Source organism: Mustela nivalis (assembly GCF_964662115.1).
Source record: "Mustela nivalis genome assembly, chromosome: 1".
Taxonomy (NCBI): domain Eukaryota; kingdom Metazoa; phylum Chordata; class Mammalia; order Carnivora; family Mustelidae; genus Mustela; species Mustela nivalis.
The window spans coordinates 66,791,529-66,934,587 of NC_139020.1; the positions used below are offsets into that span (position 1 = coordinate 66,791,529).

Genomic DNA, 143,059 nt, shown 5'->3' on the forward strand with positions numbered 1-143,059 from the left:
AAAAATAAAATGTAGACACGTGTCTAAGGGAGAGAATATTAAACCATCCTCTTTCCCTGGCTGCTATTTCCCACGTGCGTTGGGAAGAAACACCAAAGCTGCCGAGTGACCGTGGGTGTCTCCTCCCTCTCAGGGGCACCCACCCCGGAGCTCCCCGCGCGCTTGAATGAATGGGGGAAGACCCGTGCACATGAATGAGTGCGGGAGTGAGGGAGTGCGCGGGGAAGAGGGCGGGTGAATGGCGACCGCGCCGACTCGGCACAGGGGCGCGGGCTCCACTTCCCTCTCCCGCCAGCTGGTGGCCTAGGGAAGGTGGCGGCGCCGGCAGCGGCCCGAGCTGGGACGGGCCGGGGCGCGGGATGGTGGGGGAAGGGGCGTTCCCGGCGGCCGCGCCTTCCGCGGCTATTGGATTAGTGGCCTTCAGGGATGAGCTCAGCCGGATCGGCTTTCAGCTGCAGCCTCCGGGCCGGCCGGGAAGGCGGGGAGCGGGCGGCGGAGGAGGAGGAGGGGGAGGCGGCGGCGGCTGCAGCATCCAGAGCTGGCCGCGGCGGCCGGCGCGCCCCGCGCACAAAGGCGCCTAGCCCCTGGGGAGGGCGATGAGCGCACCGCAGCCCGAGCCCGGACAGCAGCTCCAGCTACCACTGCGTGCGCCCAGGGCGCGGGGGAAGACGCGGGGCGCGCCGGGGGCCAGCGGCCGAGGCGCGGCCCGTCAGCCCTGAGCTCGGGACTCGCCGCCCTCTCGGTCCCGCGCAGATCTTCGGCACGGCTAGATCGCGGGCCTTGGCGCGCCCCCGGGATCCGTGCAGGAAGGCGCTGCCCTACTCCCACCCGACCTCTCGCGCTCTCCCGCCGTGCCCGAGCGCCAACTTCCCCAAGAACGCTCCAACTCCAGGCCACCCTGCCGGGCAGAGGGGGCGCTGCTGTTGGACACCAGAGGTGAGGACGCGCCCCTGGCCCTGGGGAGCCAGCCGGCATCTTCGGGGTCGCTCGGGCGCCCCTGAGTGGGCGGCGGCGGCGGCGGCAACCGACAGCTCTTGGCTGAGTGCAGGACCTGCCAGCCCGGCGATTCCTCCCCGCAGGCGCTCGCCCTCTCTTTTATGGTGAGTATCGTCTGGCTTCTAGTGAGGGGCGTCCTTGGGCGCCCGGGAGCCGGGCGCGGAGATCTGGCAGCGCGGACCTCGTGCGGGCCGGCACTCACCACAACGGGAGCCCCAGGCATGGGTCCTGTCGGAGTTCCCGGGAATTCCTCTCTGGAAGCTGTGGCAGTCCCAACTGGCTGGTCTGTGTGCAGGCTTGGGGCATTTAGGGCTGGCCCCTGGTGCCAAAGGTTCGAAGCCTACTGCTTCTCTGTGTAATGGAGACAGCATGAAAGACTGCCACCCGAGCCGCCCTGCTTGGGTTTGGGTGCGAGATCCGTCATTCACTCGCGGAGTGACCTTGGGCAAGGCGCCAAACCTCAGTTTCCTCATCCGTAGGATGGGGATGATCATGGTACCCGTTTTATAAGTGTATTGGCAGGATCTATGAGGCGATGCTTGTAACGTATGCAGACCTGTGCCTGGCACATAGGAAGTACTCTGTCCAACGCTAGCTAGCATTATTATTAGGTGTGTGAGCCCAAGCGTTTCACAACTTTCCGGAGCTGTAGCAGCTCCCTCGTCTATACAATGGGAACTGAATAAATTCTGGGGGTGTGCTCGTCCGGGTGGGGTGGGGGAGGGGATTCGGAGCGGTGGAAATCAAGGGCCTGGCACGAAGCAGGCAGTGATGAAGTGGTGGCTGGTGTTACCGCTTTCTCTAGACGCTGGGGCAGTGAGGCTGGTCTCCCGGCCCGAGCGCTGCTCGGGGCAGTTTGTGGCCTTGCTTGGAGACAAACTTAGTGATGCTCAGGAAGCGAGGGCGTCGCACCCTCCGCGAGTCACAGGCAGGGATAGGAGGTCGGGCCTGGGAAGGAGGGAGAAGGGCAGAGCCTAGAGAGAGGCAAATGTGTCCGCCCCGGTAGCGCCGCAGGACGCGCCACGGGCTCCGAGCCAGGAGGGGACTCTGAGCCCAGGACCTCTCCCTGGCGGGATAAACTGAGAAGTGGCCGCTCCATCCTCTCTAAGGGCCGAGCGTGGACGATTGAGGACTAGAACGGAGAGGAGGGCGTTTCTGTACCGCTGCCGCGAAGAGGTGGGGAACTCTGGGCTCTGGAGTGAGGCTAGAGTTCGAATTCTGCCTCCACCATCAGCCCTCGGTGTGACCTTGGGCCAGTACTCCGATCTCTCCCAGCTCCGTCTCCTCGTCGGCCACATCCTCTGCTGGGGGCGGTTGCGGGGGTAAAGATAGGACTTCTCTCCTCCCTAGGAATCTGAGCCCCCATCTTCCACCCACCTTCTGCCCCTCCCCACAATCCAATGAGCCTAAATCCGGAAGACGTGAAATGTTATGCCTGAGCCTCAGGGAAACGCTATTAAAAGGAGAATCCAGGATTTGCCCACCCTCTTCCCCACCGGTCACAGCACCATGGGAAGAGATCAGTGCACTAAATCTCTCTCAGTCTCTCCCTGCTTCCCCACCTTCTCACCTCTATCCTCCAACCAAATCCTGCAGCTTCTGTCATGCAGTCTAATGGGGACGCCTCCTCATCCCCCCAAACCTTCATTTGTTTCTAAAGCTCTGCAGATTAATGGAGTTTGTGGAAAGACAGAGTGTCAACAGGATGATCTAAGCTTGCTTTACACAAGGGCATATTCCTCTGAAACACATACCCTCTGATTGATACAATTTTTAAAACTTATTTAAATAGTAGTAATAAAAGGAATTTAAGCGACCTTTGGCAAACAACAGAATTCAACTGGCTGGCCACCTCACTCAAATATCTCTCCAGTTTGTATTTCTGTTTTCTTTCAAAGATTGATAAATTCAATTATATAAAAAGAAACTGCAGGGGAAAGAAATCACCTTAAATAGTCAAGAGACACAGGACAAACTGGGAGGAGAATTATCACTCCTATCACAAAGGGCTCATCTCTTTAATATATAAAAGGTTTCTCTAGTCAATAAACAAAACACCAAAACTGGACAAAAACCATTAACAGTCCACATACACAAAATGAAATCGAAATGATACTTAAACATATGACAAGATGCCCTACCTCCCTCAGTAAGGAGAATGCAAGATAAAACTACAATAAGATACATTTTTTTCTTCCACCTATCAGATTAGCAGATAAGAGCAATAAGCATTTATCAGAAACATCTTTAAAAAATATAAGTGAGGGACGCCGTGATGGCTCAGTCATTAAGTGTCTGCCTTCAGCTCAGGTCATGATACTGGGGTCCTGGGATGGAGACCAGCATTGGGCTCCTTGCTCAGCAGGAGGCCTGCTTCTCCCTCTCCCATTCCCCCTGCTTGTGTTCTCTCTCACTGTGTCTCTCTCTGTCAAATATGTAAATAAAAATTTAAAAAATAAAAATATAAGTGAATTGGGACACCTAAGTGGCTTAGTTGGTTAAGCATTGAGTCTTGTTATTTTTTTTTTATAAAGATTTTGTTTATTTATTTGACAGACAGAGATCACGAGTAGGCAGAGAGGCAGGCAGAGAGAGAGGTGGAAGCAGGCTCTCTGCAGAGCAGAGAGCCCGATGCAGGGCTCAATCCCAAGACCCTGGGATCATGACCTGAGCCAAAGGCAGAGGCTTTAACTCACTGAGCCACCCAGGCGCCCTTCTGAGTCTTGTTATTAGGTCAGGTCTTGATTTCAGGATTGTGAGGTCAAGCCCCATGCTGGGCTCCAACACCAGCCTACATGAAAAAAATTAATCAATCAAACAATCAAAGCCCTCTCTATCTTAGAACCCCCACAAGGCTGTCCTTCAGTAAACTCTAGACACCCCAGGGTCTTCCAGGTCTGGTTACTGCTCCCTTCTCCTTTTGTCATTGTTTTCTTATCTCATTGCCTTCCATTCCTGGCCTTTCTGGTTTTGCTGCAACACTCGAAGGAATTTATTTGCTGTTCCCCTGCTTTTAGTCTTCTCTTTTCTTTCTTTCTATCTTTTTAAAGAGAAAGAGTGTGAGTGTGTGTGTTGCAGGGCAGGGATAGAAGAGAGAGAGAGAGACTCTCAAGCAGACTAAGTGCTGAGGGGGACTTGATCTCACAACCCAGAGTTCGCGACCTGAGCAGAAATCAAGAGTTAGTTTCTTAGCCGACTGAGCCACCCAGGTGCCCTCTTCCCTTTTCTTAAGACTGACTCCTTCATTCGTCTTCCCAGGAAATGGGCAAGACGTGCACCAGTACGGAGTTTCTCATCCCTCTGTGAAGACATCCAGTTAACTTAATATATGGGGACTCCTTAATTCTCCCTGAGTTGCCTGGCCTGTTGTCACATAGCCAAGCTCATGAAAGGTCTCTTCTCTGTAGGTATAAGAATGAAGGGTCTCAAACAATTCTCTGGCTGGAACAGGCCATTCAATGTGGAAAATCTGGGGGGTGGTGGGACCTGGAGTAAAATGATCAGAAGCTTCTGCTTCACAGTCATTTAAAAAAATAAGTACATAGGGGCACCTCGGTGGCTTAGTCGATTGGGCCCCTGACTCTTGGTTTTAGCTCGAGTCATGATCTCCTGGGTTGTAGGATCAAGCCCCACATTTGGCTCTGAGCTCAGCATGGAGTCTGCTTGAGATTCTCTCTCTGCCCCTCCCCCTGCTCACTATCTAAATCTCTCTCTCAAATAAGTAGAATCTTAAAAAAAAAAAGTACATAAATATCTGCACTTAACTTATATGACCATAACCATAGATATTTGGTAAAGAAGATCCACAGCAAAAAATACATAAAATATCAACACATTTTTAAATAAAATATGGTACTTAAATAAGTCAGCTATTTTATCTGCTGCTACTCAGCTCAAGAAATCCGGAGGCTGGACGCCTGGGTGGCTCAGTGGGTTGAGTCTCTGCCTTCGGCTCAGGTCATGATCTCAGGGTCCTGGGATCAAGTCCCGCATTGGGCTCTCTGCTCAGGGGGGAGCCTGCTTCCCCCCGCCCCCTGTCTGCCTCTCTGCCTACTTGTGATCTCTCTCTGTGTGTCAAATAAATAAATAAAATCTTTAAAAATAAATAAATAAAAGAAAGAAATCTGGAGGCTGTGGGAAAAACGCTTGTCTGTACTGAACCCGTTGGGGAAGAAGATGGCGAACCCAAATCAGATGTCCTGGGCCTTGTGGACCTTTCTGGGCAGTGTTGACTGCATGTGGTTTTTGTTTCACATATTGAGTTTAGAACTCAATTCCCATTTCACATGTGTACTTTTATTATGAGGGGAAAAAATGCTCATTGTTAAAAATGCAAGCTGTACAGGAGATGTGGAGTAGATATCCCTTCTTCAACCCAAAGGGTGGTTTCTCACCTAGCCAGAGGTAGCGGGTGCTGGCTGGATGCCGGCAGAAGGTAGGGGAGAGTTTGGTGCGGGTGCTGGCTGGATGCCGGCAGAAGGTAGGGGAGAGTTTGGTGCTGGCTCTGCCAACAAGCAATGCAGCATGCCGTGCAGAAGACAAGGACGGAGATGCAGAGAGATGGAGGGCTGGCACAGAGGCTGCCCAGCCTGCTTGCAGGGAGAAATCAGCCAGGCAAGGGAAAGTGGGAAGGCTTCCAGGACAGCAAGGTATGGACGAGATGTAGTGCTTGGGGAAGTCCGGCCTGGCCACTCTGAGCTGGGCAGTGCTGGGAGGCAGTGTGGGAGAACTAAACAGGAGCAGGTCTCGGGTACTGTTTGCCAAGCTATGGGGTGCAGCTTCCCCCTGAGAAGCCACCTGGATTGGTGACTGGGAAGACGGGTGGTTGCTTGGTCAGATTCACCCCTTGGCACCTTGGAAGGGTTGTTAGAGGACACAGACTGAGTCAAGGAGCCCTGTTAGGAGACCATTGCAGTAATCCAGGCGACAGCTGAGCTAAGAGAGAGCTGAAGGCACTCAGTGAGAGAGACAGAGGAATGGGGGGATCCACGGCAGAACTGGGGGCGCGGAGAGGAACTTGGTATACTGGAGAGGGATGAAGCGGAGGTTCAGCTCTGGACATGTAGATTCTGAGGCACCAGTGGGCCCCCAGATTTCTGACATCTGGGGTGAGCACACCCCTCCCCAACTCCCTGGGGGGAGGCTTGTGGTAGAAAGAGGCCAGCTGGCTTTACAAGATTATTTGAAAAAGCACCCAATCCGATGGTGGTTAGAGGTTTCCAGAAAGAGGGTTCTGGTGTGGTGGAGAGAAGGCAGGGCTAGAGATCCAGTTTGGAAGAATCTGTAGAGGCCAGAAATGAGAGGAGTGACCTAGGGGTGGCCCCATTTATGGGGCAGTAAAGGTATGTCCTGGAGCCAGGAGGTGACAGGAAGCTGCCACGAGCTCTGGACCTCCATGCATGCACAGAGGGAGAGGCTCAGAGCAATTCCCAAGTCACCTATCTGGCTTAGTGCTGGAAAATGCCATTGATGGTGAACCCGGAGGCCTGCCTTCTCCAGGAGGGAGGCGAGGTTGTTCTAGTTAGCCAGGCCACAGAGATGGCTTCCTCCCAGCCACAGACCAGGAGCTAGGTTAATAACATACACTCCTGGGGCCAGGGACCCCCTCCCACCTGGCCCTCCTTCTCCTCTCTCTCTCTCTCTCAGGTCTCCCTGTTTCTCCCGCTTCCTCACCAGCCCCTTCTCCTCTCTTGTCCACTCCCTGGTCTCTCAAAAATGTTCCCAGAGATACCTCAGGTTTCATAGAGGGACCCTCAGAAATCCCAGCAGGTGCCTATCATGATCTCCTGGATCAAGCCCGAGGCATGAATAAATCTGCTTTTCTTTCGTGCATCCTGAATTTTCCCACAACCAGTTATATTGAATAAATGGGAGATAAGTGAGGGACTGGGACATGAAGATTATTGTGTTTCTCTCATAGAATGTTCCTCAGGAGGGTCCCAGTGTGTAGCGCCCTCCCCCACCCGTGCTCCAGCTCTGCTCTAGCCTGAGCCATGCTGGGCCTCACAGAGGCCACCTGCCCCCTAGAACAAGCCACATGTGCCTGGGAACCTCCTCTGGGCACAGGGGCAGCTGCAGCGTGACCAGGCCTCTGGCCTTGCTGCCTTGGAGGTGTGTCTCTTTCAAATGACCTTGTAGATAGAGCACGCTGGCCTGGTCTCCGCCCAGCAAACTTCTTCATCCCATCCTTGGCTCTCCTTGCTGGCTGACAGCCTGAGCTTCTGCCTTGGGGGCTCCTGGCTCAGTCACGCGTGGGAGGATTCCCATGGAAACCCCACAAGAAGGAGAGGCTCGGGGAAGCCTCATTGATTTGCACTCTAGGAAGGCAGGCGTGAGACGTTTCCACCTGGAACTGGACAGATGGCTCTCTTTGTGAGCTCTGGGGAAGAAAGGACTTGCCCAGCCCATTGTAGTATGAGCTCCATGCATGCATGGAGAGGGAAAAAGATAATGGGCATTTGGGGCAACACCTTGAAGGCTCTTCAGTTCATTCGTCGTTGGTAGTTTCATGCTGAATGAGCTTCTTTTAATAAAACAGCCTCCCACTTAATATTTGTGCTAAGAAAATCTTTTTATTTATTTATTTTTTTTAGATTTTATTTGACATACAGAGATCACAAGTAGGCAGAGAGAGAGGGGGAAGCAGGCTCCCCACTGAGCAGAGAGCCCGATGCGGGGCTCAATCCCAGGACCCTGGGATCATGACCTGAGCCAAAGGCAGAGGCTTTAACTCACTGAGCCACCCAGGCGCCCCGGAGCTAAGAAAATCTTAAAAACATCCCAGTCGAACCAGGGTCCAGTAGGTATCATTGGCGTCATTGTCTGGAGGCAAAAAACGAAGGAATGATGATGGTAAATGGATTGCCTGGGCTCATGGCTCTCCGTACCTTCAGCTCATGCTTCCGTGGAGGCTTCTTTGGCTCATTTGCTCAGGCTTGGGTGTTGTGGAGATGTTGGCCTAGCACTTGCTCTGCTCCGGCACCGTTTGGGAGTCCTGGGGCTACAGTGAGGAGACCCAGCCCCACTCTCAAGTTGTCTCCCAGTGGGCAGGAGGGATGCAGCTAAGGAGATGCACAGCCTCCTGGAATAAGGCTGGTGGAGACAAGTCCAGCAGCCTTATCACAAGAGACAAGTCCTCTGAGAGCTAGGGAGGGGGCTCCCCAGAGGTGTTGATCCCCAAGCTGAATTACCCAGATGTGTGCACTCGGGGGTGTGCAGGGAGAGAGGAGGGACGAAGGCAGCAGCGTGGTAGGACAGGGATGTGTGGGCTTATGTGTGCCTGTTGGAAAGTTCTGGCAGGTTGGTGGGAATGCAGTGAAGGGGTTTGTGGAGGAGGGTGGGTCAAGGGAGCATTTGGGGAGGTTAGGGTTAGGGGTCTGCCCTTTATCCTGCTGTGAAGGATTGTAAGCTGGGGTCTGATTCAATTAACTATGCATTTTACAACTGCTATAGTGTGTATTTGAAAGCAATAGGAGTCTATTAAAGGAATTCAAATGGTATCAGACTGTGCTGGTTTTTTTTACGGCCCTTGCCATTATTCAGACCTGTCACTGGATATGACCTCTTTGGTGTGAGCTCTCCCTAGAGGGAAGCGATCTGGTTTTAGACCTTCCTGTAGCCTCAGATCCCCAGAGAGGCAGCATTACTGTTGGCTAAAAGAAGAAACGAAATCCATACCCACCCCTGAGTCTGAAGCCAGAGGCCACCCTGAGGGGAAGGCAGCTCACCCAGTCATTACCAATTCCTGCAGCGTCCATCCCACGGCCAACCCCATGCCTGGGTTTGCCCAGCCAGCTGGGCCTCTGAGAATGGGGTTTCTGGTACCACTCCCCTGAAGCTTGAGCATCACGTATTGCAGACCGCTGAGGCTTCTTCCCGGGCCAGCCTCAACATTTCACGTTTCCTCATTTCTCTGTTGTGTTGCAACACCCCTCCAGGGTCCCCAGAAGGGCAATTGGCAATTTGGATTTTTGTTTTCTTGCTCAGCTGTCAGTGAAGCCCTGCGGCAGAACCTGCCAGATAATGTCATTAAGCATCCCATCCAAGCAAAGACTAAGAGACGAAGTGTGGTTTGGGGGGAATGGGACAACAGAGGCCCCTTTAAACAGTGTGCAGTGTGCCCTCTTCTTAGGGGGTTGAGAGATGGTGTGATTCCTAGCAGGGATTTGGACTTTGCTGTAGATCCCCTGTGCCTGGCCCAGTGCCAGGGTCTGTGGTGGAGACAAGAAGAGAAATGCAACAGGGACCCATTCCTTCTGGCTGAAGGCTGAAGAGAAAAGGCAGGGACTGAGGGCACTGAGTCTGATGGCGCTCCTGCTGTCTCCCCGACTCCCAGCAGCCCAGGGCCCAGCACGTGGCAGCTACCCTCTGTTTGTTGAGTGCGTAAATAAGGACTGAGGCAGCGTGCTCACCAGTATCTAGCAAAGGGGCAGACTGGAGATTGACAAGAGACAGCTGCTCAGAGGAAAGGACAGTGTTAGTGACAGAACTAGGCCCCGTGTCCCCATCTCCTGACTACATCCTCTAAAAAGAACAGAAGGTGAGACCTCTGTAGCTCAGTGCTACCTCCCCACACTCCTATACATACTCTACCCTGTCTTTAAAGCCTGGTGGCTGTCTGTGCTGGGGGGAGCAGGGAAGCCTCAGGTGAAAGATTCTGTGCTCAGAGGAACACCCCTCAAGGCAGAAAGAAATGCAGATCAGCCAGACCAGATTGCCCAGGCCAGCAGGTTCCTTGAGGCCTGTAGATCAGGGCAGGCTTCCTGGAAAAGGTGGAGCTGTCTTACCGGATTAGGGACTTGAAGGAAAGGCTAAGGACTCTACCCACCTGGACAAAGACTTGCAAATGGGCCTGGAGGCCAGGTTTAGGATCTGGGGTTCTATTACTAATTTTCTTCCTCCCAGCTCTGCCCTGGAGTCAGCTAGCCATTCTGTGACTTGATTCTAATCCTGACCATGCCCTTTGACAGTTTCATTGGGACTAAATCCAAATTATTTAGGCCTTCTTTGACTCATTTGCTATTCAGTGACCAGTTAAAGGGGACTGTAGGAGCTGGGACTTCCCTAGGGTGAGGCCTGGAGGGGCCGGGAGTCCCACTTGGGTACAGGGAAGGTAAGGGCAGAAGAGAGCCCACACTGCAGACCAGGTGCGAGGCTAGAAGCTAAGACCTAGTCCCCTGTTGTTGAGGATGTGCACTGACCTCCATTCTTTGCTCCACTGAACCACTTTACCCTTTGCTCTGTAGCAGAATCCTAGTGTACACCCAGGATCTTTTCTTTAGGATGCATTCAGGAAATGGCCATGTCAGAGAACGTATACAGTTTAAAGGATCACTTCACATTTTCTGGGTAGCTTCTGAACCAGGGAGCTGAATGGGCCCTGCACTATTCCAGACTTTACAAACATCCTTGCAAAGGCAGGCAAGGTTAGCACGGAGTTAGCAGCACTTTTTAGGTGAGTCTCAGAGAGGTCACATTCTGGCCCAGGGCCCAGTGGGCAGCTGGGCATTCAAATCCTGCCCTTTGTTCCATTGCATGGTCACAAGTTTTCCACTAGTGGACGTGAGCACTCCGGGCGGACCCTTCCATGGGGCAAGAACTGTTAGAGGCCTGTTAGAGGTCTGCCTCGCTTCACCCCCAATGTGGCCAGCCTTTGGGATCTGCACCTGCTACTGATGGGGCAGAGGCCCTGAGGTCCCCAGTGACTCAATTGGGTCTCCTCTGGGGATGTGGCTTGGCTGTTGCTTTCAAACACATTAAAGGTGTTTTCAATAGCAACAACTCCAAAGCTGGCCTGGTTGTGTACAAAGGTAAAGCAGTTGCCCTTAGACACGTCCCGTGCAGGCCACATAGCACTGATCACTCCTGCCTTCGTGCACAGGCCTCATCCTTAGCAGTGAAGAGAAGGTGGGAGAGCATGGGCTTGGCCTACCATGGCCCTGGGGTCTGTCTCAGTCCTGCCACTTGCTAGAAACCTCTCTGCATCTGTTTCTTCTTTTGGATAGAGAGCACATGCCTTCCAGTTCCTGTGAAGCAGCTGTCATGCCACCTGGCAGAGTGAGTGCAGATACCTACCGTTAGTGATGGAGAAAGACAGAGGAGCAAATGTCGTGTGGACTTGGGGTTCAGGACGGGAACAGATCCGCTTTTAGTCAGGTCACTTTGCTCAGGCTGCTGCCTCTTGCCGCCTCAGTTTCCCAATCTATTAGAATGAGACTACAAGGTGCCTTTAACTGAATTATAAAAGCAGCAGATTCCAACCCCCTCGCAGTCAGATGCACTAGGGCAGACTGTACAGACTTAACGAGATGACCCTGGATGAGTGTTGGCTCTGTTACTTGAATCCCCATACATACCCCGCACCTCTCACAGATTGTCTCGCTTTTCTCTCATAATTGGTTGAGGCTCAAGGGCTAGGTGAAGGTTGCTATGAAGCTCCAAAGTGAACAGAGGAAAAAGCAAGTTGTCTTGTTAACTGAACGGCAGTGTCCAGCTTTCTTGTAGACACAGCTGGTTCTCTTTTCCATCTGGGCCCTTTGGGTTAAATACCCCACCCACACCTCATTCCCCCACCTCTGCCCTCTTGCTCCTCCCTCCTCCCCCACTCCCCACATTAATGGCAGCACATCACACAGAATGTTTTGGACCTTGTTTGTTCGCTTTCATCTCTCTATTGACTCCTCATGTCAACACATTTTTTTCTCCAGCTGCATAGTATTCCATCATATGATTTACTGAAATCTATTTAGCCTTTTTTCCAATATTTTGCTATTACAAACAATGCTGCCTATGTATATGTGTTATATATATAATATTTGATACACACATGTATTGTTTTATATATAATACATAATATATGTGTGTGATGTATTATACGTATGTATTTAGCTCTGAACATTTAATACTGAATAAATACTGGAAGTGGAACTGCTCGGTCAAAGGGAATGTGCATTTGCAATTCTGAGAAATGGTGTTAATTCATCCTCCACTGAGGTTATGCCATTTTACCTTCAGGTTAGCAATATATGTGCCTGTCTGCTTCTTCAGAAAGGTGTTATCTAATTTTTTGAGCTTTTCTAATCTGATAGACAAAACCAGCATTTCATTGTAGTTCTAACTTGTTTCTCTTTGAGTATGCATTTGGTAGAACATCTCAAAAGAACCATTTGTTTTTCTTTTTGTGTGAACTATTTGTAGTATCTTTCACTTTCTGTATGTGGATTGGTCTTCTCTTACCAATTTGTAGTAGTTTGTCATATATTTGTAATTTGTGTCTTAAGTATTTCTCCATATTAGAACAACAAGCTAGTCTAATCTCTTTCATGAGTGCTTTTTACTATGCCATTTGATTACTTCCCATTTTCATTTCTTATTTCTTATGTTTGGGTCTTCTCTCTCCCTTATAAATGATCAGATTAAGTGGTTCATATGTTTTATGGTTTCTTTATTTTAGTCATTGAAGTCCTACATTTAAAATTTATTTAGTAACATCTGAAAATGTTAATTACTTAATTTTAGGTGAAATAACCTGAATAAAGAAAGGCTCATGATGCCATTTTTAAATTTTTTTAAATTTAAATTCAATTAGCCAACATATAAATAAAAAGAAAATTTTGTAGAAAAATTTTTTTGTAGATTAAAAAAAAAGATAAAATGAAAGAATTCAAATGCTAATAGTGTTTAACATCTGGTTAATGAGACAGGCAGTGATTTTTAAGTTTTGTACATTTTTGAATTTTCTAGAACTTAAAAATTATTTTAGTGTTTTCTAATTAATAGACTTTAATTTTAAAAGATTTTTATTTATTTATTTGACAGAAAGAGATCACAAGTAGATAGAGAGGAAGGCAATGGGAAGGAAGAAGCAGGCTCTCTGCCGAGCAGAAAGCCTGATACGGGGCTCGATCCCAAGACCCTGAGATCATGACCTGAGTTGACAGCAGAAGCTTAACCCACTGAGCCACCCAGGCACCCCTAGACTTTAATTTTTAGAGTAGTTTTAGATTTATAGAAAAGCTACATAAAAAGGAGGTAGAGTTCCCATATACTCACACCTAGTTTTCCCTATTATTAACATCTTCCATTAGTATGGTACATTTATCTTAGCTAATGAACCAGTATTGATACCCCGTTATCCGAAGGCTAGGCTTTATTCAGATTTCTTTAGTTTTCACTTAGCATTGTTTCTCTCTTCCAGGACACCATATTAAATTTAGTTGTTGGTAGGCTTCTCTTGGCTGTGACACTTTCTCAGATGTTCCTTGTCTTCAATGGCCTTAACAGTGTTGAGGTGTATTGGTCAGGCCTTTTGCTGGATGCCCCCCATTGGAATCTGTCTTATGTTTTCGTTATTAGATTGGGGGTTATGGGCTTTGGGGTAGAAGACCATAGAGATAAAGTACTATTTCATTACATCATATTATGTCATTTCATAACATACTAAAATGATAATGATCTAATAATTAATAACATAATAATAGATAATATGGTAGATTAAATGATTGCATTGGAGAGTTTTTATGTTTTATTGGTTTGGTTTGGTTTTGTGGTATTATTTTCCCCAAAGAACTAGTTCTCAGACTTTTTTATTCTATTATTTTTCTATTTTATTATGCTTAATTCATGTATTTTCATGTTTTAATATTTATTAGTATAAGTACACCAGCCATGATCTACTTTAGTAGGCTCCCACAGACTCTAAGATATGGAATATGTTTTGTTATTCTCACTCTTTCTATTTTCTGCAAATTCTATATACTTTTTTGTTTTGTTGGGGTTTTTTTAAGTTGTTTAGAAGAGAGTTTTAAAAAATATTGAAGGGATGCCTGGGTGGCTCAGTCAGTAAGCATCTCTCTTTGGCTCAGGTCATGATCTGTCTTATTGGTTATGGAATTTTGATTTTTGTATGTCTTTACTTAATTTGGTTCATTGGCCTGTCATAAGCCAGAAAAAATTATCTTCCTTTACTGTGTATCTCCCCTTGTATTTGCTGTAGCTTTTGCAGTAAATTTTGATGCTGTTACTTGGTGTGTTAGATCTTTAATACTGTTGAGTCTCTCTGCTTTGGATATCCCTCTTATATGTAGCATACAGTTGGAGTTTTGTCTTGATTTCCAATCTTAGATTTATTTTATTATTATTATTATTATTTTAGTTTACCATGGCCATTCATTGACATAGCTAGTCTTTCTGGCTTAGTTTTCTGTCTTTGTGTTATTGTTTCTCATGTTCTTCACACCAAAGTCTTTCACTGTGTGGTCTGTTTTATTTTGTGTTGTGTTCTTTCTGACAATCTGGGAGGTTTGTGTTTTTGCAGTTCTTCTGGAGGTTTATAACTATGTAAGATGCATTTTAGAATTTTTTTTTTAGACTGTTCTAGTTGTCTCCCTTCTGAAATAAGTGATCACAAAATTAGTTTACAAATTTCATCACAATTTTTATGTTTTGTGACAGCTTTTATTCTGGTGAATTTTCTTGGTTGCCTTGTTTTTTGTTTTTTTGTTTTTCTCTTTTCCTCCTTTATTTCTCCTGTTAGATCTTTGACTCTACCCTATGCTTGTTCCTTTTTGGAAGAGGAGAATCTTCTCTAGATGGACATTTTGCAGTGAATTGATGTAGAGGAAAGGCCAGGAAGTATTTTAGGAGAACAGGATTGCTCCCTGGTTCATGATAATTTCATTCCCAGGACTGGGGCCATGATTTCTTTTGGCCTTGCTTCTACCCAGGTGACCGAGATCTGTAGCCCTGGGCTTCTCCCAGTGCAGGCCCCACCTCCTGTTCTGCCTCATGGGCACACTGCTTCCTGCGATGATGGCTGATGGCTGATGGCAGCTGGTGGTTTCCTTTGCTAGTCCTGTCATCCTTTCTCCTCAGGGTGCCCGAGGCAGCTCCCGGGCTTCTGTTTGGGAACCGTTGTTTTTTTCCATCAGGCAGTGCCAGCTCCTGGTCAGCTCTGCCAGCTTTATCCCAGATCTGTGGCCACAGGTGCTCTCTCGCCCCCCATCGGATCTTCTCTGTTTTTGGCAGCCCTTTACTGTTCTTGGCAGTCTTTCCCTAGAAGTTGTGCTTTGGGTTACAAATGTGTTCTAGTTTCACTGAAGATAACATTTACATTTCTCTTGCTCTTTCTCTTTTATTTTAGGTGATTTGGGATATGAAAAGGAGTAACTGTATTCTGCTATCTTAGAACTGTCTAGTGTTGCACATTTTTATGTGCTCAGGTTTCCACCAGATTAAACATTAGCCAGAGCTCTGGGGATAGGGTTGGCATGCACTGGAGCTGGGGTCTGCAAATAGAAAGGAAATGGGAGTGGAGAATAAACTAAGAGAGTTAACAAGGAATCCGTGGTATCCCTGGTGTGCTGGGCGGCAGCAGTATCCTTTCCTTCTCCACTTGAACTGTGGCTGGGAGTGTGCCACTGTTTAGATGGGAGGAGGTGGCCAGACGGGCCAGGGCATGGAACAGGCCCTCCTCTTGGTTTGCCTCGGGGAATGTTGTTCAGAGCCCAGCAGCTCTTCCACCAGAGGGAAAAGCACATGCCTCTGCTCTGGACTGGCTGTGGGGCTCACCTCTCCATCCTTCCCCACATCCAGGGCTTTCCAAGCAGCATGGGCACCCTGGGTTCTGGCTGGCCTCCTAGAGATGGTGGCCAAGTCCTCCTCCCTGAAAACCAGTATCCTGACCCAGAGGAGGTTGTCCGGGGTCAGTGCTGTTAACCAGTGTTTGTGTCCCCAAATAAAGAGCATACCCATCCGAAGGGAAGGGGTACCTGTGGGATGTCCGGGGACAGAGCCAGAGAGGAAAACCTTGCCCACAGAGTCTCAGGCATGGCCCTTTATATTACTGTCTTACAGATTACCACACTACCCGAGGGCACTACTTTTCCCCATTTTACAGGTGAGGAAACTAGAGTCTAAGAGAGGCTAAAAGACCTTTCTTTGGATGAACAGTTTAGTGATGGAGACAGGGATTTGGATACAGGTCTATCTGGCTCCAGAGCCTGGACACTAGCCTCCTTATTTCCCTGCCTCCCACTCATCTTGCCATGGAGACTCCACCCAATCCTCAGATTGTGGTCTTGTGTCTGTGCTCATGCTCCTGGGTGAATTTGCTGGATCCTCACTGTGCATCCTCCTTCTTGAGACTGGCTACACTTTAGATACTATTTAAGCTCCCCAGGGAAGTCCAGGTGGGAACCAAAGGGCCACACCTTAAATATCTACATCCCTGTGTCCTGGGCCCTGTTTCTCCTTGGCCTTGGCACAGATCTTGTCCTCTGGGACCAAATACACCTGGGTTCTTCTCCAGGCTCTGTGGTCTTGGGTAAATCACTGTACTTCTCTAGGCTCAGTCCTTATTTCTAAAATAAAATTGTCTGTGATTGCTGGAAGAGTAGAACATATAGACTCTGAAGCCAGATGATCTCAGTGTGAATCTGAGCTCAGCCCATTATTAGCTGTGGGACTTCAGCTAATTCCTTATCCTTTCTCCTCTCTAGTTTTCACAGCTACAAAATGGGAGTAATAATGTACATGTCTCAGAGGGAGGACTTAAGGATTAAATGATAATGTAGACTGTTTGAAACAGTGTCTGGCATATGGAAAGTACTAGATTAATGCCAGATATTGTTATAGTACTTAATTGGTATTATTAATGCATGCAAAGAACCCAGCCTCTGGGCATAAATAGCTGTTTATGCTGTTGTCATAGCTGGTGCCCTTTGCTTTCTTCCAGGAGCTTGGGCCTCTGCCCCAGCCCGGTAGAGGCTGTGGAGGTAGACGGTGCAGAAATCTGGTACCCAGCCCGGCAGCCCATCCCTGGTTGTGGGGAGCGGAAGCTCCCACAAGGTAGCGGTGGCCCGCAGCGGCCCCCTTCCGGCAGTGAACCATGGGCCAGAAGCTCTCGGGGAGCCTCAAGTCGGTGGAGGTGCGGGAGCCGGCACTGCGGCCGGCCAAGCGGGAGCTGCAGGGGGCTGAGCCGGGGCGGCCCGCACGGCTAGACCAGCTGTTGGACATGCCCGCCGCAGGGCCTGCAGTGCAGCTGCGGCACGCGTGGAACCCCGAGGACCGCTCGCTCAATGTCTTCGTCAAGGATGACGACCGGCTCACCTTCCACCGGCACCCGGTGGCCCAGAGTACGGACGGCATCCGCGGCAAGGTGGGCCACGCCCGCGGCCTGCATGCCTGGCAGATCCACTGGCCGGCGCGGCAGCGGGGCACCCATGCCGTAGTTGGCGTGGCCACTGCTCGGGCTCCCCTGCACTCGGTGGGCTACACGGCGCTGGTGGGCAGCGACGCCGAGTCATGGGGCTGGGACCTGGGCCGCAGCCGCCTCTACCATGATGGGAAGAACAGGCCTGGAGTGGCCTACCCTGCCTTCCTGGGGCCCGAGGAGGCCTTCGCGCTGCCAGACTCGCTGCTCGTGGTGCTGGACATGGATGAGGGCACCCTCAGCTTCGTCGTGGATGGCCAGTATCTGGGCGTGGCTTTCCGCGGCCTCAAGGGCAAGAAGCTGTACCCGGTGGTGAGTGCCGTGTGGGGCCACTGCGAAGTTACCATGCGCTACATAAATGGCCTGGACCGTAAGTGCTGAGTTGGGCTGGGGACACTGGGGGTTCCAGAGGCTGCCTGTCACTGGAGGCCTTGGGGAGGGCGACAGTGAGCAAGGGAGGCCCCGCCCTCCATTGTCACTTGGGATGACCCTGCCGCCTAGAGGACCTGGATACTGGGACTCTCTCATTTACTGGTTTGGTGGTCTTGTGCTGTGCCTCAGTTTTCCCATCTGCAAAAGAGGCACAAGGATGGTAATCTTGGTCAGGGTTGTTGTGAGGATCAACTAAGATCATAATGTAGGTGACGTGTGTAGGCTAATGACTGGCACCTAATAAGGGCTTCCTGCCTTGATGCTAATGGTGAAGTTGCTGTCTGCATAAGGGTCATGGAAAATGATGTCTCTGTGTGCGGGGCCTTAAGCTCACAGCAGGAGGGGAGTGGCAGTAGGAGGCATAGTGTCCGCACTTGAATGCCTTGTACTCTGAGCTACTGATAAATAGTAAGTGCTGGTAATAACAACTATCATTTACTGACCGCCTACTGAAGGCAGGGACTGAACACACAATTCCCAGCTCTCCCAGGTGAACTGTCTGCTAAAAGGGGTCACCTGCCCCTCATCTCTGATTATTGCCTCTTGGGAATGAGAGCCGGAAGTCGTAGAATCTTTTGATTTTTTTGAAGAGGACCTACAAATCTAGATTTGTGTGAAAGAGCCCCATTTTTGAAGCTGGCCACTGCTGAGAACACCACGTGGGCAAATGAAACCCCCTTGCAGGCTATAGACAAGCCCCCAGACTCCTGGAGGTGTCCCTGGCAGCTCTGAGGCCTCTTCTCATTTAACATGCACATGATGCTGTGAGGCAGCCTCAAAATCATGGCAACAACATTGGTTATGGTTTCAGGAGGGAGTCGCTCAGGAAGGCAGGGAGGCGTCCATGGCCACCTGCTCTGTGGAGCCTTGCGAGCTCATCCTCTCCTTGTCCACACTCTTCGTCCACACAGGACACTTCTTGCCACACCCCCGATGAAGCTCACAGAGGCAGGGGCTTACAGCCAACATTCCCGTTTATTCGCGTCAGATGGGAGCTATAATTGCTCCCTTTTCAGAGAGGAGAGAATGGAAGAGCAGAATTACAGAGAACCAGCCCCCTAGGTCTGCCTCCGAGGCCTATTCTTTCCCCAAGCTCCCTCCCTTCAGTTGAGGGACTGAGAATAACATCCGGGAAAAGAAGTCAAGAGTGACATTTTACTCAAAGTTTATGTTTACCTCAAGTGTAGGGTAGGCTGGCTGTTTTCAAGGGTGGCAGGCCGGCAGAAAGTGGCTGGTGTGCTCGGCTCTCCGGTGTAACAGGGGACATTCTTGCTCAGACTTCATCTTCATGCTTGTTAGATGAAGACTGCCATTAATGGTGAAGTGTTGTTCTGTTTTCTCTGATTAACCAGTTGGATCTAGGAGCAAATGAGTGTGTCCTGAGAAGGGCTAGTTTAATCATCCCAGTGCCTTGTGGAGAATGTCTGGAACCCTCATAGACATGGGGACCAGGCAAACCCCTGTACTAAGAAAACCAACAGCAACAACAAACACTCCTTTCAAGCAGAACTGGAAAATTTACTTGCCAGAATTTATCTTGGGAGCAGAAGAGTGGACTTGGCATACAAGGCTTTGGAGGCTTATGTGCCTTAGGGCCGACTGCCTCCCCAGTGCTCAATGGTTTTGTGTCTCTGGTGAGCCATTCTAATGCTTTACAACTCATTTTGTTTATAAGTAAAATGGGGCAGTATCAGGTCCCTTTCATAGCTGCCGTGAGATTGGTATGGTAGTACCAATTATATGGTGGCTGGGATTACAGGCTGACACTGATAGCCAGCAGGAGTTCCTTGAGCCAACAGTTGGGCCTCCAAGGTGGGCTTTCCCTTGGGTATTGGGTATTGGTTCACACTCAGCTATTACCTGTTGCTCAGTTTTTGGGTACAAAGCTAAGGTTCTAACAAGGCTGTAGCCGGTGGCTCCCCCATGCGTGTTAGGATCGGGAGCAGTCAAGCCCTGGTACCCTCGGTGCAATGTTGGTGGGGAGCTGGTGGGAAAGGACAGCTGTTCCCGGGGCATTCTGAGCTCTTGGATCCTTCAGGTGGCTGGAAAAGCTTGGTGCAGATGAAACTTGGCCTGTTCCATTCTCCTCCCCACTGGCAGTGATTTTTGAGGTTGGCTGAAGCTGGAATGCTCATCGGGAGGCAAGAGAAGGCCAAGATGTCATGTGATGCAAGCCTGTAGCATCTGTCATTCCGTGTCAGTATTGGCTTATCTGCTGTCTCACTGGTCTGTTCTCCAGACGGGGGTAAATGTTCTCTATTATGGGCAGGATATGATGGCAGAGAGGGGGACCTCAGCTTTTCTGGGCTTTGAAAGGTCATCGTCAGCCTAGGACAAGCCCTGACTACAGAGTGACCCACAGGACGTGCTGCCATAGAGTCTGATGGAGCTGGTTGGGAGGGGACTATGTGATGCCTGTAGCCAGTGACCTGGGCTGATGTTTCCCAGGGGTATCCCCTGGGACCAGGAAGGGTTTGGCCTTAAGGAGTCCCTGGGCAGAGAATGACCAGTGGGTTCTGTACGTGAGAATTCTGAGCCAGTGTTGATTATGCACACGATGTCAGGCCTCCACACTCAGACCCAACAGGGACATGGGGAAGCAGAATCAGAGACGGACTCTGGAACAGAAAGGCAGGGTTGCTCTCTGGGATTGCTTCCCCAGAAGATCACTGGGGAGAGAAGGGTGCCCAAGGCCTCACACAAACTGTTCGACTCTGGCCCCTGTGCTCACTAGAAGGCTGGGCATAAAGATGACCTCATCTCTCTGAACCTCGGTGTTGTTCTCTGTAAAATGAGCATGATAGAGCTCACGGGCACAGAACAGACACACAGCAATGGGTGTTTATGGCTTCCATTAACTAGGCGAGCCAAGCCAGGTCCTGGGTTCACCTATGGATTACAACAAAAGTGGCCTGAATAGAGAAGCTTCTTCTCTAGTGTGACAGAAGTAAGTTGATGGATATCCTTCTCTCGGTGTTTGAGTTTTTATGATTATGAAAGCAAGACTCAAAAAGGACTAACCACATTTAATGATGAAGCATGTGTTTTTTAGGGGTAGAGCTTCTAGAAGCATATGTTCATTAGGGGCAGATCTTCTATTAGCTTGTGTTCATTGGGGGTAGAGCTTCTAGAAGTTTGTGTTCATTGGGGTAGAACTTCTAGAAGTGTGTTTTCCGGTTGCAAATACATTCTTCAGCTACAGCATGGAGTGAGGCAGCTTCACCTCTCAGGGTTTACTGAGAAGAACTGTAGGATGCCCAGGGGCTCTGCCATCTGAAAGCCTGGGACTGAGACCAGGCAAGCAAGCAAGCTGTCTTCAGATGACTGGGCCCACAGCCCAAGTGATAACAGTGGTAATAACACACCACCCATAACTACCTCTCACCGAGATGCTTTGTCTGTGCTGGCCTCTATTCTAGGCACTTCACACACTGTCACTCATTTAATCCTTGCAACTACTCTTTCAACGAATGCCTGTATTATCTCCTTTTACAATGAAGACATTGCAGCCCAGACAACTTGAGTCAGTTGCTCGAGGTCACACAGTAAGCAGGGGAACCAGGAGACTCAAACTGAGGCACACTGGCCCAACGGGCCCCTTGTGGAGATGTTTGCAGAGGGGGCAGGAAGGGAAGGAACAGGAAAGTCGGCTCCACTAGGCTGGGTGGCCACACAGCCAGAGGACCTTTCCTTCAGTGGCAGATCAGGGGAAGACCCGGAGATGCTGTCCCAACCGTTCCCTTTCCTCCCGCCTTCATTTCCAGCCCTCAAAGCTCTTGGCTCAGCACAGAGCGCCACAGGGTATTCTGAAAAGCTAGCTGCATCAAGACAGCCCCAGCAGTGTCCCTGAATCAGGCGTGCTTTGGTCGCTAACGGGAAAATGTCACTGAAAATGTCCCAACTGCTGTGAGGTTTGGCCCCACTGTGAGGTGGGCTGGGCCTTTGGAATCAGCTCCAGGCTGGCTCCCGGAATCACTCCTCTGCTCCCCAGCCCCGCCTGCCCCGTAGTGGAGGCCAGGAGGGTTGACAGAACAGCTTTGTCTCCTGTCTTGGAGATCTTGGGTGGTGAGCAGTGCCTGAGCGGCACAGCAAGTGGAGAGGAGCCCCAGACAGAGACAGGCGGGTTGGGAGCCCTCGTGGCTGTGATTTCAGGGTCATTACAATTATACTTCATTTTATGCCACCCATGTTTTGTACTCTGGTCCAAGTGTTCTTTTCTTTCTCTCTCTCTCTCTCTCTTTTCTTAACCCATACAATAAGCTTTAAGGCAATGTTGCTGTTATTTCCATTTTGTAGACGGGAAAATGGAGTCTTGGAGAGGTAAAGAATTCATGAACTTGTTCAAGGCCAAGCAGGTAGCGATTACGAAGGCTGTACTTCACCCCAGTCCATCATCAGCACCCCGTGCCAGGCCTCCTGCCGCCTAGACCAGCTCTGACTCCATTTTGCCCACCACATCAGACCTGATTCCACAGGGCAGGTGTCGGCAAAGGGGCTCCTTCTCTGGGGGGCGCGGAGAGTGGGAAACCTGGGACCTCAGGACTAACTGGCAGGGAGGGCTTGTCAACCTGCATCGAGCCGGGGAAGCTGTATTTCCAGACGTTCCTAGATGGTTTAATTGACCTGCCAACAGTATTTATTGGCGCAGCAGCTCAGCGGAAGAGGCCGGCAGCCAGCCAAGGCTTCTGGTATTGATGAAGGCCAGAGAGAATCTTCAACCAGGCTGAGTACAAGGACACCATCCCCTTGCCAGAGCCATCCTCCAGTCAGCACTGAACTCACCAGCTTTGCTCAACTCCCCTGTGTCTCCCAGGTGCCATGGTCCTCCCGACCTCCCTGATGTCTAGAAGCAGCTCCTTGGCCCTCCGGCCCCAGGCCTGGTCTCCCCTTCACCCCTCATGCCCTGCCATGCTGCCCTGAGCCCCCTCCCCCCATGCCCCCCTGCTCATGCTCTCTCTTGCAATCTCTCTCTCTCTCAAATGGATAAAATCTTTTAAAAAAAAATTTTTTTTTTTAAATTTTATTTATTTATTTGAAAGACGGAGATCACAAGTAGGGAGAGGGGCAGGCAGAGAGAGAGAGAGAGGGAAGCAGGCTTCCCGCGGAGCAGGGAGCCCGATGCGGGGCTCGATCCCAGGACCCTGAGATCATGACCCGAGCCAAAGGCAGCAGCCCAAACCACTGAGCCACCCAGGCGCCCCTAAAAAAAAAAATTTTTTTAAAGATGTTATGCATTTATTTGACAGAGAGAGAACACAAGCAGGGGGAGAGGCAGAGGGAGAAGCAGGCTTCCCACCAAACAGGGAGCTTGGTGGGATCATGACCCGAGCCAAAGTCAGACGCTTAACGACTGAGCCACCCAGGTGCCCCTCAAATAGATAAAATCTTTTTTAAAAATGTGCACATTTACTTTTGAAAGGCAAACTGTGCACATAGCAACAAATTTAAATGTTACAATGAAATACCCTCCCACCCATTAGCTCCCTAACTCTTCTCCCTGCTGGCAGCCACCTTAATAGTTTCTCGTGTGTCCTTACAGAAATTTATGACAGAGAAATTTTGCATGAATGTGATCATGCTGTAAACGTTGCTCTGCATCTCACTTCCCCCCTCATAGATTTTGGCAATTATTTAATATGATTACTGGAGAGTTGTCTCATTCTTTATTAATAGCTGCGTGGGTTTTCTTGGTATGGTTGTATCACAATTTATTTTATTCAGACCTCCATTTTTTTGACATAATCTTTGAAAATAAACAATTTACATTTCATTTCTGCCCCCTTCTGGCTAATTAACATCCCCGAGCCTTTGTTTTCCTCTCTGTGCAGTGGGAATAATTATGTGTGCCTTGCGTAGTTGCAGTGAGGATTGGAAATGAAGCAGAAATGAAGTGCAGTCCAGCATGCGGCTCAGATTAGGGGTGTGTGCCAGAGGGTGTTCTGGGTCTGACCGTGTTTTCTCAGCATCACCTGTGCCATGTCCCATGCTGAGCGCATCTGGGTCCCTTGATGAATCTTGTGAGTGGTTTGGTTTCTAGTTTAAAGTACAGTAGAACCACATTAATTTGCCATGATGGAGGCTTCAAGCATAGCACTGGACTAGGAGCATTTGAATTGTAGAATCTGGTGAGTCCTTACGTGGGGCTTGTGTCAGCACACAGAGTCCCCTTACTGCTTACCTGCCCGGGGCACCTCTATAATGGGGGTGGGCTGCTATTGCTGCTCTTGCCAGGGCCAAGGCTGATAGCTCTTTGAGTCAGGGACTCCCTCCGTGGTGCCCCTTGAAACTGAGCACATAGTAGGCACTCAGAAAGTGCCTACGAATCTGCTGGCCTCCTGCGACCTGCTGAGCTTTTCTGTTCCCTTCCTCAGGGGGACCGAGTCACAGTTGGCTGGAACAGAGGGAGGCTGGCTAGGAGAGGCCACCCCCTTGAAGCCTGACCCTAGGGTGACCCAGTCCCACCTCTCATTGTGCGTCGAGCACAGCACATCTGTCCTCACACTCGAGCAGGGGCCAGGCTGTGTGACGGGCTGGGCCATTCAATTCAGAATCTTGACATTCAGAAAGTGGCCCCTACCCTTTGTTTGCCACAAAAAGGAACAGACTTTCAGCTGAAAGCAGTTTTTGTGGCCTTGCTCTGAGTTGGGGGGGGCCCGGGGAGGAGCAGTTCACATTTGAACAGTCAGGAGGTTGACTCTTGGAAGTCCTGCCTACAGGAAGGGTTCTTTGAAACTCGGGCTCAGTCTGGAGAGTGTCTGCAGTGGGCCACAGCGGAGTCACACACAGGGGCACTGGAAACAATTTGCACCTGCCCTCTTCCTCTCAGAGGGCCTCCATGGGGCCTCATGGGAAGAGCTGGGGCTCCCTCCTCACTGGGCTGCTCATGAGCTGTGACCCTGAGCAAGTCGGCTCACGCCGGAGCCTCAGTTTCTTTATCTGTAATAGTAATAGAAACATACTATGCCACAGGCGTCAGGATTGTGGGTGTGCCTGGCCCATAGAAGATACTGGAAAAAGTAGGTTTAAAAAATCGCCAATCATGACTGTCACAACTCCCGTAGATTGGTAAAATTACTGCTAGTGTTATTAAAGGTGGAAATAATTATTGTTATTAATTTTGGTCTGAGGGATCTCACCTAAGGGAGTATGTTGGTTTGGGGGAGGTTTTGTTTCCCTTCTCCTTCAGATACTTGATGGAAATGCCGCCTGAGGTTCAGAGACCGCTGTGAGCTTGTTATAAATGAGCTGGGAATGTTGAGCCTTCCCCACGAGCAGTTTCAAAGGTTTCCAGCTAAGCGTCTGGTTTAAGTATTTTGTAGTTTCTGGTGGTGACTTGCTTGGTGAGCATGTGCTCAGCAAGGATGTCCAAATAAACGGGCTCCTCCCCAGCTGTGGCCCACGTGTGTTGTCGGTGGGGACGAGCTGCTGAGAGGCTGGGCCTGAGGGGCACCATCTGGCTCTGAACAGATGGCCACTAGGCCCGGCTGTGGCTAGCCCCTGCTGGACCCTTGGAGGAAAGGGAAGGGGCAAGAGGTGGCCAGGAGGAGCTGGCAGGCGGGTGAGGGCAGGCCCCAGGCAATGGAGCGGGAACAGATGCTGTCTGGTGGCTGGGGCCAGACCCTCATTTTACAGGTGGGAGCTGAATGGACCAGAGAGCTGGGAGGACTTGCCCAAGGTCACCGGCTAATTAGCAGCAGAACCAGACCTAACCTTGCCTCCAATCCTCCTTGAAATGCACCTCACCAGAAACAAGACAGTGAGAATTCAATGCAGTCTGTAAGTTTGTGCTGAAAATCCCTGACATAGATGGCAGAGGACATGGGAGTTTAGGAGGAGAATGATGATTTTCTAAGAAGTGGCCTTGGCAGCTTGGGCAGTTGTTGCAACCCTCCCTGGCTTCCCTGGGCCTCCCGCATGTTGGAGGCCCTGTCTCCACCCTGCTCAGACCACAAAGCAGGGAGTCCCCTGCTCCCACCTTCCACCTCTCTAACCCCCACTCTGATCCTGCAGCCAAGCCAGTCTGCTTACTCCTCCATGCCTTGCTCTGTGCTAACGTCTTTGTTGGAAACGGCCTGTTTCCACTCAACAAAGCCTGCTGTGACCAAGCCTGGCTCTGCCCACCAGCCGACCTGCCTGGCTGACCTGAGGGCTGTTCCTGCACCTTCACGCCTAGCTCCCCACCCTCCCACTGTCCAGCTGTGCCTTCCTCCCCAGCCACTACGTGATTCAGTTTCCCTGTCCTGCAGCCCAAATTCACCCAGTTGCCAGCAAGGTACACACAAGAAAATCCATGACTTTTCCTTGCGGCCAACTTTGTTTGGGAAAGGATTACTGCAAATAGAAACAGCTCTTTGTTTAACAGTCATCGATTGAGCACCTACAAAAGGCCAAACACCGCTTGGAGCTGCTCGTGCGTCTTATTGTCTCATTTAAACTCCCACAGTCCCATACAGATGCTCATAAGGTGCCCCAGGCGCAGCAGCTCATTTAATCCCAACAGATGAGGACAAGGTACTGTCCCCCACTCCCTGCACCAGGAGCCTGAGGCCAAGGAGGGCAGAGAGCTGGCTCCTGGCACAAACTTGGAGGCAGCCATCCACACAGGGATCCAGGTGGCCAGCGATTCAGGTGGCCAGCAGCATCCCCACCTCTAACCTCCGGGCCCATCAGGTCACGGCGAGTCTTCCGCCAGCTTTTCCTTCAGCTTTGCCGGTGGTCTCGGGCCCTAGCAGGAGGGTTTACTGAAGCCGGCATCAGCAGTCTGGCTGCCACAGCATTTCCATACCCCAGATGCAGGACAGCCAGGCTGAGCTCCTTCTCACCGGTGCCCCTGAGAATGGCACAGCCATGGCGTGGGGGCTGCAGGGCTGGCAAGAAACTGGGTCAGCAGACTTGCAGGATGGGGTTTAAACAACTGGGGAAAGCGAACAGCCTCGCCAGCTGGCAGCACCATGTTTGCCGCACCTCCCCGTCGTGTCCCCTGGTTAAGGCAAGGGGGCAGTTAGCATGACTTACAGCCCAGCCAGACACTAATAAGGCTGCTTGTCTGAAGCCTTCCATAATTCAAGTTAAGGCTGTGCCGTTTAATGGCCTTTCTTCATCAGATCCTCCAAGACTCGGTGCCTCCTTAATGATTTATTTGCTTGGGATGAAATTAAGCCGAGACAGCGTGAGCTTGGAAAATACTGCCGTGCTGGTTCTCCCCAGTTCTTCCTCCTCAGTGGCGGCCGCTTCTATAAATAGAGCTGTGAGCCCCGCCTCGTGACCCTTCTGCCGGGGGCCCCCAGTGGGCACTGGCTGCCCTGTCATGATCCTCTGGGACCTCAGCCGGTGAGACACCTGATACCCCAAGGTGGGGGGGACCCCACTGGGGAGCCGCAAGGGGCCAGAGCTGCCACCAAAGACATTGTCGCCTTGGCTTTGGAAACATTTAAGTAGAAGTGTCTGAGTTGATCCGTTTGGAGCTCCAGCCTTGTTCTGGATCTCGCTTCACCCTGCTGATGTTTCTCCCTCAGAATGCATTTCACGAAGTGTCCCAGTGAGGGCAGGTTTGCTTCTGGTGTTTAGTAAGGTGGAGGATAGCTCTCTGCCCAGTATTGGGGCCTGGCTCAGAGGGGCATGGGGAATCTGGTTCACCTCCCTAAGCATGGCCACCTCTGGGTGAGGGACCTGCGTCACAGCGGACGGCCGCTCACAGGGCTCACCTGGAGGCTGGGTGCCGGGTGGGGGTGGGACGTTTAGTCCAGCTCCTCTGGAGTTCAGAAGACCCAGGTTGTCTGGGGAACGGGCTGAGTGTGGTGCTGTGTGAGGACTGAGAGGGTCAGAAACCCTGCTGCTGTCTCAACTGCACGTCTGCCCTAGGCTCCCTGCCACCCATCTGTTCCCAACCTCTGCAGCATCTTTTCTGTTTCCCTCATAACTCAGGCAGCTCTTGGTGTAGGCTGACTCAGACCCTGACCCGACTCCTGTGCCTCACCCTAGCTGGCACCATGTTTTCCCAGGTCTTCTTTTAAAATCCTGAGGGGGTCTGATTGGTCCGGTGCTTCTCTTCAGGTATAGGGAGAGGGTGCCCCCCGGCCCCCTGATTGGCTGTTGCTGGGTGGGGTCCTACCTGCTGGTTCCCTTAGCTGCAGAGAGTCCTGGAGCTGGTCACTAGCACACTTGCCTGGACATCAGCATCCCTCAGGGGTCATGTAAAAACACAGAATTCCACTGTCTCTCCTCTGTAACATCAGTGGATCCAGGAGTGTGTGTGTGTGTGTGTGTGTGTGTGTGTGTGTGTGTGCATGACACCAACCTCCCACTTGATTATGCCACCAGTCTAGCACTAGTTAGAAGTCAGCTGCTTGGGAAGCCTGGCTGGCAGGAGACTACTGGGGTGCAGTGGTGGGAGGGTGTCAGGTCACTTAGAGAGTGTGCTACATTAGCCAAGCAGTGATGCCCCAGACTTATAGGAACTGGTTATTGTGAACCATGGTCCAAGCCAAAAGCAGGTGATGGGCTCCAAGTCTTAGCTTGCACGGATATGGGGCACCTGAAGATCATTCGTATTGGCTCCTGCACCAAGGAAACAGATGTTTAGTCCATGCAGCCAAAGTGTCAATACTGGGGGCTGGAGTTTGGAGAGGCTGCTTTACTCCCCTGGTTTCCTCCTGGGGTATCCCGAGGGGCATCAGGGTTGATGGGGCACGGCCCCAGTCAGCCTCTCAGCCAGGGCCCAGGAGGGGCAGTGTTCCCATGGGTGTGGGAGGGTCGAGGTGCATTGTGACCTCCTGGGTCACTGCTGTTCTCCCACCACTGGTGGAGGCCAGATCATCCCGTCCCCTCTGCCCTTGTGTCCCAGCATCTGGCACAGGGTGGGTTCTCAGTGGCCATCTACGTGGCAGGATGAAAAACACCACAGCTTCAGGGGGAGAACAAGGCCCAGAGAAAGAGCACATTCTTCCTATAGCCTCTGCACAGAAGAAAGAGTTCACAGGCTTCCCGTTGAACTTTCGGGGAAGGGAATCCTAAGAACATTCCAATTAGCCAGGAATAGTAAACTGGAATTAGTCTCACTCTGCCCAGAGCTACTAATCTGATCTCGGTATAAATAAGCCATTGCTCTTCCCTCAACCACAAACGGTCCTTCGTGGGCCAGTCTGCCCCGCAGTGTAAGGAGGTGATTTATCCTTCCACTCGGTGTTTGTGAAGAGCCTGACCTGTGCTGACCTGGGCCAGGAGCTGGGCTGCGGTGGAGAGCAAGGCAGGCCCACTTTCCACTCTCCATGGAGCCACAGTCCGCTGAATGGCCATGGTCACAATGAGAGAGGCTTTGTAACAGTCAATCAGTCTATGACTATTTTTTTAAACATCTCCTATGCACCAGGCACGGGGGTTACTGTGATGACAACTTAGGAGGAGAGACAGAAACAGAAGAAAACAAATCTATGATAAATCTAGATATAGAGAAATGTGACAAAATGAGCAAAATAGGAGACTGTGATAGGGAAGGAGGGGTGTCTCCAGGCTGCTGCCGGGGAAGGGCACTGGAGACCTATATGGCAAGGTGGAGACAGCCCTAAGAAGATCTGGGGAACACTGAATTGGTGGGTAGGGCAAGGCTGGGCACGGTGCAGGGGGGATTGAAGACTGTGGGATGTAAGGGTTGGCCGAGGCCGGGCTTGGGGGCCTGCCGGCTGTGGCATTTTCTTCTCTCCTACAGACTCAGATGATTCACTGTTTTTTAAAAAGTTGTAAACAGCCTTATTCTAAAGAAGCAATATTTAAAGTTCCTTTTCCACTGGGACAGGCCTCCTGGTTCTACCAAATGACCCGTTGTTGGAACTTTGGTGAAAGTGGCCTTTGATTGAGGTGGGTATTGCGATTTCCATTTTACAGATGGTTGATTGAGGTTCAGAAAGTTTGGGAGCCTTCCGGGGTCGCACTGTTAGTGAGGGAGCTGATTTGAACCCCATCTATAATTTTTCCACATTGTCACTGCTCCAGAAGCAGATTCTAGGGTGTGTGTGTGTGTGTGTGTGTGTCTGAACACAATGGGACTCCATAGGTCTATTAAGAGCCATCTGGCCAGTCAGCCAAGAGAAGTGACCTCCATGGTGCAGGGAAACCCATGTGGGCCTGGGCAAGTGTCCGTCCCGCATGGTTCTTTTGTTCCTTCGTGTTGTTGAGTGAACCATGGCTTGGGATTTGTGGTTCACAGTCTTCCCTCTCTGGGTGGTAGGTGGGTGGGTGACCAAGGGCTTGGAGCCCACCCCACCACCATGGATGGCCAAGGTCTGGGCCAGCCACTATCCACTATGCTATGACTTCTTCAGGTCCTTGGCTGCATCCTGGGAAGGCGGACATGTGGGTGGGTTTTGGGCCAGTGGACTCTGCCTTATCTTCAGTCCCTTGACACGATAGAGCCCCAGGGTTTTGACAGGTGTCTGTTGGCTTGGGCGTTTGTCACTTCAGGCTGGGTGAGCCATCCAGGAGGTACATGGCAGGTGGGGGACTCTGTTTCCCTTTTGGCTGGTCCCATTGGCTTCTCTCAGCTCTTCAAGGTGTTGTGGCAAAATGGATTGTTCATATATGTGAGAGTTGAAAAAACATTCTCAAGCTGGACTGACTTGATTAACCCAGAGTCTGGTGTTAGATGGAAAAGAGGGAAGAAAGGGGTCAGGTCCTGGAAAAAATGCCAGACTTGGAGCCAGAAAAGCTGGCTCAGCCCATTCCAGTTTGGCCACCAGCCATGTGTGACCTTAGGCAAGTCATCTCCTGTCTCTGTGCCTTTATTTCTCCACTGCAGGAAGGAGAGGATTAGACAAGATGACCTCAAAGGATCTCCATTATTCTGTGCTAATACTCAGAGACTCTGCACATCAGAGTTTTTGAATGACAAAAATTTCACACTGCCGTGCTGTCCCGGAGAGCAGCCACTAGCCACATGCGGCTACTTACATTTAAGTTTAAGTGAATTAAAGTTTGATGAAAAATTCAGCCACATTCAAGTGTCCCTACCACCGTGTGGCCGGTGGCTACCACGTTGGACATGCAAATGCAGAGCATTTCCATCATTGCCCAAAGTTCTAATGGTCAGCGCTGCCCTGGGACCCCTGGGGAGGACGGGGGAACATAATGGCAGGTTGCAGGCCCCTGTGTCCATCATGGGAAATTCTGGAGTCCTGCCGGGAGGGGGGTTCAGCTCTCTGGGCCTGGCTTGAGCAGGGTGAGCGTGGGAAGAGGATTCAGCACAGATGCCCCTCCAGAGTGTTGTCACACCCAGGAAGCCTTAGAGAAGGGAACAGGTCCTGGGTGGAGAGGGCCAAGAGGTGGGGCAGTAATGGGAGGTATGCCAGGAATGCCAGAGAGGAGGGCCTGGGGACAGCAACAGCCAGGAGCCCCATCTGGGGAGGGGCGGCTGCTGCAAGAAGGCGGAAGGCCAAAGCCCAGCCCCCTGCCCCTGGGTTCAGGATCGGGTAGCAGCTGCGCCCTTTGCTAGGTCTGTGTCCTTGGGCCAATTCCTGAGCCCACGGAGCCTCCACTTCCTCATGGGTGGAAGGGGAGAAATAAGAGAAGGGTTTTATGGAGATGAAATAACACCAGACTCTTCGAAAGCCCACTGTAAATGCTAAAGCCAAATCATGTCGGAGACTGCTTTCCAGGGAGAGCACTGTGGACTCTCCCTGCTGACTTGTAATCGTAGACTGGCCAAAGGTGCGATTTTAAGGTTCAGGGCATCTGTCCTGCCTTTCCAACTGTACAGTGGGCTTTTCAGAGAAGGGGACTAGCACGTTCTCCACGCGTTCCCTCGCCCCACACACGCTGGTGCTTTCCCTTCACACAATTGAACACAAGGGCACCGGTGGCCACAACGCCCGGGGCCGTGCCGGCTTGGCCTCCTTGCTCCCAAACCAGTGGCCTCTCACCAGCACACAGTCATGCTTCGAGAGTTGTTGAACACTTTCCTTATCCCTGACATGTATGCACATCTGACTAGCTCTGGTTGTCCTTTTCCGAACCCACCGCAAATCTCAGGCTCTGACCCCAGCCCCACGGTGTGTAAACAAACCAAGGGCAGAGGTCAAAGACCAGAGCTGGGCTTTGCCCCCACCTCACATAGCCCTCTTGGAGGAAGGAGCCTGGTGTCTGGTTTCATCTTGGGGGCCCCCCTCCCCACGCAGAAATCAACTTTTCATCTGCATTCCTAGCCAGGAGGTGACACTTCTGGCTGGCTTGTTGATGACGGATGGCCTGCTACACACCAGCCCCGGGGAGCTTCATTGCTTGGGCTGGCTCTGGCTTTTCATGAAATTTGCTTTGTGGACATGCAGAACACAGAGAGGCAAGCTCGAGTCCCGGCAGAGCCACCTTTCCTGCCACAGAACCAGGGTGCTTTCCAACAAGAGTGGCAGTGAAGATAAATCAGAGAACCATTTGATAAACACCACCTCCCTGCCCCAAACAGTGTTCTACATAAATATATATGTGTATATATATATATATATATATATATATATATATACACATACATATTCAATCCTTTTGGCCCCATGTGGGTGATGTTAAATACCCATTTCCTAGATGACAAAACTGACAAAACCGAGGCTGGGAGACCTAAAAGATCACAGGCCTAGGGCTGGAATTGGAGCCTTATCTGACTCCAAGTTCAAAGCCTCCCTTTCCGGATGTCCCAAAGGCCTCCTTTCTTGTTCCTGATACCTTTCTGCTGATCACAGTGAGCTGTAGCAGGGTCTTTAAACCAACTGATATGCCCAATGGCAGCCCTGTTTTCCTTGCTTAGCTTCAGCTTAATGATCTGAATGTCTCTAGATGCACGTTTAAGGCCAGGTTTTGCTGAGCTGTGTCACCTTGGCCAGCCACAGGGACCCCACCCCCACCCCAAGCCTTACGTGTCCTTCCTCACTGGACAGCGAGGACACCATGCATGTGTAGGGAGCTAGAGGGGTAGAGCACAAGTCCGTGGCTTCCCCCAGCTGGTTTGGAGGGCCCATGGGAACTGTGCTCTGTGGCTTCTCTGATGTCCCTCTGCTACCCAACCCCCCACACCCCAAATAGAACCCTGGGTTCTGCCCCTCTTCATTCAGGACATGTCCTGCTGAGGACACGGGACAGGCATGGGCCCCGTGTTCTGAGCCTCCTGCCAGGAGAGAGCGCCAGCTGGCTCTGCCCCAGAAAGCAGACAGAGAGGGGGTCTTAGGTGCGCCCCTTTCTCCAGGGCGGCCCAAGGAGACGTGCCCTAGGCCCCTTGAACCTCCAGCACCAGAGTAGGGCCCCCAGTCCTCAGACCAGCATCCACACCTCACCAGGTACATTTCGGCCCTACACCTTTGTTTCTGCTACGCCCCTGCCTGGATGCCAGCCCCACTTCTCCATCTGCCTAAGTTAGCCTTTCTCCAGACTCCAAGAGATGCCAATTTCGTTTTTTAGGTCCTCTCTGGTGATCTCAGTCCACAGTAACCACCCCATTGTGTGCTCTTAGGACACATGTGGCTGGACAGAGGGAGTCTGCAAGGGTGTGTAACCTGCACTGCCACCTTCTTTGTGACTAATCGTCAGACAGCTTTTTTCTGGGGCTCCTCTTTATGGACTCTCGCCCCTGTTACCTCTTCCTCCACTAACTCCAGAACCCCCGAGGCACCTTAGGGCAGAGGGTAAAGGCTCTGAATTGGGCAGAAAGCCCCAGGATGAATCCTACCTAGGCCATTCCAGGCTGTGGGACTCTGCACTTTTGCTTGGTTGTTGTCTGTAAAATGGGCTAATAATGGCCTGCTGGAGGGTGGCAGAAAGTGACCGGGGAGCTCACCAATGTGAAAAGCCTAGCACAGTGTCCAAGGCCAGCATCACTGGATGGAGCTCGTGTGGATTTGTGTCTTCTCGCAGACCGTAACAGCACGTGATATAGTCCCAGGCAGATAGTGGGCACACAATAAAGGCTTCTTGGTTTTTTTCAGTACTTTCTTTTGTAATGTTTCTCCATTAAAAGCAGCCTGAGGCCTTCCAAGGCCCAGAGCAGAAGCCCCGTGCTTTTTCAGTCTTGGAGGGGGCTCCTGCCTGGCCCTTCCCTCCTCTTCCCCCACACCCCTTCCCTGGCCTCTCTGTGCCCTCCTATCCATGCCGCCCAGACCACTGCAGTGGCCTATAAATCAAACCTGTCCCTGGAGACCTCTGACCCAAACCAGATGGCCATACAAAGACAGCACAGAGTAAGCTCAGCTTCCAACAATGCTTGACCCCTCCCCTGCCTGACCCAGGGCCCTGGAGCTCCTTGCAGCTGCCCTGTCAATCACTCCCCATCGGTGATCCGAGCTCTAGCTGGGGGCCGTGACCTGTCTTAAAGACATTACATGGAGCCATATAAAGATCTCTAGAGGGTTTGTGGTGCCTACTTTCTGTGCCACAGCCAGGAGCTTGGCCCAATAGCCAGAGCTGGTATACCCTGTGCCACTGTTTACCCCTCCTCCAGGAAGCCTTCCCTGGTTGCAGCAGCTACTGCAGCTTTGATGGTATAGAATGTTCCCTCTGCCTGGGTCCACAGGGAAATGTGGACACTGCCATTGACAGAGCACCCAGGGACAGTCGGGGGTCATTACAGGACCAGGTATTAGGGGCTACAGTTGAGCATGATCCAGAGCACCCAGAGAACTCTGAAGGTGGCTCTACTATAGTACGCCTTGGAATCTAGGACAGCTTCCCAGGGAGGAACACTCAAGCTGAGTTTTGGATGAGTTGGTGTTTGCCAAACAAAAGGGAGTGTGTTTCAGAGAGAGGAAGATCAGCACGTGGCAGGGGCAGGCACAGGGTGTGAAGCCGTGTGATAGATTCAGAGGCTGACAAATTGGAGACCCTGCTGGAAGTACACCTGGGGGAGTTAGTGGAGGCGAGATGTGTATCGGTACAAATTAGGTCTGGTCGTCTGGGACCAAAAATTCCCAGTAAGATAGACTTCAACAAGAAGAGAGGTTCATTTCTCTTTCATTTAAGAGGCATCAAGAAGCAGGCAGTCCAAGGATGTTGTGAGGCTCCATGAGGTGATCAATGTTCCAGGTTCCTTCTCCCTGTTATTCTACCTTCCCAGCTTGTGACTTCCATTCCCAAAGATACCTTATGGTACAGAATGGCTGCCAGAGCTCCAGCTTTTGCACCCACACTTCAGGCAGTAAGGCAGAAGAAAAGGAGGGCACAGTGTTTCCTTTAAAAAAGATGTCTCAGAAACACCACACCATGCTTCTGTGTTATAGCTTAATGTCCAAAATGTGATCATATACCATTGTTAGCTGCAAGGAAGATGAGAACTGTAGTTCTTATCAGTCGGTGCAGCTTATAACACTGTTCTGTAAAGGATCCTGAGGCCCTGCCTTGCCTGTGTGGGAAAGACCTCTGCTCAGTTAGCAATCCTGCCCTTTGCTGTGGGCATGGAGCCAACAACACACAGCCCTGATCTTGTCTTGCTGGTCTCCTACCAGAAGGTCCTCTCCCCAGGGATCCCCAAGATGTTTGGTGCCGTTCCTGCAAACAGAGCCAGGCATTTGGTCAGTCCTTCTCCAAAGTCCCAAAGCTCAGCAGAAATTCCAGGCAAGTTTTCTGGGTGTTTTGCAGTCTGATTTTGTTTCTGACCTCCCGCCCCCTTAACATACCCATTGCCCTTCTGCAAGCCTGGAGTCTGCACAGAATGGTCTGTGTAGTTAGAGCCCGGGACTAGGAAGACAAGAAAGAGATACAGTGTCGGTGAATCCCCGAAGCCTCCTCCCTCAGTGCGAGGTCTTGCAGGATGTAATAATACAGAAGGAATCTGAGGGAAGTTTGAAGCCATTTTATTTTCACAGCTGGAAATGCCTTGTCTCCTGGTTTAATTTCACACCTGCTGAGTGTCAGAACCCCACTCCTTTTAGCTGTGGAATGGGGCTAATACCACCTACCTTGAGGGGTGGTTGGGAGAATCACATGGAATAAGAGAGGGCACAGCAGGGAAGAGACACAGAGGATAACAGTTAGGAGCTCTGGCCTCCAGCTGCCTGGGTTCCAATCCTGGCTCTGCTGGTGGTTACTGGGTGGCCTTGCCTATGTGACTTAACTTCTCTGTGCCTCGGTTTCCTTTTGTGAAATGGGGATGCTAATAATAGTACCCACCTTGCTGAGCTGTTGTTAGACTCCCACATATGATAATACACTTAATGGGCTTAGAGTGCAGCACATGGTGTATGCGTATAAGAGGTTCTGTCTCTGAAGGACAGCAACTGTGGGATGGGGGGTGGGGAGGGCTGGGCTTTGATTCTGGGTAAATTACTTCTCTTTGCTCTTAACTCATTTGTAAAGAAAGGGTAACACGACCTGTCTTGCAGCATCATGAGTGTTTATGACAGAATAGCTATAAAGCAACACACAGAACACCTGACAAGTCAGAACTTCCCGGGAAGATTTTAATAATGATACTATGTGCCCCGCTCTGTTACTAGCTCCTCTGCCTAAAAACACTTGAGAAGTAGACTGCTCTTAACATTATTCTGGGAGCAACTGAGTCTAGGAACTTGCCCAAGGTCACACGACTGGTGAGAAACGAAATTGAAATTTGACTCCCTGGGTGAACTGACCTAGAGCCTATATTGTTCTGCTTGGGAATATGAAAGCAGCAGCCCTGGGTTTAAGTGGGGAAGGGCTGGGGGTGAAGAGGGCCCAGAGCTTCAGGGACGGCTACCCCTGAGGGGACACACAGCAGAGGACCAGGGCTCCTGAGACGAGCCGTTGTAGTCAGATTTGCACACAGGGCCTTGACCCTGACTCAGAGGACGAGCTCCCTGGGCCTGTCTCAGGGGAGGGCTGCCCTTGCAGGCCTCGTGTGATGGGCAGTGTAGACAGCAGCGTGGCTACGGTGGGTGACAGGCATGAAAGGCAAAGGGGCGAGGCTAAGGCAGGCCTGGACCTCTCAGCTACATTTAGACTTTAGCTAAACAGGAGGAGCTGGAGGAGCATGAAGAAAGCCACATTTCTGGAGGATTTGCAATATGTGAAGGGGTAGCAGGCAGGCACTGTGGACTCCGGGCAGACAAGACTAGAGAGGAGGGTGGAGGAGGGGCAGGCCACGCGGGGGGGGGGGGGGGGGGGTTCCCCCAGGAGGACAGACCCGGCAGGAGGGGAAAAGTGTAGGGTATGCTGGTGGAGCCCCAGTTTCTGGGTTCCCAACCATGTCAGGACCTGTGACGGCTGCTTTATAGCGTGATCTCGTTTGATCCTCAAATAGTGCTGGGAAATGAGTGTGACATACCCAATTTCCAGATGAGGAAGCAGAGGCTCAGGAGGTGAAGTGGCTGGCCTGAGGTTGTACAGCCTGGGCACAGCTGAGCTGGACCCAGAGCCGAGTACTAAGGGCCTGGCACTGCACTCCCTGCTCCTCTCTCAGGCCGCCTTCCCCAAGGAGGGGGCAAGGCAGAGTGGGAAGGGGCTGTTGCAAGTGAAGAGCTGCTGTCTGGTCTGCCGTGGCGGGGTGGCGGCGGGCGGGGGTGGGGGTGGTGGATGGGGGCGGGGACACTTCTATGTTTACAACCTTAAGGAATAGACTTTTCTTTAGGAAGCAAAAGTTTGGTTGTGCTCAGTGAGCAGGAAAATGGAAGTGACCCTGGAGCAGAGATTTAAAGCCCTGTTGGCCATTTAGGCAGCTCTGTGTTTAATAGCTTGGGAGCCCAGCATCAGAGCGATAAATCGGCTCTGCGCCGGGAGGTGGGGACTGGGCCTCCTGGGGTCTCCCAGCTCTCTGCGTTCCATCCATCGGGAAGAAAACCTCCTGCCAACCCAACTTGGAAAGGGATGGGGTGGCCAGCCACCCACTCCCCGGGACTGCAGGGGCCATTAGCACTGGCTTCAAGGGAAGGCGTTGCCAGTGTTTTTACGCAGAGAACACAGAAAGGGCACAGGATTATACATACATAGATGCACAAGTACTAAATAAATATGTGCAAATCCAGACTATAAAAAACAATGCTAGAGCATTCTTCTCCAAACAGGTTATCGAAGGTTCCTTCTAGGTGGGCAAGAGGAGAGCTGAGTTTCCTGCTTCTTTGTGCTTAATGTACCCTGCACATCAATATGTCCACAGGGATATAAAAGGTGCGCCCCATCTATACTTGCTTCCTAGCAGATTCTTGGGGTGTCTGTGCCTCATCCCCTGTGCCCCTGTTCCAGAGCTCCTAGTGCAGGCAGTCAGTCCCCAGGCCAACTGTTTTGGCCCGCGCTGTTCCATCCCCAGCTGTAGGCGTCCACTCTGCAGGATACAGCTACAACCTGGGGGTATCTCTCAACCATTGTGCAGAGAGGGGCAGTAGATAAAGGCCCCCAGCACCCCAGCCTCCAGAATAGTTCTGAGGTACATTTTACGCCATTGCTTAGAGGGGTCTTAAGAGGATAAGCCCTGTCGCCCCATCTGTGTCAGCTCGTTAACATACCCCGGCTCGTCTGCTTCCCATCCCTTGCGTGCTCTGCTCTCTCCTTGGCATTTTCAGAGATCATCTCCCCCCATGACTGTCTGCTCCCAAAGCCTCATCTCAGGGTCTCCCCAACTAAGCCAAGCCCACTCTGACCAATGTCTTATAGATCACAATCTAGGGCAATACAAGCACATCTGTATCCATATCTAAACACGAACATACCCCCCTGCTTTCTCACAAAGCACAACCAGACGGTCCCTACCACTCTGCAGCTTGCTTCCTTGGTGACTCAGGGCCACACCGCAGTGGGATTTCAGGTGCTGGCTGATGCACCTAGCAGTCCTTCCAGGCGGCCTTGATCCTGCTCTCCATGGGCACCCATGTCCCCCAAGGATGGGACCAATCCTAGCTAGAGTTTACAGGTCCTCAAGGAGGGGGAGGTGTGACACAGCCTTGTCCTCATCCGGCAGGTCAGTAGTCACTGTCCGAACACTGATTGCGTCTTCTCTACTTCCCCCAGGCCAGACCCGGGCTGGGCTTTGCAGCTGCAAAGATGGGCCCACATGGTACTCCCTATTTGTCCAGCAGAAGCAGAACAGTGTGGTGGGAGCCACAGGTTCCCAGAGACCTCAGTGCAGAAAGGCACCCCAGGGGCACAGATGGCAGATAAGGAGAGCTCTGCAGAGGAAGGGACCTCTGAGTCCCGAAGTCTGGGCATCCACCAGGTGCAGTAGAGCCCGAAGGAGCGAGGCAGGCCAAGGTGTGGAGGCAAGAAAGAAGGTGTGGGGGAGGTAGGACAGGGAGCAGATGTGGTGTTTCTCATGACTCAGCCTATCCTTTCCCTTGACTGCAACGGATTCTTTTATCACAACTTTCACAAGCAGGTCTGTGTCTGCCAGCAGCCTTAGGGTCAGGAACTGAGGGGATGATGGACGGGTTTGGACAGAAGCCCTTCCTTCATTCTTTGGGGAATTTGTCAAAAGCCAGTTATCTTTGAAAAACCAATTTTCAGGGATTTCACAGAAATCATTCCAGAATTTGTGAGTGTTGACAGCTCTGCCGCTAATCAGCTAGGTGACCCTGGGGAAGTCACTTTAGAGCCTTTTTGCTTTTTCAAACACAGCTGACCGGATCTGAGTGTAGCCGTTTGTGTGTTGGGGTGGGAGGCGGGAGACATTCATGAATACTTGTCTGAGGTGATGCTGGCTACCCACCCTTGTTTCAGCTCCTGCCCCCCTTCCAGACTGCTTATGAACTAAGGGATAAGCAGAAGAGTTTTCTCTCTTTCTTTCTCTCTCTCTCTCTCTTTCTCTCCCTGCCCCCAAGATTGGGAATAAACATTAGGATCAGCCCAGAATTTAAACCCCAACTCTACCACCATGTGACCCTGCACAAATCATTTTTTAAAAATTCATTTATTCTGCACATATTAATTGAGCACCTACTATGTGATAGTCACTAGTAGGTACTTGGGATACAATAGCAGAGGCAAAACAGACAAAAAACTCTGTTCTCGTGAACAGCTTATATTTTAGTAGGTAGAGATAGATAATCAGGCAATAAATGAGTAAAATGTTAGCTAGTGGTAAGTGCTATGGAGAAAAATTAGGTAGAGAAAGGGTAAGAATGTGTTGGAGGAGGCCTTGCTGAGAAAGAGACATGTGAGCCAAGAACCTGAAACAGGAGCAGCAGTGAGCCTTGTGTGTGTATCTGGGAAGGGTCATCCAGGCAGCAGTAACAGCAAGTGCAAATGCCCTGAGGCATATGTGCTGTGAAGGGTACAGGAGCAGAGTATAAAGCCAGAGAGGGGATAGGCACAGGGATAGGCAGATCCGGTATGACATTTGGCCTTTTCTCTGAGTGAGCTGCGGCGTCACTACAGACTCCTGGGAAGAGGGGCGACGTGATTTGCCTTAGGTGCTAGTGGAATTGCTTTAACTGTGGTCTTGAGAATAGACTGCAGGGTGGGCAGGGTACACACGTGGAGATCACTTCAGAGGCTACTGCAGTACAAGTGAGAGAGGTTGGTGGCCTGGATCAGGAAGGTAACAGGTGATGAGACGAAGCCAAATGCTGGATATATTTGGGGAAAATCCCAGAAGCATTTGCTGGAGTGAGTGAGAGAAAGAGAAGAGGGTCAGGGAGTCAGGGACAACCCCAGGTTTTGGCTCCGAGCAACTGGAAGGGTAGAGGTGCCATTAACTGAGATGAGGATGCCCAGGTTGGGGTGGCAGTCAGGAGCCTGACCTTGGACATGTAGGTGTTAGGATGCCCATAGGGCATTCAAGAGGAGGTGCTACGTAGCAGGTGTCTCTGGGGTGCAGGGGACAGGTCCAGCATACAGGTGGCTCTTATAGCCGCGACACAGTGTGAAGTCCCCCAGGGAATGAGAGCAGCTGCTGAAGGCAAGGGGTTCCCAGGACCACGCCCTTGGTCACCACCATGCTTAGAAACCAAGGCTGACAAACGACTCGATCAAGTAGCACAGGTCCTGCTTGCCAGTGAGAGTGTGGATGGCAGCTTTCCTCAGTACCAGCCCCAACGGCAGGACTCCGCTTGGCAGTACCAGTGGCCCAGGTCCATGTTCCATGGCCGTGCACACAGGCTGAAGCCTACAGAGACAGTGACAGGGCAGGGTGCCTCAGGAAGCAGCGAAAGCCATAGAGCTCATTCCCATTCTAGCTCTATTCAGCAAAAACGGCGTGAAGCAGAGCCAGGCCGGCTGATGCTGCTTTTCTTAGCAGTCAGTGCATCGCCCGACGCAGCAGCCGACAAACTCAGAGAGGCTGTGAACCCAGACTTCACAGCCTGGGAGGTTTGTGGGGAGGCTGGGTTCGGCCTTGAGTCAAGCTGAGCTGGGTTCAGATCTCAACTTCCTTGATTCCCCGCTGGGGACCTGGTGCAACTTATTTGACCTCTTTGAGGTTCTGCTCTCTCTTCTGTAAGGTGGGGGCCTGGGGGGTTCACCCTTGGTTCCCAGCATGTTTAGGGACTAGAAATAACATGTAGAGTAAGTGGCACGCAACAGAGCTTGATAAATAGAAGGTGATGATATGATGATTATTATTAGCATTGACATTATCAGCCAATAAAATGATAACATTCAGGGGGAAATCAGCCTACCTACATTGAACCAGAGCCCTTCTCCTTCACTAACCACAACTTTCACTAACCACAACTGCTGTTCTCCGCTATCGGCAGTAGATCAAACAATAGATACTGACTGGAATCCTCTACAATCAAAGCCTCTGTCACTGCTGTGGCCGATACCTGTGTGCCGCTGGGCCCCAGGAGTGGAGCTGGAAGCAGGGAGCCAGCTGCTGGCTTGGCCACTCTCCTGCCCATGAGCTGGCCCTCTGGGGGAATGACCCCCAGGGGAGCTCAGCCTCCGGCTCCAAGGGCCTCTCAACCTTGCTGACCACATTAGAGTGGGACTCCAGCCCTCAGCACCCTGACACAGGGAGAGCAAGGAGGGAAGCTAAGGATGGGTACACGGCCTGGGCACGGTCTCAAGGCAAGGGGCAGGGGCATGCCTCCCTCCACTTCCACTGGGAGGGACCCCTTCCTGTGTCCAGTGTATACTTACAGACGCCTTCACCCCTGCTCCACTGTAGAGAGCAGCTGCTCTTCCCATTTTAAGAGGCTCAGAGAGGTGAAGCAACTTGCCTGTGACCACACAGTTGTCTCAAGGCCAGTCTGATGCTTGCACTCCTGCTCTTTCTCCTCTGCCTCCCTCCCTTTGCCATCAGAAGGGGTTGTGGGCCACACTGGGGCTGCCAGCCTGCAGGGTGGGTTTCAGTGATGGGCTCAGGGCTGGGCGCAGTGGTGGGGCTGAGCCTGACCTGCCTGGAGATGAAAGGTTTTAGGATCCCTACTTGGCATGGAGAGGAGGAGGCACAAGGTAGGGCAGCCCCGGTGATGTGGGAACAGTAGCAGAGGCCATGCAGGGAAATGAAATGTTCTTTCTCCTAATAGAGACTGTAGGGAGAAATCCAGGCTTCTTGGAACCTGAACCTAAAAACGCCAGCTGGCTGTAATGACAACAACAATAATAAAATACATAATAATGCCATATATTGTGGTAGGCACTTTTCACGTTGTAAATCTTCCCAGCAAATCTGCAGAGTAGACGCTGTTTTCTTTTCTCCTTTGTAGATGAGGTAATTGGGACTCAGAGAGGTCACTTAATTTGCCCAAGGTCACTCAGCCAATAAGTGGTAGAGCCAGGATCCAAACCCAGTCTGTCTCATTTCAAAAACATGCTCCTTCTGTTATACCAACTGAGGTATAATTTAATTTGTCAGAATGTTTGATCTTAAGGGACAAAGAGGAGGCCCAGAGAGGTTAAGCTGGGCGTGAGGCCCACAGTGGATTAGTCACAGCTGGGGAAGCTTCCGGATCTCCAGAGCCACCTTACCACTAGGCACTGATGGAGAAGGGCTGTGTGCCAGCTGCCAGGGCCCGGCTGGGCTCCCTTCTTCCCTCCCTCCATATGCATATTTATCACACTCACATATATTTTTATGAGCAGCTCAAACTTCTGCAAGGGACTCAGACTGGAAGCCAAGGGTCTTCCTTACCAGCTGGTGCCCACTCCCTGAACTCCGGCCAAACGGCCTCCTCCTTTAACACCACAGAAACATTCTATACGACCTCGCAAAGTCACTGCCAACTTCTGGGCCTTAGTTTCCTCTTCTGGGAAATAGGGGCTAGCAGCATCTCCCTCTGGGATGACAGGGGTGTTTTTAGTGTGGTGGTGTCTATAAAAAAGCCAGCCACATGCCCAGCGCCCAGTCGACATTTAACAAATGCCACCCAGGCCTGGCCTGGTTCTCTTTAGTGATCAGTAGCTGGGCACGCTCATTCTGTTTCCAGAACAGTGTTTGCGGCAGTCTTGCTGCCTGGGGCCAGCAGGAGTACAGCAGTCTCCCTCTGCAGAGGGAGCTCGTGTCCATCTTCCTCTTCCTCCTGTGGCTCCCCCCGGCAGCCCCTCTTCACCTGCCTCAGCTGTGTCCACCTGACCAGGCACCATCCATCCGTCTTCCGTCCTCCATGGCACGGCACACAGTAGGTGCTGGGAAACTTGGGGAGTGGTTGAGTTCATGTTCTGGCTCCACGCAGATCTGTGCTGACTACCACAGGGCATCCTCAGAGCGAGTCCGCCAGCGTCCCCCTAGGGGCAGATCCTCGCCTGCACACCCACCTCGAGGGGAACCCAAGCTGGGCAGCTATTCCTCCCACGTTCACCTCTGCAATTTTTTAGTTGGCCTGAAGGGAACATGGATCTGATCGGATCTTATATTTGCTCCTGGCCTTTTCTCCCCAAAAGTCCTGTAACAAAAAGTTTTGAAGTTGAAACCACTCTACTGTACCCTGAGGATGAAGCTGTCACAGGCTAGGACTGAGACTCTAGTCCGGGACCCGTTTCCACTCCCAGAGCCTGAGTTGACTGGCCCTGTACCCTCTGCGCCCCATGGCCTAACCTCAGTGCCCCCACCAGTACCGAAGGTGTCCTGGCACTGTGGAGCTGGCTGGACACCTGATTGCTCCTGAGAACACCCCTCCGTCACCATCTGGAGGTTGGTGTAGAGACTCCCCAGCTTTCCTGTCCTCAGGTAGGATCACTCTTAGGATGCCTTCTGGTTCCTTGGGGTATGTCCCGTCTTTCACAGCGAGCTGGCTGAAGAACACAGCCCACCCAAGTGTCCCTTCCCTGCCCACCTGTCCATGATTCCCTTGTCCCCTACGCTGCATGTTTTCTCTGTGGCTGCACTGTCCGCCTCAGAGAACACGGGGGATTTAGAAGCGCCTCGGGGGCCACCCAGGAAGCCCTTGATGAGAAAAGGTGTTAAGGAAAGTCCCGACTATCCAGCCGTGTAGCCCGCTCCCCAGCGGGGCGTAACAGGTATGTGATGTCCCCACTTGAAGGCGTGTCCGGCCCTTCTCGGGCCTGCTTCGAGGGCGCAGGGGCTGCGGCCCTGGTCCTGGGCGTGGGGGGGGGAGGAGCACTCTGGGCAAGACTGTGGAGGGCATGTTCAGGAAAGGATTTCCGGGCTACTCTGAGGCGGAAAATTTGAGACTGTAAGCTCCTCGACAGCTGTGCGCTCTGTACTGTTTGGGCGGCTGCCTGGAGCACCATGGCTACGGGATGAATACAAATGCATGATGGAAGAGGCCGTCCTGGGGCTCAGAACAGACTTATTCATCCCTCGCTCCCCCACCTGCTCCCTGCCCGGCTCCCCCGAGACTTCTATGGGACTTGGTGTTGTCAAAACTCATATAAATCCCAGTGTCATCTGGCTCTGTTGTCGGCAAGGCCCCAGACATCAGGGGAAAAGAGGGAATTTCCACTTTCCTCTGTAAATGAGGGGAATCGATGGGGAGGGCCCGTGTCTACTCAGACTTCCTGGCAAGCAGCTGGGGCCTGGAACACAGGGATGGCAAGAGAGCCTTTGTGCCCTTCCCCCTGGAAAGTTTCAGGTCATCTGCACCATTGCCTTCCGCTCTGGAGGCTGGGCTGGAGGCTAACCAGGGTGGGGGTGGCACTGTGGGCAGAGGGACTCTCCCAAGATGACAGAGATCCTGGGTCCAAACTGGTGCACAGCCACGAGACCCCTGTCTCGGTCTGGGCTGGGAGTCTAGACCTGATTTGGAAAACCTTAAGAAGGGCATACAAGTAGAAATAACATCTAAGTGTTAGAAGTGGAGGCACCGGACGCCTGAGTGGCTCAGTTGGTTGGGCAGCTGCCTTCGGCTCAGGTCATGATCCCAGCGTTCTGGGATCGAGTCCCACATCGGGCTCCTTGCTCCGCAGGGAGCCTGCTTCTCCCTCTGCCTCTGCCTGCCATTCTGTCTGCCTGTGCTTGCTCTCTCCCTTCTCTCTCTCTCTGATAAATAAATAAAATCTTTAAAAAAAAAAAAAAAAAGAAGAAGTGGAGGCACCGTCTATGCTTGCCTCTGAAAGAGGAGCCAAACCTGGGAGGTGATGACCCCCCAGAGCTCGCTTGCTCTCTCTCTCTCTCTCTCTCTCTCTATATATATATATATGCAGATGAATGGGTTCATAAGACAGCAAGTGACTTTAGTGTCCAAAGGAGGTAGATGGTATGGTAGATAGTCAGGGCCTCTTCAACACAGGTTATAGTAGGACCTCACCTCCTTTTATCTGGACGTCATACTCCTTTTGATGCAGCCTCTATTAGTCTCAGCTAACTAAGCACCCAGCTCACACTGTCCAGTCCCAGGGAGCTTATGACTCTGTTTCACAGAATATACTGCCAGCCCAGCTCTCCCTTCCTGCCAGCTGTATTTACTTCCAAGGCTTGAAAGTAGGACTTTATAAGAAACCCTGATGGGTTCCATCTTATTGCACTATGCCAAATTTCCTAGAGTGTGCAGATCATTTGGATTTCTAATTCCATACTGGGTATCATCTATGATTTCTAGCTTGTGCTTCTTACATATTTGGTAACATTACAACAAACACATTAAAATATCCAACCTCCTTCGCTAAACATAATGAAGGTGTAATGGTGAGTTGAGTTGTGTTGTACTGTGCTTGACTTCCTGACACAATGCTCTTTTTTCTAGGGTAGGTATTTAATTAAATGTATTAACTTCAATTTTGCATCCTTCTTTCAATAAATAAGTTTACCAATAAAAGAACCAATAAATCTACCCCCATCTCAAATATATTTTAAGGAACTGGGGAGATGTGTAATGGAGTGCCCTGTGCCTGGAATGCTGCGTGGTTGAAACAGGCCTGTCATTCCGCCCCCTCTTTCCAGGTCAGTTGCATCAGCCTCCCAGCTGAACTGCCTATCTCTCAGTTCCCTGTCCTCAACCTGGTTCTTCTATACATGGTTTCCAGACTCCTCACCCTGAAATGCCATTTCTTTTTGTTCTATCCTTCTTGACCATCTGGGTTGGAGCTAGAACCAGGCCAGATCACTCAGCCTGCATGGGGCCTTTCCATCACCAACTCCCAGCCCCAAGGTCCCCTCTGCCTTAACACAGGCCTTTCCTGAAGTCAGGCCAGGGCTTTTATTAGCCCTTGGACCCCCATGCTTGCTTCCTTCATGTCCAACATTGCCCCTGGTCTCTCTCGGCCTGGGAATGGGATGGTCTTCAATAATATCATCCTGGGCCCCTAACAGAAGCTTTCCAACAATAGAGTCTGTTTCTGAGGCTGCTCACATTTCTCTCCAAAGACTCACATTTCCTGTAGTCTTGATATTTTCTTGGGAATATCTCCTAAGGCCTCCACTTTGACTTTCTGCTTGTCTCCCCCGGGAGAGAGAGACTGGCCTTGTCGCTGTTAAAGGAGGAGGGAGAGGTACGGGGGCTTGCAGGTAGCCATAGCCAGAAGGGAGGACCAGAGGTGCTGGGATGCGGCTGGCGAGCCTCTGACTGGGTGGCAGCATGGTCCATCCAAAGTTAAATTCAGTAACTTAAAATAATTAAAGTAATCCAATCATTACAATAATTATATTTTTTAGGGATGTATTTATTCATTTTAGAGAGAGAGAGAGAACATGCAAGTGGTGGGGAAGAACAGAGAGAGAGAGAGAATTTCAGATTCCCCTCTGAGTGTGGAGCCTGATGTGGGGCTCGATCCCAGGACCCTGAACCAAAAATCAAGAGCCAGTTGCTTAACTGAGCTACCCAGGTATCCCCATCACTAAAATAATTTTAAAATAAAAAAGAATAAATTACTAGTAATAATAGTGGCCCTTCAGTGAGTCCCCCGGACGTCTGAACCCCTACTCTGAGTTCACAGTACCTTGAATTCTCCCCATACTCTCGTGAAACCATAGGCTCACAACAGGTACCGCAGGCAACCGAGACCACACAGGCTGGGGGGACAGCCCAGGCCTGCCAGCGTATCAGGTCCCTTTCCTTGTCTCCCCACCAGCCCATGTTCTCCCCCCCTAGCAGGTATTCACCATCGGTCTGCCTAGGCCTTCACCAGTGCCAACTGGTTTTCATTACCATAATGCAATGATTAAATACCTGTTTTAATAGCCTGTAGGATGGCATCCCATCTCATTATTCTTTATTTTAGTGTTTTTCTCATTCTTCTTTTGTGTTTACTTTTCCAGATAAACTTTAGTTAATCATTTTGGTAAAGTCCACCCCAAATCCCATCAGTATTTTAACTGAGATCATACTACATTTACAGATTATTTTAGGGGACAATCTACATCTTTGAGTTATTGAAGACTGTGGTTCATGCATTTATTCAAGTTTTCTGTTATGTCCTTTAGTGTGATTCACATTTTCACCCTTATAAGCCTCACACATTTCTGGTTGTGTTTATCCCTAGGTATTTTTTTTTTCTGTTATTATGAAAGGAACCCTACCTTCCATTATATTTCCCAACTTGTAATAAGTCTACAGGGAAGCTCTTGATTTTTGATGACCAGTAATTTTCTGCCTCACTGAATTCTTATTTCTCTCAAAGCTTCTCTTTTGGTTCTCTTGGGTGTTAAAGGTATACAAACAAACCATCTGCAGAAAATGACAACTTGGCCATCTTTCTCTTATCTAATTGTTTGGCTGGTACTTCCAGAGCAGTGATAAGTAGTGGTGGTATTGGTAGGATGACATAACTTTTAATAACTAAATTGTATATCACCATTTAATGATATAATTTAATTAACTGCCCTCGATTGTATACATTTAGTTATTTCCAACTTTTCTCTCTTATAAGTAACATTGCAGTGAATGAGTTTATTTAACACCTGCTGTCCTTTTTATTTGTATCAGCATGGTAGATCATTAGGAGTAAAAATAATAGGTCAAGGAGTATGAACTGTTTCTGAGATTGTGGATACTGAGTGCCAATGGGTTTTCCAGGAAGGGTTTCTCTAATTAATTAAACATGTCTATGTGAAAGCTTCGAACGCTAGCTAGTGCCTTGCAGAATCTCAGGACTAAGGGACCATTTCCTTAGAGAGGATGTATACTAAGTAAGGTTGGCTATTCAACCTGTTGGTAAGGCATTTCATAGTCAACTCAGGCTTAGTTCAGAACAAGAGACTGTGGCAACAGAATGGGCTCATGCTGAGGCCAAGTCTGGGCTCTTGGGGGTCCCCTGAGCTGCAGAGCCTAGATTTACCCTCTTCTGAGAATCCCCTCTGCTGGGGACTGTTGTAAACTACACTAGCATTGGGCATGTGTCCAGTATTGTCCTGACTGGTCTTGCCTAGGCCCCAGAAGCCCCAGATCTGTGGCCCAGGTCATTGTCTGCCACACAGCAGCTGTGGGGCCCTGCCCCTCTGTGCTGGCCTTTGTACATATGTCTCCTTCTTTCCTGGCTCTGCAGAGGTGCCAGACCCTGGGCCGGTCTTGTTCCTCCTAAGTAGCCCTCAGCTGTCCTTGCAGAAAGTACACACAGTGGTATGGGCTTAATCGTGTTCCCCTAAAATTCTCATGTTTAAGTCCTAACCCCCAGAATCACAGAATATGAGCTTATTTGGCAATAAGCTCATATAGTAAGTTAAGCTTAGGTCACCAGTCTAATATGACTGGTGTCCTTTTACAAAGGGAAATTCAGACACAGAGACGCGGACACTGGGAGAAGTCCATGTGAACAAGAAGGTGGGGGTCAGGGTGCAGGTCTACAAGCCAAGAACCACCAAAGATCGCCGGCAAACCACCAGAAGCTAGGTGAGAGGCCGAGAACAGATCCTCCTCATAGCCCCTGAGGGAGCCCTCCCTGCTGATGCCCTGATCTTGGACCCGTGGCCTCCAGAACTGTGAGACAATGAATTTCTGTGGCTTCAGCCTCCCCGGTCCATGGCACTGTGTTCTGGCAGAGTGAGCAAACAAACGCACAGGGTAAAGGCTCCTCTGTTCAACCGACATGAAGCAAAGGCCTCTGTGTGCTCAGAAGGATGTGTGATCATGGCTTCAACAGGCAAGGCCGAGAGTGAGGAGGGGCATGGGGGTAGCACAGCCCAGAAAGCAAGCATGCTGGATGCCAGGACTCAGCAGCCCTGAGGTGGGCCTGGAGCCTATTCAACCTCTCTGAGCCTCCATCTTCTCATCTATAAAATAGAGATAGATTCCCTCCTGTCAAAGTTCTCCTGATGGTGAAATGATATAATGGATATACACCGCCCAGCACGGCCCTGGCATGTGGAAGTGATCACTGCCGGAGAATTCTTATCGTTACCTGCAAAATACTCCCCGGCTGATGGACACCTCAATTCTGTCCACCTTGCGAATATTTCCTTTCCCTTAAGCTGAACAACAGACAGCTTGCCAAACAGGAGAGGCATCAATGACGCATGCTCATCTTAAATTAATCATAATAGGTTCTGCACTATTCATTTCCACTCACCAGCCCTTGCTCACCAGAGACTTTTTAGGATTTCCCGAAAGCATTTTCAGGGATGCTTGTAAACTCATTCTGCTTTGTTACAAGCCATACTTCCACTCCAGGCTCTTTCCTCTGTGAATGCTTCTCCAGCCACACGTTCAGAGCCTCTGCAGTGCAGTGGAGGAACTCATGATTCCCATATGAATTAACTGAAATCCTCATAGTTTGTCCGTTTGTTCGTGCGTTCATTGATTTGCTCCTTCCTTCACCAAAGAGCAGGAATTACTTAGGCGAGAAAGGTGTATCCAGGAAGAAAGAGCAAGAAATTGCAGTCATGAGAGGGCCCTCGGTCTGGGGGCAGCTCGGCTTGGCCAGGGTTGGAGTGGAGGGGGTAGTGATTGATTAAATATTTCCTGACCATGTTCTATGTGCCAGGTCCTGTGCTAGGTGCTAAGGCAGCGCAGCCAGGGAACAGAACTGGGAAATCAGCAGGGAGACATGTCACAGCCAATGACAGAAATTATCCTGGGGTTACTGTGGTGTTGGGTGGGACACAGGGCAAGCAGAGAGTGCTGGGAGATGGTGTGAGGGGGCTCTGGTGTGTCTTAGGAGTCAGAAACGGCCAATCTCAGGGACCTCTAAGTTTAAAGGAGGAATTAACTAACAAGGTGTCTATTGCAGGGTGCAAGTGAGGGAAAAGGTATTCCAGGCAAAAGGAGCAACATATGCAAAGGCCCTGAGGAGAGAAGGAACTTGGTATAATTTGGAACCCAGACGACAAGAGGCAGGCATGGAGTACGGCAGGAAATAAGGCTGGAGGGGCAGGCAGGGTCTCGGGAATATTAAAGGGAGCAAGCAGGAACTAAAGCTTTTCGTCTATAAAGACTTTTTAGTGAGGATAATTTGGGGTGTGATGAGATTACAAACTCATGAACAGTGCCTAAGGCCAGGTGGCCAAGCGGCACCTTGGAGATGCCTCTTGGTCCAAGTGGCTGCCTGAGGGAAGCATCGCCTGGGAGGAGAACACCCTTAGCAGAAGTCACCAAGTTTCAAGACAGCCAGGCATCCGCCTGTGGGTAAGAGGCCACCCGTCTGCCTCCACCTCCTACCTGGACTCCAAAGGCTTCCCAGATCCTTCCTTCCCACCGTCTCTGAACCCTGCACGTGTAGTCACCACCATGTCCAGCCCTGCATGTGTGGCCACCACCATGCCCAGCCTGCTCTCCAGCCAGCCCCTCCATTCATGTGCCCTAAAAAAAAGGATTTTCTGCAACCTACACCCGCTGTGGTAACTTACAAGAAACAAAAAGCCCCCTAGGTGGCCATGCCTGTCCTGCATGCCACATAAAGTTATCTGACATCTCTGTTTTCCAGCAACCAGAGACCAGACACAAGTAGCTCCAGAGCCTTTAGAAATGTCCCCCGCATCCCAAATGGGCATCCCCTGGTGCCAGCAGCCGCGGCCACCTGCAGCCATGGGCCTTCTGAGGCACTGACGAGGCTGAACCACCCTGCCCTTTCAAGGTGCAGTTAATTCTAAAGTGAGGACTGAGCTCCAACGGAGCAAGTCAGCTGGGTCTTGGACCCAAGCTACTCGGGGCCATGCACGGAGTGGGTGCTGTGGGGCCCACACCTCAGCCAAAGGACACAGCCACATAGGAACCACACATGTGTTCGGCGTCGTCGACTCCACACAACCTCACGCCGGAGTATAAATGGAAAGACTTAGGGCCTTGAAAGGAACCCCATTTCTTTCTTTCTTTCTTTCTTTCTTTCTTTCTTTTTTTTTTTAAGATTTTATTTGTTGTTGTTGTTTTTTTTTTTTTTTGTTTTGTTTTTTGACAGAGATCACAAGTAGGCAGAGAGAGAGGGAGGGAGAAGCAGGCTCCCTGCTGAGCAGAGAGCCCAATGCGGGGCTCGATTCCAGGACCCTGAGACCATGACCTGAGTCAAAGGCAGAGGCTTTAACCCACTGAGCCACCCAGGCACCCCAAGGAACCCCATTTCTGTTTTGGAGTTTAGAGAAAGATCTGAGACCCTATATTCTGTTCCCCAACACCTCAGTAGCGTGCACATCAGCCTGGTAGTCAGCTCCCGCTCCATTCCCCTCCAAGGGGACGCTGTGAGCCCCTCCCCCCGCCTGCACCCCGCAGGAGCAGGCGGAGATGCGCCTCCCAGAACACAGCGCGCAGCCTGGACCACCGCCCTTAGCAGGGCCCCCATCTCGGTATCGAGCGCTCAAGAGAGAACACCGGAGCATGGGTTTCAGAGCACAGCACTGGAGCACGCAGTCCCCATCCGCCCAGCCAAGCAGGACAGACGCACAGTCACAGGACCGAAAGGGGCGCTTTCTTTTCCAGCGGCATCCTCAAAAGTGGACTCCATTATGTTTAGGGTGGCTGGCTTTAGATTGGTGGGCTGAATATCGTCTCATGAGCTATGCATATATTAGGTCACGGTGGTTCACCTTAAACCTATACAGTGTCCTATGTTCATTATATCTCAGTAAAATTGGACAGTTTTTAAAGATGAAGGTGTAACGCGTTTTAGAAAAATTCCCACCCAAAGAGATCAAACTAAAAGGATGTTGGTCCTTAAAAGGATAATTTATCAGAAGAATACACTGATGTTGAAAAAGCTCTTTCCCTGTTTTGAATAAATGAGGTGTCAGTGAAATAACGCCAGCATTAAATAATAAAGCACTCCAGGAAGGGTGTGATTAATTCTCTAATGAGGGCACAAGCAATGAGTGCTGTCGGCCTGTGGAAAGGGATCGCCCCGGGGGCGCAGAGTTCCGGAGTGATGCGCCTGGAATGATGCGCCTGGCCAACCAACGTACAGTAGGAACCCGTGGGAGAGAGAATGCGGGAGAGGTGCGGCAGACAGGCTAAATGGCAGGAGCGGAGGCAGGAAGGCTGCAAAGCACTCAGTCTGCAGGAGGGAAGTTTGTGGGTGGGTTCCTTGAGGGGAGCCTGCCAGGGCCAGACTGTGACCCGGACACTCTGCAGACATCTCCCGGCGGCTGCCACTGACCAGTCTACAGAAGCCTCTTTGAGGGCCTCCCAGGCATGCCCCTGAGAATGCCCTGCGGAGAGCTGAGGGCCTGGGTTGTTTTTTGGCAGCTCAGGGTCGGGAAGTGCGTGGGAGGAGATGGCCTGGTGGGGCTGAGAGGCTGCCAGGCCTCGTGGTCTACACACAGGTGGCCGGTGTCAGGCGGGCAGTGGTGTCTGCGGACCTCACTGCCCAGATGGGCAGAGCCGCCCATCACAAGTGAGCCTTTGTGGTCCTGGTTTACGAAACCGGCCAAATATTTTCCCTGTCAGTTTATGAGGTGCTAGCTCTGCCCATTCAAGCTGGGAAAAATAAAGCGTCACATAATTTGCTCCATTAGAGCTGAGGAAGTTTGAAGTTAGGGGAATTCTGCACCCCTGGGAAGGCCTGTCAGCCTGAGGGGGAGGGGTGTTCCCAGGATCCCACCTCTGGAGGGGATGTGGGCACCATCCAAGTCAGCTGCAGGTTTTGCAGATACAGAGAATGAGGCCATAAGCCTGAAAGTCAGCCAAGGAGATGGTGTTAGAAGAGGAGAGCCATTTCCCCGAGATTCTTCTTTAGCACTGGGCTTTTGGGGACTGTTTAGCCCCTTATTCACAGGTGAGGCCAGGGAGGTCACAGAGAAGGGTAGATGGGCATTCTCCTGCAGAACTTGCCCACAAGGCCACAAGGTTTCTAGAAGGGTTTCTCCCTGGTGGGAGGGGATGTTATACAGAGAAGTTGGAAAGTATCAGTCTTGCATAGTAAGCAAGTCGGCAGCCACCAATATGCTCTGATTTCTAGCTTTCCCAGTGAGTTCTTATGTCCCCTACAAAGCCCCCTTTCTTACTCACCATGTCCTAGAATTTCATTGGTGTCTCATACATCCCTTTTGCCTCTAGTAGTAAGTGTCATTGGGTACTTGCTATTCTATGCCAAGCACTTCATTAGGCACCATGTCCTTGTCTTCAACTGAGGCTTATTGAAAACCTACTACAGGGTGCCTGGGTGGCTCAGTGAGTTAAAGCCTCTGCCTTCAGCCCAGGTCATGATTCCAGGGCCCTGGGATCGAGTCCCGCGTGGGCTCTCTGCTCAGCAGGGAGCCTGCTTCACTCTCACTCTCTCCCAGCCTCTTCACCTACTTGTGATCTCTCTCTGTCAAATAAATAAATAAAATCTTTTAAAAAGAAAAGAAAAGAAAGCCTACTACATACAGGCCCCTGAGAAGGTGGTGATGAAAGTCTCCTTTACAAGAGCACTACTTATAGTAGCAGTGAACCCATTGTTACAGATGAATAAGTTGAGCTCATAGAAAAATGACTTGCCAGAGACAGGCAGCTACTCTATGGCAGAGCTGCATTTGAAAGCCAGGCCAGTCTGAAGTCAGGGCCTGACTTCTCTCTACTCCCTCACTGGCCAGGTTAGAAAAGGCAAATAATTAGCAAAGAAGAAACAATGTATGTAGCCTTAGTTATAATTCTTTGGTTTGCCTTTGAAGTTATGCTCAAATTAATCATAGTTTTGTATGTTAATTATCTTTTGAGATGCATAAAGATTCATTTTCTTAAAAGCAAATCCATGATGGCCACCGACCTCAAGGCCTCAAGGCATGCGGTAACTCCGCATCGCCACCTGGTGGCAGAACTGTCACATAGCAGGGGAGAGAGTTTGAGAAAAGCGAAGACTGAACTAGGCATCAGCTATAGGTCAGTGATACCATGTCTCAGGGTCTGGCCTGTAATCTGGCCTAGACTGACCACGTGGACACTGAGGCAGCCACTTCAGCTCTCTGGGCAGCAGATCCTTGATTGTGCAGTACCTGGTGGACTGGGATCCTTGGAGATCCCTTCTAACTCGTACATTCCTGGACTCCTTGTTTCTTAGGTTGCATTGAACTCGAGGGAGAAATGAATGCTCAGGTGGATTTTCAGGAACCAGTGGAAAAACTGGTGTTGGGCAAGCAGGACTTTCCAGAGCCCTCCTCCAAGTGTGTGACTTGGCCCACAATGAGTTCCATACCTCTGGAATCTTCTCTGACTCCAGGGCTTTTTTGTTTGTTTGGTTTTTTGTAGGGTTGTTTTGTTTTTTTTTTTTTAAGATTTTATTTATTTATTTGATACAGAGAGAGAGGTCACAAGTAGGCAGAGCAGCAGGCATAGAGGGGGAAGCAGGCTCCCCACTGAGCAGAGAGCCTGATGCGGGGCTCGATCCCAGGACCCTGAGATCATGACCTGAGCCGAAGGGAGAGACTTAACCCACTGCGCCACCCAGGTGCCCCTGAGTCCTGAAGGTCCGTTCACACTCCCTGCCTTTCTTCACTGGCAGAGATCCTCTCCCATCCACTGTGGTGTCTCCATCAGGTGTCTCCATCAGGAATTAACTCTGATCATCGTCCAGGAACTCAAGTCCAGGGTTAGAGAAGGCCTAAGCCAGGAAGGGTGGTTTATTAGTTGTATTCTCTTGTAAGGAACAACAAACCTGACCCAAAGTACCTTGTGTTAATAAAGGGAATGTGTATGTTTTTATCACTGTCTAGTACTTGGGTAAATCAGGCTTCAGCGTCACCTACATTCAGGGTTCAAACACCATTGCCAGGATCAAGTTTCCCTCTCTCCATTTCTCAGCTCTTCTTCCCTTGTGCCTAGTGGCGCCTCAGGGGTATTTCATGGGGCTTTAGGTTCTCATACTCTCAGGCTACATGAAATGACAAAATCTAAATAAGGACAATGATTCTCCCTGATCCCTAGATCTCCCATCCCACAGACCACCACCCTTCACCCCTTCTACACACGCATTCTATGAGGCCCCATAATTGGGGTTTTCCTTCTCAAGTCCCAGAATGATTTCAAGGTCCAGTTCCCTCCTCATCTTGCAGGAACCCGAACGTTTCTAACTGCTTTGCCGGCACGTCCTAGAATGTATTCTAATTGGCCCTGCTCGGGTCACGTGCCCACTCCCGAACCAATCACTGTGGTCACTGGGTTGGAACGTGCTGATTGGCTGAGGCCCCCCCTCTCCAGTCCCAGTCTCCACCCATGGAGCTGGAATGGGGCCGACTTGGGAACACACAGGATCCTCAAGGGAATTCGAAGAGGCAAGAAAAGATGCTGGAGGCAAAACTACCAAAGATTCGTTAGTAACTAACAAGGATTAATGGAATGAAAATTTATAAATGATCTTTCGAATAGATCAGGATGATAATCAAAACTATCCATCTGATAACCTCACTTGGTTGCCTCAGAGGTTTCACTCCATACCAGGGGATCCCGACCTCCCCACACAGACATCCGCAGGGGGCAGCCCGGTGAAGGCCCATTTCAGTGATGACTTCAACTCAGAGACCTGGAAAAAGGGAGGCATTTTTTGAGGTTTCTGGGTTTACCCATGGGAGCATGTCTTGCATGGGATACCATCCTGTAACTACTAGGACATCCTCGCATCCCCTCCTCTGGTCTCTGGTGTTCACTCAGATTTTATTGTCTGTCTGGAGTAGGTTCCACTCACTGTGCTGTCCTGCCTGGACCGATGATGAAAATTCCAGATAGAGATTTCGAATGGGCAGGCCCTCATGCTGCGGATGGGGACCAGCGAGACTCAGGGGCTTGCCAAGGCCACTCAGCCAGTTAAGTTGCAGAGCCAAGACCCTGTGCATGGGAGCCCCTTCCTGTGGCTGCCTCACGACCGTGGGATCTCTGAGTAACCGGGCAGGAAGGCAGCCGAGGCGAAGGCCTGAATACTCCACAAAATCATTTCTCTTCGGTCAGGCAGAAGCGTGGGGCAGGCCCTTGCTGTGGCTGGGTGCATCTACTGCGATTGTTTCTGGCTGTGGGGCAACACCTCCCAGTTGTATTTTGTTTAAAAATACTGTTAAAAATGAACTTACCTAGCACATTCAAATGAGGCCAAGAGAGCAGGGGGTGTGAAAGAAGAGACTTAACTTTTTTAGCAGATAAACCCCGGGCAATCATCTGGAATGGATGCTCTGTGTCTGTTCGATCCCTCAGAGATGCAGAGTGTTGCACTGAGCAGCGTTCTGTGCTAGGGGCTGGGATACTCTCTGAAATCAGACGTGGGGGCAGCCTCAAAAAGCTCCTTGTTTATTGGAGCAGCCAACAGATCATGGTAATTCAGTGAGATCAGATTAATCAAGTGCTCTAAGAAGTGCAGTGGAGAGAGTAACAAGTGTTTGGGGAAGCCCTGGCATCTAGGAAGTGCTCACAGAGGAGGGATAGCAGAGTTGAGATTTAAAGATGTTACTAGGTGGAAAGGCTGAGAAAGGCATTTCAGGGGTGGGTAGAGCACGTGCAAAGGCCCCCAATTAAAACACACAGCTAAGAGGAGCAGACTGAAAGTTCAAGGAGCACATGAAACAGGCAGGAGTCACATAGGATGACTTTACTGGTCTGGCTGGTCGTTTATTTATTCATTAAAACATGGGCCTTCTGAAGTCCTGTTTGTTTGTTTTTTTTATTAAGATTTTATTTATATTAAGTACACTTACAAAGTTGAATTAAAATATGACCGTGATAAGTCCCCTGCCCACCATTTTCCCCTGCCACCCTCCCCAGAGGCAGCCACAGCTGTCGGATTCTTGCATTTTCTTCCAGGATATTTTTCACAAATACACAAACAATAGTATTCCCCTCATGCCCTGATGTGCACCTTGCTTTCTTCACTATATGTATAGATATAGATATAGATATAGATATAGATATAGATATATGCACACACACATATATGTATATATGCATATATATGCATATTTTTTTAAAGATTTTATTTATTTATTTGAGAGAAAGAGTAAGCAAGAGAGAGAGAGCCTGCACTGCCAGCGGGGTGGGGGTGGGGATCAAAGGGGAAGGGAGAACCAGGCTCCCCATAAAGCAGGGAGCCTGATGCGGGGCTAATTCCCAGGACCCCAAGATCATGACCCGAGCTGAAGGCGCTTACCTGACTGAACCACCCAGGTGCCCCTCCACTTCATATATTTTGGAGGTGACTCAGCATATAGAGGACTTCTTCATTCTTCTTTACAGTGGTGGGGGTTCATCTGTAGAGCCCCAGCATCAAGAGCTTAGAGACCTTCCCATCCAATCCCTTGTTGCTGGTGGCAAAGACCGGAAGCCCACCCAAGATCTTCCAGCTGTTCTGTGACTGAGCCAGGACTCAAATTCAAGTCTTCTGTTTCTCATATGTACCCAAGGCCAGTCGGGCAACTTCCTTGCCTTGATGGCCCTCATTGTCAGGCCAGGTGAAGGGTGAGCCTGCCATTTTTTATAGTCACTGGGGCACTGGGCTGACGTAGCCACCGGCCTCTTGATGTGTGCTTTCTGACTTCCATAGTAAACTTTGTCAGTCTTCCCTCCTCTCCCCCTTTCCCTCCCTTCCTCCTTTCCTTCTCTTCCCCTAACTCCTGCTTAGCTTTCTCCTCCCCATCCTTGCCTCAGCGGCTCTATGTCCAGCCTCTGGCCCATCCCTAGCCCAGCAACTGGTCACTATGACAACAAGAGCCTTCCATCAAAAGTGGCCTTCCAGGTATTTTATTTTGAGCTCCAATTAAGCAGAGCAGGCTGCAGGCTGGGAGCAGGGCAGGGAAGTGTGTTTTATGGCCTGTGAGAGAGCCCAGGTGCTATTTATAGCTCCTTAATCGGTGTTGCTAAATGGGGTCTTAATGCAAGGCCCGTGGCAACTGCACATTTTCATCACGGAGAATCTCCTCCCCACAGCCTCTCTCCCTCCATCTGTTGGCCTGAGTGGGCTCGCCTGGCAGCCCCTCCTGGGGGAAACCATGCCTTCTCTGTGCTCGGCAGCTGTCAGCAGACTGCCTGGCCCTCCTGACCTCCTCCTGACACAAGTGGGCCCTTTGCAATCCTGTCTCTGGGGATATTTGGTCCCCAGCTGTCACTTCCATCAGGAACCTAAAGTCCCTGGGTGGCCATTTGTCTCAGGCTGGGATTCTGCCCCCAGCCTCCCCTCCCCACCCCTCCCCAGCCTCTCCCTCAAAACCAGAGTGGAGTGAAGGACATGTATGACTGAATACATAAGTACACATCCACAGAAGCCTTTCCATTAAAACTTCATGGTTTTAACAAGCAATTTTACTCCTTCCAGCAGAAGAGGAGAACTCTTGGGCCCCATTCCTCACAGCCCGGGGAATTCAAGCTAGGGATGGCAGAGGAATTAGCTAACGTTCCTTGCCAGGCTCTGTCTTGGAGTGTCACAACATGCCACCTCATTCAGTCTTCACACCTTGTTTTCTAGAGAGAAGGAGCCTGTTTCAGTCAGGGTAGGCCAAGTCTTGCTTCTGTAATAGACAAAATCCGAATTGCACTGACTTTGAACAACCAAGGTTTGTTTTTGCCCTTGCTGCATGCCCATCGCTGGTTGGCTAGAGGCTTTATTCTGCAAGGTCTGTGTCCTTCAGGTTCAGGGCAAAAGGAACAACCTCGAGCGGTTACTTAGGGAAAAGAGAAGGCAGCAGTGCATATACCAGGTCCTCGAGCTTCCACTTGGAGGTGATATGCAGCACTGGCCATTAGCCAACGTCCAGGCATGGCCACACCTACCTTCAAATGAGCAGGGAAGGGGAAAGCTGGAATATTTGAAAAAAGGGTCAATGGTGAGTGATTTCCCCAGAGCCCACAGCTCCTAAGTAGCAGAGCAGAGATTTGAACATTCCGCTGTTTTCCCCAGAATTCTGGGCTCTTTCCCCATGTCGCAAAATGGTTATAGACACGAGTGCTAAAGAGAGACTTCTGGCTCGAATTATATCTCCAGTATTCACTAGCTGTGTTACCCCAGGTAGCAAGTCATGTAGCCTCTCGGAGCCTCATTTCTCTGCAAAATAAAGATCCTAGCACAGTACTGTGATCTGAAAACTAAAACTTTATTCCTAAATTTGAGGCAAACTCATTTGGCATCCAGACTCAATCCGAACGGGTGTGAGCCATTTATAGCCCTTCCTTCTTTCGCTCAGTGTGAATATTCATAGGTTTCACTATAGAAATATTAATGTATTTGATTGCAAGCACAGCCCCAGACCACAGGGATATTATGCAGTGCTTGGCATAAGCAACTTCATTACTAAACTCTGGAACTCTCTCAATTCTGGAATAGTCTGGCCCCAGGGTTTTGGATAAGGGACCATGGATCTGTAGCACTTCCCTCCAGGGGTTGCAGTGAGGATTACAGGAAATTGTGTGTCACAAATTCTGAGCACTAGGCCCAGCGTGTAATAAGTGCTCAAATAATTGGTTGATTATTCATTGGTCCAAACTGATTATTCTAGGTCCCAAGATCGAACTGAGAGGACAGGAAAGAGGAGCCTGCTTGGGAGAGATGGCCCCGGGAGCTGAAACCAAAGCATGAAAAGAGTGGGAATGCTCTGGTTTGCCCTTCACTGAAATCAGATCTCCCTGGTTCCTGAAAATTCTATCCTAGGAAACAGACATTCTTTAGGGCCTCATAAATCCTTGAGTGTGATTTTGGAATGATTCACCCTGATAGCAAATGTTTGTGAAGGTCCTCAGAGAAAAAACAACACACTTTGTAAGTGTGAGATATATCAAAAAAGGCACGATTGGGCAAGAGCCTGAGTTTTTGTCTTATCATTCACATCTCAGAATCATAGATCTTAGAAGGGATTTCTAAAATCCTGTTCCTCTGAAGTCCTCAGGCAGAAACTGAGACCTCAGTCTTCACTCTGAACATCTTCCCTTCTCCCCACTAAATAGACTGGAGTTTTACCTGAAAATTCATCTGACAGAAAATTCTGTTGCTTCGGCCCAGAGTCCTGACTTTTCCCTTCACGTAGACCAAGACCTCCAACCTAGAGAGACACAGTATGCGGTGCTTGGACACTTGGGTGACCCTTCTGGAATCCCTCCTCAGCCCCTCACCAGCTGAGAGATCTTGGGCAGGTTGTGAGCTCCATGTGACTTCTTTCCTCGTCCGATGGTTGTGAGGATTAATCAAGCTAATTTGTGGAAAGGCCTTGAGGTGGTGCCTGGTGTCAGATATGCACACTAGAGACGTGGGCTGCTATTCATATTATGTCATAGAAAGTTTGTGGCAGAGTTGACACCGGGGTCTTCTTTCTCTCACTCCAGGGGTCTTGTCCAACTAAATGCACGTTTCTGAAAATAAGTGTCAACAAGGATATGGGGAAATTGCTAGTGGTGATGGAAAATGACGCAGCCACTTTGGAAAAAAGTTTGGGGTCTCAAAATGTTAAACATAGAATCAACATATGACCCAGCAATTCCACTTCTCGCTATATACCCAAGGAATGAAAGTAGGTATTCAAACAAATACTTGTCCCCCAACATACACAGACACATTGCTCAGAACAGCCAAAAAGTAGAAATCACCTGAAATGTCCATCACTAGATGGATAAGCAAAATGTGGAGCATGAGTACAACAGAATATTATTTAGCCCGAAAAAGGAAGGAAGATCTGACACCTGCTGCAGCGTGGAGGAGTTCTGGAGACATTGTAGCTAAGTGAAAGGAGCCAGATATGAGAGGCCATATAATGTCTGATGCCATTTATATGGGATATCCAAAACAGATAAATTCGTAGAGGAGGAAGGCAGTTAGTGGCTGCCAGAGCCTGGAGCAAGGAAGAGGGAAAGGGAGAGTAACTGCTTCATGGGTATAGGATCTCCTTTGGGGTGATCACAAAGGTTCGGAACTTGAGAGAGACAGTGGTCGTTCAACACTGAATGTATTAAATGCCATTGGATTGTAGTTAAAACAGTTAATTTTATGTTATCTCAACCTTCCTTCAATTAAAAAATAAATTTATCTGGGTACCTGGGGGGTTCAGTCGTTGGCCGTCTGCCTTCAGCTGAGGCCATAATTCCAGGGTTCTGGGACCGAGGCCCGCATCAGGCTCCCGGCTCCCTCTCCCACTCCCCTTGCTTGTGTTCCCTTTTTTGCTGTATCTCTCTCTGTCAAAGAAATAAACAAAATCTTAAAAAATTAATAAATAAATTTATTGCAAGGCAGCCATCCACAGACTTTAGTCAACAGGGCAACTGTGCTGATGCAGAATGTATTCATTAAGGGGATTCACTCCCCTTGAGCTTGGCTCTGGAGAGCTCCTTTATTCCCCCTGACTCCCAGGAAACTGTGTGCTCCCCACACTGAGTGTGTCTGACTCATTTCCGATTCCCCAGCACCTGGCTTTGCACACAGCAGATCCTCAAGAGACATGGAACTCTGGGGCATAGTTGAATACACAACAGTGCCATCCGCCACTCGTTGGGTCTGCAGGGACAGACCCACAGCTTGTCTTCCTCCCTGAGAAACAGCACGGAAAGACTGCTGTGTCTGGACTTGCTCTGCTGGCCCAGTGAGGTGATGCCTCTCATGCAGGTGGGGCCAGCAGAGGGCGGTTGCTCACTTTAGGTGGTGATGGTATTATTATTATTATTATTATTATTATTACTATTATTATTTCAATTGGGAAACAAGCCTCCCCCTGCCCAGCTGTATTGAGATATAATTGACATATAACATTGTGTAAGTTCAAGGTGAACTGCATGTGGATTTGATACACTTACATATGGCAAAAGGATTTCTTCTGCAGGGTAAGCTGACACCTCCATCATCACCTAATTACTTGTTCTCTTTGGTGGTGGGAATATTCAAGATCTATTCTCTTGGCCACTTGAAAGATTGGTCAAGAGGATTGTCCATCTAGGCTCCTTCAGGAAGCTGATTTTGCCACAGCCTGAACTAAGATATTTTCCTGCCTTTTTCCAGCTCACACTAGCAAAAAAAGTTAATTTTGTCTGCCATTTTTCTCTACTAATGTGTTTTTGTTCCTAAACCTCCACCATCTGCTACCCCTTGTCTGGAGTAAAATAAGAAATAAGAAGGTGTCTGAATTTATGGGAAAGTAGATTTGGGCATTTTACACCAAATATATCAGTGTCCTGGGCATTGAACGGTGCCTTGTGAGGAACAGACTCTGGAGCCGACAGCTCTGCCCTTTACTTCTTGGTGACCTTGGGAATCACATGACCTCACTCTGCCTGAGTTTCTCCTCTCTAAAATGAAGGTAAACATGGTGCTTGCTTCCATAGGATGCTGTGAGGACTGAATGAGTTACCAAAGGGCAGGTGTCTAGTGCTTGGGACGAGCTCTGTGTTAGCTGTGATTATCACAGGCGGGGTAGTGGCAGTGGTTATTACTGTTATTCTGTGTTGGTCCCTGCAGTGCCCCCTGACTCACAGGTGTCAGAACCCTGCCTAGCAGATTGTACATTTCACCCACCTGGTGTCCATACAAGGAAAATTGGGTGTGAAGAAAGAGTAAATACGTTTGGTGTCCAAGTGAGCGTAGTCTTTCCCAATCTGGATACTCACTAGAATCCATGCTGAGTGACCACGGAGAGAGAGAATGGGTGTTCGGGCAGTTCGGGTCTCTTGCAGCTAGAGTCCTCCTCACTGCGGAAGCACAGGGAGCCAACCGCTGGACACCACTGAGTCTGTGCCTCCAGGGCTGGCGCAGACCTGCCGGCAGCTTGTGAGGCTGGGCTGCCCCCCAGCTGGTGAATTCTGACAAGGTGGTGAAGGAGCATCCCTGCATGGGAGAGGCCACCCTACTAGCTGGGGGTCTGTGTCTGGGCCTCAAAATGTCGTGTTTGGCTGTCCTAAATTAAAATAACCCAAAATTTCCCATAAAATTATGAATTTCAGGTTTTTTTGGAAAGAGCAAGAAATCTGTGACACCAGCCCCACCTTCCCGCTTGGAGCCCATGCCAGAGCTTGTGTCTGTCCTCTGGTGTCCACAGCCTCCTCCCCAACCCTCACCAGCTCTCCCACACCCCCTGCTAACACCTGTTCCTGCCAGTCACTTAGGTTACCCCACCTGGCCCCTAGGCCTTGGAGTTAGCAGCCTCTGATCTAAAATCCAAACATATCTGTCATACTGGAAGTGATTTTCATTCAGCCACTGATCATTAACTTTTTTTAAAAAGTTACCTAAAGCAAGAAGCCATTGGCCTTGAGAAACAGAAATAGGACAGTAGTTTCCATATTTGTTAGCTATTATACCGTATCACAGCTCTTTACACACAGAAAATATTTATTTACAGACCTCATCACTTCCCACTTTTTACTAGACACTTTTCCCCTTCCCAAGCCATCCCCTAAATACGGGGCTCCTCTTGGGCTACTTGGATCCTCTGACTAAAGGAGCGGGGAGCCAGGCCGACAAAACTGTGCAGACTCCATCCAAGAATTCAGTTTACTCATCAGTTTTGCTTAACTTAAGAAAAACAAGTTTCCACCATCCTCCTCAGGGCCTGTTTCTGAGCTCACACTTGGAAAGGTCAAATAAACACAATACATCCATTAGAAGGCCTTCATATTAAACCCCCGGGGTTTATGCTGTTCAGCGAGAGGCTAGAGTGATGACGTTTCCCAAGTGGAAGGAAGTTTGCCTGACCTTGGCTGTTTGTTAGGAAACAGGAGTTAACTGTGCCAGTTAGCCTCGATGGTTGCGGGGTGCATGGCCCAGGGCTGTTTTGGGAAGGGATGGCCGTAGTGCTGGTCGTTCCTCCTGGAGGGGAGAAGCCCCCACGTGCAGGCTGCTTTGGCTTTCTTTTTTCCAAACTGTTGAGGCCAAATCCCAGGTGGAACCAGGTGGATTGGATGACCCGTTAGTAGCTGCCCCCTCCTGGGCAGGGTCCCTCGTCTGTGCCTGATCTCCCTACTTGCCTACTGGCCAGGGGCTGTGTTGGGCCAGGGGCTCACCTCCAGTCCATCTGGAGGTCTCCTTGCAAGGAGACAGAGCTACCCGCCCCACACACAGAGCAAGCAAGGGTGAGGGGTGGGGTGAGGGGGCATCGAGGCTGGGTGACAATCAGCAGAGCTGGGTTCCTTTCCCAGTGCCTGTCACCCCGCCTCTCCAGGAGGGTCTGCCAACAGAAAGCACATCCCAGTTGCAGTTGTGGCCCCATTTCACCACTTTGCTGTGGCTCTAGGCAAGCTGCCTGACTTCTCTCTGTGCCTCAGTTCCCTCAGCCGTGAGTGGGCATGCATAATAGTAGTTACCTCACTGAGTCACAGTGAGGAGTAAGTATGGGAAGACTCAGACCATCCCCCGGCCTAAGAAGTGCTATATGCATCCTTGCTCTGTTTACATTTTTATTGCTATTGTTCCCAAAAATCTGCCAAAGAGCCCAGGAGGGCACAAAGACAGACTTTGAAAGTAAATAGATCCACACTCAGGACTTTCCTCACCCTTCTGCTTCTGATGAGAAGATGGGCAGGAAGAGCCCCAGAGCAGAAGGGCAGGTGAGCTGGGCTGGCACGTGGGGCTCCACAGAGCTAGACTTGCTCCCTAGCTTCCTGGGGCACAAGCTGCTCTGGCCTCCTCCAACCTCTGGTCGGAATCATCTCTGGTTACTGACACAGAGACCTCCTTCAGGGGATGTTCGTCCTGCTCTCCACACCCGCTGCCCGTTTCCACTTTGTTCTAAAGGAGCAGCTGAAACAACAGTAGTGGTCACAAGTAATGGCCCCACAATGCCAGGGCCTGAGCCCGTGGCCCTCATCTTGTGCCTCCACGCCTCTCGAGGCAGGCGTTGTCCCCACACTGCGGGGGAAGCAGCCAGCCATTTAAAGCCAATGGTCAGCTCCCAGCCTGGGCTGCCTCTCCTACTAGCGGTGCCTTCCCCCAAGCAGTGCTAAGTTCCTGGCAGGCAAGAGTGACCCCTTTATTACTCATCAGCTAGCATTCAGCTGTGATCTGTCTTCTGGCCAAAGAGGGGCCAGTCCATAACTTCTCTCTCTCACTTTTACTCTCCTTCTCTGTTTTTGATGGGACCTCTGACACACAGAATTGGATTCAAAATAATCCTTCCTTGTAATACACCATCCTTGGTCCCACACATAGCCCTCTTTCATTCTAACTCGCTTATTTAGGTATTTACTTCTTTATAATTTAATGTTACCAAGAATCCACCCCCAACCCAAGGACTGGAACATGGGCAGTTGGATACCTGTGTGTCCATCCCTGGTTCAGAGCTGCCAACCCTCACTTCTCTGTATTTTGTGTTTATTGTGCCTTATAGATTTTCCCACTTATATGGCTAAAGAATGACTCATTTAGTTGTTCTTGAGCTTTCTACTTTGTTCCAATACTACTCTGTATTCATTGCTACAGTTTTAAGTAGGTCTTTTTACCTGGTCAGCAAGTCCTGCCGCTCCCACACTCCTTCTTCTTCTTTAGAAGGGCATACACCATCCCTGAGGGCCCCAACACTGCCCTGATTGGGGCATGTCCCAGCTCTCTCTGAAGGACCATTCTGCTCCCTTCTGAGGTCGTCCGCTGTTGGGTGTGTTTTTTCCAATATCTGTAGGGGCAACCAGGTTTTCCCAGGACTGGAGACATTGGGATGATGCATGGTGCAGAGTGGATAATGGCCAGAGAGTTCCCCCCCACCTCCCTGAGGCTCTCCCTGCATGCCCAGGGGCTATCCTCAGCCAAAGCCAGGATGTCCAGCCATCACGCTGCTCCCCAGAGCGAGCTCCAAGTTGAAAACAGGCAGATTTTCTGGGAAATTTTTCAGCTGAGTCAGGAACATCCCTCCACCAGACCAGGAACTGGCGCAGTGTGTTGCTAATTCTGTCTGCCTGTGGGGACCTCGCTGGAGGGTTCTTTAGCTGGCTTAGGGCAGTGTAAAGGGGCTGCTTTTTAAAATTCGTTCCTCGTACCAGAAGAGCTGGGCTGCAATTTCATTTGAAAGATGAGACTTAGAGCAGCTGCATCCTCTACTCCAGACGCCAGCCTGCTCATTCCCACGGACCAAGCACCCATGACGTCCAGAGCAGGGCCATGAGGGCTGGGTGGCAAGGACAAGAGCCAGTCCCTACCTGTGGGAGCCCACAGTCTACAGGGGTAAAGGCAGCACCAGCAACAGGAAATGATTCTAGAGCAATTCAGGGTGGGCCAGGATTTATCACTGTTGGGGGTTAGAGAAACCGCATTTCCCCATCTGAAAATTAGACAATGATGTCTGGCAGCAGGACAGAATATTTCTGACAGGGGTTGTCTCAAACTCCTCAGGTGAGTCACCATAATGATGAGAACCATTCAAAGGCCTCTGCAGGGGAGGGCGATTTGGGGTACAGGAGGGAGTCTCACCCAGCAGAGGGAGGGAGCCATGCTGGAAGGCAAAAGGGCAGACACGGGGAGACCCTCGCGAGGCTGCTTTTCCTGGTGGAGTCAGGAAGTGACCAGCAGGCTGGTGGTTAAGGTAGAAAGTCAGGATGGGTCACAGATGTTTAGAAGATAGGCATGGAATAGCTTGCTGGTAGGCCAATTGGGAGGGCGGAGGAGGGCTTGGGAGCCTAAGACGTGGTCTCTAGGGCAGGGATTCCACCAGAGAAGCAGAGCGATGAGGCGGAGGGGCTGGGATAAGTGTTTGGTTTCTCTGCTGGGCATTGGGATGTGTGTGGAGCAACCCATGGTCCAAGTCTGACCACTGTATTGGAATCACTGGGGACCTTGTGAAGTTGCTGGTACTGATGGAGTTGTGCTGGGTGGGCTTGAGATCCCCCATTCCCAACAGGCTCCTGGGGGAAGCTGATGCTGCTGGTTCGTGGATGCTCACTGGGGTCCCAGACTGGAGCTGGGGTAAGGTGGTGGGACACTGTCCCCGGTTCAGGTAATAGCAGGTGCCCAATCCCTGCTGAGTTGAGGTCTGTAGTCACTTTAGTTCCCCTCCAAAATGAAAGTACCTCAGCCTTCAGGAATACCAGAATACCCGTATGGATCATTCCAGTCAGAATTCCGGGACATGAAACTGGGAAGGGACATGTGCCTTTTTGGAAATGTTTTCATTAGAAGAGTGAGGCACACACCATTTCACAGTGCTCTTTCATCCCTGGGACATGCATGGTCACCTGGATGGACACTTGGCTAGGATCTAGGGTACAGCCTCTGCTCACAGTGAGGTGAGGACACTTTATATTTTAAAACACTAAATCTTCCACAATTGAATTTTGTTTCCTCAAAGCATCATTTGAGAAAACTATGAACTTTTCCCATTGTTATACAAACGAGATTCTTTGAACATTTCTAAGAGATAAGCCTTTGGAGGCAATAAGCGTCCTCACTCCACAGTAGAGCTAGCTAACTCATTAATTTTCTAAAACTTCTTTTACCTGCTGCTTCCTCCAGGAAGCCATCCCAGGTACCCCCAGGCTGAGTTAGGTGCTCCTCTTCTTGGCTCTTCCAACTCCCTTTATAGTTCCTGCTAGTAAACACAAACCTGTCTGGGCTACCACCATTTATTCCAGTCTCTCTGTTCCATCTGTAGCCCCTGGGTACAGATGAGCCCCTGGGTGCCCAGCTTCCTGCTCAGGTCTTGCAAAGTACATGTGTAAGTAGAAGTACGATGACTGCATGAGTGTGTGATTCCTCATCGCACCAGAGGAACAAGACTTTATCCATAAAGTCCACAAAATGACACTGGGACTCTGGTATCCCTCCAAACCTGTCTTTTTTTTTTTTTTTTTTTAAATTAGAGAGAAGGAAAACACAAGCAGAAGCAGTGCAGTGGCAGGCAGAGGGAGAGCAGGCTCCCTGCTGAGCAAGGATCCTGAGGTGGGACTTGATCCCAGGATCCTAGAACCCTGGGATCATGACCTGAGCTGAGGGCAGACGCTTAATTGACTTAGCCACCCAGGCGCCCCCCTCCAAACCCTTCTTAAGAAGACTTTGATTAAAACAGTGATGTTCTCATGCTTTGATTTCCCCATCTGCAGAATGAGCCAGTGAAGATGTCTTACACTGCTTGGGGAGATTTCAAGTTTGCTGTCAATAGAGCCTGACCTTGGCCTTGGACTAGGGTAGAAGCCAAGCTAGGACTTCTCTCGGTATAGCTCTCCACAGCACTGCCAGGCTCTGAGTCTGGGCAGGTGAGGGGACCCCTTCCCATCTCCCCAGTCCTTCCCAGCCTAAACACAAAGAGGTTTCTGCAGGCTGCATCTACTTAGAAGCTGAGGGAGCCCCCAAAAGAGCTGAGGTCACAGATCCCCAGGGTGGCCGGAGTCCCCAGCACCTGCCTAGAGCCATTCATTCTTCCTCACAATCCACACCCATCCACTGGCTTTGGTGGGGCCAGGGCATACCAGTGAAGTGAGCAGACAGCCCCAGCCCTGCTGAGATCTTAGCCAAGAGGGCAGAGGACACCTGTGGAGGAAAGACCCTCAGCTGAAGGATTCGGTTACCAGATTCTTCATTCCTTTGACAGCGCTAATGTGAGCCTCTGGCTAAAACAAGCCTCACTTGGTAAACCCGAGTGTGGCCTCTGAGCAGCCAGCCCTGCCTTTGATATGGCAGGTTATGGCCAGCCAGGTGTCACCTCCTCCAGGAAGCCCACCCAGCCTGTGCTAGCAGCCTAGGAGCCACAGCCCTAGGTCTCCAAGGCTCATCTAACATTCATCTCACAGGCTTCACCAGCCCAACCATTCACTTGTTCATGTACATTTAAACCTAATCTCAGTGGGTTCCGTTAGTCCTTCCACTGCCAGGATTCAATGTGATTTCTGTTCTGCCAAGCGTCAGCAGTGGAAGGGACCCTGAGCCTTCTTGCCAAGTCCCTTGCCGTGCTGACAGGGGCGGGGACCCTGGGCCCCCTCTGAAGGCAGAGCCGCTCTACCAGCTGGTGGCCGAGGCCAGCCCGGCCCTGGGCTGCCAGCTGTTCAGGCACTTCACACTCGGCTGTGCAGCAGGGTCAGGGCCAGGAGGGCCTGCAAAGGAACTGAACAGAGATGAACCAGTCACAAGGTGCTCCCTGTACCAGTGTGTTCTCAGACCCCAGCCACTCCCTGGCTACCCACCTCTCAGCCTGCCTCCATACCCTTTGTCATTCAGCTGGGGGAGGAGGAAAGTGAAGGAAAGGGATGTGGATGAATAGAGCACAAAAGGAGAGTGTCCTAGGGCCCAGAGGCTTCTCCAAGAGGAAAGAGTAGTCACAGTGCAGGTGGCTGATCCTGGGGTCAGAGACTGGGGTGCCGGAATGGGCTTTTAGGAATGTGGCTGAGCTCCATGGCCTGGGCCAGGGGTGGGCAGCTGGGTGGAGGAGAGTGTCCTGAGCACGAGGCAGTGCAGAACCGGGAGCCTGAGCAATGAGAGGCTGTGTCCGTGGGGGAGTCCGTCAGTCAGGGGTGGCCAGTACATGTGCGGGCCAGAGCCCTGACAAGAGATCAGCCCAGTGCTGTGAGCCGCGGGGGAGCCGGGACTTCTCACAAGCAGATGGCGGGTGCAGAGCTTCTGATGTGGCAAGAGGCGGCAGAAAGTCGTGCCCCGCCTCCTGGGTCTGAAGGCACAGACAGCCTCCTCAGGGGAGTCTGGGGGACAAGGCTCCATGCACTTAAGGCAGGAAGTAGGGGGAGGTCTCAGAGAAGTCAGGGTGCAATTTTCTGTGTGTAAAGCTGCAGTCTGGAGAGCACAGTGGGAGATTTGCTGAGGGCTGGGGTGAGAGGCGAGGGGGCACAGAGCATGACGGGGTAGGGGAGGGATGGTACTTGAGAGAAGCGACAGCCATAGATAGGGGATCCAATGGCTCTTCATGTCCATCACTCTGCCTACCTTCACATCCATGTTCTATTTTTCTCCTCTCTTGTTCTGGAATCTCGTACCATCCTGTTTGTTGGATTCTTTTTTCATTTTGCTGGAGTTCATCCCTGTGTTCTATGTGGGGCCGTTCCCCTGCACCTAGGAGCACTGTGGAGTCAGGGCCATACCTCTGCACCTGGGAGCACTGTGGAGTGCATTCTGCTGGGCCGGGTCCTGGGCCAGGGAGCTGGAGGGCGGGCCAGACCCACAGGCACTCCATCCAGATAGAAGCCTCCTCCCACTAGCCCCCGTGCCCTCCACTGGCTTGGGCTCCACGGGGCCTCTCTATTCAACCGCAGTGCTGAGCAGGAGCTATCCCTGGGCTGTCCACCTGACCCCTAGTGCAGGCCTGGACTTCAGCTGCCGCCGATGCCAAGCTCAGAGTTCTTCAGGGGAGTACCCCAATGTTTGCTCTGTGTCCTGTCTGCCCTCTGTTGCTGGAGCTCGGGGCTTCTCCAGGGTTCTCAGGTGAGAACCACATTTAGCCCTGGCATACAAGGCCACCAGTTCTCTGTTTAAATTTCCCACCAACCTGTCCCACCTGCCCGTGTCTTCCTGGAATTTACCCGAACATCCCGATTGCTAACTGCCTTTCTTCTGCCCTTTCAGGGAGACGGGGCTGGGATGGGTTTAAGTGCATAGCCCAGGTTGCCCCCTGGAACACAGTCCCATGCAATTCAGGTGGCATTTTCTTGCACTCTTTGTCCTGGGTTCTCCTCTTTGGAGGTTTCCCACGTCCTCCCTCCGCAGTGTTGCTAGGGAGGGCCATGCATTATTTAGAACCACTCTGCTGTGCGGCACTCCTATGCACACAAGGGGACTCACTCACTCTCTATCCCAGGGTAAAATGTGGGGCCCATCTGTGCCAGGGATGCTTGCTGGCCCAGAGTTCATCAGAAAACACTGCTTAGTCCCAGCTGTAGTCACAGCCTTTTTTGCTGGGGAGACAGCGAAGCTTGCAAAGAGAAAAGCCCAGATTCTAAATGCTTTCTAGGTGGAGATTAGGCCCCTGTCAACCATGACAGGGCTCGTCGGCATAGGGATGCCATATATTTTGGAAGTGAGCAGGTGATTATGTATTCGTCTATTGGTGTAATAAACTGAGTGGAATGACACCTGACAGATGTGGATGCATGCCAAGGGTGGGGGAGCCAAGTCTTTGGGGAGGAGATGACCTTTGATGGGGGTCCTACCAAGGAGGCAGGTTTCTGGCAGGCAGTGCAGGAGAGGGTCTTCCAGCTGGAGAAGCAGAATGAGGGGAGTCCCAGGGGCATGCAGGCAATCCTCTGAGTCTTCCAACACCAACACCTTAGTCTATGGATAAGCTATTAGCACAGTGTATGGCACATGGAGTGTGTGTGTGTGTGCACGCACGCGCGCGTGCGCGCTTGTCTGCATGTGTGTCTTCTCATTTCTTTTCCTGAAAACAAAAGGTACCCAGGTCTACTTGAGTTCAGATGTCACGGCTGTCACTCAAATCTTCCTCCATCTGCTGGCCATTGTCTAAAACAACTGCAAAAGAATTTCACCTCCTGACCTTAAAATGTTGCTCTTTTTTCAAAATACAAACATAGGGATGGGAGTAGGGTCTGGTGACTCACATCTTGGCATCTTCTGCTGCAGGGAGAGGTGACTGTCAAGGGACCCAGGAGAGCTGCTTCACCCACCAGTCCCTGAGGAAAATCTCTACACTTCCATCACAGACATGGACTATCTAAGCCAGATGATCTAACTTCCCCCATTTTATTGACAGCAAAACAGAGTCCCTGGGAAGTACCATGGCTTACTTGGGGTTGGTCGTACAGGAGGTTTGTGGCGGAGAATTATGGAAAATTCAGGTCACTGTAGAACCTTGGAGATGATTGCCTTGGGATATTTTTAGCATGGAACCAGACATTCAGCCCCAGCTCCAATAAATCTTCATCAAGAACCGAGTGTTGCTGTCAATTAGGACAATGTACTGAGGCATTTTTAGAACTACAGTAAGTAAACTATTACTATTTTTGAAGGTACCTCTTGGTCTGATGGCCTGAAATAAGACATATTGTAGAGAGAGTGCGTTAAAGACAAAGAGTGTGCGGTGTCATACCATCACTGCAACACACGGATGGAGGTGTTGCTCTCCCCTTCTTTACAGAGGAGGAAAATGTGGGTCTAAGAAGGTGAGCCAGCCATGGCCCAACGGCGGTGGGAGCAGGAGCAAGGACTCCACGCCGGCCTCTTCTCCCCACTTTACCCTGTTGGGGCAGGGTGGGGGGTGCCTGGCTGGTGTTGGATCCACACCCACCCAGCAGGGAGTAGAGCCCGCCCCCCCAACTCAGCCTGTGACTTTTTATTTTTCTTAACGTACATGTGTTTTTTAAGTATAAATAGACAGAAAGTCAGGGGACTAAGCTTGATGGTTTTCACCAGCTGAGCACACTAGTATAACTAGAACTCAACAGGATAGTGTCTACTCCCCAGGAGTGTCCTCCTGCCTCCCTCATCACCTCCTGCCCAGTATTGGCACAGCCCTCGCTTCATCATCCTGGCTTTGGAAGCTTATAAGTGAAGTCACACATGATGTGCCTCTTTCGCTCATGATTATGTTTGTGATACATCCACGTGTTTGCACGTCCTCGTGGGTCCTTCCTTCTGGTGGCTGCTTAGTGTTCTGCTCTATGCAGACACAGTTTATGTGTGCGGTCCCCTGTTGGCAGACCCCAGAACTGTAGTTTCTAGATCGGTGCTCTTACAAATAACGCTTCTGTGAGCATTCCTGCACATGCATTTGGGAGCCCCGGTGTACCTGAAGTTTAAGTGCAGGCAAGAGGCACGGCTTTAGATGCCTGGAGTAGTTGTGCCCGGTTGTATGCTCTCGGCGTTACGAGAGTCCCCGTTTCACCGCACCCTTGTCTGCACTTGCTGTTGTCTTGTTTGCATTTGGGCTGTTCGGGTTGGCGTGTAGCAGACTCACACTGTGGCACTAATCTGCACTTCTCCGGTGAGTCATGAAGTCAAGCGTTTTTTTCAAGGACTTATTGGCCATTTGGATATTCACTTTTGGGGAACAAGGATTCCTTTTTCAAAAATTTTTGTTTTAGTTGGAAAACATTTCTGAAAATGACTCCTATGCTGAAAGATCTGGGTTTCTCTTGCCACCTGGTTGATCATTTCTAAACCTTGGCATTTGGCGGCTCGAAGAAGGCTTCTGAAGCCAAGGGGAGTCAGCAAAGAGGAGTCAGGGGGTGGGCCCAGCTGCCACAGGGCATCCCTGGAGCTTTGGGAGTTTCACAGCCACTGCAAAGACTTGCCCTGTACACTTGGGCACTGCTGTGTGGCTGTCCGTGTAAAGGTCCCTCAAGAAATGAGAAGAGATGATTTGTATCACACTTAGCACTAACGATGTCCCCTGGGCTCTACCCCAAACCCTTTGTCACTTCCTTTAGAGTTGGGCTCTGGAATCGATCTCCGTGACTGCAGAGGAATAACAATAAATAGAGTTCTTCCCTTCTCCCAGACCCTAACTAGGCAGGGAACATACAGGGAATTGGGTTTGCTGAGAAGGCTTAGCATTTTGGACTCTGAGGACCTAATGTGTGCCTAGAGCTTTAAAATATTTAAGAAAGCTCTCAAGGTCTGGCAGTGATGATCAACTCAAAATTTTCCTGATGCAAAGTGCAAGCCCATCTCCCCTCATTCAGGGAAGGAACTACTGGCCTCCCAGCCAGAGCCTACCTCATTACCAGCCCTCTCCAAGCCTATCGTCCCCAAGGGCAACCACAAAAATGCCTGGATGGGAAGGAGGGAGCTAGAAGTGGCTTACGGTGAACACCTACTATATGCTGGGCACTGAGCTAAGGGCGTCACACTGGCTCACTGACTCCTCACCACAAGCCTCTTGTCAATTAAAACCTACTCAGTTCTTGGGGGATTTATAGGGAAATGGGGAGCTAAGATGGAAATGCTGCCAGGCAAAAGTAATTCATTCCAATAGCTTTAAACATCTGGAGAAGACAAGCCCAGGAACAGAACATCAACTTGTTCATTTAACAGTGTCTGGGCCATTTGCCTGTGATGGGAGCAGACTGAGGGCTGATCCTAAGACGGGTGAGTCAGGGTCACATCCTTTAAGAAGCTTACAGTCACATTGTACCCATTCCTTGTTCAGTGAATGGGACAGAGCATCCTTGCCACATCTGTCCAACTGGAAGGAGAGCACACTTTGGCTCCACACACCTTAGGCACAGCACCCACCCGAGTCCTGCCGACATGCCACATGTGGGGACCAGCTCCTAGCTCAGGCCAGCTGTGTGTCCTTGGGCAAGTGAATCACCCTCTTTGTGCTTCAGTTTCCTCCTCCTTAACATGGGGTAAGAGTAATAGTCATAATAACAATCCTACCCCAAAGGTTTGTTGTGATATGAGTTTGACACATACAAGCGTATGAGCAGCTACAAATAAAGCTACAAAATAAATAAATATTAAAAAAAAAAAAGACATTATGTGGTCAGGTGGTGTTCTAAACCACCTGACCACATAATAAGTCTTTTTTTTTTTTTTTTTAACATTTTACTTATTTATTTGAGAGAGAGACAGAGAAAGAGCACAAGCAGGGGGAAGGGACAGGCAGGCTCCCTGCTAGGCACTGAACCTACCCCAGGGCTCCATCCCAGGGCCCTAGGAATCATGACCTGAGCCAAAGCCAGAGGCTTAACCAACTGAGCTACCCAGGTGCCCCCATAAAAAGTCTTCAATAAAGAGTAAATACAGGGGCACCTGGGTGGCTCAGTTGGTTAAGCCTCTGCCTTCAGCTCAGGTATGATCCCAGGGTCCTGGGATCGAGCCCCAAGTCAGGCTCTCTGCTCGGTGGGGAGCCTGCTTCCTCACCTCTCTCTCTGCCTGCTTGTGATCTCTCTCTCTCTCTCTGTGTCAAATAAATAAATAAAATATTGAAAAAAAAGAAGAGTAACTACAGTCAACCTGAAACTAATGTAAATTGTGTGTCAGCAATGCTTAAATACAAAATATATAAATAAACAAAAATTTACAATCAGACAGGAGGATTTGGGTTTGAGAGGGGGGGGTGTTCACAGAGGCATGATCTGGAGAGCTGTGCAAAGCTTGGCTCAGAACCAGGTTGGGGGCAGGGAGAAAGAGCGCTGGGTACAGGGGAGTGGCTGAGGGAGGCTGGGGGGGGGCACGTCAAGAGGGGTGTCAAGCGTTGGTCTGGGCATGGTGACTATGGGACCATCTGCTTTCTGGGCCTGAAAAACGGGATGCCCGGTCCTCCCTGGCCAACAGCGAGGGTTTATATGAGGATAAGAGGGCACTGAGGAGAGAATATTTAAAGCCACCAATACCCCGTGCAGATATGCGACCGTGCAGCCTCGCCCCCGGTGAAGGAGAGCTGGACACACTTCAGAGTGAGACTTCCAGGGTACCAGCCAAGTCCTGCCTTAGTTCTAAATGGCTCTCTATATGAACTCTGCAGCTCTAGTAAATGAAAATTTCCATAAACATATTCTTGACCGCTTTTCCATCCTTTATGATATTACTCCTCTCATAGCTCTTGTGTTAGTTATTTGCTACTTACAGCTCAATTGCATTTTAGTATATTATAGAGTGCTTTTAAATTATCACTTATTCTGTTACCAAAAAAATGTGGGAAGATGCAGCTTCCAGCCTCTAGCATGTTCCTGCAGGCTTGGGGAAACCAAGCCAGGTGAGATAACTGTAACCACCTCCATCTTCATTCCTGATCCAGCAGACCAGCACCATTCCTCTCTCAGCCTGTCCTGTCTTATGCCTCTCTGCCTTTGCCTATTCTCTTGGCCTAGAGCACTCTTCTCCCTAACATTACATAAAGCTCCTACTCACCCTTCAAAACCTCATTCAGTTATTTTCCTTTGAAGCTTTCAAACAGTTCTTGCATAGGAACTGCCTGGTTTCTGTCCCCTGTGCATTTAAGAATTATTGCATATATTATACTCTACTCAGATTATTCACCCATTTTGATTTGGGACCACGAGCCTTCCTCTGCTTCCAAGGCTGCCTCTGGCCTTGGCTTTGTTATCACTGCATCCCTGGGTCCAAACAGAGGGCATGGAAGAGACTAAGAGCTTAATAAACATGTCTGCAGTAAAACTAACTAAACTTGGTCCTACATCCAAAGGTTCTATGGCTCATGGTCTTTAATTCATGAAATTTTCCAGAACTAGATATTAAAAGAAAATGTATCCCTCTGCTGATCATCAAAAGATGTTACAGGAGAAGTGTGAGGGTTCAGAGGAATTTCAAACAGGCTCCCTAAGCTTAACATGTTTCTAAGAGGAAGCCCCCTGCAGATCCCCTCCTAGGTCAGAAGATTTCATTTTTACCACGACCTGCAACGAGAGGTATTTTTTCCATTGAGACACACTGAGCACCCACATCAGAGACAAAGTTTTCATGGAATGATATTTACCCTTGTTATGGTCATTGCTGTCCACTTACTCTTTTTTTTTTTTTTTTCTTCTCCTTCCTTCCTTCCTTCCTTCCTTCCTTCCTTCCTTCCTTCCTTCCTTCCTTCGCTGGTCACCATCCAGTGAACTGATTTGACCATTCTTTAGTCTAACGGGTTGTTTCCCACAGTTTGAAAAACACTGCTCTAAGCCCTCAGCTAACATAACCAGAGGCGACTTCTCGGAGGAGGAGCCCTAGGCCCTGAACTTCAGCTGTGAGGAGCCCGTGCGCCAGTGGTGGGCAGAGGGTAGGCGGGGGCAAGCAGGTGTGCAAGGCACCAGCGAAGACTAACCCAGTCCCCTCTCGTTGCAGCCGAGCCCCTGCCGCTGATGGACCTGTGCCGGAGATCCATCCGCCTGGCCCTGGGCCGCCAGCGCCTGCGGGACATCGGCGCCCTGCCCCTGCCTCAGTCCCTCAAAAACTATCTGCAGTACCAGTGAGGCTGCGGAGCAGCAGTGGGCACGCACACACAGCAGGGCCTGGCATCTCCTGGTCACGCGGTACCTTCAGGAAGGGGTGCTCCTCCTCGCCCCAGCGCCAAGACACTCAGTTCCTTGAAAGGACGGGGACGCGTTCCCACCTCGGAAAATGAAATGTCTCTTGCCAACAGTATTCGCTGCCTTGAAGGCGGCCCTTCTAAGTCAGGCACCTCCTCGGAAGCGGTGCAGAGCCCCGAACCTGCGCGTGGCGGAGATCGTGCCCACCGACCAAGACCCAGTGGCCACCGGTATTGACCAGGGAGCCTGTCTCCTTAGTCAAGAGAATGAATAAAACATCTGGGCAGGAGACTTCTGTTGCGTGTCCTGGTGCAGACAGGGCCGGGGGAAACTGGCCAGCTCCGGGAGCAAATTGCCTCTGAATAATGAATGACGAAAACAGCCGGATGCGGGTGCCCCTGTGGGCCCCACCCCTTGACACTTTAGGACTTTGTGCCCCTTTGCAAGACTCTTACCCAGGGTTGTCCAACTGCGGAATTGGCACGTGGACAGAGCTGTGTTTCCACACCTTCCAGCTTACCTCTTGGAACATTGTTTACTTAACCCCATCACCGCCTTCCGTTCCCCACCCATCCCCACCCCTGCGCAGACCCACAGTTCTCCGGCTACCCCAGGCACCTCTATTCAGGGAAGTTGAGTCTGACTAATTCACCCCAGGGACAAGAGTGTATCCTTATTATTATTATTGTTATTATTATTATCTTGAGTCACGCTGCATTTTAAAAGAGGAATGTGGTGAGGGCAGTACTTAGTCCAAAGGTGCTAATGGGGAAATTTGGGGCATTGTGCCACACAAATGGATGATGTCCTCAGGTTGGGGAGCCTTCCCGGGGTGCTGGGGGTCTCTAGGCAACCGCCCATTCCGGAGGTGCCTCGCTGCCACAAAGCTTTATTTGTGCGAATTATTTTTTCACTTTGGGAGACATGTATGAGTTTGTTTCTGTTTCCAGTGTGCGTGTGATGTGCTCTTTATTTATCAGCTTGGGGCTGCACGGGCAGCCCTGTCGCTGGCAGGGTGGCCATGGGCAGCAGCTTCTCCGCCTGCTGCCAGTCCCGTCCCCTGCTGGAGACGATGCTGCCGCCGCCGCCTCCATCTCCGCCATTGGGAATCTCTCATGTGTTTCTGAAGCCCTCTGCCCAGACCCATTTTTAACTGGAAATTGTCACAGCAGGGGGATTCCAGAGCCCCAGACGGCATTGCCTCCCCCCACTTTAATGTGAATTCGACCGATGAATGAGGAGCGTTTCTAATAAAGTTTGTCCTTCAGTCCTTGAGCTGCTCAGTACATGTTCTGTGGGGAAGGGTGGGCGGGGGCCTTGTGTCAACCTGGCTGGTGTGTCCCCAGACCCTCAGGAGGCAACAATGCAAACCCCTCCCCAGCTCTTCTTGCCTCTTTTGTCTTGCTGGTCCCACTTGTGCCCAAACGCAAGTCATTTTACAAAGGCCTGCCCTGGGAGAATGAACGTGCCTGGATTCCGTGTCCATGCCAACTAGGCATGGTGGTGGAAAACCGGGTTGAACTGATGCCTGGGGAGTGTCCTAAGGGTGGTTCTGCAGGGGGCATAGGGTGATTGCAAACCAGACCCAAAAGTGGGTCCAGATGTGACTTTGGAAGTGCATGTCATCCTCAAGGAGTAGTGCCAATTGCTAAAGGGGGAGTGTGCAGCCTAGGCAGGCTTGGGGCTGCAAGCAAGTCAGGCTAAGGTCTGGGTGAGGACTGGCACAACATTCAATCAGCAAGACAGGTCACCAACATGCACGGTGCCAACCTCTGAGGACCCAGGGCTCAGGCAGATCTGTCCCTCCAGGGAGACGGGGTTTACAGATGTTGCAGACTAATAAAGTGAGAGGGAGATCATGAAGGGGCTGTGGGAAGATAAGACCTGAAGGGAAGACTTCCTGGAGGAGGAGGCACTCTTCCTCTCTGCTTTTTAAGCAAGACAACCTTGGTAAGGACAGACCAAAAGCATCAGATGCGCTAAACCTACCACCAGGGGCAGGGTTCTTCTCTCCCTCTAATCTCAGGACTGGAGGCTGAGCTCAGGTTTGGAGTCAGGAGGCTTAGGTTTGAGTCCCAGTTTTGTCACTTTTATGTTGTGACCTAGCGTACATGACTTCCTTCTCTACACAGTGCAGGGGCTGGATCAGGTCACCAGTGGCTGAGGACCCTCTCCCCAACTCCTAGGGTCCCAGTTTCAGCACCAGCTCTCCAGTTTAAAGGCATCTGTCTTGTCCACACCCTGCTTATGTAATTTCCTTCACCCCACCAATGCTCTCCCATCCTGACTACCTTCTCCGGGACTAGTTTAGACTGACCCTTCTCTGGGAAGCCCTTCCCTAACCCCATCCCACCCCCCCTGGCATTGCCTGCTCTGGGAGTCCACTCCTCACCTCCCAGGCTTGACTGTGCCTCTCAACCAGACACTTGGGCTAGAGCCCCTTCTGCCCCTGTGGGCTGTGAGTCTTGGGATGGTAGAGCCTGGGCCTGTTGTTTCCACACAGCCCTGGACCAGGCGCAAAGCCTCAGCAAAGACCACGGAGGTGGAGGTGTGTGGGGAGGTACCCCCTGGTAGTTGGGATGTTGGTAAAACCTGGGGGAAAGTCCTGAGGGGAGGCGAGGAATTCCTGCTAGAGCCCAGACTCTGGCCAGGAGGCCTCTGGGACCTCGGGCCCTTTCACTCCCACAGTCATTCCATAGATATTGTGGGGCACTGGGGTGGGGGGGTGCCCCACACTACCAGAGCAGGAAGGAAGGAGTGCAGTCCGGTGCTGCTGGAGCTCATGTTCTAAGGGGAGACCGGTAAGGCAAAGCAATGCCACAGAACAATGTCAGAGAGGAAAAAAGAAGCCAGGTGGGGCTGGAGAGCAGGGAGTGGAAGGCGCCCAGGACCGATGGTGATCAAGGAAAACCAGCGCAGAGATGCAGAGTTGTGAACAAGTGAGAGGGAGCCATACACAGGAAAGGGAGGTACTCTGAGCAGGGGACCTTTCTGCTGTCCCATCCTTCTCAAGCTTCCGTGTGCTAGCGAGCTGGGCTGAGGTGAGGAACTGCTGTAGCTCCCCAGTAGAATCCACTTGTGCATATGCCCCGTGTCCCAGGGCTCCTGGTGTCCCAGGGCCCCAGGTCCCCATGCCTCCTGCATGTGCGCGCACACACACACACACACACATGAACATACACAAACACACACCCCGCCACGGGACCTTCCTGGCAGGCAAGCTGGGAGCCTCATGACTCCCTCCCAGAGCCGGTGCCCGTCATAACCCAACCCCCAGCCCCTCTCATCCCTGCACGTTCTCTGAAGTTTGGCCTTTCTCTCCATGACCCCTTTCTGATGGAGGCCTGTACTGAGACAGTCCCACTAACCACTTTCTAATCACCAAAGACTAGAGCACATGAGAGCACAGTCTCCCAGAGAGCCGAGCCCTGCTGAGCTCCCTGGTTCACGCTTTACCCCATCTACCATTGCCACTTTCTAAACAAAAACCACCCTCTTTCCTTTGTTTTTTCCTCAGACTTTCATGCTAGCAGCTGGCCTCTTTGGGGGCCACCTTTCACTGAGAAACAAAGACTTCATCGCCTCACGATGTGGCAGCAGGTGACAAGTAACACAGTGGTGGTTGATTTGTGCCAGGACAGCTGGACCCTGCTCCCAGCTGCAGCTTCCAAACACACTGAAAACTATTTTCAAGAGACATTGAAGGAGACCTAAATAAACAGAGAGATACACCATGGCACTTAGAAGATGAAATATTATTGGGAACCTGGGTGCCTCAGTCAGTAAAGCATTGGACTCTTGATCTGGACTCAGGTCATGATCTCAGTGCCATGAGATTGAGATCGAGCCTGGCGTCAGGCTGCACGCTCTGTGTGGAGCCTGCTTGGGATTCTCTCTCTCCCTCTGTCCCTCCCCGCCAAAAAATATTTTTCTAAAGGAAAATGCAATATTGTTAGTATGTTCTTCTGCCCAAAATGATCTAGAGTCAATCCAACAACAATAAAAATTCCAAGTTTGTTATAGGAATTAATAAGTTGGTTCTAAATTCATCCGGAAATGCAAAGGACCTAAAATAGCTGTAATGGTGTTAAAAAAGAAAAGCGAAGTAGGAGGACTTACATTACCAGATACTGAGAGTTTCTATAAACATACAATAATAAAGATGGTTTGCTGGTGGTGTAAGGATGAACAAAGAGATCAGTGACTTGAATACAGTTCAGAAACAGACCCACATTTGCATGGTCAATGATTATATCACTGAAATTCAGTGGGGGAAAGATGGTCTTTTCAGTAAGTGGTGTAGGGTTAGACAGACATCCATATGGAAAAAGCTTGAATCATCACCCCTACCTCACACCGCAGACAAAAATTACTGTGAAAGTGATTAGAGGCCTAAATGTGAAAGCAAAACAACAACAACATATGTTTTCTAGAGAAAGTAAGTGAGGCTTTCTTAAGGCACAAAATGAAAAGAAGAAGAAAATAAAAAGATAAATATATAGCACTTTATTAAAATTAGCTGTTCTTCATCAAAGGACAGGTTAAGAGAGTGGAAAGGCAAGGCACAGGCTGGAAGAAGCTAGTTGCAATACACAGAACTGAACATATCATAGCTATTCCTAACAGGCCCCAATTGGAAACAGCGCCAATGTCCATCCCCAGAAGAGAAAAATAAATTGTGGCATATTCATAGAGTGAAGTACTATATAATAACTTTTAATAAAAGAAAGGGACTATTGCTACATATGACCTGAGTGGATCTTATGACAATGACAAGTGAAAGAAGTTAGACATAAAAGAATGAGTAATTCTTGAGGTGAGCTCAAGAACGGGCAGAAGTATCTCTGATTATAGAAGTCAGAAGACTTTGGAGGGGAGGGGGTCATGCCACTCATCTCAGGGATAAACATGAGGGAGATCACTAGAGTCCTGGAAAAAATCCACATTTTCACCTAGGTGATGGTTACATGAATATATACATATGTACAAACTCACCAAACTATATACTTAAGGTTCACGTACTTTGTATATAAACCTATATTTAAAAAATTAAATTAAAAAAAAAGAGAGAGGGAAACATATTCCTTCAAAAGTCACTTCTCACTGGACATGCTTTGGATTCAATGAGGTATTACTCTTGACCACAATTAGTTATGACATCTGAGAAGGGAGATGGTTCCAGAGAAGGAGGAGGAGGAAGAAGGAGAAGAAGAAGGAAGGAGGAAGAGGAGGAGCAGGAGGAAGAAGAAAGAAGGGGGAGGTGAAGAAGAAGGAAGGAGGAGGAAAAGGAAGAAGGAGGAGGAAGGAAGAGGAGGGAGAGAACGAAGGAGGAGGAAGAAGGAGGAGGAGGAAAGAAGACTGAGAGATTTGAAGGTTTTGAAAGAACAAAGAATCCCATTGTCTCATGAAAACATTACCAGAGAGCTGAGGTCGTAGAAGCACTCCCAGGAGTGCAACATCTGTTTGGTGATTTCCCATTCTGAGTGGCCACCTATAAAGCAAGCGTAGATGCCCTCACGAGCCCGGTTGTACACAGGGGAGAGGTTTCACGTTTCCATCTAAAAATGCACATTTCTTTCCTGGATAATGGTCATATTACGCAGCAGCCCCTGGGACTGTCACATTGAGCCTAATGGGATAGCACTGCCCACCAGTTATAGAAAAACCAACTTTTTTTTTTTTTTTAAACAGAGAAGAGAAGACAAGCATTTTCTTGAGAAAACTGTCTTGGCCAGTAAATCGCTTCTCCTTTATCAATGTGTGGGCAGTCCTATATTCCTCCCAAACTCCTCCAAGATTTTCAGATGAAGTTGCCAGGACTGGTTCTGAATTCTTAGAAATTTAAAACGGAAACTGAAAATAATCTTTTTTTGTGGAAATACAAACAAATAGTTCCAGATGGAATGGCATGATGTTGGGGCTGGAGTCACAGGCAGTGGATGCATATATATGGATGAAACAAAATAGGCAATGAGTTGAAAATTATTAGAGTTGAGTAATGGGGACATGAGAGTTTATTATACCGTCCATTCTACTCTCATTGTTTGAAATTGTCCACAATAATAATTTTAAAAAAACAGATTCTCTGCAGATGAATTGATTGGGAAGGATGAGCGTTTATATCCGATCACGCAGATTAATAATCAGGGAGGTTCTGACTGTTGAAATCAACATTTGATTGCCATTTCTCATCCACCTTGGAAAGTGAAAATAAAATTTCCTGATTTGCCCTCTAGGTCACTAATAATTTTCTATCATCAATGTGTCCTTCATTAACTAGAATCTAAGCTTAGGGTTGAAGAACTTATTTCTTTCCTTTTTGATTGTGCAGATATATTTTGTTTTTATGTGCTCTTTTTTAATCTGGATTCTTTCATTTGCCTAATTCTTTTTAAGATGCATCCATAGTAAACCTGGCAATTCACAGACCTGTACTCTTGGGGCTAATAATACATTATTTGTTAATAAAAAAATTAATTAGAAAAAATTTTTTTAAAAGATGCATCCATGGTTTTTTGCACAGCAATAGTTCATTTCTTTTTCCTGCTGAGTAGCATTTCGTTGGATGAATACACCACAATTTGTTTATCCATTCACCATTGGTGGACATTTGCGATGCTTCTGAATTGGGGCAATTACAAATAAAGCTTCCATGAATATTCATCTGTGGGCATATACTCATTTCTCTTGGGTAAATAGGAGAGGAATGCTAGACTGTATGGTAGGAGTATGTTGAACTTTTTAAGAAATTGCCAAATTGTTTTTTAAGTTTGTTGGATCATTTTACATTCCCAGTGTGAGTTCCAGTTCCTTCATGTGATTGCTAACATTTGATATCATCAGCCTTTTTACCTTTAGGTGTGAAGTGCTATCTCATTAAGGTTTTGTGCTTTTTTTCTATTTTATTTATTTATTTGAGAAAGAATTAGTGGGGAGAGAAAGCATGAGGGGGAGAGGGTCAGAGGGAGAAGCAGACTCCCTGCCAAGCAGGGAGCCTGATGTGGGACTCAATCCGTGGACTCCAGGATCATGACCTGAGCGGAAGGCCATTGCTTAACCAACTGAGCCATCCAGGCTCCATCATTAAGGTTTTAATTAGCAGATTTCTAATGACCAAAGACATTGAGCATCTTTTCATATGCTTATTTACCATCCATACATCTTCTTAACTGAAGTATCTGTTCCAATCTTTTGCACATTCTTAGTTGACTTGTTTGGTTTTTATTATTTAATTTTGAGAGTTTTTTACATATTCTGGATGCATACTCTTTATCAGATATATGCTTTATTTTCTCCCAGTGTGCAGCTTGTCTTTTCATTCCCTTAGCAGTGTCCTTTAAGAGCAGAATTTTTAAACTTCAACACAGTCTAAATCATTAGTTTTTTCTTTTACACACTGTGCTGTTGGTGTCTTATTTAAAAATCTTGGCTATACCATACTCACGAAGATTTTCTTCCATGTTTTCTTCTAGAAGTTTTATGGTTTTAGATTTTACATTTAGGTTTTGATCCACTTTGAGTTAATTTTTATATGTTGGGTAAGTCATTGACCAAAGTCATGGTGTTGCATATAGATATCCAAATGTTTTAGCACCATTTCTTGAAAACATTATCCTTTATCCACCCAATTTCCTTTGCATCTTTGTAAAGTGTAGTTGTTCATATATGTGTGGTGTTTTTCTGAACTCTGTATTCTGTTCCATTGATCTGTTTATCTTGATGCCAATACTACACTGTATTGACTACTATAGCTTTATAATAAGTCTTGCAGTCATTATTAATCTCCCAACTTTGTTCTTCATGAAGTTCATTTTGGCTATCTTATTTCCACATAAATTTTAAAATCAGCTTGTTAATTTCTCCCAAAAAGAAAATGTGCTTGATTTTAATAGAGACTGCATTGAATCTGTAGACCATTTGGGAAATAAATGACATATTAACAATATTGAGTCTTCCAACTCATGAAAAACACATATCTGTCCATTTATTTAGGTCCTCTTTAATTTTTCTCAAAAGTGTTTGATACTTTTAGTGGATAAGTCTTGCACATCTTTTGTGAGATTCACCCCTTCAGTAATTATTTGTTGATGTGTTGTGATGTTTAAAAAGATTTCTGCTTCAGATCATTGGTACCTGGTGTATAGAAATACAATTGATTTTTGCACATAAATCTTGTGTCCTGAAACATTGCTATACTCACACACTGGTTCCAGTGTCTTCTGTAAATTTCATTTGACTTCCTATCTAATGGATCATGCTGTCTGCAGGTAAAACAACCCTACTTCTGAATTACTAATCTGGGTGCCTTTTATTTTTATTTCTTGACTTATTGCATTGGCTAGGCCCTCCAGTACAAGGTTGAATAGAAGCAGTGAGAACAGAAATTTTTGTTTTGTTCCTGATCTTAAGGGCTTAAGTATTCAGTTTTTCACCTTTAACCAAGATGTCAGCTATAGGTTTTTCATAAATGTTCTTTAACATGTTGAAAAAGTTCCCTTGGAAATAATTGCTATTTGCTGTGAGTTTTTATGTGGAGTGGATGTTAGATTTTGTCAAATGTTTTTCCACATGTAGTGAGATGATTATGTGGTTTTTCTTTTTTAGTTTATTAATATGATTAATTGCACTGATTTGATGACATATGCATTCCTGGGAAAAGCTCACCAGTGATATATTATCCTTTCTTAATTACTTTTGAATTTGATTTACTAACATTTTTATTTTAGATTTTTGCATTCATTTTCTGAGGTTATACTCTGTAACTTTTTTTTTTTTTCTTGTAATGTCTTTTCTCTGGTTTTGGTGACTTCATAGAATGAGTTGGAAATGATTCTCTCCTTTTCACCTATCTTGAAAAATTTGTGTAGAATTGATATTCTTTCTTCCTTAAATGTTTCATAAAATTTATCAGTGAATTCATCTGTGCCTGGATTCTTCTTTGTGGGTAAAAAAGCAAGTCCAACTTTAACATTATACTGCCTACAAGAAATATGTGTTGCTTTTTTTTTTGAAAGAGAGTTCTTGTTCCATCTGTTCTTTATTCCCTTTTTCTTCTTTTTTCTGCCTTCTTTCGTATGGGCTGAGTATTGTTTATGCTTCATTTTATCTCATTTCTTTGGCTTATAAACTATAGCTTTTTGTTTTGTTATGTTAGTAGTTGCTCTAAGGTTTATACATTTTTAACTTATGCTATACCTTCAAGTGGTATTTTACTACTGCTTACATTGTATGAGAACCTTGCAATCATATGCTCTCATTTCACCCATCCTAGCCTTTCTGCTTTTGTTGCCATGTGTTTTATTTATACACATATTATAAGCCTCACAAACCATTGTGTTTTGTCATTATTGTTGTTGTTGTTGTTGTTTAGATAATTATCTTTTCAATGGGGTAAATAATAAAAAAATTCTTATATATTTACCTTTTTAGTTACCATTTCCAGTTTTCTTCATAAAGGTACAGATCTGCGTATCTGAATTAGGATTGCATATTTTCATACTGACCATCTGTTAGCAAATCCCATTTCTATCTTTCATCCTTTCTATTGTTTGTTGCTTTGCAAGCTTTGAACATCTTGAAGCTCTTTCCATCTGTGGTGTGTCATGTCCCTCTCTGATTTCTATAAGAACACCATTTTATTCAAGTATGCTTTGAAATGTTTTGGAAAGATAGCCCATTCTATCCTCTGTATGGAAGAGAATGTGTCAGGAGCCTGCTGCTGATAAAATGAATAAATGGAGTTTAACAATTTGGTGCAAATGAATTGACATTTGAACAGAAGTTCAAAGAGATCACAGATGCCAGGGAAACTTCTCTTTCCTGAAGGAGACCATTCCCATGATTTTTTGCAGGTCAGAGAAAAATCATAAGCCTGGAAAAAATTATAGGGCGATATTTGGAGCCAAGTTCCTGACCAGATGGTAAGATGAACATAGGATACTATCCCCCTTAGTGATTTGCTTATAGTAAACACTCAGTAAATATCCACATGCATCTTTAATGGAGTAATAAAAAATTACTACTCACACATTTGAGGTGATGCGTTCCTTCTCCTAGAAGTTTCAGAGCTTTAAATCTTATTGGTTGCTAGGGGACTATACACTTTACACCCAAGAGGGAGATGTCATTCTTTCTGGCCATCCAGCCCCTTTGAGCTGAGTTTAGGAGATCCTCCATGTGTGGGTCAGGGCTTCCTGACTAGAAGAGTTAGGGAAGCTCTCCTTCCCAGCTTCCTTTGAAACAAGGGAACAGCCTGACTGTCACTCCGCCGGTCAGATACCCCATGTCAGACTGTGAAACTGAAGTTCATAGCAGCAACAGGAGACTGGGAGAAGAGTGCAGGGCTCAGCGCCAGCGTTCCCAGCAGGCTCCCCATAGCTCCTGTGCCTGCTCCCCAGTGTGATTCCACTTGACCATGATGCCACCTTGCCTGGTTTTCTGGTTCCCCTGGAAATTCTGTGAGCTACTAAACATTTTCTAAGTTTTGCTTCTCTCTGTGTGACCCATAGACCAGCAGACGGGCATCACTTGGGAACTTAGTAAAAGTGCAAACTCTTGGCCTTACCCCCCACCTTACTGAGACAGCGTGTATTTAAACAAGATCCCCGGTGGCCTGAATTTGAATTAAAGTTATAAAGCACTAACAGATTTCTCAACTATCCATAGAAATTTTCCATCATTTGTGATAAAGAATCTGCTGGTGAGAGGCACCTGGCTGCCTCAGTCCATTAAACATCTACCTTCCATTCAGGTCATGACCTCGGGGTCCTGGTATCGAGCTCTGCATCAGTCTGCTTCTCCCTCTCCTTCTACTCCTCCGGACTCATGCGTGCTCTCTCCCTCTCTGTTTCTCTCTCTCAAATGAGTAAGTAAATAACCTTTTTTTTTTTTTTTTTTAAGAATCTGTTGATGGAGCACACCCCTGTGCCCCAGTATACTCACTCACATATCAAGAAGGTTGGACTCAATGATTTTTGAGGCCTCTTCCTACCCTGACATCCTGTGGTTCTTTGAGTTTTCGAAACCCCCACACCCTCCACTTAAAGGGGTCCCTCCTCTGAGTTTGACCCTGCCAATCCATTCACCTAAATCTCATCTTAATTGTTCACTTAACTATCACTACTAAAAGAAATGATAATTATGTGACCTCATAGAGGTGTTAGCTAACACTACGGTGGCAATCACAGTACAATATAAATGTGTCAAATCAATGGGTTTTACGCCTTGGACTTACACAATGCTATATGTCAATTTTTTCTCAATCAAAAAAATAATAATAAGGACAATACCAAATACTGTGAGGATGCCAAAGGGCCAGATCACTCACGTCCTATTAGGAATGTAAAAGAGAACAGAGTTCCTTGAACTCTGGGACACAGTTTAGGCAGTTTCTCCAAACACTGGACATGCAACGTCCATAGATTTGGTAGTTGCACTTCTGGGTATAGATTCCAGAGAAATAAAGACTCCTGTTCACATACACGAGTATTGCTGTGGTCATAACAGTCCAAACTTGGAAATAATCCAGATGTCCTTGAACAGATGAACGGGTGAACAATCTGGCTCCCCCACACAACAGAATACTATGCAGCAAGAAATCAAGATGAACGGTTGCTACGTGTGACGAGAATGAATCTCAAGAGAATGGTGCTGAGCGCAAAAAGCCAATCCCAAAGTTGCACACTGTCTGACTTCATCTGTGGAACATTCTCAAAATGGCAGAATTATAGAAATGGAGAACAGACTAATGGTTGTCAGAAGTGAAAGAGACAGTACGTGGAAGGGAACAAGACCTAGCTCAAAAAGGCAGTATCGGGGACCCTTGTGGTGTTGGGGATGCTCTGAGCTTCACTGTCTTAGTGTCTCTAACCAGTTTGTGGTGTTGTACTATAGTTTTATAAACATTACCACTGGGGGAAAATGGATAAAGGTACTCAGCACCTCCCTGTATTATCTGTCACAACTGCATACAAATAGATAATTACCTCAAAATTAAAAATTTAATTTTTGAAAAGCATCCCAAAGATAGTAAGTATATGGTTCTCATACCGCAGGGCCCACTATGATCGGACCTTTGTTTTAGGTCTCCAACTTCACATCCTGAAATTCCAACTTGTCTTTCCAGCCACACTGAACTACTAGGGCACCCCCAGTTTCCCCCAGCAGGTCCCACCTGCTCCTAGAGGTCTGCTCTGCTCCGCCGTGCCTCTGCTAGAAACATGGGTGCCTTCCAGAGCCTGCTTCCAGAGAGACACCTCCCTCATCCAGGGACTGGAATTACTATCTCCGGGGTGGCCTGGGACACGTGCGTGTCTCCGCCAGGCTGATAAATAGGGACTGCTTTGATATTTTCACAGTAATTGTTCCACATGTAGTAGGCAGGTGCACTCCTTGGGTATTTTTAATTTCCCCTCCGGGACATTGTGGGCCTCAACAAAAGCTGGACAACAGTATATCTTATCAAGCGGGGACACCTGAGTTACTGGTGTGATGTTTTCAATCATTCCACGGACATCTTAGCACGGCTATGGAGGGATATCTCTATAGATTGGTGCCCGGGGCCCACTGGTCTGCCCTTCCCTGTGGCTCTGCTGGCTGCGATGGGTTTGTGAAGGCCAGGAATGTCCTTCCATCAGGCCAGGTGGCCCTAAACTTTGCATTCCTCAAGGAACACGCTGGCCTTTACCAATTTTGTGAATTCCTCCCAGCTTTCTTAAACCTACACCATCTCTCAAAGTGACAGGCTGCCCTTAGGGAAATAGGATGTCCTGCTCTGTGTTTTAAAGTTCCCCTGAAGGTCTAGACTTTGTCCCAAGATCCAAGCCTTATTCTTCATCTTCTCCATGACCTCACCTACTTCGTAAGTCTTTAAGGAGAAAGAGGCACTTTTTTTTTTTTTCGTCTCTGTCACTTAAAAACCACTTTGCTCTGTGTTCTAGCCTCAGGATGCCAGTCCACTTGCTGCAGGGGGGACGGCTTCCGTTCATGTGCGTAGGCAGGACACACACCCTTTAACTATAGCTGCTTGTCCTTGGGATCCGGGCCACACGGTTCTGGCTTCTCTCCCATCTGATTTTAAAACTTTATTCACTGCAACCCTGAAATAGGTTTGCATTTGCTCCACAACACTCAAGAGCAAGAAGCTTCATATTACTTCTCTTTTCCTCATTCAAGTTCCATCAGAATCTCAGCCCCCACTTACCAGGGCAGTGAAATGCTCAATAGAACCCATTACTGGGGACCCTCTCTCCTCCCCAGGGTCACCCGAGTTACTGGTGGAACTTGCAGAGTCCTGAAAACCTGAGGCAGTATCTCTGGTCTTCAAACCATCACAGTCACCAACGAGATTCTCATCACCCATGTTGCCCACTTTTTTATTTGTTTGTTTGTTTTTAAAGAGTTATTTATTTATTTGAGAAGAGAGAGAGAGAGTGTGTGTGTGTGAGCAGGGGAAGGGACAGAGGGAGAGATTTTCCAAGCAGACTCCTGCTGAGTATGAACCCGGAGGCGGGGCTCGATCTCAGGAGCCACAAGTACAGGATCTAAGCCAAAACCAAAAGCCAGATGCTCAACCAACTGAGCCACTCAGGTGCCCCCCAAGCTGCCCATTTAAAATGGATTGTGTTACCTCCTCTCCAGCTTGGGCACAGTGTTTGTTTGCTGCCCTTCCCCAGAGCCATACCCCCTTATGATCCAAGACTGGCCATCTGTGTGCCATCTCTCGGAGGTCCTGATATGAAAGTGAAGTGTCATTCTTATTTTGCATGGACTCACCTTCTTCCCCTCCATCCCCAGAAGTCACCTGAAGCCCCAGGCTCTAACCTCCATTCCTTCCCCTCAGGGAGAACCAAGCTCACAACCCTCAGTGTGGAGGAGCTGTCTTCCAAGTGTCAGATGGAGCTGTCACTATAGGTGCCCTGCTCCTCACCCCGAGCTCACCTTTCTGGGGAAGCCAACAGCATCTTCCTGCAGTCCCCTGACATTCTGCTCGAGGGCTTCTCCAGCTGCAGGAGGATGCCCGGCCCAGGGTGAAGGCCAGAAGTACCCAAAAGCTAGTGCCCTGGGAGCAAATTTAACTGGGGATGAATAGGACTCTGGGGATAAATATGCCAGTTCTGGACCCTAGGGTGGGACAGCGCATATCTGTGTTTCCCACAATCTCCCAGATGTCCAAGTAGGATGGAGCCCAAGTGCTCATCAGCACATTAGCTTTCATTCCCTTTCTCTCCACTCCCTTACCTGTGCCTCCTGGGATCACCTCCCAGAATGCTTGCAAATCCTCATCTTGGGGACTGCTTCCGGGGACCCCAGCCTGAGGCTCTTGGTAGCTTCTGTTCTGGGCTCTAGAACCCAAAAGCTCTCAACATCTCCAGAGGCAAAGGAGTCCAGACCCAGTCTTCCCTTACCTGTTAGAAGAGAGGCAAAAGAAGAGAGAAAAATGACCTCTTCTTCCATGGGAGAGTCTCCTACAACAAAGAGAATATGAGAAATGAATGCTGCCATCCATTTTCCTGCCACAGAACAATCACATACTGAACACCGTGCCCAGCCTGATCCATAGCCATGGAGTTGAGGTGGAGAAAGAAGAAAGATTAGAAGGTGCTGACAACGCACATCTCAGGAGAAGAAAATCCACATTCAAGGATGGGAACGCACCTGGTTTGGGTCATGTGTCATGCTCACAGACACGGGTGTTTATGGGGGAATTGGGGCTCGGAGAACTGCACTGATTTGCTCAAGCTGAAGTTCACATGGCCTGACCTTGGTGTGACGAGACATTGGTCAGCAGAGCCTCCCGCCCTGATATGGGGGGATCTGGGCCAAGAGGATTGACATTTGACATTTGACAGGACTTCTCGGCCTTGACTCAGTGTTTTAAAAACCAAGTACTCTAGACCCATCTCTTCCTGCCAGGAGGGAAGGAGAGGCGCAGGGAGACGGAATCAACACTCGGGAAATGGGTGGACGGCAGTGTGGGGAACGCCTGCTTCATCGCCTACCCCAGTGACCCAGGTGTTATTAGGGGTCACATGGAGCAGAGAGAATAGAGGGCCACCCTCTCTGTATTTAAGCCAACAGGGTCACAAATCACTGCAGTTAAGGACATAAAGTCCTCCCGGAGCCCTGATTGGTGGCGGTCACCTTATTCTGGCCTCCTTGCCAGAGCTCATATAAGAGAGCCTGGCGTGGTTGGAAGTCACTGCCGAGACAAAGTGCAAGCTGTGTTTGTTTTCACGGCAGGCACCTTCTCAAAGGCACAGTCTGTTTGGAGCTCGGTTTCCCTGGCTTCCTCTTCTAAAGGCCAAGAGCTTGCAAACACTGCAATGTGAATGATGCATTAAAATTTTATACACTAATATATATTTTACTGAACTTTTTAATAACCCAGGGAGAGATGGCTTTAAATAATTCAATATGGTGTTGGCCCCGAGCTGAACTATGCTACAAGTAACCATGTATAAAATATGACACTAATATTGCATACCTTAATATAATAAATGTTTATCTTGATAATAAGCCATTTGAATTCTAGTAATGTGGGAGTTACGGTTGCCATGGCCTGGTCTTGTTAAGTTTTTAAATGAGACGTCAACAGCAACAGCCACATAAATGTACACGTTCACCTACTTGCTGTTTATAAATGAACGAACTGGACAGTGAATAGCTTATTCATCAATAAAAGTTTTAAATGCTATTTATGAAGCAATTGAATGACTGGAGGAAGTGTGTTGCCAGTAATGTATGTTCCTTCTCAGAGCCAGCTTTGGGATTTTACAGAAAGTCGGCATGAGGAGCGACTCCCTGCCCAACAAGAAGGCCATTGTCAGAAGAAGGGGCCACTGGTGCATAGTAGGTGCTCAATGAATCCTTTTTGAGCAAATCTTTAAATGGCTGCCTCAGGAAAAAGAATTCAGAAGTCTGAGTGGTTTCCAAACCTGGCTGTGTAACAAAACCACCCGGACATTGCATTAAAAATACAGATGTGTAAGCCCCACCCAGACACAGAGTCAGAATCTCCAGATATGCAGCCCATGAATCCCACCCCAAGTCCATGGTAAACTTGCCTTTCATTAAATCTCTACAAGATTTTTTAGGCAGAAGATCTTAGAGTTGGAAGAACCCCTGGAGATGATCTCATTCAACCCTTAAAATCACATAGCAAGTTTGTGGGAATGCTAGGACCCAAATCCAGTCTTCTTGCTTCCATGCCAAAGCTCTGAAATTCTTTCCAATAAGCCTGGCCTCTAAACTGGAGCATGTTCCCACTGGTTAAATTAGTCAGAACTCTTTCAGTTACAAGTGAAAAAAACCTGATGCAAACCAGTTTCACCAAAAAATTACACGGCTTCAGGTATAGCTAGATCCAGGAACTTACACAGCCCACTGGGACTTGAGCTCCTTTCATGTTTCAGCTCTGCTTCCCTTTGGGTTGGTTCATTCCTAGGCAGCCTTCCTCTACTAAGTGGCCTTAAAGCTTCCAGGCTCTCTCCCAGCAACTTAGCCATCCCAGCCGAAATAGGCCTTCTGTGTCCCAACAGCAGCAGCCAAAGCCCCCAGGGTGATGCTCATTGGTTCACCATGGGCCACACGTCCACTCCCAAAGCAATCACTGCGGGTCAGAAGAATGTAACCCAAGTTTTGAATCCACCCCTGTGAGAGAGGGCAGAGTCTGACTGTAGAGGGAGCATGAGGGGAATGGTCCCCCAACAGACACTGAGCCACTGGCAGCAGAAAGGGATGGAGGCAGGGCAGGGAAAACTGCAGAACAGCTGTCTCCTCACCAAGACTAAGATGGCACCAACAGAATGCGAAGTCACCGGGAAACTCAGGCATCTCTCTGCAGCTTCTGTTTTACTCACAGAAAGTAATTTCACACACGATGGTACATTAAAACAAGCCCAGGAGTAGCATGCAAAATTCTCATGAATTTTTAAGATGAACAGGTAATTTCAAAGAGCCCTCAAGCTTGTAGCAGGTGGCTCAGGCTCACCCCAGACTCCCAGGGGCCCCAGGCAAGAGTTCAGTGGACATGCTCACTGGTGAAGTCTGCAAAGCCTGAACACAGGGTCTGGCCCTGAAATGATCTGCAGGCTTGAATTATTCATTATTTGTTCTCATGATGGATCTAATATCTCCCCCACCCTGGCTATCACTCACTGACGGCCCTGTCTGCCCCTTATCCCTCCTCAGCTGCAGGGAGCAGATCTTCCTTTGGGTGGAAGGGCCTAGAAGGCCCCACTCCTACCTCTGGCCTCAGGTACTTTGCCAAGACTAGGTCCCACTGGAGATCAGAAATGGCACAGTCAAGTAGCTCTGAGTCTAAACGGGAGAGAGCTAGAGGCTGAATCAAGTTTAGCTTTACCCCACCAGCCAGGCTATGCAGTGCATCTCTTTTCCCCAACCCTGACAGTTGAGCTGGAGAACTTGAGTGTGAGGCCATCCATTCATCCTCCTGAGTGGCAAGCCCTGTTCCTGGACACTGGGTGTCAAAGACGAGTATGATAGTGTCTTTGCACCCAAGATGAGCAGAGAACAGGGAAGGTTCTTAAGCATCAGGATCATCCAGTATGGTTTTCCAGGTTGAGCACTGCATAAAGGCACCTGAGGGGGTGAATGAAGCTGAAGCCCAGTCAGCACTCTGCTTGCTTATCTGTGACGCCCCCACCTCCACCACACAGGGCTGTGTCTGCCCAGAGACAGAGGCACAAAATCCATATGTTCACTAGTGGGTGCAGGAGGGGTACCATGATGCCAAGACCTGGGTTAGATCTGAGGAGGATGCTGGGAAGAATTGTGGAGGTCTGAGGTGTTAGCCAAAAAACTGGGTTTGGAAACCCAGCAGCAGGGAGAGGAGAGAGCAATTGTGTGTCAGTGAAGACAGTAAAAGCCTTAGTCAGAAAAAGCCTGGAAGCCAACAGAGACAACAGAAAGTCAGGGGAAGCAGGTGGTGGGCGAAGGCCTGGAGCAATCCGCTAGGGAGGGGCAGGTAAACGTTGCCTTTGCTCTCTGACCTATGCCCAGGCCTTCACCTACCCTGCTCTGTGTTGTGATTGCCTTCCCCAGGCCTCTTGCTCTCTGACTGCTGGATGGTGTTGTGTATCAACTGCCATTCCAGCCTTGGTGTTATGCCATTCCCTTCATCTAGATCACTCTCATCCACCGGCCTAACTTCCTCAGCACCCAACTCAGGGGTGGCCTCCTCTAGGGAAGCATTTCCTTTTGCACAGAGGGGATTGTACATCTCTCCTGTGGCTCCCATAGCCCCCAGGGCCTCCCTGGAGTAACAGACATGCTGTATTGTTGTAAATCACCCAAGATAGGTCAGTTGCCCCCAACCCCAGAGCCCTGAACTCTCAGAGGGTCAGCTCCCGGTTTGTTACTGGCCTCAAACAGGGAAAGCAAATAACATCCAAAGCTCACTGTTAGTAAAAGGATGCACATACCTTCTCACAGGATAATCAGCTAACCCTGCGTAGCAGAAATCATTGTTATCATTCTCATTCCACAGATGCGGCTAAGTGACTTGCTCAAAGTCACCCATTTAAAGAGTGGCTCTTGAATCCATATCCCCTCCCACACTGTCCTCAGCTCTTCCCAGCTCCCAGACAGCTTCTCCTGCTTGAATGTTTTTCTGAGATCTTTTAGAATAAGAACAAACCCTCCCCAGATGGATAACATCTTTGTTAACCTCAGTCTTGAAACCTAAGAATTTTCTGGAGTCAGATTGCCTGGCTTCAAATCCCAGGTGGCTCCCAGTAATCTTAGGCAAGTTGATTGATCTCTCTGAACTTTAGCTTCTTCATCTGTAAAATGGGCTCAATAAAGTCCCTACCTTGTCAAAGGTAGTTAGATAAGACAAGACATGCAAAGTCTTAGCCCGCAGCCTATGCTGCAGGAAGGATATTTTAAAATATTAGCTCATAGTAATCAGATCAGGTGTATGATCAGATAGTGTATTCTAACTGCTTCTCAGTGTTAATGCGCATATGAGTCACTTGGGGTTGTCTTTTTTCTTTTTTAAGATGTATTTATCTTAGAGAGAGCAAGAGAACGACCGCTTATGGGGTGTTGCAGAGGGAAAGAGTCCTCAGCAGACACCTCGCTGAGCGCAGAGCCTGACTCCAGCCTTGATCTAGCCATAGATGAGATTATGACCTGAGTTGAAACCAAGAGTCAGACCCTCAACTGACATAGCCACCGAGGCACCCCCCTCTTGGGGGTTTCCTTAAAAATGCAGCTTCTGAAGCAGGAACCCACGATCAAGCATTAAGCTCCCTGGCAATGCCTGAGCTTCTGGCCCAAGAACCAGCCTTTGAGCAGCAAGGCTGCAGGTCAGGGAGGAGCAGGACCTTGAGACTCTGGGTTTGACTAAGGACGAGTAGTATATTATTTTGGAATTAGGCACTCTGCCCAAGGTGAGAGGAATCTAGGGATCTACGCCGGGGTTGCTGTGGGCAGAAAGGGGAGTAGGAGGAGGAGCAGGAGGGGGCCCTGCACACTGGTATCTTCAGCTCTACAGATCAGGCAGAGGGGAGGAGAAAAGGATCCGGCTTCCCTTCCTGGGGCCTGCCCTCCCCACAACAGATGGACGGCCTTTGTCCCACCTGTGTGAGTGTCTGCCTGCCAACTGCTACCTCCATCTGTCCTCAAGGAGGGGTGCTAGCCCTGCAGAATGGTCCAGGGCCTAGGGGTGGCTGGTCCACCATGCAAGTAGCCCTGGGTTCCTACTCAGGGAGCAAGTATGACTCTGCCCTGGGGTTCCCCAACCCTACAACCCAACTAGGGCTGTGCAGGAGCTGTGGGGCCCCTGGAGTGCTGAGTTCCTGCTGCCTGGGCTGTGGTCTGGTCCCTGCTCTGCCACCCACAGACAGCACACATGGCCCATCCAGAGAAGGACGCTCAATCCCCTTCTGAGCTCAGCAACAAACTTCCAGCTTCGGGGCCCCACCTGGTTGCCTCTCTCAAACCTCACCTGATGAGATCCAACACGGGAGAGAGGGGAGGTTTTTGTTTTTGTTTTTGTTTTTAATTAACATATAATTTATTATTTGTTTCAGGGGTACAGGTCTGTGAATCACCAGTTCTACACAACTCACAGCACTCACCATAGCATATACCCTCCCCGATGTCCATCTTCCAGCCGCCCCTCCAGCAACCCTCAGTTTGTTTCCTGAGATTAAGAGTCTCTTATGGTTTGTCTCCCTCTCTGGTTTTGTCTTGTTTCATTTTTCTCTCAAGAGGGGAGGTTTTTTTAGAGAGTCCACATCACAACAGATTTCTAAGCAAAGCGTGTCTGTCAATACATTTTTTTTTTAATTTCAAGAACCGCCACTTAGGGGACAGCTTTCAAGAAGTTCCCACCTCCTCCACTTTAATCAGGAGAAAACTCCTTTCACTGGCTTTAAGTTTTTAGCAGATGCACGTGGTTGATAAAATGTCAAGGAGCACAGAAGAGCTTGGAAGGGAAGGTCCAGTCACCCTTCCCAGCTGTTCCCAGTGGGACCATTCTGAACTCTGCCAAGTACTTTTGGGCGTTCTTTTCATATCTTCAGACAGTTTGATTCTCTTCTCTACATTTAATTGTGGAGTTTGTCTGCCAGTCTTCAGATTGCTTTCCAGTTTATTTACTCAGATGTGAGTGATACCTAGTGGTAAACATGGGAGACATGAGCTTACTCTGCCATCTTTCCAAGCCTCTTCAAGACAGTATGACTTTAACATACTTTCTAGACTTATACATTTTAGACATTATCTGTTACCTTCCTAATTAACCTGAATTTAGATAATCATATGCATTCCTCATTTGGATGTCTTTGTAAATATAAATACTACCTTTTTATGTCTATTCGTAGGCCCACCAACCCTCCACAGTGTATTCTGACTCTGTTAGTCATCTGAAGATATTAACTTCTCTCCTTATTCCTTCCTCCTAACACTGGTCAGCTTTACTTTATGTTTTCAGGACTGGTGTTCTGTTTCACAACTACAAATAAGATTTCCTGTTCTTTGTTTACAGGCTGAATCTAAAAATTGAAAATCAGGCAACAGTGTTTACATGATTATTACTAGGCAAATATTGATGGTGGCTCAGCCAATTATGATAACATACTATGAGCACCCTGTCTTTCTTGGAAGTCTTTTGTTTGTTCAGGAGTTTCTGTTTGCCTTTCTTTTCTTTGTCCCATTTGCTTATATCATATCCTAGTTCTCTTTCAAACTTTCGATCATATCAGATAGTCTAATAAGCAGATAATTATACTAAAAATATTTAATCAAAAACCAATCTAATTTAATTCAGTATGTGGGGATGATTCATAACAGAAAGCAATCAAAATGGACAAAGCCATCAAAGCACAGGGCAGGTACTGGAAGTTCTCTGTTGTGCCAGGCATCAACTCCTAAAGGTCTGGACCATGATGAGGTCCAGAGGATCTGACTGGGCAGGGGAAAGAGTGTGGCTCATGTTAGCTGCTATTTAATAAGCACTTAAGAAGTACTTCAGTGGCACATTTTGGCTAAACATCGGTCCTGCTAACAAGTCATTTTCTTCTGAGTCATTCAGTTTCATTGGACCTGCCTGCTTTCTGGACCTGCTCCCTCTCAACCATTCTAGACCTTCTCCACCTGGCTGTGCTGTGAGATCCCCTGGGTCCTAGATCCCATGTGTTCTTTCTTGTTTTACCCCCTTGTTTTGCTAACTATAATACCCAGCTTTGCAATTTGAGCTTAAATTCAGTGGATGAGATTAACTATATTTAAATACCAACTAACTCAAAATTTTTGTCACTCAACACAATCGGGAGCAACGCTCGATTGTCTAATACATCAGCTGCCTCAGGATCCAGCTAGAGGTAATTAATTCCATTCTTATTTAATTTAAAAATAAATGTAAGTAGAAGTTCCTTTTTCAAGATTTTATTTATTTATATGACACAAAAAGAGAGACCACAAGCTGGGGGAGAAGGAAGTGGGGGTGGGGGAAGCCCACTCCCCGCTCTGCAAGGAGCCCGATGTGGAGCTTGATCCCGGGACCCTGGATCATGACTGAGCCAAGGGCTTAGTCTTAGATGCTTAACTGACTGAGCCCCTCAGGCACCCCACAAATGGAAGTTCTAATGCAGGAGGCTGCATTCTGGTGGGATCGTTTTGCACAAACCCTGAGGTGACCAGCTCCCACTTTGGGCATCACTGCTTTATTCAACGAGCATTTGCTGAGTCTCTACACTCCAGTCCCCTGTTCTCAGTGAGCTCACCATTGAGAAGGGCATACAGGTAAGAGAAGAGACTATTAACACCCAGAGCGATAGGCGCTATGATAGAGAGAATGTGAAGAGACTCCACCCAGAGGAAAGATGGTCTAAACAACTGGTTAAATGGATGTGCTGATAAGTGGGTGGATGATGGATGGATGAGTGGACAGGTGGGTGGATGAATGAGGGGATGAATATGTGGGTAGAGAGGTGGGTGGTTGGATGGATGAGCACATGAATGGGGAGCTGGTAGGTGGGTCTATGAGTGATATATGGGTGAGGTGACATCACGTAAGGCAGTGGGAATGACAACACAGTCCTGATTGGAGCAATCATCCTTTCCCAGGACTGTGAACACCTGAGGTATGGGGGAAATATCTGAGTCACCCCAGTTTTCCTGTGCCTGACAGAATCCTGACACACAGTAACTATTCGATAAATGTTTGTCAAGTATGTGCATCAGTGAAAAGCAATGAACACCAGCCAGCTGGGAAAGTTCAGCTAACTCTCTTCCCCTTTGGGGAGTCTCAATCTTTCCATGTACGTCAAATATGAAAATACCCACCACCAGAATGTATAAGCTCGTGTTGCAAGGGGAGACTGCCCTTGCGGCTCGTATTAGACTTCGCTCTGTGACAGAGCATAGGTACCGCCGAGGCATCTTTTACTTCACCCACTTGAGTGCTCCCACCTGTGCCGCTCCATGGGCATGACCCTATTCAACACTGGCATAGGTCTTGTTATCATTATGTCCATTTAGCAGATGTGGCTACTGAGGCTCAGAGAGGCTGTGAAACTTTGAAGTTGGTTTGATTGGGATTGCAGTCTCGTAAACTTGAGCAAGTCACTTCCCTTCTCAGAACCTCTCGAACACATGAAGGTCAAATGCAATAAAGCATGTAAAGCATCCACACCCACGAGGTGGTGATTCTCTGTTGCTCAAGCCCCGAGCAACAGAGGGGCTGCGGAGGGGATGCTGTTCATTCTATCCATCACGCTGATGACTTCTAGTGAACAAAAAAGATCAAAGTTCTGCTTAGGCTAGGGTGCTTTGATATCTGTTAGGAAGATTTCAATAACGCATTTTGGAACTTGCAATGTTTAGCAGAACTAAACATTCTAAACTAAACATTCTAAACATAATCAGTGCCCTGCGGGGGCCTTCCCCTGCCGTAAGGTAACAAGGTAACGGGGCTCCCTAGTCATTTAGAGCGCCGCCGCCTCTTGTGCGGCCCCAGGCGTAATTTCTTTTCCCCTCCTGCCCCCTGGTGGTAAAGATGGGCACCACAGCCTCGGCCTCCCGCTAAGAGTCCTTCCCGGGGAGCCCGGCTCGCCGCTGCCTCGCGACACCATCTAGTGACTATTGTTAACACTGCAGAGCAAGAAAGGGCTACCAGGAGCTGAGGAAATGATTGAAAACGCCTGGGCTGGGCCTCACTCCCACCGCGCGATCTTGAGCATGTAGCTTAACTTCCCTGCACGTTTGTTTCCATATTGGTAAGACAGCTAATGCACCTACCTCAAAGAGTTTTTGTAGTAAATGAGATAACCGGGGTAAAACACCTAGCCAGGGACAATGCTGCATAAAATGTAGCTCCTCTTCTAACAAAATGAAAAATTAAATCTCATGATTCGATTATTACAAACTGGATCATTGGTTTCTCAGCAGAGTAAAAGGTCATAAGGCAGGTCAGTTCTGAGGGCAGGGAGGAAAGGGCAAAGGGAATTGCTAGGACAACGCAGGCTGGTCATGGCCAATGCAGGCCATGGCTCAGGAGAACGGATGTGGAGTCAAGAAGACATTCAAGACCCAGCCAATGACATTGAGAAGCAACCTGTGCTGTGTCCTTAGGCTGCAGAGGTGTGGAGGTCACAGCACAAAGCAGCAGAAGACATGAACAACAGGGCAGTTCTAGCAGGACCATGAAGGACGTGGCCCAGGCCAATTAAGGAGGGCTCCCTGGAGGAAAGGATAGGGTAGGATCTGGAGAGTGAGGGAGAGTTTGGGGAAGGGGATGCTGGTTCTAGATCAGGGAAAGGGAGAAAGGAGAAGCACAGCAAAGGGGCTTTGTGAAGGACACCAGCCAGAGGGAAGCAGAAGCAAGAAGTCAGGCCAGACCGCAACGGGGCAAGGAGCTTCACAAGGACCCTGTGGAATGGGAGGAGCCCATGAAGATATTCGAATACAGACTGACATAGGCAGATGCTGTGCACAAATGTGGCATCTCTGTGCAAGGTGAATGGCAAGAACAATTAGATTGGTCAAATGCACAAAGAATTCAAAGCAATGGTCCCTGAAACTGGTATTATTAAGCAGGAACAGCTGTCTCCTGGCACCAGCGCTCTTCAGCAGGCTCTGCTGGGCCTTCAGCAGAGTGCGATTCTTTCATGTTCCACGGGACCCCTGTGCAGGGCTGCAGCTGCCTCATCCAGTAGTCCCTCCTCCCTACTTCGGGGGGGGGGGGGGTGCGTGGTGGTTAGCCGCAGTTCCTAGATCCAAGAGGTAGCAGGACTTGGTGCAGCTCAAACCTTAGACCTGGTGAGCATCAGAATTAACTGGGAATCTGGGGCACATGTGAAAGTGAAAAAAAAAAAAAACGAAAAAACTCCCTAGCTCCAGCCCAGAACAGCTGGGAGACAATCTGGGGTTTGACCCTAGAATCAGAATTTTTTTTCAAAGATTTTATTCATTTATTTATTTTAGAGAGAAAGCATGAGTCGTAGAGAGGAGGAACACAGGGAGAGGAACAAGCAGACTCCCTGCCAAGCTCAGAGCCCAATGCGGGGCTTGATCTCATGACCCTAAGACCATGACCCAAGCTGAAATCAAGGTTTAGATGCTTAACAAACTGAACCACCCAGGCACCCCCAAGACACAGACTTTTTATTTTTATTTTATTTATTTATTTATTTGACAGACAGAGATCACAAGTAGGCAGAGAGGCAGGCCTAAAGAGAGAGAGGAGGAAGCAGGCTCCCCACTGAGCAGAGAGCCTGATGTGGGGCTTGATCCCAGGACCCTGGGATCATGAGCTGAAGGCAGAGGCCTAACCCACTGTGAGCCACCCAGGTGCCCCAACACAGACTTTTTAATAGCTCTGCAGGTGATGGAGATATTTATCCAGGCTTAAGGGTGAGCAGGGGAAGAGCAGGGATTTGGAGTCAGACAGACCCAGGGTAAATTCCAAGCCCATTCCTTTTCAGCTGTACTGCCCTGGGCCAATCATTTTACCTCTGTGAGTTCCACTCTTCAGCCTAGAAAATAGGCATGAGAAAATCTCCCCAAAGGATGGTGGAGGCTCCTAGCACAGTGCCAAGCACATAGCAGGGGCTGAGTAGACAGAAGACTAAGCTGAGGGATGCCTGGGGTCCCCGGTTGTCCTTACCCAAGCTCCACAAACACAGACTGTGAGTTGATAACTAAGCCTCCCCAAGAAGTGGCTGGAAATGGCTTTGGGGGGGAAAGGGAAGTCTCCAGGAAGGCACTGCTATAGCAGTCCCAAAAAGTAAATGTTGAGATTTGGCCTGGATCTTCTTCCCTTGCCGATGACGCCATCCCGGCCAACTGGCACTGGACGGAAGGGTGGGGCATCCAGGGCTTGTCCCTGGGGCTCTCGTACCTTCAGGGCTCTTTCTCCCTCCATCCAGGCACCCTCACCTCCCCTTTTGCCTTTTGTCTCAGGCAAGTAGGACCTAGCTCCCAGGATTACTGAAGGCATTTGGGGATTCCCCGGCCCCCTGGGGCTCCTAGGTCTATGAGTGGTTGTGGGGTGATGGTTTATGCTGGCCTTAACCAGGGCCTAGAGGCAGAGCATGGATCCTGAGATGCGGTGAGGAGATAGGGATGACAGGGTTCTATCACCGAGTGTCACCAAGTGTCATCTATCTCCGAGTGTCCCAAGGAGACACTTGACAGTCAAAGGTGACTCCTGGTTTCTGACTGGGAGAAAGCCAGAGGGAGGAGTGCACCTTTACCTCTGGTTGGACACACAAAGGGAGGAGCAGGTAGACAGAAGATCGCCAATTTCTTAATGGTCAGTCATGTGGGAAACAGAGGCAAAAGAAAAAAACTTAAATTTCCTTACTACTTACAGCCCATTGACAGGTCCTTGAAAAGGCAGAGTGACACTCCTCTAGGAACTCAGCAGTTTCGATGTTAATACTTTGCTGAGGGCAAAAGCCAATCTTAGCCTGACCTCCGGGATCCTGTAAATCTACTTTAATTATAAAAATTCCTTTGGAATCTTCCTTTATCTCTACTCCCCAAGATACATATTAGCAATCATCTCCCCCAATATATGGGCCACTGATATACATCTGAAGTCTCATGACTAGGGTTTTACTAGACAGTAATAAATGACATTTTCCAGGGGCACCTGGATGGCTCAGTTGTTAAGCATCTGCCTTCAGCTCAGGTTATGATCCCCGGGTCCCTGCTCAATGGGGATCCTGCTTCTCCCTCTCTCTGCCTGCCGCTCCCCATGCTTGTGTTCTGTCAAAGAAACAAAATCTTTTTAAAAAAATGATATTTTCCTAACAATGGCTAGCCCCCTCAAGGTTCTAGAAACCTTGCTTCCAAAATTTCTTAAAGACTTATGCTATCCCCAGACCCTTCCCAACTTGAAAGTATATAATCAGTCACTCAGCACAACCCCAGTGTAGCAGTTTCTGCCCTTGGGTCCTGTCCCTGTATTTTAATAAAACCACCTTTTGGCACCAAAGAAAACTCAAGAATTTCTTTATGGCCGTTGACTCCAAACCATGACGTGTCCTACATCCGTTGGGAGGTCAAGAGATGTATCAGGGCTCATTTCAGCTGCCAGACTCGACAGTGGCTTAGACACAAAGGAGTGCTCTGTTGTGTATGGTTTTCTTCCTCCAGAAGAAGTCCAGGCAGGCACCGAGGGCAGGCGTTGAGGCTCTGGCAAGTTCTCCAGGACCCAGACAGTTCCTGTCTCTTGCCCCACCACATGGGACAGCCATCCTTAATACTGCCTCCTTAATACAGCCATCCTTAATACAGCCGTGGAGTCAGGTATTACATCTCCTTCCAGTCAGTGGACAGGAGCAAGCGGAAAAGGAACACGAAATGAAACCCGGAGTTCAGGGAGCTTCTTCTAAGTGCTTCTCTCAAAAGTTCTCTGTGACGTGTTCACACCTACTGGCCAGAACCGAGTCCCATGGCCCCAACCACCTGCGGCGGAGCGGGGAACTACCTCCTTTACTGCGGACAGCCACGTACCCCGATTAATAGAAGGAGTCTGCCACTATGGATAAAGGGGAGAATAGTTTCGAGGCGGCAACTTGGCAGTCCCTGCTATCATCATCACCCCAGACATGCCCAGAACTTTCTGGGGAGGGTGGGGCTTAAGAAACGGCGACCTTGCTCGGGCAGAGCAAGCAAAGCAAGAAGGTGCCTGGACACGGAGTCCTGCGGAAGGACAGGTTCACGGAGGGCGGCAGGGGAGCGTGAGGAAGAGCCTGAGGAGGAGCGGCTGGAGGGGCAGGAGCGAGGTCCGCACAGCTAGCGTTGGGGGGAGGAGCCCGCCGGGAGGGAAGGGCAGGTTTCCAGCGTGAAACGCCCGCAGACCCGGAGACCCAGGAGCTTCCGGCGGAAGCTGGATTTCACTACAGAGCGGTGACCCCAGAGGACAACCTTAGCAGGTTTCGGTGAGGTGACACCAGAGCAGGCGGGCTGGAGAAGCCCCAACGAAGAATGCCGGCACTTTTCCAGATCTTAGGGGGTAAATGAGAGGAAAAGGTAGGACAGCAGTTACAGAAGGAAGATTTAAAAAGGATTTTGGGGGGGGGGGTCCCTCCCCCACCCCCACCCCCGACTAAAAGAGAACTGAGAGTATTTACATGCATATGGGAAGAAGCCACTGGAGAGGGACACTGGAGTGGCTCAGTCCTAAGACGGGGGTCCCTGCTCACCGGGGAGCCTGATTCTCCCTCTGCCTCTGCCCGCTACTCCTCCTGCTTGTGCGCTCTCTCTGGCAAATAAATAAATAAAATCTTTAAAAAAAAAAAAAAAAAAAAAAGGAAAGAAAAAGCCGATGGAAAAAAGAGTTAAAACCTAGAGAAAGAGGAGGAAAAAGTACAAGAGTGGAGCCTCAAGAAGGTTGGAGGGGAGAATTCCAGACTCCGTTTGCTGCTAGGAAGGAGGGCACCTCTCCCCTGGGGACTGGGGGGCAGGGGACCTGGGACACAGATGTGACATAGGAAAGAATCATTTTTTAAATAAAAGCTGATGGTGGTTTCTTCCCTACCACCACACTCTTGGATCAGAGAGAGGGTCAAAGGGGAAAGTAATTTCTCTACTTTCCCTCCTCCTGGCAGAGACGGGTGCATAAGAGGTAATTGGGACTTGAGGGACTCTGGGAGTCCCAGTGTTGGTATAAAGATTATTTTAAAATAAAAGCTTTTGAGGGGTGCCTAGGCAGCTCAGTTAGTTAAGCATTTGACTCTTTTTTTTTTTTTTAACTGTATTATTTGCTTCAGGAGTACAGGTCCTATACTGATGGATCATCAGGCTTACACTTTTACAGCACTCACCGTAGCACATACCCTCCCCACTGTCCATAACCCAGCCATCCTATTCCACCAACCACCCCCTCCCCTGCCCCCAGTAACCCTCAGTTTGTTTCCTGAGATTAAGAGTCTCTTATAGTTTGTCTCTCTCTGGATCCCATCTTGTTTCATCTTTTCCCTCCTTTCCCGGCAGGACTCCCTGCCCTACCTCTCAAATTCCCCATACCAGAGAGATCATATGATGATTGACTTTTTTTGCTTAGCATAATACCCTCTAGTTCATCCACATTGTTGCAAATGGCAAGATTTTAGGGTTTTGATGGCTGCATAGTATTCCTGCGTGTGTGCGTGCGTGCGTGTGTGTGTGTGTGTGTGTGTATTCATTCATATTCCCCATTCATCTGTTGATGGGCATCTAGGTTCCTTCTATAGTTCAGCTGTTGTGGACATTGCTACTATAAACATTCGGGTGCACGTGCCCCTTCGGATCACTACATTTGCATCTTTAGGGTAAATACCCAGTAGTGTGATTGCTGGGTCATAGGGCAGCTCTATTTTCAATTTTTTGAGGAAACTCCATAATGTTTTCCAGAATGGCTGTACCAGCTTGCCTTCCCACCAACAGTGTAGGAGGGTTCCCCTTTGTCTGCATCCTTGCCAACACCTGTTGTTTCCTGTGTTGTTAATGTTAGCCATTCTCTCCATAATTTTTTAAATCCATTCTTCTAATTCTTCTATTGATGCGCAGTTGTCTTTTTTTTTTTTTTTTTAGTTTGGGGCTATAATGGAAAAGGTGGTGATGAACATTCATATATATGTCTTTTGCTAGATGTATGCATTCATTTCTTTTTTTTTTTTTTTAAGATTTTATTTATTTATTTGACAGGCAGAGATCACAAGTAGGCAGAGATGCAGGCAGAGAGAGGAGGAAGCAGGTTCCCCGCTGAGCAGAGAGCCCGATGTGGGGCTCCATCCCAGGACCCTGAGATCATGACCCGAGCAGAAGGCAGAGGATTTAACCACTGAGCCACCCAGGTGCCCCCTGCATTAATTTCTCTTGAGTATTTGCCCAAGAATGGAATTTCTGGATCATGGAGTAGGTGTTCATCTTTAGTAAATATTCCCAGACAATTTTCCAAAATCTTTTTTAAAGTTTCTATTTATTTATTTGACAGAGACAGTGAGAGATGGAACACAAGCAGGGGGAGTGGGAAAGGGAGAAGCAGGCTTCCCACCGAGCAGGGAGCCCCATAAGAGGCTCAACCACAGGAACCTGGGATCATGACCTGAGGGAAGGCAGACACTTAACGCCTGAGCCACCCAGGCACCTACAGTTTTCCAAAATTGAATCAGCATATACCAATGTACAGATTGCATTTAAATAGTAAGAAAGTCTTAGTTATTGGAGTGATGGTTCCTAAAAGTGAACTTTCTGGTGTTAGTGAGTAAATAGGGGAAATGCCAGACCCAGAAGTCCTAGAAATGCTGGTTGTGTCCAGCTGGTGGCAGTATGGATCAACTGGATGTCATTAATCGCATGCAGAATGGACGGTGCCTCTCTGGCCCATCAGAACCCGGGGAATCCAGGCCTGGGGCTGGGGCTCACAGGCCACTCAGAATTATGTCTTTCAGTGTTCTGCTCATGGTAACCATACCCACAGGAGACTGATGTACCCCTTCTCCCAAAAGGCAGTGTAGTCCCAGCACTGGGGCCCTGATCTGGAGTCAGGAAAGTTCTGAATGTGTCAATGTGCTAAGATGTTAAGGTCTTAATCATTCAGCAGTTTAGGAGCCATGGACCCTCGACCAGAACGTCTTAAAACAGTCTCCTACTCCAGGACTAAGGTCCCTCTCTAGCAGCACGACTGCTACTAGAACCCCTCTCTCCAGGTACTCTCCTCCTGGGACAGTAACGGTTTTCTCTCTGAACCCCAGGATTTCTCTGCTGTACTTTTTTTTTTATATTTTATTTATTTATTTGACAGACAGAGATCACAAATAGGCAGAGAGGCAGGCAGCGGAGGTGGGGGGAACAGGCTCCCTGCCAAGCAGAGAGCCTGATACGGGGCTCGATCCCAGGACCCTGAGATATCATGACCTGAGCTGAAGGCAGAGGCTTTAACCCACTCAGCCACCCAGGCACCCCTCTCCTGTATGTTTCTTGAGGGGGGTTCATGTTCTTGAACTAGGGGTAGCCTCTCTGTGCCCAGGAGACATCCTCTGCAGGTTTCATTCATCACATCTTAAAGTCCAGAGGCCTTGCTATTATACTTGCCTTCAAGTTTGGTTTAGGACAGACTGAGTATCTGTGCCCTTTGGGATATGTGAGTTCAGCAGGAAAATAGACACATAGGTCATGAGCTTAGGAGAACTCACTGGACCAGGATTCAGATTTGGTAAAAAAAAAAAAGAAATGTTTGAATTCACTCAAGGTACATAAAGCAGAAGGCAAAGAAGTTAACCTTGGAGAACACATCAAAATTTTAGGACAGAGGCAACAGAGGAGCAGGATCTAGAAAGAAACACATACCTTTTGGGGGCACTTGAGTAGCTCAGTCAGTTAAGCATCTGCCTTTGGCTCAGGTCATGATCCCAGGGGATCAATCCCTGGGATCCCTGGGATCAAGCCCCACTGGCAGGCTTCCTGCTCAGTGGGGAGCCTGCATCTCCCTCTGTCTGCCACTCCCCCGGCCTGTGCTCTCTCTCATTTGCTGTTTTTCACATGAATAAATAAAATCTTAAAACAAGAAAAAGAAACACGTACTTTTTTTTTTTTTTTAGAAACACGTACTTTTTGAAAATAATTCCTCAGTCCTGCCAGCCTGTAATAGTATTCAACAGATTTGAATATTTATTTCAGAAGGCTTTGTGCTGTTAGTATTACAACCCAGAAGAGCTTCCCATGAGTTAGGTACCAGAAGGACTTTGCACCAGATTCTGAGATCTCTGATTGTCTACTCTGATCACATCCATCTCAGAGAGTGCTTTGAGGGAGTCTCTTGGATTCTGCTTCCGTAAGACTGGGGAGCAACATTTATCTGGACATTCCCCAGCCAGTGTGAGATGTGTGACTGCAGAAATGAGAGTCAGGGTAGTGGAGGAGATTGTAATTTAGAGATGGTACCCAACTTCGTGTGGAGAATGAAGATTAAACTATATGAGGACAGTGGCCTTGGCTGCCTGATCTCGACTTTTCTATTGCAATGCTTGGCTTTATCAGGTGCTCAGTAACTATTTGTTAAATGGATGTGTGGGGTGGATAGGGAAATGCATGGGTGGGTGGATGAGTGGATGAATGGAGAGTAGGGTGAGGTTTTAGTCACCTATTTCCCAATATCATTAGGTTTGCTGCACTCCCCCTCCTGAATGTGCAAAAAGGACCCAGAAGTCCAACCACAGAGACCAGCATTTTCAGCTAGAGGGATGCAAAGCTGGGGAGGAATTTCCTGTATCTGCCCCAGGCTTTCTGGGAGAATCCCTGAAAAAAATAGGTGAGAGGCTCTTTGTGACTTTCCAGGCTCTGTGTAGCTTCAGCCAATTCATGCTGTATTAGAAAAGGATCATCCTTCCAGGAAGACTCTCATAAGTCAGAGCATGTCACGATTCAACTTGAGAAACCTGATCCCACCCCAGGACCTTTGGATTTGCCATTCCCTCTGCCTAGACTGATCTTCCTTCAGATATTCTCACTTCTTCCATTCTCTGTACATATGTTTCCTCTGCGCAGAGAAGTTTCCTCACCAACCCTATCTAAAATACCATCCATGGAGGCTCAGTCCTTGGTGCAAATGGCTTTTGATCTCGTAAGTTGTGAGTTTGAACCTCACACTGGGTGTAGAGATTACTCAAAAAAAAAAAAAAAATCTTAAAATACCATCCACCTCCTGTTCTATTCCCTTGCCCTGATTTCTTTTCCTCCATGGCAATGATTTATTTGTTTGTTTGTTTTCTCTCTCCTCAACTGGGAGGGAATATCCACAAAGGCAGGAAGTTGTCTGCCATGTGTCTGCATGGTGCTGAGAACATTAGTAGGTGTTCAGTCAGAACAGCTAAAATTAACAAGTCAGGAAACAACAGATATTGGCAAGGATGCACAGAAAGGGGACCCCTCCTGTACTGCTGGTTAGAATGCAAGCTGGTGCAGTCATTCTGGAAAACAGTATGGAGGTTCCTCAAAAAATTAAAAATGGAGCTACCCTACAACCCAGCAATCACACTACTGGGTATTTACCCAAAAGATACAAAGAGTGAGCTGAAGGGGCACATGCACACCAGTGTTTATAACAGCAATGTCCACAGTAGCCAAACATGGAAAGAGCCCAGATATCCACCAATAAATGAATGGATAAAGAAGATGTGGTGTATATATACACAAGGGAATATTACTCAGCCATCAAAAAATGAAATCTTACCATTTTCAATGGAGGGTATTATGGTAAGCTAAATAAGTCAATCAGAGAAAGACAACTACATGATTTCACTCATATGTGGAATTTAAGAAACAAAACAGGATAATAGGGGAATGGAGGGAAAAATAAAATAAGACAAAATCAGAGAGGGAGACAAACTGTAAGAGATTTTTTTTTTAAGATTTTCTATTATTTATTTATTTGACAGACAGAGAAGAGATCACAAGCAGGCAGAGAGGCAGGCAGAGGGGCAGGGGGCCGGGGGCCAGGAAGCAGGCTCCCTGCTGAGCAGAAAGCCTGACACAGGGCTCCATCCCAGGACCCCGAGACCATGACCTGAGCTGAAGGCAGAGGCCCAGACCACTGAGCCACCCAGGTGGTCCAGGTAAGAGATTCTTAGGTCCAGGTAAGAGACTCTTACTCCCAGGTAAGAGATTCTTAGCAATAGGAAACAAACTGAGGGTTGCTGGAAGGGATGTGGGTGGGGGGATGGGCTAACTGGGTGACGGGCATTATGGAGGGCACTTGATGTAATGAGAACTGGGTGTTATATACAACCGATGAATCCCTGAACTCTGTCTCTGAAACTAATAATACATTATAGTTAATTAATTGAATTTAAATTTTAAAAAAAGAAATCAGAAGAAAAAAGAAGAAAAAGAATATTACCAGGTGATTGTATTAGTTATCGATTGCCATAAACACGAAGGTAGTGGCTTAAAACAACACTCAGTTGTTATCTCAGAGTTTGTGTGAATCAAGAATCTGGGCATGGCTTAGCGGAGTCCTCTGCTTCAGGATTTCTCATGAGGCTGCAGTTAAGAAGTTGGCTAGGGTTGGAGTCTTACCTGAAACTCTGACCAGGAGAAGAATCTACCTCAAAGCTCATACGGTTGCTGGGAGAGTTCAGTTCCTTGGGGTTGTTGGACTTATGGTCTCAGTTCCTTTCTGGCAGTTGGCTAGAGTCCGCCTTCAGTTGTCTGCCAGAGGGTTTCTCCATAACTTAGCCCACAATATGGTGCCTTGCTTCATCAAAACTAGCAAGGGAAAGAGTCAGTTAACAAATTACATTCTATGTAATGTAATCACAGGAGGTCATCTTATCACCTTTGTCATATTGGCTAAAAGAAGCTTGAAGGTCCTGCTCACATTCAAAGTGAGGGGGTTACACAAGGGTTTGAATACCAAAAGGTGGAGATCCCTGGAGGCTATTTTAGAGTCTATCTACCTCATTCCTTGCTCAATACACTTGATTTTAGCTGAATGGCTGAGAAGCGATTATTACTTGCTCAATAAACACTAAATATTTTTAATCCAATGTCCAAAGTTGACACTGGGGAAGGAAAGCTGTTAGATTCAAGATTCTTGCAATTTATTTCTTGCACAATGTAGAACTTCTTTGAAATGTACCTATTCTTTTTCCAACTTCCCTCCGATGTTCTGTGACCAGCCTGGTCTGCCTATCTGCGCAAAGTGCCCCAGGTTTGGAGGATTCACCCAAGGGAAGAGACCCACACACAATTCAGACCCTTCAAGAATCTACAGTCTGAAGATATCCATTCACAGAGCTCATTCCTTCTCCAGGAGTTTCTCTGGAATAGGTGAGTTGCATCCTTATGTATGACAAGCTGGAAGTGGTGTTCTTGAATGGGCACTTTGCATTTATGAGGTCTCGCTGCTAGCCAAGTTAATAATGCATCTAATAAAGAGAAAGAAAGAAATACATTGTTCCGTCAGGTAGATATTATTAATATGATTCCATTTTAAAAGGGCCATTACTTCAGAGCCTTGATGTCTGGGATGCTGTTAAGACTTTTTAAAGAGTCACCATGACAACAGAGAGAGCCCCACTTCCCCTGAATTGATTACAGATTTGTCCATGTAGGGGACTGGAATACATCCAGCTTATTGGGAATTCTTTTCTGTCTCCTTTGGCAAAAGCCCTGGCTTATTGTCCAGAGTGAGCAGGAGTCTCAAAGCCATCAGTATTCACTGATGAAGTCGTCGCCATTCATTAACAGAGACTTGATCAGCAGACATTTATCGATCTCCAGGCCTGTGCAAGGCACTCTGGAGGATTCAGAGACATTGCTGTCTGACCAGCTGACATGTCTGCTGTGTGACAAGTTCTAGCCCCTCGAGGCAGCAGGAGCCATGTGGGGGAACTCTAGGGAGTACAGACCCTGCTCAAGGACCTGGGATCTGCACACAGGGCCCTGGTGAAGAACTACGGTATCATGATGTGCACTCTGGACGGTTCTGACCTGTGAGGGCTTTCTTGGTCTGTGGGGTACAGTTGGATGGATGAGAGCCCCGAGACAGTGGATGAAAACTAACCTTGGGCCTTAATTTTATACAAATTCAAACACCAGATTCTTGGGTCACCTTGGGCACATCACTGAACCTCTCTAGCCATTACTTTTGTCCCTTACATGAAATAGGATTGCTTTTCTTCCTGCAGAACCCAAAGTGGTCACATCGTGCACTGTTGCTTGTTGGACAATACAGCTTCCCAGACAGGCTTTTGAAACTGCTCAAGCAGTGAAGATTCAGTGTTGTCTTGCTTGAGTGATGCCCAACTCAGTGCTGGGCACTGGGCACAGGGCATATCCTAGCACTCAGTAAATGAATGAACAAGAATTGGAGCCTTCTTGTAACCACTTTATTCTTTGCCCACCTCTCCATGCGGCCATTATGCCGGTCTGCCACTTTTTCAAAGGGTTTTGGGTGGATAGACCTTTGGTTCTCCAGGATAACAGAGAGTACCCCAGTTGTCCCAGGCCTGCTTCTGCCTCCACCCCAACCTATGGCTCAGCTCAACTTTTCTGCTTTGGATCATTTTGCCACCCAGGAAGTGTCCAAAGGAATGGGATAGGGTGTTGAAGCCAGGTCTGATGGATAGGGAGAAGGGAGCAGAAGAGGGACAAGTCAGGATTATTTGGCTTCTTGCTCCCTATAGAATGTGTGAGAATATGTTTGGGGCTCTGTGCAGTGAGGGAGCACCTCTGTACTCAGTAAAATGAGCAAACAAAAAGCAGAATGGGTCAAATAAAAAGCAAATAGTAAAATGGTAGTGTCAAACCCAATGAAATTATTAATCTTTTTGAACAAAAATAGTTTAAACACTTCAAATAAAAGGCAGATTGTTAGACTGAATAAAAAAGCAACATACAGGGGCACCTGAGTGCTCAGTCAGTTAAGCATGATCTCAGGGTCCAGGCATGGAGCCTCAAGTAGAGCTCTTGGCTCGGCAGGGGAGTCTGCTTCTCTGTTTCCCTCTGCCCTTCTTCCCTGCTTGTGCTCTCTCTCTCTCTCTCTCACACACACACACACACTCTCAAATAAATAAGACCACATCTTTTTAAAAAAGCAACATACAACTTTATGATGCTTACCAAAAAACTACTTTAAATATAAAGACATCAATAGATTAAAAGAAAAGGATGTGCCAAAATACATCCTTTCTTTTCCAACCAAAAGAAAGCTGCAGTGGCTGTATTAATATACTAAGTATATTTCAGATCAAAGAACATTTGAAGGGATAGAAAAGGTCTTTTCACAATGATAAAGGGACAATCTATTAGTTACAAATAACAGACCAAAACATGTATGCATCTATTAACAACTTAAAAATACATGAAACGGGTACCTGGGTGGCTCAGGGGGTTAAAGCCTCTGCCTTCGGCTCAGGTCATGATCCCAGGATCTTGGGATTGAGCTCCACATCGGGCTTTGTGCTCTGCAGGGAGCCTGCTTCCTCTGCTCTCTCTCTCTGCCTGCCTCGCTGCCTACTTGTGATCTCTATCTATCAAATAAATAAATAAAATCTTTAAAAAAATACATGAAACAAAAATTAATAGAACTGAAAGGAGAAATAAACAAACATGGAATCATTCAATAATTGATGGAACAAATATAAAATCAGTGAGGATAGGAAAAGTCTAAAACCACTATCAACCAGCTTGATTTCATTCATATCTATATGACACTCTACACAACAACAGCAGAATGTATATTGTTTCAAAACTGTTAATGTTAAACTATACTGTGGGCCATAAATTAGTCTCAATAAATTTTAAAACAATCAAATCATACAAAGCATGTTCTTTGACCACAGAGGAATAAAATTAAAAATCTGTAACAGAAATATACCTGGAAAATCCCCACATATTCATAAGCTAAACAAACTATTAAATAACTCACAGCTCAAAGAGCAAACAGAAAATATTTTGAACTGAATGTAAATGAAAACAATGTATCAGAATTTTTGCAATGCAGTTAATGTAATGATTAAAAAGGAAATTTATGTAGCACTAAAAGCCTATATTAGAAAATAAGGAAGGTCTGAAATCAACCTTATTTAACCTTAAAATTTTACCTCAAGTAATCAGAGGGAACAGGGGGGAAAGTAAATAATAAATATAAGAGCAGAAATGGATGAAATAAAAAACAAAAAACCAACAGAGAAAACCAATGAAATCAAAAGCTCATTTTTGAAATGCGCAATAAAATTTATAAACTCTAGCAGAAAGAAGAGACAGATAAAATACAGACTACCAACAACAGAAATGAAAGAGGAGAAATCACTACAGATTTTATAGATATTACAAAGATAAGGGAATATTGTGAACAAGTTTATGCTAATATGTTTGACAACTTAGATGAAATTGACAAATTACTTCAATGACACAAATTACGGGGGCGCCTGGGTGGCTCAGTGGGTTAAGCCTCTGCTTTCTGCTCAGGTCATGGTCTCAGGGTCCTGGGATTGAGCCCCGCACCTGGCTCTCCGCTCAGCGGGAAGCTTGCTTCCCCCCTCTCTCTGCCTGCCTCTCTCTACCTACTTATGATATCTTTCTCTGTCAAATAAATAAATAAAAATCTTTAAAAAAAAAAGAGAGAAGACACAAATTACCAAATCTTACTGGAAAAGAAATAGATATTTTGGGCAGTCACATCCATTTATGAAATAAAATTCATGGTTTAAAAATTCCTATAAAGGAGACTCCAAGTCTAGATGGCTTTCATGGCAATATCTACAAAAATTTAAGGAAGGAATAGCACCTGTTCTGCACAAAATTTTCCAGAAACTAAAATAGGAATAGATACTTCCTAACTCATTTGATAAAGCCAGCCCTGACTCCAGAAACAGAAAATAACTTTACAAGAAAACTATACATTAATATCACTTGTGAACATAGATGCAAACATTTGAAACAAAATTTTAGCAAATCAAATACAACAGTGTGTTAAAAGGAGAATGTATCATGACCAAGTGGAATTTATCCTAGGAATCCAAGGCTGGCTTAACATTTTTAAAAAGTGAGTATAATATACCATGTTAACTGAGATAAGAGAAAAAATTGTTTGGTCTTCTCAGTAGATGGATAAAAAGGATCTGGCAGTAGGGAATTTTAAAAAAAGAAAAAAATGAACAAGATGGGATGGAAGGGAGACAAACCATAAGAGACTCTTAATCTCACAAAACAAAATGAGGGTTGCTGAGGGGTGGGGAGGTAGGGATAGGGTGGTTGGGTTATGGACATTGGGGAGGGTATGTGCTCTGGTGAGTGCTGGGAAGATGTAAGCCTGATGATTCACAGACCTGCACCCCTGAAACAAATAATATATGTTAATTAAAAATAATTTAGAGAAAAAAGCATCGGACAGAATCCAGCATCATTATCGTTGAAAACTCAGCAAATTAGAAATAGATAGGAGCATCTTCACTCTCATAAAAGGGATCTATGTAAAGCCCACAGCTAACATCATACTCAATGGTGAAAGACTCAAAGATACTTTAAAATCATAAACATTCTCCCCCCTCTTGTTTAGCATTTTACTAGAAGTTTAAACTGGTACAGTAAGAACAAGAGATAAAAGGCATCCAGTTGGGACAGAAGAAGAACTCTAGGTGTGCCTGGATGGCTGAGTCATTAAGCCTCTGCCTTCAGCTAAGGTCATGATCCCAGAGTACTTTCAGGATCCCTGCTCACAAGGGAACCTGCTTCCCCCTGCTTCTCACTCTCCAGCTTCCCCCTAATTGTGTTTCCTTTCCCACTGTCTCTCTCTGTCAAATAAATAAAATCTTAACAAAAAGAAGAAGAACTCTAGCCACACATGATATAATCATCTCCATAGAAAATTTTAAAGGGATCTCCCAAAAGCTGCTAGAATAAAAGAGGTTAGCAAGTTTGCCAGATACAAGAGCAATATACAAAAATCAATTGTATTTATACCTACTGTTAATGAACAATTGGACATTTTAGAAACAACACCATTAAAACGGCATCAAAAATATGGAACTATTGGGGGTAAATTCAACAAAAAGTGTGCAACACCTGCACAATGAAAACAACAAAACATTGCAACAGAAAGTTGCAATAGACATATATGGTGTATATTTCAAATGACTTACTATTGTTCACTAACCTTCTCAAAGTGATCTATAGATTTGATGCAATCCCAATCAAATTCCCAGCAAGTGTTTTGTAGAAATTCACAAGCTGAGTCTAAAATTTATGTGGAAATGGAAAAGACCTAAAAGAAAACAATTCTGAAAAAAAGAAGAACAAAATCAGAGGATTGTGCTATCTGGTATTACAACTTATTACAAAGCTACTGTACTGACCATGTGGTACTGCCATGAAGAGAGATGCACAGATTAATGGAACAGAGTAGAGAGGTCACAAATAGACAAACACGAATAAAGCAATTGATTTCAACAAAGGAGCTCAGGCAAATCAATAGGGAAAGGATAATGTTTACACATGATGACAAAACAATTAGAAATCATATGCAAAAACTTGCACCTCCACCCTGACCTCTCACTCTCTCTAAAATTAACTTGAATTGAATCATAGACCTAAATGTAAGAGCTAAAACTTCTGAAGAGAGTAGGAGAAAATCCTAATTGGCATTGGGTTTGACAAAGATTTCTTTTTTTTTTTTTTAATATTTTATTTATTTATTTGACAGAGGGAGAGAGATCACAAGCAGGCAGAGCCGCAGGCAGAAAGAGGAGGGAAAGCAGGCTCACCACTGAGTAGAGAGCCCAATGCAGGGCTCCATCCCAGGACCCTGAGACCATGACTTGGGCCAAAGGCAGAGGCGTAACCCACTGAACCACCCAGGTGCCCCGACAAAGATTTCTTAAAGAAAACACAAAAATCAAGAACTGTAGAAGTAAAAAAATCAACAAACTTCATCAAAATTAAAAATTTTTGCTCTTCAAAAACATGGTTATGAAAACAAAAATGCAAACGGGCTGGGAGACATTATTTGTAAAATGTATGTCTGACAGACTTGTTTCTAAGATATATAAAAAAAACACTCATGACTCAATAAGAAGGCAAAAAATGGTTAAAAGGTTTGAATAGACACTTCACCGAGGAAGATATACAGATGGCAGATAAGCACATGAAAAGATGCTCAACGTCATTAAACAGAGGTGATATGTAAATTTAAACTCCAGTAAGATACTCTACACACCCACCAAGATGGCTAAAATTTAAAGTACTGACTGTATGTATCAAGTATGGGTAAGGATACAGAGCAACAGGAATTGTCATACACTGCTGGAGATAATCTAATATGATATAAGCACCCTAGAAAACAATTTGGCAGCTTCCTAAAAGGTTAAACATGGGGGGGGGGCTGGCTAGCTCAGTCAGCAGAACATGAAGCTTTGATCTTGAGGTTGTCAGTTTGAGCCCCACGATGGGTGCAGAGATTACTTAAAAAAAAGAAAAGTCTACATATGCCTACCATATGACCCAACCAGACCATATCTAGTTACATAAAGGCAATGAGAACGTGAGCTCACTAATGCAAGTACCAATACTTGTACACAAATGTTCATAGCAGGTGTCTTTGTAACAGCCCAAACTGGGAACAACCTAAATGTCCATCAACAGGTGACTTGATAAACAAATTGTGGTATATCTTTAAAATGGAATAATACTCAACAAGAAAAAGAATGAATTTTTAGTACACACATTAGCATGGATGAATGTCAAAGTAATTATGTTAAGTAAGTGAAAAAAGCCAGCAACAAAACAAAAAGCATGCATTCTGTGTGATTTCATTTATATAAAATTTCAGAAAACGCAAAGTACTTTCAGTGACAGCAAGCAAATCTGTGGTTTGGGGTATGGCAGTGATAGGGAGAAGCAAAGTGGGCAAATTGGGGGAATATTTAAACAGGTAGTGATTAGCAAGAGTTGGGAAAGGTTGATGTAAAGGATGAGGGAGAGAGGACGTCTCTCAGTCTCTAGTTTCCAGATTAGGGAAAGTATCTGATGTGCTTTTCCATAGGATAGGAGACACTAGGTTGGACATCAGACAAAGTGTTCAGTTTCACATGGTGGAGCTTGTGGAGGTTTAGGTGGAATCACTGAGCAGGTAAGTAGATATTGTTGTCTATTGCTCAACAGAGAGACCTGGGCTGGAGGCAGAGGATCTCTCAACCCAAGTCAACTCAGCCAGTGGTAAAAAAAAAAAATATAAGTAACCTGAGCACACCGAGAGTATGGGTGACTCCAGCTGGCTTTGGAATGCAATTTCCAAAAAAATAAATTTGTTCAGCTCCTCTCTGGATAATACTGAGATGTTTCATTTTCTTTTCATTCGGTGGTTTAAAACATATATATGAAGTAAAGAAATCCCCTTAGTTCAGTGAAAAGGACCCTGAAATGTTTATGATGCCCCAGATCTCCCCTTTTCTCTGATTGATTTTTGGACAAATTGACTGTTCTCTGTCCCCTCCTTTCTTTGGCACAGAATTCTGCATTGGCAATGACTTTCTTTTGGCGTTTTTTTGTTTGTTTGTTTGTTTTTAATTTGAGCAAGAGAGAGAGTGGTAAGCAGAGGAGGAGGGAGAGGGAGAGAATCTCCATCTGAGCACAGAGCCTGCCAGAAGACAGTCCCACAACCCCGAGATCACAAGCCTAAGACAAAACCAAGCTTCAGTCAATAGACTGAGCCACCCAAGCACCCCTCTTTCTGCATTTTTTTTTAAAGATTTATTTATTTATTTATTTATTTGACAGACAGAGATCACAAGTAGATGGAGAGGCAGGCAGAGAGAGAGGGAAGCAGGCCCCCTGCTGAGCAGAGAGCTGATGCGGGACTCTGAGGACCCTGAGATCATGACCTGAGCTGAAGGCAGCGGCTTAACCCACTGAGCCACCCAGGCGTCCCCCCTCTTTCTGCCTTTTAAAGCTGTTTTCTTCGAGCTTCCATCTTTTCTGTTTTGGGTCCTAACTGGAAGTCTGGGGTTACGTTCATGAACATGAATCCCATGAGACTGCAGAAAGCTCCATGGGAGTTCATTTTTGGGGTTCTCATTTTTTCTTGTCCCCTTTCTGATTGGCTTCTAACTGAGAGGGAGGGACCCTTGATCCATTCATCCGTTCATCCAATTTTTATAAAGTATGTGCTAGGTACTGTGGCAGATGAAATAGATTTCCAGAATCTTTGTTGTCCCTTTATGATTTCTAAATGATATTAGTGAGTTCATCTAGTGCTTGTTTCTTTTTTTCTCAGAAACATCTTTCAATTGAGCTCTGAGTTTAGAGGATGAAAATGAATATTTAGATCTATGATTCAGCAAATTACTTCAGTTCTTTGTGATCCTTTTTGGCTCTAGGTCAGGTTCAGAGCCATCTTTTATTTTTATTTAACGTGGTTATTTTGTGTTCTGTTCTTCCAGATTTGCCTTTCTAATTAAATTTCATCCTGATGGATGGTAAAATGAATTTGCCCTCCCTAGTTGCTCTCAGGAGGGGAAGGGGCTTAAAGAATAAGCCTGAGGCAGTGAGAAGGCATTACAGCTGGTAAAATGAATCACGCATACATAAATAATAGAGAACAGACCACCCTGAAGCTGAGAGGCTCTCATCGCATTTTTTCTAAATACGCAAGTGTTAAGGCAAGTACACATTTTTGCAAGAACCTCTGAAATGACTTTTAGCCTTTTGTAACACTTTTATGTCCTGAAGCCCTGTGTCTTCAGCAGCAGGGTGGACCGATCTCTCTTGAGAGCTTAGTTTGATATTCTGTACCATATGAATCGACAGAAATTTATGATGGAGAATTTTTATTTTCATGTTTATTTTTGTGTACTGTGTATTTTTCCAAATTTCTACAGTGAATGGGCACTCCTCTAATAATCAGAGAACCAAATCCACAGTAAATGGAATTTAAAGATAATATTTGTAACCTAGGTATGTGGTGGGGACAAAAGAAATATTTTGTGTGGATATATAATTCTGTTGTAAGGCAGGATTGCAGGCAGCAGACCTTTGGAACTTAGAGCCTGATGCAAATAAACTGCCCCACCCCCTCCTCTAGAAGCTTCCCCAGTATTGTTATGTTTCCTCAGTTTCTGTCCTAGACTGCTTGTCTTCTTCCCCTGTAGTGAAGTTCCCTTAAGGGTGAAGCAGTAGCCCATTGTTCCTCTGAGTATACAGGGCACGACAAAGAAGGCTGGACAAATATTTGTTCAATTTTTGCTTAATGGATTGAAACTGAATTGAAGATGGGCACCTGCTCCTAGCTGCTCTTGGTCAAGGCAGATATTGCGTATGTGAAATGGCAGCAAATGTCAGCAGAATATTCATTCAGTAAATGGCAGCTGCCTAGCAGAATATTCATAACTTGGGCGAGCCTGGGAACGTTTTTTGTAAGACGGATGGGTTCTGCTTTCACTGAATTTTTATAGTTTCCCTGGGGGGCCAAGATGTGTGTGGAGAGGACAAAGGAACAGGCTGGGAAAAGAAGGGGAGACCAAGGCTGGGAGCCGATGGCATGGCACATTTTCATTTCTGCTTTGTTTCACTGTCGTTGGTGGGCATCACTTGCTCCTCCATCTGATGAATAACGATGATAGTTCCTATTTTGTAGGAAGCAATGTGCTTCCAGGCACTGGTCTGTGGGCTGGTCCTACTCAGGACTCTCTTACTTGCAGGTGACAGAAAAACCAATTCCAATTTTGGGGGGGGATGTAGGGAATTTTCTGGACAATGAACCTGAAAAAAAAAAAATCCAGGTACCTCTCAGAACTAAAGTCCACAGAGAGGAGGAAGGGGATACCTCTTCTTGAATGGAAGGCACCATAGAAGCTCTCAGGGAATAGGCAACATGAGGAAAGAGATAGGAGAGGATGAGTCTAGGGATAGTATGACACCCAAGTTCCCTGAGGGGCCTGACACCACCTCTGTCCCAAGTCTTGACCTAGGAGGGGATAGAGTACAACAACAGAAGTCCCAGCAGGTTGAGGAGAAAGCTGAGAGCAGAGAGAGTCTGTGCCCACTTCCTGTCTCGGACTCTGCCCCAGAAGGTCATGTGCCAACACAGGGGGACCGCTGCCAAGTGAAGTGGTGGTGTGGCATATTTCATGAGAAATGGCTCCCAATGGGGCCGCTGAGTGACCTTTAGTCCCCCTGTGACAAGGGAGGGATCCAGGAGCACCCACATGTTCCCTGTGGGGGATGAGAAGGCAACTCAGAGAGAGAAGAAACCAATCTACCCTGAGGTAACAGTGGCTGAGAGAACAGGACGGACAGGTGACCCACTCCTGCTGAGGACAGTCAGGCCCAAGGTCTGGTAGAACGGTTGACAAGGAGAAGCTATTTTTCCACTCGACTTACTGCTATGAGGTTATCAGCCGGGATCTGCTAGATTGTCACGCCTAACGAATCAAAGCTGAGAGATGGAGAATCTCGTCAATCTTCAGTCTCTGGAACTAAATCCAGATCTGAACAGACGTGCCTGGGATTTTCATTTGTATGTCAACCAATAGTTTTGTTTTTTGTTTGTTTAAGGAAGTAGTAATTGGACCTTCTGTCATTCACAGCAGAAAGTGCTGAACCCTTGTAAGTTAGAGGGAGGCAGCACCAGCGGAGGGGTGGAGCCAGGAATCAGTGAAAAGACAGAAGGAGGTGGGCTGAGTGGGATGGGTAGACTGAGAACCAGGTGAGAGGGGCGATGCTACAGGCACAGTGAAAATATTTTGTTGTGAGAGACGCACCATCCGGCTTCATGACTGGAAGGGGTTGTGTGTCAGGGCAGGAAGGAGCTCAGGAGGGCAGGGCAGGGCATCACATCACAGAAATGCGGTGAGAAGGGCAGGCTACCAAGGTTTGAGGCACCTTGAGCCTTCAGGGGAAGAAGGCATCCGAATTGGCCGGGGGAATGATGAGACCGCATGGGTAGATGGGGTTGGGAACTGGGAGCAGACACCTTTGGTGGAGGAAGTTCTAAGCAGAAAACTAGAGAGCCGGCAGAAACATGGGTAAAATATGTGGGTGTAGTATAGTGTAGGAGCCATTAATACACGAGTGAAAGACGAGGCCAAGTGATGGTTTTCTCCAGAACATGCTTCTCGAAGGTAAGTCATAGCTAAACACAGTGTCTATTTTGTTCAAGGCCAGTATGCTAGGGCACATAGGGGTCACTGACACCAGAAGCCCCACAGTCGTAGTTGGTGAGATCATCTCCCACAGAGAAATAATGTAGGAATTCCCCCAGCTGGAGACCAACATGGGAAAGAAATGACCCACAAATGCGGTGTCAAATCAGGTTCAACCGCACAGCACGCGGCTGTCTAACAGCACAACACAAATCCACTTCAAGTGCTGGCTGACTCCTCAGGGGCCGGCTCCTCAGAAGTCCCTGGACGGGACAGGGCTGAGGGAGAGGCCTGGGGGCCCGTGACCTGCCCAGGGCGCCTGCGGGCCATCACCACACCCAGCTGCCGCTCGTCTACCGTCCGCGCACAGAGCCGGATGTGGTCGGTGCCGGAAGAGAAACGTGAGGAAGGCTGAACGGGGGCGGGGGCACGGTGGCAAGAATAGTGACAATTTGGGGCCACGCGTCAGCATTCGCTCACGGTGGAGGACCTCAAACACGCTTGCCCATCCCAGCACGGGGATCTGGGCGGCGCCTGGCCGGGAACACGGCCCAAAGGCACCCTCAGTGGGACCCGGGGTCCTGGCAGGATCCGTGTACCCCGGCCGGGACGTGCATCTGCGTAGTCCCTGATCCCAAGTCCGGCTTTGTGAGGCGCGCGGCAACCCTGAGCTCCTGTGGCCGCGGTCCCGGTACCCTCAGAATGCCCGTGGCCGTGGCTTACGCACGCTGGGAACTCTGCGGGCTGTCCCGTCTCTGGGGACTGTTTGGCCTCCCCCGGCCAGCGACCTCACCGCAAACCCTTCCGCGCCCTTCTCCTGGGGCGGACCGCCCCGCACCGCCGCCTCCGGGGCGGAGCTCGAGGGGGCCGGGCGCGGGGCGGGCCGAGCCCGGCGCGGGGCGGGGCCAGCAGGGGGCGCTGCGGCATGCGGAGCGGCCAGGCGGTGGGTGCGCGCAGCCCTCGCCTCCCCTCGCCCCCCTCGCTTTCCCTCCGCCCCCGGCTGAGCAGGCGGCCAGCGCTGGACCCGGCGCGCAGCGGCGGAGCCGGGGCCGGAGCCGGGCCGGGACTATGCACGGTGAGTGGGAGCGGGCCGGGACCGGGCTGGTTGCCGTTGCGGCCGAGCGGCGTGGAGGCGCGAGGCGGACAGGCGTCCTGGGGTCCGGGATTGAAAGCCCGAGGGGATCTTGGGGACGCTCCGAGGCCGGGACGATGGGGCAGAGTCTCCGGTGGGAGAGGTGTGCTGGGGCGGGCTTCCGAACCCCGGGTTTGAAGCCCGCGCCTGAGTTCCCTCCCTCCGTTCTAGCTCCCTCCCCAAACCCCAAAACCCCAGCCCCCCGACTTGCGCTTTCTTCCCTAGCCACCCAGCCCTCCGCTCCGCCGCCCCCTGTCCCCAAGCCTCAGCACCCTCCAACTCTGCAGACGATTCCGGCGCCCTCTCTTGCGCCCCTACCTCCCGGCGGGCGCCTCCCCCAACCCCGCTGCCTTGAGCTTCTCCTCCTCCAGCCCCGCGCCTCTCCTGCGCCGCCCTCCACCGCGTCCCCGCCCCTGCCACCCGCTCCCGCCGGGCGCCCGCACCCCTGCGCCTAATTCCACCCCGAACTCGGGCTCCCAAGATCTGGGACCCCGCGGCACTTCTGAACCTGCGGGTCTTCAGGTGAGAAGGCGGCGGCAACTTCGCGGCCTTTCTTGGGGGTGGGACTGGTTTCCCCCGCAGCTGCCTGCGCCGCGCGCCTGCGGGGGTGCGAACACCCAGCCCAGGGGCCAGTGCGTGCGCGGGCGGTCATGCCTGGGTGTTCGGGTTGGGACTGCGTGACTCAGACCCCACGGCTTTGCTTTTGCTAGTCTTTCGCGACGTTCTGAAGAAGCCAGCTTTGTCACACGTAGCAATGGAATTGGCTTAGAGCTGGTGGCTTTCTTTGTGGCAGCAGCCTGGTTTCAAGTTGTACCTGTGGATTAGCGGGGCCGAAGATGTGGAGCCATATTTTCCCGCTCCGCTGGGCGCTCAGCGAGGCTCTCACCGCCTGGGTGGCTAGTGCCTTCCTGGGAAGGCTAGTATGCTTCGTAAGCTTTCAAAAAGTAAAAATCAGGAAAGATGTGGAGTTAGATCCGCGCGAATGGGGGAAGCGTCGGGTGGATGGCCCCGGGGCCCCCAAGAGGGCTTCACAACTTGGGGACATTTGTTGGTATTTGCGGAGGGCCGCTGGCTGAACCCGAGAGTAAAGCAGACCGTGCCCAGCTCAGCCTTACAAACGTGACGTGACTGCCAACGGGGCTTGGCAGCAACTCCTCCTTAGAGGTGCTGGTACTCAGTCTGGACATCTGTGGGAAGAGAGTTGAAAGCAGATGGTTTGAAAAGCCTCATGTTCCCTCGAGAGAGGTGGAGATGTATCCGTTACAGCCTAGAAGCCAGTGCCTGGATCTGCCCCGTCCCTTCTCCTGGCTTTCATTAAGTCTTGGCTTAAATTAATTAATTGTCTATTTCAGAAAAAGGACACGTAGGGGAGACTTCTCTTTGAGGGATTAGCTGCTGGCCAGCCCATCCTCGCTCCTGCTTGGAGAGGATGCTTTGGGGCGCTGGGGACAGGATGGGCAGCTTGGCCATTGAAGCACAACCCTCTGAACTTTTGTGTAACTGTGGGATCAGTAATTTTTTTTTTCCCTGTTGATTGGCCCGAATGGTAATTAGTTCAATATTCTTTCAGCATTGAAGAATGAATTAATAAGTAATTAGCCCAAGGTCACACAGGGGCTCAGTGGGCTCCCTCTGAGTACTCACCGAATGCTGCAAGTGTCTGCTTAGTCCCCACCATACAGCTGGATGGTGAGTTGTTGGCGGTCAGATGCCCTGCCAGCCTTGAGGGCCTTCAGGGTGGATGCATCTCTGTCAGCACCCAGCCTGGCACCCTCTAAGTGAGAGGTCCTCAGTGTTTATCCAGGAAAGAAATGGATCCCCCTATTCAATCCAGTCTGAGTCCATAACTTATGTTTTCCATTGTGCTGCAGTTTTCAAAATATTATCCTTAAATTCATCAATTTCTTAAAGGTACATGTCACTGGAGGCAAACTCTTTTTTTTTTTTTTTTTTTTTTTTTTTTTTTTTTTAAGAGAAACTATTTTCATGTTTATTTGGAGCAGAGAGCTTAGTTTATGGGTCAGGCTCTGATAGCTGTGTCTCTGACCTCCGTGGGGACTCCAGAATTTCCATGAAGGAAATTGGTTGTCCTTACCATAGAACTGGGGTGATGAAGTGACGGGCACTCCGGGGAGGTAAGGCTTTTGGCTGAGGGAATGAGTCCTGCGTGGCTTAACCTATAGGGCCCTGAGCTGTGGCTGCAGCCCCCCCCCCACCCCCAGGAATCCCTCATCCCTTTCTGTTATGGGAAGAGGCACTCAGGTAGATGGAGTGCCATTGGCGGAGCCCTACTGGCTGCTTTAGATGCCACCATCTTCAGTCTGGTGGTTGCTGGCCACGCCAAATAACTTCCCCACGGAGAGCGGGCAGTGCGGCTTCTTACACATTTCTGGCAGTATGGTTTGCAGCTCTGCAGTGGGGGAGGGAAGCTGCTGTTTTATGAGGATGGTTGTCTGTTGGAGGTGGCTATGACCCCCTGATAAACCGAGCAAAGGCCGGCTTTTCTGCCCCTGTCAAAGGCTAGCGCTGGAGAATACAGGCAGAGGCTGAGGGAGCCGTCCCCTGGGCTGTCTTTTTCCAGGAATCTGGGAAGGGCTGGCATTCAGAATGTTACCTGGATGTGGGGATTCCCTGCACTGCCCACAGGTTCAGGGTTGTCATGGTCTTAACTTTCTTACACAGACTGTCTCTGTCTCTGGATCTGGCTCTTACCCAGAATTCCTGCAGCTGGTGAAAATCCGTTTTCTCGAAGAGGTTTAATTAATGCCTGCAGTTTGTGAATGAGACAGAGAAGGAGAGACTGGGAGGGGTGGTGGTGCCTGCTATCTCAAGGTGGGGAGGGAAAAGGAGGGGAGACTATCCAGGGTCCTGGAAAAACAGAAGGGGTAGACTTCAGCCCCAGGGTTTGCCCTGCATCAAGGCTTCTGATTGGTGGATAAGAACATGTGCCCACATTCTGGTACAGGGGTTACCATTAGGAGCAGAGTCACTGAGACAGGAAGCCTAGCTCCAACAGTAACCTGAAATATAGTTTGCTGGGCTCACTGTTCTGGTTTCTAGAAGGCCCTGAAGAACAGCTGAGAGCTGGGTTTAGCAAAGTGATAGAGTCTGGAACTTTTATAAGTTTTTGAGGGAGGGTTGTGCTCCTTTGGAAATGGCTTGAGTGATGTTGGTCTGGGATCTGGCCCTGGGGAGTCACCTCACACCTGAGATGCTGAGGGGAGAGCACTGGGGAATGGAAAAGGAGAAGCAGCTAGCAGAGTCTCTGCATCCACACTTAGTGGGTGAAGAAGAGGCAATAGCTACCTTCTGGTAGGATGGTGGGCCTTTTGACAGAAGCAGTCTTCCAAGGACGCTTCTTGAACCTGCTGGGCAGCCTGGCAGATGGGTTAGGGCCTGCTGAAGCCCCTTCACCTTACAGATCCTGCAGGCCAGCCACGAGGAGGCACCTGGGAACCAGGAGATGAATCGCAGAGTCTGCCCTGAGTTCGAAAGGCAGGAGGGTCAGGGTTCAACTTCTGGCCTGCTAGCCTCCACCCCTAGAACCAATAAGCTGCTCTGAATGTTCTTGGGCCTTGGTTGGACAAACCCCTGTTTTTTTGGAAAGGAACCGCTGCATCAGTAACGAAGGAAGGAATAGTCCTAGGTGTATGGAAGAAGATAAATGATTAAAAAGATAAAGTGATTGAAAAATGGACTTAGAGGGGCCTCGTGGAATAGCTCCTGCACCCAGGAGGCAGCCTTGACTGTGTGCTCTTGGGGGGGGGGGGTGTCATCCATGTACTCTCCCTCCCTTCTTCTCCCCCTCCCTCCTCTGTCCAATCCCTAGTCCCCCGTCTTATCCTTCCACACACCACACACAACAGTGAAGCTGCCTCTGTGCTGGTCCCGTGGGGTGGGAGAGAATTTGGGGAACTCAAACATCTGTAGGAACTTGAAAATTCTGTTTTCTATTTGCCCAGTCACTTCCCCAACGTACACATACATTCGTGTTTCCATATTATGGGCTAGCCTTTGTCATGCGCTTACCACATTGTGCCTCTGTGTATAACTGACTTCCTTAGAGAGAGCTGTAATCCACAGCATTGAAACCAGACCTTTAAAAAACAAACTAAGATGAAAATTATTGCACCTGGCTTGACACTCTCCCCTGCCTGCCCCTTCTTCTCTGCTCATTTGTGGTTAAAGTCATAATTTATACTGAATTTACAAATAGTTTGAATACTATCTGCCCTACCCCTCAATTAGAAGGAGACATGTGTCTTCCCAAATAACAAAACCACAGCTTACTTTCCTAGACCTACCTCATTCTTGGATGCAATACCCAACATTAGGCTTCAGAGATATGCCGTATCATTTTGAGCTTTTAAATTATAAAATGAAGCTCTTCTTTGCTAATTTTGTCAACTAATACAGAAGAATCTGAAGTTAGAATAGAACATTTACTGCCTTGTTAACTCCTATGCTTCTCAAGTGAAAGAAGCAGGTGGATTAAGGTGGAAGAATGTTATTATCGTAGAAATGTCTGGAGGCTCAAAAATAATAATGCAGGGACGTAGTCTCACGAAAAAATAAATTGGGTTTTGAACATTGTTACTGAAATGTGCAGAGATATAAATAGGAACATCCATAGAAGTATGTAGGCGAGTATAGAACGTTGGTGAGTATTGGGTGCCTGGGTGGCTCAGTGGGTTAAAGCCTCTGCCTTCCGCTCAGGTCATGATCCCAGGGTCCTGGGAATGAGCTTCACATCGGGCTCTCTGCTTGGCAGGGAGCCTGCTTCCCCCTCTCTCTGCCTGCCTCCCTGCCTACTTGTGATCTCTGTCTGTCAAATAAATAAATAAAATAAAAAAAGAATTTTGGTGAGTAGTAACTAACGAGTATAGAAATTTTAATCTTTCATTTTGTTGAAATATATTAATATGATTATACATTAGGCTTGTGCAGTACCTTACCATATAAATGGGCAACTGAGTCCATGATCTTGTTCATTCCTTCCAGCATGTTTGGGATCGTGGGAACAGGGGAACACTGGGGGGTTTCAAAGGCTTCTAGAACTCAGAACTCTTGAGCAGGGAAATACTGTGTAAATCTCAATATTCCTGCTACAGCTGCTTGATAACCAAATGTGGCTATGTAGTTATTTGAAAATTATAGGTAGTCTCTTGCTTAGAGGTAAAAGTAGGCCTTCTTTAAAATGTTCTGCAGGTCACAAAAACTATGATTAGCACCACCAGAAACCATCTGGAAGGATTTCTCAGGGTTTGTGAGTTTCAGAGGTTCTCTGCTGATGACTTTCTAATACTAGAGTACCTGAGTTTGTATATTCAGCAGAGTACAGTAGTGAAGAGTGTAGGCTCTGAAGCCAGGCTGGCTTTGAATCCTGGATCTGCCATTACTGGTCCTGTACACTTGGGCTAGTTACTTCACCTCTCTGTGCCTCATTTTCTTCATCTGTAAAATTGAGATGATGATGATAATGATGATGATGAAGAAAACTGAGATGCTGTTATTGTAAGGCTAAAGTGAAATACCATGATGAAGACTTCGAACGGTGCCCTAGCACATGGTGTGCTTTAAAAATGTTAGCTCTTGGAGCGCCTGAGTGGCTCAGTGGGTTAAAGCCTCTGCCTTCGGCTCACGTCATGATCCCAGGTCCTGGGATCGAGCACTGCTTCAGGCTCTCTGCTCAGCCGGAGGCCTGCTTCCTCCTCTCTCTCTGCCTGCCTCTCTGCCTATTTGTGATCTCTGTCTGTCAAATAAACAAATAAAATCTTTAAAAAAAAAAAAAAAAGTTAGCTATTACTACTATTCATTCATTCCTTTAAAATAGGGTTTTGGTTCCAACCAGCTGCACTGAGTTGATAGAGAGGAGAATGGATAAGACACATGTAGTCTCTGTCCCTCTGGAACAGAGGACACCATGCTTAAGTTCACAGTGAAGGACATGAAGGGTAGTTGAGATGTTTCCCAGGCATTCACCTGGCTCTTGGCCACCTATCGGTCATGAGAGCCTAGGGTGGGCCTGTAAAGGGTTGACCACAGCAGGAGGAAGAGCTGATGACCTTTAGCAGGTACACACTGGTGTGACTTGGCCTTGCCAGCTGTTTCGAGTAGGGGCTCGAAAGATCGGTCTGTGTCTGACACCCGCTGGTTGTTAATGTTTTCACCGTAACGCTTGGCCTCGAGTTGTTAGTGGGAAGTGTGATAAGAGACCATAAACTCAGTATTTGCACACCTGCTTTGCCAGCAGTGTTCCTAGACCCAGTGGACAGCGCACTGCCCTGGCCACTGCTTTGGACTGGTCTTTCAGCAGCCCTGGGAGCCTATAATACCATAAGGGACCCAGTTCTCAGTGAGGACTGGCACAGCTGCTCCCAAGGTTGAGTAGGGGATTTGCCAGAGGCAGAAGACCAGACTCCTGTGCTTCCTGTGTCTCCCCTAGCCAGAACCATCTGCATATGGAAGATCTCTGGGAAACTGTGTTGATAGGCTTGGATTTAATAACTGGCCCTGGAGAAGGGAGGTCCTTCCTTGCTCTGTGTGCCTTACAAAGAAACTCCACTGGAGGCCTGCCGTCCAGCCCCTGCCATCAGGGCCTAGCGAGGGACTCTAGCCATGGGCCGTGGATGAGAGAGCCTGGGATTGCTGCTGCCTTAGGGACACGAGCGCCTCTCTTCCCTGTTTAAGTGTGATTGGTATGCCCTTGGCTCTAGGCTGGAGCACTTCTGTTAATAAGTTGGCAGGCAGACTGGAAACGTGATAGCTCTCTTAATGAAGAGCCTGCTTATTTTTATTCATTTTTAAACTACTGGAATTTGAAGCAAATAAGGTTCTGCTGTATTTTTTTTTTTAAATACTTGCCCCATGCTTGGAAGATAAAGACATGGCAAATAATATCATTCCTTTTTTAAAAAACCATTTATTTGTATGTAGGTAGAACAAAGTTAAACAGAGTGCTCTAAGTTTTCAGATCATGGGTGCCTCTTGATTTCCCAGATCAAGTCATCTCGTCGCCAATTTGTCTGTCTCCATTGCAGTTCCTAATGGAAACGCAGACCTGGAAATCAAAGCTTGGACATTTCTGGTCGAAGGTCATGGCACGGACAGTTGATTTTGTTTTGGCTCTGTCTTCAAGGTGAAAAATTACTGTGTCTTTTTTGAGAAAGAAGGTGTATTTCTGGAGATGACTAACACCAGCAAGCAGGAAGATGTTGGCAAGGCTGCCTCGTTCTTGGTTCATCTCATTTACAGCTTCTCTAAGTTAGTGGCATATGATTTTTTATTTTCTCCTCTTGTGCATCTTGCTTTAATGAGTGCTGATTATCTTGGAACAGCTGCATTAATTGATGGTGTTTAACCACTCAACATACAGTAAGTAATTGCCGTTGGCTTGGCTGAGCCTAGCTCATTCTTTTTACTTCCCTTTGAGCTTGCGGAGTGTTTCCTCTGTGTGCTGAAGTCCAGAAAGGGAGTTGGGAACTCCTTGCCCCCATGCTCACACTCCCCTGGGGCACTGTGTGCCATGATAGCATCTGTGCCTGCTGCATGCGGATTGTCTGCTCATGGGCCTGTCTCCCTGGCTTGCCTAGGGGCTCCTGGAGGCCCAGTGGCCTCATCCAGCTTGTCTCTGACTCTTCACCACTTAGCACAAGGACTGGCAAGAAATATGCATAGGTAAAGACTGGGCAAATGAATGCCTGGTTGGTTGCAAAGCAGTCAGTTGGGCTTTTGACTACAAGTAACAAACAGAAAGCCCTACTTCAGTGGCTTAAGCAAATAATGATTTCTTTTTCTCCTGTAACAAGATGTCTGAAGGTAGGTGGTTGCTAGCATTAGTTTCAACAGCTGTTGTCTGTCTGGACCGATACTTCTGTTCTTTTCTTGGCCTTTCCTTTATGGTGGCAAGATGACTGCAGCAGGAAGGAGGCGCCAGCAGCATGGGTACCTTTTATCAGGAAAGCAGACATTTTCTTTTTTTTTTTTATTTTATTTTTTTTAAGATTTTTTCATTTATCTGAGGGAGAGAGAGAAGCAGGCTTCCCACAAGTAGAGACCCTGATGTGAGGCTCGATCCCAGGACCCTGGGATCATGACCTGAGCCGAAGGCAGACGCTTAGCCGACTGAGTTACCCAGGTGCCCCAGGAAAGCAGACGTTTTCCCCAAAACACCTAGCAGACCACTCCCAATTTAAAGGGCCATGGGAGTATCTGGCAGGGCACAATCCGGATAAGAAGAGTTATGTGGGCTCACTGCTAAACAGCTACCCAGATAGGCTTAATGACCCAAACAAGGCTTAATGACCCAAACAGGGCAGACATTTACTTTTCGCTCACACAAAATCCAAAAGGGCTGTTCCTAATTCTCCGAGAGGTGACGAAGGGACCCAGGATCTTAAGATGGCCATGCTTGCTTACATTAATCAAGAGAAAGGAGGATGGAAGATGGTGTGTGGGAGAATTTTATGGGCCAGGCTTGGAGGTGGTGAATTAATTCCACTGATTTTTCCATGGGGGTGGCGAGGTGGCGTATGCTTAGAAACATGGTCACATCTCCTGCAAGAGAGGCTGGGGAACTTAGTCCAGGGAGAGGCGTTAGGTTTCACGATTAGCTGGCAATCTCTGCCACACTGTCCCCCTCCCCACCCCTCTCCAAAATCAGAGCTCTCCTAGGAAGGAAGAGGGAATGAATATTGTGGGACAACTGGGGGTGTCTGTCTTACAAGGAAATACTGTGCTAAGAAGGCTCCAGCCAAAAATAGTCTTTTCTTTCTGGATCATCTGTCTTAAATCCCTGCTTCTGTTCCTACCTTTGGGAACTGGGCCACCAGGGCAGTAGCAGGTCCTCATTATCCCTCTTTCTTGACCCAGGGCATGTTCTTAGCAGCTTTATAGGAATGAGCCATAATTGATCCCCCTCAGCAGTTGAAGATTACCCCCAGAAGAAATGGCCCTCAACACCCCTAGGCCAGAGGAGCTCTGAGCCTCTGAGAGCCTCTGGCCTATGAGCCTTTCAAATGCCCCCACTCACCTAGCCTTCCAAAGTTTTTCTTCCTCTTCAGCCCCCACAAGAGCCCACTTCCGAAAGGGAGAAGAGGATGCGGAGAGAGAGACCTCTGCTTCCCACTCCAGTGATCTGAGATGTATTTTCCCAACCACTTCCTTCTCTTTTTATCACCATCAACATTAATGAATGATCTGTTAATCTAATGGGTTTTAGCATTCTTGTTTGGTTTATTGTAGGTTTCTGTGACAGGTGCCTCTCCTTCCACAGCTTCTTTCTTGATTCCCTTCTTTCCTCCCTCCCTTCCTTTCTTCCCACACAAACTTACTGCCTGCTGAGCACCTGCTGTTTACTCAGCTCTGTGTCCACCTAGCCTTGGAGTTAGATAGGCAGGGAAGTTGACAGGAGCCTATGTGTCAGTGAATACTATGAGAAGGCTCTGGTTGACCAACACAGTGGGGGGGGCTCACCTAGCATTGGGGTCAGGGAGAGCTTCCTGGAGGAGCTGGCTTTTGAGCTGAATTTAAGGATGAGCAGGAGATGGGATGCCTGGGGGACTCAGGTGGTTAGGTGTCTGCCTTCGACTCAGGTCATGGTCCCAGCGTCCTGGGATCAAGTCCCGCATCGGGCTCTCTGCTTAGCAGGGAGCCTGCTTCTCCCCTGCTTCTGCTCTCCGTCTCCCTCTCTCAGATAAATAAAAAAAATTTTTTTTTAAAGATTTTATTTATTTATTTGACAGAGAGAAATTACAAGTACACTGAGAGGCAGGCAGAGAGAGAGAGAGAGAGAAGGAAGCAGGCTCCCTGCTGAGCAGAGAGCCCGATGTGGGACTCGATCCCAGGACCCTGAGATCATGACCTGAGCCGAAGGCAGTGGCTTAACCCACTGAGCCACCCAGGCGCCCCAGATAAATAAAATTTTTTAAAAAACAAAACAAAAAGGATGAACAGGAATTAAGCAGGTCAAGAAGGTACCTGGGCAGAGAGAATGAAATGGGCACAGACACTGAGTTATGAGAGGGGGCATGTGGGGCTTCAGAGGGACCGGTGAGGAGGTTTAGTGTGCCACACTTGGGGTAAGGCAGTGTGATCATTTGCTTACTTAATACAGTAGTGAACAAAAGAGATAAGGTCCTACCCCCAGGGGAGCTTGGGATCTGGGCAGTAGGAAGGAATGAGGCTCTGGGGAAGGTGGGTAGGAATCTGAGGAGGGCCTGGCCGCCCAGGCCGTCCCAGCCTCTGCCCTGCCGGGTTTGCTGTTGGAGGTTGAGTCGGATATGGGCCCATTACTTGTACCATCCCCTCTTCTGCTTCGTCCCTCTGTTTCCAATTCCTGTCTGGTCCTTTGCCCGGGAATTACTCAGGCTATAGAGACTGGCGCAGATCACCAGCATGTAGTTGGTGGGGAAAGTTGAAATTGTCATTACATATCAAGATATGTGCCAGCTAGGTCTTTGATGAAGCCCTTTCTTAGAGCTCCGAGGATGAGGTTCTAAAAGTTGGTTTACAATTTTTGTCCTCTCCTTTCAACTCAGTCCAACACTTCTGGCCACCTGGCTCAGAATCTGGCCTGGTTGTGCCTGTTTCCAACCCCGAGGGCAGACTGAAACCCACCAAGTGAGGTTTGGCCTTACTGTGGGCTGGCCTGTTGGGAGGGGCCAGGTCATCTCTGTGGGCCCGTGACTGTAATGCAGTCCACAAGGGGTTTCCGTGCAGGCAAGGAAGATGTGAGCACTGCCTGGGGAGGGGCCCCACTCTCACGGTCAGCGGGTGTGCTCAGCTCCCTGAGGAGATGAGGGCTGTGCCAGGGTTGAGCAGAGCTGTCAGCTGCCTTCATAGAGACGAATGGCCCCAGGGTGCTTTCCTTTCTCTCTCCATACCCAGCCTCTTTGTTAGGTGGAATGGACAGTGCTGGGGGTGAGATGCAGAGACGAACCTTCATGCTCCTCAAAGTCCAGGGCTGAATGGACCCAGGGCTGAATGGATGGCACTTTGTCTCCTTGTCTCCGGGAAAGGAAATGTCAGTCCATAGAAGGAAACTCAGACCAGTACCTGGTGTTTACTGCATGCCTTCTTGGTGCTAAGGGCTGTAGGGAATGTGCATAATAACAAAATGGAAAAAGGAGGATCCTTACAACCTGTGATGTGATTTGTAATAAGAAATAGAGACGTGTTCATCCCTGTTTCTGACACAGAGCCCCGGAAACCTTTAGAATTTCCTAAAATTGGACCTAAGGTGTCTTTTGTTATGCTAACGAGGTGATGTTTTTGAAAGCCCCCAGGTAACCTAAGGGTCGGGCTGGTGGCCTGGAGAACCGTTGGAACTCTTAGTCCCCACCCCAGACCTTCCCAGACCGAGGGGGATTGGAGGTCAAATCAGTTGTCAGTGGCCAACGATTCAATCAGTCATGCCTATGTAATGAAGTCTCCATGAAAACACAAAAGGATGGGTTCCAAGAGTTTCCAGGGCCAACCGGCACCCTGGGAGAGGACATGAAAGCTAGGTGACCTTTCCCACGTGCATGTCTTGCCATGCACACCTCTCCCATCTGGCTATTCCTGATCTAGTGAGTCAAATGTTTCTCTGAGTCCCGCAGGCCACCCTAGCAAATTAATCAAACCCAAGGGGGGGTCGTTGGAACCTCCAGTCTGCCAGTTGGTCAGAAGCACAGGTGACAAGCTGGATTTTCAGTTGGCCTCTGAAGTGGTGGGGGCTGGGGGGATGGGGGGGGTCAGTTTTGTGGGACTGAGCCCTTAACCTGTGGAATCTGATGCTATCTCCAGCTAGGTGAGGTGGGATTGAGTTGATCTGGGACAGCCAGTCGCTGTCGGAGAACTGCTGGGTGGTGTGGGGCAAAAACCCATACACACTTTGGAATCAGATACAGAATCCCTAATACCCTAAATGCTTTCCATGGAGTACCTAATCCTTTCCACAACCCCCATGAAATAGGTAATTTTACATTCCACAAGAAAATAAGCTCCACGAGGGAAGAATTTTGGACTGATTTGGTCACTGCTGATCCCAAGCTTCAAGAACTGTGCTTGGCGTATAGCAGATGCTCAGGAAATGTTTGTTGAATGAACGATCGAATCACCAAATTCACAGGTGAGGAAACTGGCTCAGAGAGATGAAGTAAGCTGCCTCAGGTGCCACTGCTGGTAAGTGGTGGAAGAAAAGGCCTGGATCTCAGTCCCCAGAAGGCACCATGAGCTGTGACTTCGGGGTCCCAGCCCCTTGCCACTGAAATGTGGGTGGCTTCCAGGATAACCCTGGAGGAGGGCCCACAGCCTGTCTGGCTGACATTCTGACCAAATGACAGCAGAAGCTTGGTAAAAGCTAGCATTCGTATGGCTATGAGCCGCGAGCCCCCAAATGCCAAGGCCCACAAGGTTGTCTGCCTTCTTGGCTGTCAGGGCCTTGCTGTAAACTCGAAGCTGGGATGAATATGCAGGAGTGTATCTGTCAGGCGCTCAAGAGTGATGTTTTTAGGTTGATGCCTTCATCCTGTCATGCATGTATTCAGGAACCTTCTGTGGCTCCTTCCTCCTACAGGAGCCTAGTCTGGACCCAGTCACTCTCCACCCTCTTCCCTGATGAGTGACTGCATAAAACCTGTCACCAGTCAGCAGTGGAGGTGTGTACTCTGCTCCACCCGGGTATTACTGTGTACATGGTTTATCCTCTCTGAAATGCCAGCTCACATCAAGCATGCCAACAGACATCCATCCTGCCCTTGTAGCTTTAGAAGTTTCTGCCTCTTCCTTGAAGCCCCCCAATGACCAGATAGCACCCTGCCCTCTTCCCGGGCTCCTGCAGCTTCCATCTGTCTATACAGTGTGTTTCCTAATCACCTTCCCAGAGTCCTGGTTTCTGGGCCTGAGATGAAGCTTCTGCTGAGTGGGATACCCCACCCCTCCTGATGAACTCTGATTTTATCTTCTTACACATCAGGTTTAGTGTTGCATTAGTTTTGAAAGGAGGTGCTCTTTCAAAACCACTAGTCTCTTTATAACTTATTGCATACCCAAGAAGTCTTGTGACTTCTTGCTTCACTGCACTGTTGGGTTTTTGGTTTTGTTTTTTAGTTTTTTGTTTTTAAAGATTTTATTTATTTGAGAGAGAACGTGCGAGTGGGCCTGCCATGCAAGATGGAGAGCACGAAGTGGGAGAGGGGCAGAGGCAGAAGGAGAAGCAGACTCCCTGCTGAGCAGAGAGCCCAACCAGGGGGGTGTCCAGATCCCAAGACTCTGAGATCATGACCTGAGCTGAAGGCAGACACTTAGCTGACTGAGCCACCCGGACGCCCCATCAACTATGTTGTTTAAAAAATAATTTGTTATTACTATTTTTTCAAAGATTTTATTTATTTATTTGACAGAGAGAGAGAGAGATCATGAGTAGGCAGAGCAGCACATGGTGGGGGTGGGAGGGTGGGGGTGTGGAGCAGGCTGGCCGCTAAGCAGAGAGCCCAATGCAGGGCTCAATCCCAGGACCCTGAGACCATGACCCGAGCTGAAGGCTGAGTTACCCAGGCGCCCCTAAAAAATAAGTAAGTTCTGCAGCTTCCTTTTTTTCTAATATTGAAAGTAGCAAATGTTTAAGAAAGTTTGGAAAATACAGAAAACTATAAATGAGAGAAGTCTTGCAGTATCTCACCACCTACTTAAAGAATTGTAAACCATACTTTCATCCTTACAGTTTGTTTCAAAGAAAAGAGTACTTGTAATCCCAGCCATAACCACTCATAACATTAAGGGTCTATTTTTCTCTTTCTGGCATTCCTTTAAAAATTGTCTCTTTTAGTGATTTCTAAAAATAGCAATAGGTTCAAAATTCTAAAGAGTGTAACAGTAAAAAGTCCCACTTCCAGCCCTGTTTCAAACCACGCGGTCCAGTTTTGTAATATATATTGTTTATAACATAATTGAGCTCAAACTGTAGGTGCTGTATTTGTAAAAAGCTGTAAAAAGCTGCTGTAGCTTGCTTTATTTATTTATTTTTTAAATGATTTTATTTATTTGACAGAGAAAGAGAGATCACAAGTAGACAGAAGCAGGCAGGGGGCATGGGGGTGGGGGAGTGGGAGGGATGCAGGCTTCCTGTGGAGCAGAGAGCCCCAACAGGGGGCTCGATCCCAGGACCCCGAGATTATGACCTGAGTTGAAGGCAGAGGCTCAACCCACTGAGCCACCTAGGCACCCCTATAGCTTGCTTTTTTGACTTAACAACATCACATTTCCTGCTGTCATTATTAAGATTTATTTTATTTATTTATTTATTTATGTATTTATTTGACAGAGAGAGAGATCACAAGTAGGCAGAGAGGCAGAGAGAGAGGTGGAAGCAGGCTCCCCGCTGAGCAGAGAGCCCGATGTGGGACTCGATCCCAGGACCCTGAGATCATGACCTGAGCCGAAGGCAGAGGCTTAACCCACTGAGCCACACAGGCGTCCCATCCTGCTGTCATTATTAATCGTTTTTGTTATTTGTACATAATACATTGTAAAAACAAAGCATTAAATGTATGAGTAAATTTTGAAAAGTCCGCAGTTGAGCTGACCACTGTTAATTTAGAGGCTGTCATGAGCACACAGTGAAGGCGCACACATGAGTCGTGTCTTTTCACAGTGTCCGCTTTATTCAGTGATGAAGGTTAAATCACAAATCGCAGGTTCACGATTCCAGACTCTGTTGCGGGTCCCCGTGTGATTAAACTTGTCTTCCTACACACACCCAAGACAGGACAGAAGACACGCCACACAGCGAACAAGCTAACAGAGGGGTGCAGGACGTTGAGGAACCAACCACGATGTCAGTCTGAGGGCGCACGGCTGAGATAAGGCCCAGGGCTGGTCTGGTTCAGCCCTTGGCGCTCGCTGCTTCTGATGTCTGAGCAGTGAAGGATCTGGGGTCTGGTTAGAGATCCATCCGCAGAGCCTTCTCAGCAGTTGCCTTTTTTAAGCGGTCAGACATGAAAGGGTTGTGTTTGAAGTCTGACAGTTTGCTGCCCAAATCCTCCCCTTTCTAAAGGGCTTTAATCAGTTTTGGGTCTCTGCAGAACCCCCTCTGGTTCTGTCAGTGATCGGTTCTGGGGTGTCAGCTGACGTAAGTCCCAGGGGTATCTCCTGAACTGCTTGCATAACTGCTTGACATGAGAGACTCCATGTGGCTCTCAACAGAGGCTGTCTCCTTCCAGGCTTTATTCTGTGAGTTTACGTATTCTCTTCAGATTTCCTTGTATATGCTGAGCTGTGTAGATGTCTTACCTACGGGAGATACCTACATAGCACATATGCACTGGATCTGAGACACCGCCTCTCACACGCTGCCTCATTCATTTTTAACTCGTAGAATCTGGAGATTTGTCCACATCCACAGCTAAGCCTGTCTACCTCTTTCTCTTTCTTCCTCCCTTCCTTTCTTTTTTCTTTCCCTTGTTTGTTTTTTAAGTGTCCCCTCTTCCTTTTTAAAGGCAGAATCATGTTCCATTGTATGAAAAACTATAATTTTCCAACCATTGCCCTATGGGCGAACATTTCGGTTTTCAGACATTTATATTTATTCCTTTTGCCACTTTGCACCCGTGAATGAGCGTTTTTTGAGACTAGAGACCCAGAATACAAATTCCTGGGGTAAAGAGTATTAGTTAATTAATTTTTTTTTTGCCAATCGAAATGGTGAGACATGCCATGTCATTTTTAAATTTGTATTTCTTTCCATCCAGCTTTTCCAAGAATATATATATATATATATGTATACACACACACATTTAAATAAAATTTTAGAGTCATTGCATGCATGGCACTCTGTATCTTTTTTTAGTTTTTCACATTAAGTCACATTAAAATGTTCACATTTTTTTTTCTGGGTCATTGTGAAGGACAGTTTGAACTTTTGAAAAAGGCATACTTGGGTTTTGCTGATTGGCTGGCGTCCCTATTATTTCTATAAGCCAAGCAGTTACAGAAGGGCAAGAGAGCAATTAATCCCACAATTAATAACCTAATCTTATACCTAAAAGCCAGCGGTTCACAGAAAAGCAAACAAGCGGTTAGTTATCCTATCTATCTTCTAGGGGAGGGGACTTTCCAGGACAGGGGTCTTTCAATTGCATTGTCTTTAAAAGCTCAGTTTCAGGAGTTCTATCTTACTGAACTATTGCAGATCACCTGGAGAATTTTTTTTTTTTTTTTAGCATTTTACTTATTTATTTGAGAGAGAGCACAAGTGGGGTGAGGGGTAGAAGAAGAAGCGGACTCCCCGCTGAGCAAGGAGCCCGATATGGGGCAATGCGGGAGACTCGATCCCTGGACTCCAGGATGATGACCTGAGCCAAAAGCAGATGCTTAACCAACTGAGGCACCCAGGTGCGCCCACCTGAAATATTCTTTATCTTCATTTATTTATGTCCTTAAATCTCCACTGACCTGGGGAATGACAAGTAATGGAAAAGAAAGGAAAGCAGATCAACACCTTGTGCAGAGGTCTGTCCAATAAAAGAACCAAATTAAAATCCGAATTAGATGTTTGTTGAGGAGCTCATCCATTAGGTGTTTGAGGAAGTGCGGAGGTAAATATCAGCGTGGGCTCTTGTTCTGTAGAGACACTGAAGCCTGTATGTTAAATATGAAGAAGCTTCGCCTGCTTCACGTGTTCCATTGTGGAAAGTGCACGGGCTTGTTTGTCGTTGTTTGGAGGGACAGGTTATGATTCCCCCAGAGTTTTCCACAGCGGGGAGAATATCCAGGAGGCAGTGTGGTGTGAAGGACACCATGTGGAACTGGGAGTCTGGAGAGTTGGCTTCAGGTTCCACCTCTTCCCCAGACTACCCAGTAAACCTGAAGAAAATGTTCAACTTCTTGGTTTCCTGGAGTGTGTGTGGTGAGAATGACCAGGGTTTGAGTGGGTTTGGACAGCCTGGTAGAGGGTGGGCTAGCAGTTAGAGGCCAATTCTAGCGCAATATTAATGAGAAGAGTGAAAATAAGCACCACCTAAAAACAGGAGAGTATCATAAAAAGTAAATATTCGGTTGTTTTTCCCCAGTTCCTGGTACACAGCTCCTAACACCCTGGCAAACTCCAGAGTGTGAAGAACGTCTTTCATATGGTAATACTGTGGGGTGGGGATAAGTGGCTTCCGGATGGCTGCTGGTTGCCTGAAAGGCCAGAGCACGGTTGGAGGATTGGACGTTCAGCCCCACCCTCTGACCTCCAGGGAGGGGAGAGAGGCCAGAGGTTGTTGAAATCAGTCAAGGGTCACTTGTGACTCAGTCTGGAACCTTAAAAAGGGGGGGGCTCTGAACAACAGGGGTTCAGGTTCAGAGGGCTTTCAGACTGGCAGCATGTCAGGGTACTAGGAAGGCAGCATGCCTGGAGAGAGCATGGAAACCCTATGCCCTTGCCCGATGCATTCCTTCCATTGGGCTGTTCCTGAGTTTTAGCCTTTATAATAAATCTACAGTAACAGCAAGTAAAGTGTTTTCCAGTTTTGTGAGCTGTTGGAGCAAATTATCAAAGCAGAAAGGGGTACGCGTTTTTCGAGGAACACCTCCCTCCCCGTCTTTGTAACCAGGTCTGACAAAAGTGGGTAATTTGGGGACCTGGTGCTGGTAACTGACAACTCAAGTAGGGGCAGTCTTTGGGACTGAGCCCTTATGCCCGTGAAGTCTGATACTAACTCAGAGTAGTCAGTGCTGGAATTGAATTGAATTGTAGGACACCCAGCTGGTGTCCACAGAGTTGAAAAATTGGTTGGCTTGAGGAAAAAACACTACACTTTTGGTGTCAGAAGTCTTGTGAATAAAAACAGCTGAGCTGTACGCTACCAGTCTTCAGAAATGTTCTGATACCTAGTCAGCCAGCTCTGGGCCAGGCTTTGTCCAGCACTAGAGACAGGCTTGTGAACAGACCCCGTTGCTTACAGTCAGTCACAGGAGACAGCCAGAATTTCAGCATGATTATTTGATTATGTAAGGATAGCCCTAAGACGTGTCATGAAGGAGGACGGGGTGACTTGAGAGTGTCAGACAGGATCTGAACTAGACGGGAGTTCAAGGGCAGCTCCCTGAGAAAAGGATCTTGGAGCTGGGATCCGAGGGCCAGTCATGAGTTAGCTAGGTGGGAAAGGTGGAGGTGGTGTAGGAAAGAACATTAGAGTTCAAAGCCGATGGCCAAGAAAGAATTCTTGAGATGTCTTTGGTGCAAAAAGATGATTTTATTAAAGCATAGGGACAGGACATGTGGCAGAAAGAGCAGCACTGGGGACATGAGGAATGGCCCATTATATACTTTCAAGTTGGGAGGGGGTTAGGGATAGCATCAATCTCAAAGGACTTTGGAGGTAAGGTTTCCAGGACCTTAGGAGGTCATATACTTGGGGCGTGGTTGCCAACATGTATCTTGGGGAATAGAGATGAAGATTCCGAAAGAATTTTTATATGTTAAAGTGGGCTTACAGAATCCTGGGGCAGTGTGGGGAGAGGAAAGATGGTGGGTTAGGATTGCCTGTTGCCCTTAGCAAAGTGTCAACATCAAGGCAGTTGAGTCCCTAGAAGAATGTCATTCTGCCTGTTTCAAGGACTTGTCAGTGGGCTGTAAGTAGTAAGGAAATTTAATAATTTTTCTTCTGCCTCTGTTTCCCCTGGGACAGAAGAGAGATGGCAACGTGCCTGCTGGGGAAGGCAGAAAGGATGAGTTGCGGGTGGGTGTGGTGAGCCTCTCCCTATTCATTCATGCATTCATCTGTCCGTTCATTCAGTCATCCAACAAACCGTGACTGATCACCTGGTCTGGGCCAAGTACTGTTCTTGGTACTGAGAACAGAAGAGTTAGGAGCAAGACTGACAAAGTCTCAAGCTTTCACTACTGCTGTGTAACAAGTCATTCCCGAATTTGGTGACTTAAAACCACCGTCATTTTACTGTTATCCTTGTGATCTGGAGGTGGACAGGGCCTACTCTTATTTATCACTTGGGTCCCACACAGTTATTCAGGCACTGGCCAGTCTGGAATCACCCAAATGTTCCCTCATTCACATGTCTGAAGCCTCGGACAGTTGGAGCTGCTTGGGCATCCCTGTCTCTGGGTGGCCTCTCATGCGGGATTTCTAGTGTGATCACTTCAGGGCTCCAAAGCAAGAGACCTAAGAAAGACCGAGCCAGGTAGAATCTCATGGTCTCTGAGGTCACACAGCATCATTTCTGTCCCATTCTATTAAGGTAGTCCTGAGGCCTACTCAGGGGACCCAGAACCCCCTCTTGATGGGAGATGGGACAGGAGATTTGT

The 143,059-nt window shown here is 48.5% G+C and overlaps 2 protein-coding genes across 18 annotated transcripts in view; both read left to right on the forward strand.

Moving 5' to 3' along the window:
- Nucleotides 1-445: 445 nt before the first annotated feature.
- Nucleotides 446-78,309, forward strand: SPSB4 (splA/ryanodine receptor domain and SOCS box containing 4). Of its 3 annotated transcripts, none has more exons than XM_082692133.1 (3): nt 446-1,100; nt 16,730-17,518; nt 76,850-78,309. In XM_082692133.1, exons 2-3 carry the CDS (start codon nt 16,883-16,885, stop codon nt 76,865-76,867), a joined length of 654 nt encoding a protein of 217 aa, XP_082548259.1. In that variant the 5' UTR covers nt 446-1,100; nt 16,730-16,882; the 3' UTR covers nt 76,868-78,309. The 3 variants fall into 3 exon arrangements, with proteins under 3 accessions (XP_082548259.1, XP_082548257.1, XP_082548258.1); XM_082692131.1 differs by having other exon boundaries at nt 455-1,100; nt 16,730-17,576; XM_082692132.1 differs by lacking the exon at nt 446-1,100 and having other exon boundaries at nt 16,055-17,576.
- Nucleotides 78,310-123,523: 45,214 nt separating this feature from the next.
- Nucleotides 123,524-143,059, forward strand: part of PXYLP1 (2-phosphoxylose phosphatase 1) — a 69,349-nt gene continuing 49,813 nt past the window's right edge. For 8 of the 15 annotated variants that reach the window (XM_082711945.1, XM_082711946.1, XM_082711943.1 and 5 more), the window contains exon 1: nt 123,552-123,711. The gene's annotated coding sequence lies outside the window, so the exon portion shown is untranslated. Of the gene's footprint in view, nt 123,712-123,967; nt 124,291-143,059 lie in introns of those variants that run through there. The other 7 variants (XM_082711949.1, XM_082711941.1, XM_082711935.1 and 4 more) reach the window with 5 other exon arrangements.

Coding starts and splice junctions, on each gene's coding strand:
- SPSB4 (XM_082692131.1), top strand. CDS start 16,883: ATGGGCCAGAAGCTCTCGGGGAGCCTCAAGTCGGTGGAGGTGCGGGAG. Junction 17,577..76,849: donor CTACATAAATGGCCTGGACC/GTAAGTGCTGAG, acceptor CTCTCGTTGCAG/CCGAGCCCCTGCCGCTGATG.